This window comes from Zingiber officinale, chromosome 8B, assembly GCF_018446385.1.
Source record: "Zingiber officinale cultivar Zhangliang chromosome 8B, Zo_v1.1, whole genome shotgun sequence".
Classification (NCBI taxonomy): Eukaryota; Viridiplantae; Streptophyta; class Magnoliopsida; order Zingiberales; family Zingiberaceae; genus Zingiber; species Zingiber officinale.
In genome coordinates, this window is record NC_056001.1 from 22009942 (window position 1) to 22152906 (window position 142965).

General features: G+C 42.4%; 10 protein-coding genes across 14 annotated transcripts in view; 3 read left to right on the forward strand and 7 right to left on the reverse strand.

Annotated features, from left to right (window-relative positions):
* The window catches only part of LOC122017689, a 5465-nt gene extending 1841 nt beyond the window's left edge, over positions 1 to 3624 (reverse strand). Inside the window, exons 1-4 of one of the 4 annotated variants that reach the window (XR_006121424.1) lie at positions 3423 to 3624; positions 2750 to 2783; positions 2312 to 2457; positions 2138 to 2219 (exon numbers count right to left, since the gene is read on the reverse strand). Coding sequence is in view for 1 of the 4 variants with exons in the window: in XM_042575361.1 (XP_042431295.1) it covers positions 2138 to 2219; positions 2312 to 2457; positions 3273 to 3287 (243 nt within the window). In the remaining 3 variants the exon portion in view is untranslated. Of the gene's footprint in view, positions 1 to 2137; positions 2220 to 2311; positions 2458 to 2749; positions 2784 to 3272 lie in introns of all 4 variants that reach the window. The other 3 variants (XR_006121423.1, XR_006121422.1, XM_042575361.1) reach the window with 3 other exon arrangements.
* Positions 3625 to 18426: 14802 nt separating this feature from the next.
* On the reverse strand, positions 18427 to 20541 carry LOC122017704 (transcription factor NIGT1-like). Its single transcript, XM_042575376.1, has 5 exons — positions 20289 to 20541; positions 19977 to 20197; positions 19623 to 19911; positions 19461 to 19537; positions 18427 to 18884 (listed from the first exon to the last, which is right to left on the reverse strand). The coding sequence occupies exons 1-5, from the start codon at positions 20410 to 20412 to the stop codon at positions 18540 to 18542; spliced, it is 1056 nt and encodes a 351-aa protein (XP_042431310.1). The 5' UTR covers positions 20413 to 20541; the 3' UTR covers positions 18427 to 18539.
* Positions 20542 to 64762: 44221 nt separating this feature from the next.
* LOC122015830 (peroxidase 5-like) lies at positions 64763 to 66208 on the reverse strand. The gene is made up of 3 exons (XM_042572886.1): positions 65782 to 66208; positions 65508 to 65696; positions 64763 to 65433 (listed from the first exon to the last, which is right to left on the reverse strand). Exons 1-3 carry the CDS (start codon positions 66007 to 66009, stop codon positions 64888 to 64890), a joined length of 963 nt encoding a protein of 320 aa, XP_042428820.1. The 5' UTR covers positions 66010 to 66208; the 3' UTR covers positions 64763 to 64887.
* A 4035-nt stretch (positions 66209 to 70243) lies between these two features.
* LOC122013590 (expansin-A7-like) lies at positions 70244 to 71226 on the reverse strand. The gene is made up of 3 exons (XM_042569847.1): positions 71037 to 71226; positions 70637 to 70952; positions 70244 to 70556 (listed from the first exon to the last, which is right to left on the reverse strand). The coding sequence occupies exons 1-3, from the start codon at positions 71224 to 71226 to the stop codon at positions 70244 to 70246; spliced, it is 819 nt and encodes a 272-aa protein (XP_042425781.1).
* A 569-nt stretch (positions 71227 to 71795) lies between these two features.
* Positions 71796 to 80095, reverse strand: LOC122016177 (deSI-like protein At4g17486). Its single transcript, XM_042573402.1, has 4 exons — positions 79626 to 80095; positions 73656 to 73917; positions 72560 to 72627; positions 71796 to 72265 (listed from the first exon to the last, which is right to left on the reverse strand). The coding sequence occupies exons 1-4, from the start codon at positions 79758 to 79760 to the stop codon at positions 71987 to 71989; spliced, it is 744 nt and encodes a 247-aa protein (XP_042429336.1). The 5' UTR covers positions 79761 to 80095; the 3' UTR covers positions 71796 to 71986.
* Positions 80096 to 86049: 5954 nt separating this feature from the next.
* On the forward strand, positions 86050 to 96388 carry LOC122015436 (mitogen-activated protein kinase homolog MMK2-like). Its single transcript, XM_042572308.1, has 7 exons — positions 86050 to 86444; positions 86914 to 87043; positions 93755 to 93892; positions 94492 to 94824; positions 95598 to 95781; positions 95865 to 96046; positions 96131 to 96388. The coding sequence occupies exons 1-6, from the start codon at positions 86296 to 86298 to the stop codon at positions 96029 to 96031; spliced, it is 1101 nt and encodes a 366-aa protein (XP_042428242.1). The 5' UTR covers positions 86050 to 86295; the 3' UTR covers positions 96032 to 96046; positions 96131 to 96388.
* A 1174-nt stretch (positions 96389 to 97562) lies between these two features.
* Positions 97563 to 99449, forward strand: LOC122016290 (beta-carotene hydroxylase 2, chloroplastic-like). Of its 2 annotated transcripts, XM_042573530.1 has the most exons (6): positions 97573 to 98279; positions 98364 to 98423; positions 98516 to 98722; positions 98834 to 98959; positions 99034 to 99090; positions 99210 to 99449. In XM_042573530.1, exons 1-6 carry the CDS (start codon positions 97869 to 97871, stop codon positions 99288 to 99290), a joined length of 942 nt encoding a protein of 313 aa, XP_042429464.1. In that variant the 5' UTR covers positions 97573 to 97868; the 3' UTR covers positions 99291 to 99449. The 2 variants fall into 2 exon arrangements, with proteins under 2 accessions (XP_042429465.1, XP_042429464.1); XM_042573531.1 differs by lacking the exon at positions 99034 to 99090 and having other exon boundaries at positions 97563 to 98279.
* A 1110-nt stretch (positions 99450 to 100559) lies between these two features.
* Positions 100560 to 101447, reverse strand: LOC122016291 (transcription repressor OFP8-like). Its single transcript, XM_042573532.1, has one exon. It carries the CDS (start codon positions 101321 to 101323, stop codon positions 100703 to 100705), a length of 621 nt encoding a protein of 206 aa, XP_042429466.1. The 5' UTR covers positions 101324 to 101447; the 3' UTR covers positions 100560 to 100702.
* Positions 101448 to 102104: 657 nt separating this feature from the next.
* LOC122017356 (11-beta-hydroxysteroid dehydrogenase B-like) lies at positions 102105 to 103771 on the reverse strand. The gene is made up of 6 exons (XM_042574945.1): positions 103521 to 103771; positions 103221 to 103413; positions 103067 to 103152; positions 102854 to 102985; positions 102601 to 102768; positions 102105 to 102517 (listed from the first exon to the last, which is right to left on the reverse strand). Exons 1-6 carry the CDS (start codon positions 103701 to 103703, stop codon positions 102230 to 102232), a joined length of 1050 nt encoding a protein of 349 aa, XP_042430879.1. The 5' UTR covers positions 103704 to 103771; the 3' UTR covers positions 102105 to 102229.
* Positions 103772 to 128976: 25205 nt separating this feature from the next.
* On the forward strand, positions 128977 to 137628 carry LOC122015308 (BTB/POZ domain-containing protein At2g13690-like). The gene is made up of 2 exons (XM_042572132.1): positions 128977 to 129871; positions 136551 to 137628. Exons 1-2 carry the CDS (start codon positions 129155 to 129157, stop codon positions 137472 to 137474), a joined length of 1641 nt encoding a protein of 546 aa, XP_042428066.1. The 5' UTR covers positions 128977 to 129154; the 3' UTR covers positions 137475 to 137628.
* Positions 137629 to 142965: the final 5337 nt, after the last annotated feature.

Here is a 142965-nt window from a genome sequence, read left to right on the forward strand (position 1 = left end):
TATTGAACATGAAATTCAGCTTTGATATAAAATAAGCACAAAGCATCAAAAGGAGAAATTAGATAGCAAAAGCTTCTGATACCACTTAATGTAGCACTAAAATTGTTATGATACCAAATAGATACAACACAGAACAACTATCTTAAGTAGAAATTAGACTTCTCACACTGAGAAGAAAACTCACAAGAACTCTATTAACATTGAAGAATATCTTGCACTAGAGTTTTTTATAGAATGAAAAGTGGCTTTTCTTAAAAATAGCATATTCCCTATTTACCTAGGGAATTTATATTTTATCAGGATAGGTTATTTTAGGGATTACTCTTCTATTAACAAAGTAATTTGAGAACTTTTCAAGGCTATTTTTCTAAAAGAATAAGTCTTTTTTCGTACTATAAAAGGGCTCTCTCCCAAACAATAACAGATTTTCTTCACTTTTATTTTATCAGAATTCTAATTTATAGTTTTCTCTATCCTGCATCAAAATACACTTGCTTCTCTTCCATCAAGCCAAAATTCCGGCACCGTTTATCCACATTTTCATAAAGACTTCAATTGTATGAAGCTTTGGAACCAAGACCTGTTTTTGATGCTACATGCCATTCAAATGTCATGACTGTTCTTGAACAAGCACATAACTTGTACCATTCCTCTGCTAGGATCTGCATTGCTACGGTGCAGTTAATCCTTGTGTAAGAAGCTATACTGAATTCAGCACCATGCATACTCCAAGCAAGCTTTTGTATTCCCATGGAACTCCAATCATTTGCTATCCTCTTCGTGAAAGGCATTCTTTGGGTTAACTATCTCTATTGTGAGGCCTAAGATAACTTTTGAACCACATTTCCTAATGCCTCAAAACACTTAAATTTGACGCTCCATGTTAGCAACCTTTGCAAAAGCCCTCGACAAAATGGATGCATTTCTGCTTAGGACTTCAATAGAGGTCGAGTGATGGATAACCTTTCACTGTCACCAAATATGGCATTTTGTACTGTGTACCCTTTCAATCAACTAAGCCTTTAACTAATAGAAGTTTTAAGTCACAACTAAGCTTAAATTTTAATCTGATTGCCTCATCCAATATTTTAGCTATTAATATTTATTCTAGTTGGCCACTTTATTTTCCTTAAAGCCAAGAACAAAAATTCATACTCAATAACCTAACATATAACTGTGCCTTTATTGAATTCTTATAATTGTTTCACAAAAATTCAGCCACAATAAGGAGGGGATCTCATAAGCTGCATCTAAATACCCATTCGGCAATCGATACGCCATATTTCAACTTCCAATTCATGAGTTCATTTTCAGAAAGACCAAATTAACAATTTTTATCTCCAAGTTAACAGTTGACCGAAGTTTATAGAAGAATTATTGGAAAAATAATATGGAAAATGTTTCTTCATGTCACTAAATCTAACAATCTGTTTTATTACAACGTTCACAAAATGACTACATATTATGTTCTCAATAACAAAGCTATTTTAAAGCAACCTAATACTCAGCTTATGCTTTTAGTAAGACAACTATTTAACATTATGAACTTTATCAAAGGGTCTTATCTGAAACACAGTCTAATATTATGAACTATCTAATATTCTTATGAACTTTAGTAAGACAACTATCTAAAGGAGGCATTGGATTGTCCCTTAGACTAAATTTATGAATCAATCATGCAGCCTCAAATGACTATCACATTGGTTCCAGTGGATTAACAGAGTTAACTCAACACCTACTGACCTCACATCTAAGATTGTTGTGTTTGCAAACACATACTCATACCAAACTATTGTGGCATCAGGATGCATAATCCAAGAAGGTAAATGAACTGCAGCAGTGACACTGCTCTAAAAGACACCAATTAACGTGCAGAGTTTTAAAAGCATGGCGTGTCACAAGCCAAAAAAAAAAAGGTGGTAAAATCCAGTTTGGTACTTTGGGCCATTTAAAATTTATATCAAATCAACAATGTTTGGTTCGTTATTTCAATGGGATCAGATGTTATCTCATATTGGAATTAAGTAGTGGCAAAAGTAGTAAACCAGGTATAACAATGCCTTGACTGTAAAACCAAAAAAAATAATTTATCTGGCTAAGAATAACTTTGTCTGCTATTACTTTCAGGTATACATACCGTGCTTTGAAATGTTGGCCACTCTATGTACTTTATCTGGCTAGGCTGCTCAGCAAAGAATACTGCTACAGATTTCAAACTCCTATATAAACAAGGAGAGAGGACAATGATTTGGCGAACCTTGTTAACAGGAAGTAGCAACATATGCTAATTTAGGGGGAAAAAACCACTTACCATGCAGTATCCTTCACCACATTTATCCAAAATGGTTCTTTGTCAAAACCATCCCCATAAGATAATCTAGGATGGGCATTACTTCTTAATGATGCACAAATGAGATTAGAACTCGAAAGTGATTTTGTGGCAGCTCGTCCATTATTCTATTAAAATAATAAGTTTAATAAAAAAAATAAAAAAAATAAAAAATGACTCCAACAATCATTCATTTAAACATGTACAAGATAGACTGAACAAGACCTTAACCATGGAAAACTTGGTCTTCCATGGCCAGTGAAAATGTTATTGAGACAGTGAAAGGCTTGAACAAAAATAGACCTAGAAGGAGGAGGAGATGTTACACAAGTAAGATTTCATCAAGATCAAAACAAAGTATTCAATCATGCATCTCATGAATAATATGAATAAAATAGAGTAGGCAGTGCAGACCGAAACCTGAACAAGGTGCCATGCCACAAGCAATTTCCATCTTCCGTTTATGATATTCAAAACAAAACAAAACAAAAAAGGAAAATGAGATATCATACTAGAGTGATGAATGTCAAATATAATTCAAAGATGGTGAATTTGTAACAGTTATTCATTGATGGAAAATGGAACAAAAATCAAAATACCAACAATCCAGCAAAGAACAGAAAGAAAAAAAACAGAGAGGCGAGGCAGTTTGAAAGAATTGAATATGTTTGATGTGATCATGCTTATTTACTGAAGGGATAAAAACAAAAATTTTAAATAAGAAAAGCTTTTCCAAAATCTTTGAGTGTAATAGTGGGATTCTATTGAACTTTGTCATACAGCAGAATGAGAGTTGATGCCGTAAATTAGACAATTTCATAGAAGATAAACATCTTCTATTCAAAACAAGGAAACCATTTCTTTTTCTAAATATCACTGATAAACCCCAAAAGAAGCATACTCAATTTGAAACATTCAGTACGATGCACAGAAAGACACATACATGGAAATGATGCATCTTTCGACAGAAGAAACTTTACAATCTTATTGTTGTAAATGATGCACCATCCTTTATCCATTAAATATCCCCGGCCGATTCTGACCGGATCGGAATGAAAAGTCTGCAGGGATTTTAGGTTAACATCGAGCGTACTTTGAGGGTTCAAGCCTCCAAGATGTCTCCTCGCCTCGCAGAGTCGTCGTACCCAGCAACAGAGATGGATGCTCGCGACGGTGGAAGGGAGAGGAAGACCTGATCTTGGCAGCTTGTGCGACGGGCGAACGAGAGGGGGCGGAGGAGCTCGATCGAAGTGTGTGTGTGGTTACCGCTTATACATCTCTACAATTAATCAACTGACGCTACGGGCAAATTATATTTTCACTTATTAATAGCATAAAAATAATTTTAAAAATTAGGTGTCTGTAAAAAATGATTTTTAAAACTTAAAAAACATTTTTAAAAAAATAGTCTTTGTAAAAACTAATTTTAAAAAACATATTATTCTAAAATATGAAAAATATGACAGAAATACAGGTTTTAAAATCCATATGAAAGAAATAAAGAACGCAAACTCAGACTGATCCTTAACGTTGGCGAGTCCTTCTCATTTCATCCTCTTATTCTAAAATCTTTTGGGGAGAGGTAGCATTCACAGTCGTTTAAATTATGAATATCATCCTTTCTCTCATAATAGGTAACATCTCTCTCTTTGAACATTTTTTTAATCGAGCCCTTGATTATCGTACTCCTAAAGTTTTTGATTGTGCTTACTTTATACTATTACAACCTTATGAGTACACCAACTTAGAATCTCGAATCTGACTATATTATTTCCGAGTATATAGCATTGAACATAAAGGGTATAGATGTTGAGATCCATTATCTCAAATACTTCGTATATTTCATCATGTAATCTTCTGGAACATTATAGATGTTCTCAACTCTCTCTGAATTTCAAGTCCACGAATTCACTTGATAATTCTTGTATGATCCTACTATTTCTTTGTTAGCTAATATCTCTTTTGTAGGATTATCTAATAGTTCATACAGCTTGACCTCATGAGCCTTTTACCTTAGCACCTTCTCCAACTGACACTACAAGATATATCAGAATTAATGATAGAATTAGCGACAACATTTAACTTATGTTGCTAATTAACGACGAAAATATATAATTCGTCTCTAATTAGTAGCGACAATTTATTTTCATCACTAATTAAAGATGGTCATTAAGTTCCATCTCAAACTAAAGATGGATATTAAATTATGTCTCTCATTAGAGACGAATATTGTCGCTAATTAGAGACCATTTATATGTTTCATCGCTAAATTAGAGACTAAATTAATATTATTGTTGTTTATATAGCAACGAAAAATTAATTCTGTCGTTAAGTAGCGATGGAATATCGTCGTAACCTAGCGATGAAAATATTAGTTCCGTCATAATTTTTAGGATAAAAATTAGGGTTGATTCTGCCCAATCAATCAGCTCTTGTGATTCTGGCGTCAACTCTCCTCCATCGTCTCTCCTCTTTGATCTCATGAGGCAACTCATCTTCAATCTCCGACAAACTCCTCTCCGTAGGTATGTTAACTCCTCTCCCCTTCCCTCTCCTCTCGACTGGCCATGAGCTCGCCACAGCGAGCTTGGTCGGCCGCGAGCTCGCAATCGCGAGCTTGGTCTATCTTGAGCTCGCAGCCACGAGCTTGGTCGGCCATGAGCTCGCGGCCGCGAGCTTTCTGGTTGTGAGTAGGGCTATAAATGAATCGAATATTCATAAACAAGCTTGGTGTTCAGCTTGGCAAGAGCTTATTTATATTCGTTCATTACACACAAGATCAATTAAATAAATAAACTTGAAAAGCTCGTTAAACTAAACGAATAAGTTTGAACACATATGTGTTCAGTTCATTAATATTTTTGAATATTAATGTTCGTAAACAATGTTCATGAACAAAAGTTCGTGAACAACGTTCGTAAATAAGAGTACACATATGTTCATGAACAACGTTTATGAATATTAAAGTTCATAAACAATGTTCTTAAACAATGTCCATGAACATATGTGCTTGTTATTATATTAGGATTAAGAGTACACACTTCCATAATAACTAAGGTCTAGTTCTTTTATTAAGTCAGTATAAAAAGAACTTACCTAAAATGGTCATACTCAATACACTTCGAGTGTACTAGTGTAATTTATTAGTCAAGATAAACTAATACCAAATTACACTACGACTATACTAATGGTTTGTTCCTTTCCATCTTAGTCATGAGCAACTGTTTATAATTTATAAAGAGCTGATAACATGATCTTCTGTGTGTGACATCACACACCATGTTATCTACTTTATAAATTAATTGAACAACTATATTTAACAAATAAATATAGACATTTGACCAATGTGATTCTTTTATTTCAAAAATAAATGTTTACAAAAGCTACGCTTTTAGTATACACTCTAACAAAAGGAACAAACCATTGGAATAGTCGTAGTGTAATTAGGTATTAGTTTATCTTGACTAATAAATTACACTAGTACACTCTAAGTGTATTGACCATGACCATTTAAGGTAAGTTCTTTTTATACTGACTTAATAAAAGAACTAGACCTTAGTTATTATGGAAGTGTGTGCTCTTAATCCTAATATAATAACAAGCACATGTATTTAATATTTATTTCTTTGACTTATCAAAGGGTGAGATTTAGCTCGATAAATCAATAGGCCCGATAAGTTAGGAAATGATATTACTTATAGTGTGTGTTGTTGATTATAGAAGGAAACTGTGTCCTAGTAATCTAGGTTGATAATGTCCCCAAGAGGAGCTCATAAGGATTGTCATGTTAAACCCTGCAGGTGGATTTAGTCTGATATGACGATAAGGTTGAGTGGTACTACTCTTGGACTAAGACATTAATTAAAATGAGTTGTCAGTAACTCAATTTAATTAGTGGACATTCGACATCTTAAACACAGAGAGACTAACACACTCATAATAAGAAGGAGCCCAAAATGTAATTTGGGATTGGTGCGGTAGTTCAATAATAATTCTTTAGTGGTATTAATTATTATTGATGAAATTAAGTTGTGTGTTCGGGGCGAACACGGGAAGCTTATTTTCATCGGGAGATCAAAATCAATTCCTCCTCTCTGTCCCTATCGTAGCCTCTTGTATATAGAGATTTATACCCATCGCATACTCACTCCTTACCCAACCCAAGGAGGTCGACCAAGCTAGCTTGGAACCCAAGCTAGGGCCGGCCAAAACCAAGTGGTTGAGCCAAGAAGGTGGCCGACCAATGCTTGGAGAGACCAAGCATGATGTGGCCGGCCACATCACATTAAAAGGATTTTTATTTTAAATTTTTTCTTATGTGGATTCCATGGTTTTAAAAGAGAGTTTAAAATTTAAATCTTTCCTTTTATAGTTTTCTACAAAATATTAAGAAAAGATGTGATATCTTTCCTTATTTGTAGGTTGAAAGAAAAATTTTAATTTTGATAAAACTTTCCTTTTTTTGTAACCATGTTCATGATTTAAAAAAAAAAGAGTTTTAAAATTAAATATTTCCTTTTATAAGTTTCTACAAAGGATTAAGAAAAGATTTGATATCTTTCCTTATTTGTAGATTGAAAGGAGATTTTAATTTTAAAGATAACTTTCCTTTTTGGAAATCATCCACATGTTTAAAAGAAAATTTTTTATTTATAAAATTTCCTTTTATAACCCACCATGAAGGGATAAATTGTTAGAGAAATTTTATTTTAAAATTTCCGGAAACAAATAAGGAAGTTTTAATTTGTGTTTAAAACTTTCCTTCCTTGGAGATTTGGTTGTGGCCAGCTATGTTGTTTAAGAAAAGGGAAATTGATTCAATTAAATTTTCTTTTTCATGGCAAAGAAATTAAGGAAGTTTTTATTTAAATTTACTTATTTACCAAGACCAAGGAATATAAAAGAGGGGGTAGAGGTGCCTTCATGGATGAGAACTCTATTATATTTTTCCTCCCTCTCTTCCTTGGTTGTGGCCGGCCCTAAAGGTTCTCCCTCTCCTCTTCTCTTCTTCTTTAGTGGCCAGTTTCATCCTTCTCTTGGAGCTTTTGATGGTGGCCGGTTCTAGCTAGGAGAAGAAGGAGAGAAAGGAGGCTTTGTTTCTTGCATCCCTTGGAGCTTGGTGGTGGTGGCCGAAATTCTACATCCTTGAAGGATTCTTGGTTTGGCCGAAACTTGCAAGGAGGAAAAAGAAGGCCTTGGGTGGTTCTCATCTCGGTAGATCGTTGCCCACACAATGTCCGGGATAAGAAGAGGAATACGGTAGAAGATCAAAAGGTCGTTGCATACAAAGGAAGGTATAATTAGTAATTATTTTCCGCATCATACTAGTTTTTCTTTTGTATGAATTCCAAACACAAGAGACATTATATTCTAGATTTTCGGATTAGATATTCGAAGTTGTGTTTCTTTTCTTTTATTTTTCGAATTTGTGATTTGATTGTTCTTTTTGGTTAAACCAAGAGTTATAAAAGGAAATTAAATATTAGCTTTCCATAAAAGGCTTTGTCTAGGCGGTGGTGGATGCTCCCATACCACTAATTTCGTCAACTATAACCAAGCTTCCAAGCATTGGTTATATAGGCCACGGGTTGGAAAATCCCGCCTACCAGTCGACTGCTAAAATCATCAGTCGACTGTCCTCTGTGGAAATTCGACCGTCACATCCCAACGGCTCGATACCAGTCAACTGCTAAAACTAGCAGTTGACTGCTCCACACTGGTCGAGCGAACAAAAGCATTCTGTTCGCTCCCAGTCGACTGCTGTTTTCACCAGTCGACTGCTACAGTAATTGCTACAATGCTGATACAGTAACTGCTACAGTAAAACCCTAAACCTAGGATTTTACCCTGAGTACAATCTCTCATGCACTCGTACCCTCACGACTCACTTGACCCTTCATTACAACCTTGACCTTTAGCCTTCAAGCCTACTTCCTTTGGCTCTCGTCCCTCGGATGCATCCAAGCCCGTGGCTCGCCCCCAATGTCATCCTTCGTGTATGTCTCGAAGTCGCTTCCCTCGGCCCTTATCCTTGCTGCCTTATCCACGGTCCCTCGGATGCTCTATCCTTCACCGGACCCGAAGCCATCAAGCTGAGTCATATGTGTATCCTGCAAACCTGCACTCTCACATACACATATCAAAAAATAAGGGTGAACCTAACTTAAACCATTTGCCCAAACACCCAAACACATGTTCGCATGGACCATCGGGATTGCTCCAACAATCTCTCCCTTTTTGATGTTTACCAAAACGTTTAAGTTAGGGAAAACAAATAGCAAATAAACATGCTAAAAATAATGGACTTACGATGTCAGGCTACACACTTGGACTTACACCGCCGAATATACTTACGATGCCAAGGCTATATACTTGGACTTACAACGCCGAATGGACTTACGTTGTCAAGGCTATACACTTAGACTTACACTGCCGAATGGACTTATGTTGTCAATGCTACACACTTGGACTTACACTGCCGAATGGACTTATGTTGCCAAGGCTACACACTTGGACTTACACTGCCGAATGAAAATGCACCATGCATTGGAACCTATCCCAAGGCTCCCCCTATACCTATGCTCCCCATTGAGCTAGGAATTTCCCATAGGACTATTTAAGAACCTATCACAAGGCTCCCCCTACGCAAAGACACTTATGCTCTGTTTACTTCAAGATGTGAATTAAGAAAAGAAAGGAATTTATAGTGGAAAAAATTCTTTAGGGAAAAGGAAAAGAATTCTTTATTTGGTGTGCTTATTTACTACAATCGGGGAAGAAGAATGAGAGAAATTCATTACCACGTTTACTACAATAAAAGAAAGAAAACTAAATAATATGTTACCCAAAATACCCTTTTCTCCATTTTTAGATAAAAATATAAAATTCTTTATTGAACTAAAAAAAATATAAAACGTATTTATAATTATCTTCTCAAAATCCAATGTTTTTATATTAATTTTTAATTTTTTTATATATTATCTTATAATTGTGAATTCAAATAATATATTTTTAACCTGATAAAAAGTTTCTATGAAAGAAATAAAAAAACACTGCATATAAGTAGAATAAAGTGTGAGGAAAATATTACATAGAAGTGGAATAAAATATGATCAAGATAAAATTAGATGTCATAAGAATGCTATCATATATTAAAATAAAAAACTTATACCATTATCATATATTAAAATAAAAAATTATCAACAATAAACATTACCTAGAAATAATCCATAATTATTACAAAATTATTATCAACTAAAAAATTAAATTGACTTTCATATGCTAATAATTACTAATAAACCTATATAATCCTATACTCTCAATACCTATCCAAATCTTGGATTACAATTATTCAAACAACACAATTCAAAATTAGAAAGAAAACATCTTCTTCAGAAGAGCAAGTCTCTTCTCCACTGGACATCCCATAACAAGCATCATCTTCTCCTTATTCTCTCCTAGGAATAGATAAACATCAAGTATATTTTCATCTGGAACACCAACAGAAACTAAATCTTTATAGAGTTTCTCATTTAACTTTTGTTGACGAAATGGCTTATTCTCGATAACTGAACTTGAACAGTCAATTGCAGCAACCACTTCCTTGATACTTAAGTCGAGGGCTGAACTTTTCTTATTACCATAAGCATCAACAGATGTAATTTTTCTCTTCTTTAATCCTTCGACAAATGGTGAACTATCAAGGTCTACTTCAGAACTCACATGTATATCATCTCTTTGTTCTTCCTCTTGAATAATTTCAACATTTCTTTCGGCAGCAGTGGAAGCTCCTTGACCATTCGCTCTGTCATAAGCAAATAACTCAAACAACTTCTCATAATGAGGTGCAGAGGTATATCTCCACTTCTTAATTGATGGATTAGCCTAGATAAAAATAAAATTAATCATAAACATAATGGTTATATAAACTGACAAAATATAAAATGAAATATCTATCATTAATACTTACATCAATAAGTTGCTTCCAAACTTCTTCCTCGGCCTCAAACCTCTTACTCTCAGCATGCCATTGAACTCCACTTGCATTTTTAAACAAATCGTAACATGAATTAAAGTTAGTCTTCAATGTTTTCATTCTATTCTTCAAATGGTCCTTTGTCAATGGAATTTTAGTCTTCTCACGACAAATGACAACCATTTCTTTGTATGCAGTAGACGTGAAAGTGCTACCTACTCGGTTGCCATTAACTTGTTGATCTAACATAACATCTATAAAAATTTTATCCATTTCATCAATCCACTTAATCATATCCTTTTTGACTTGTTCGACCGTAGAACTCATTTCTACTCAATACCTGCATCAAATTCACATGTGACCATGAAAAAAAATTAAATCTTATTCATAGTTATAATCTAGTAACATTCAACTGTATAATATTGGATTAACAAACATAATCAATGCATAAAAATTCATATTCAATAATAGAACATCCAGTATTAAGATTTACCAATAGCATGTTCAAATCATCACATTGTTCAAATTAAGCATTATTAATTAGTATGCTACATCAAACCGCTCTCATAATTTTCTTAATAAAACCAAATAAATCTTCTTTAGTTATTATTATAATCCGACCACATAACATTAGCTATGTTATCCCTGATCATATTCCCTTGACTCCAGTCATCATCTTGTCTCTCATTGCAACTCACTTCATTGTCATAATTTACACTTAATTCATGATCCACTTCACTAATCAACCTCTCATCTGGATCCACACCCATTAAGAAATTATGAAGAATACAACATGCTAAGATAATGTCTGTGCGAATGTTAATTTCATAGTGAGGTTTTGTTCCGCTAGCAATAATGGGAAACCTCTTCTTTAGAACCCCAAAAGCTCTCTTGATTGCATTGCGAAGAGATGCATGCCTAAGATTGAATAACTCTTTTGCAATGAGAGATGCATGTCGAGTATTCCTTTAAGTGATAACGAATTCCTCGATAAGGGGTAATTAAACCCCTCTTCAACATAAATCTAGAGTCAACTAAATAATATTTACCTACAACAAACAAAGGATATAGTTTAATCATATTTACTTCCAAACATTGCCCACCAAGGAACATTAATTGTAAATTAAATACCATGAGGAATTAATAATTTATCACGTCTAGATAGAGCATTTTTGACAATTCGAGAATCAGATGCAGTTCCTTCCCACCCAGATAAAATATATGTGAACTTCAGGTCGAAGGAGCATGCCGCCAACACATTTGTAGTTGGCCAATCCTTTCTTCCTCGATATCTAGGTGCATCTTCATCAGATACCTTAACACGTATATGAGTTCCATCTAATGCACCAACACAATCCTACAATTAGGAGACAATGAGCATATTTAGCTACAAAGTACCTTACAAACCTTCTAAAATTCAAAATGATCAAAATGAGTGTTACCTTGAAGTAAGGGTAGAATCTACTGCTACTCTGTATAAGCGGAGGGATTTCAGAACCATCTGGTTGCTTTATAAATTCAGCATGAAGTCCAATAATAGATTTTAAGACTTCATGAAAATGATTATTAATAGTTCTTGTACTTCGACGAAAAAAAAACTCAACTCTCGATGCTTGACATCATGACCAAGCAAATATAAAAACTTAGCAACCTTCTCTTCAATACTTGAATTCCTATTGGCTTTTACCCTTGTGTTGTGCTTTAATAGTTCACACAAGCGAACAAAGCCATCCACACTTACCTTAAGAATGCTACGACATACCTCATTAGATGTCATAAGGTTGTGCAACAAAATACGTCTTGCATCATCTTTTTGCTCATCATTCTCCATTAGACCTTTATCTACATACTTATTAATATTCTTCAACATCATCGCAAGAATAACTAAACAATTTCTATTTATGAAAACTTCATCATCTGAACTCTCATCTAGAGTATCATTATTCTCCTCATAACAATCATTAACATTCGGATAATCTCCTTCACCATTATCCCACTCCATCTCATCAAATCTATTGAAAGATAAATAATAAAAATAGACTATTATAATAAATTCAACAAGGTTGCTATAAAAAACGTTATATTTCATCTAAACGATAGAAATCAATAAAATAAAAATAAAAATAAAAAACAAAGATAGAAATTAAAATTAAGTAGAAATCAGAGTTTTATTTCATCTAATAAGAGTTATAGAAATTAGGAAAATTATATTTCCTCTAATTAGAGTTTTCTAATTACTGGTAAGATCAAAACGAAGATAGAAATGAGTAACTCAACAAGAAGATAGAGCAAACTTACTGCAATCACAAGAAGGAAAACTCAACACAAAGCAGGAAGATAGAAATGAATAACATCAAACTTACTGCAATCACAAGAAGAAAAACTCAACACAAATCAGTCGCTAAGCAATCATAGAAGAAGAGCACTTACAACAGTTGTGAATCAATCTTAGCAACAATATTGGAGCAACTGTAGCAATCTCAGAAGAGAAAAAGAGGGATCGACAAAGGAGTCGATGGGTGAGGAGGAAGAAGAAGAGTCCGCAGGTGAGAAGGAAGAAGAAATGAGTAAAATCAAACTTACTGCAATCACAAAGAAGGAAAACTCAACACAAAGCATTGGCTAAGCAATCGTAGAAGAAGAGCACTTACAATAATGTCGGAGCAACTACAACAGTCTCGGAAGAGAAAAAGACGGACCGAAGGAGGAGTTGACGGGTGAGGACGAAGAAGAAGAGTCTGCAGGTGAGAAGGAAGAAGAAATAGGCGATTTAGCGGAGGCATCGTTGGGTGTGGAGGCAGAAATCGCCGTTGGGTGTGGAGGCAGAAATCGTCGTTGTGTGGGTAAGGAGCCAGAATCGCAGATTTGGTGGAAGAGAAAAGGAAAGTTAGGGATATTTATGCGATTTCATTTTATTTACTTTTCTTTCCTTTGTCTTTCCGTCCGATTTGGACGGGATAAATTTTCCTCAAAAATATATCCGCCGAAGGAATACAATTCCATCCGCTTTAAAGTTTTAATCAAGTAAATAATAAAAAAATTTCTAGAAGGAAACTTTTCTCTTATTTTAGTTTCCTTACCTCTAAGTAAACAGAGGCTTAAGGTTTTCCCAACTAAACATTACTTCTCCCCCTTTGCCTAATATCAAAAAGCTCCAACAATATCCCAATTGTTGAAAACTTTATCATCAAATTGACCCTAAACTCGTGTATTTATTCCCCATGGATCTCATACACATATACAAGCTGACCTGGTCAAAATCCAATTCTGAAAACAATTTCAGACTGGTATCAGTCGACTGCCAGAAGTATCAGTTGACTACACTTATTGAAATGATCTTAAAGAGATATTTTGTGCTCAAAAACAGTGTTACCAGTCGACTGGTAATTGTACCAATCAACTGGTACGCTATTTCTCAAAAAATCAACCTTTTTAGACCAACCTCAGAAATACACCAGAAATCCCACAGATCTCTAAAAATTCTCAAATTTTATGGAGAGATCTATTATATCAATGTCTACTTGAGAAAAATATATACAAAAATATATTTATCACAAATCCTAAGATTAACACAAAACACAAAACTAGCTAAAAAGTTCAATTGAACCTTGACCTAAAGTCCTAGTTTTGACTTGCTCTTGATGTATTTGCTCATACTAACCCACAATGCATCCATAGCATTGGTTTATATGACATCTATACATCCAAAATCAATTATCATGTAATATGATCCCAATGTCATATTCCTTGCATGAAACATAACCCATGTGTGCCAATTCCCTATGTTTGAGACTCAAGTCCGTCTCTAAACTACTTGGCACATTCCATGACCCAACCTAGAATCCCAAATAGTACCCACTTGAGATACATTTTCCATGAGCCCCAAATTGACTCTTTGAGCTTCCCCTAGAGCTCTTAGCCTTACCACCTCCCTAGGTGACTCATTAACAATTGCTAGACCACATCGGTGCACCTCCGGTGACACTTGGCCTACAAACCTAACATTTGTAACCTTGGACACCTTATCCTTGGTTAATTTAACCTTACCTTTAAATGACTTTCTCTTTCCATTTATTGGCTTCTCCTTGCTATAGTCATATGCAACCTTAGCATAAGACTTTACCTTAGCATTGGAGACATTAGATCGGTATCCCACACCCGATCTATCATTGTTGAGTCTTTGGCTACCCAACACCATACCTAAACCCTTAGATCTAATATTGAATCTTTCTAGGGTTTTCTTGAACTTATCAAGCTTTGCCTTCAAAGTTTGATTTTCATTTTCTAGGTCCCTAACCCTAGAGTTGATATGCCCACCTTGGACATTCCTAGACCTACCCTTCCTAGGCATGTGTCTCCCCTTCTTGGGATTAATGCCTAGGGTCTCCTTAGGTCTACCGTTTCTAGATTTATCATGCATAGATACCTTAGGGTTTTGATCTAAATTAGCCCTACTTCTATCATGATATTTGAAACTAAAATTTTGCATGGGTAAATAATGAAAATTATTCCTAGCATGCACGGGAGTATAAGAATTAAACCTTGAATTGCAATTCAAGTTAGGATATACCTCCCTTACCCTTGAAACTCCCCCTTGACTTGAGTTTTTCTTCTTCTTCTCCCATTTCTTTAGATGCGCAAGCTTCTTGATATCCCTCTTCTTGGGGCATTTTGTGTGGTAGTGTCCCCTCTCCCCACATGTGAAGCATACAATGCGCATTCTCCTTCTTTGAGCTTCTTCATTCCTCCAACCCTTGTTAGTGTTTAAATTAACTTGAATGAGTTTAGAAATTACCTTCTTCTTACCCAATGGACACCTACTCTTGTAGTGCCCCTTCTCATTGCACCCGAAGCAAATGATGTTGTCTTTTGACTTTGCTTCGGTTGAGATGCTCACTAGGTTGACCTCCAAGACCTCTTCTTCATTCGTCTTGGATTCTTCTTCACCCTTTGAGGATGTAGATGATACCTTATCCTTCTTCTCCTCCTCGGATGTTGAGCATGGCTCAACTTCCGGTTGCTCAACCTCCTCTCCATGAGTAATTGAATCCATCTCCTTGGGCTATACCTCTTCATGTGTAGGCAAAAGTTCCTCTCCTAGAACTTTCTTCAACTTACTCCAAAACTCGTGGGTGTTCTTGTATTCACCTATACGACTTATCACGTTAGAGGGCAAAATTTTAATCAACATTGATATTATCTTTGAATTTGCCTTATATCGTGTGGTTTGCTCCTCCGTCCAATGTCGTGGTCGGAGCTTCTTTCCTTTCTTGTCCATCGGGACTTCGAATGGTTCCTCGATGACCATCATCGTGTCCCAATCCATCTCGAAGAAGTTCTTCATTTTCACCAATTAAAACGTGATGCCCCATAAGCTTCTCCTTCGAACTTCGGAGGTTCTATCAGGTCGGTCATCTTCTTGCTTCCTCAACGGTTAGTCCGACGGAGAGCAACCTTGCTCTGATACCACTTGTAGGGGATTAGTAGTCGACTTGAAGGAGGGTTGGATAGACGGCATCCCTAAATACTCACTTCCTACACTTGTTAGTTTACGTAGCGAAAATATAAACTAATATGAATACAAAGAAATCTAAAGACAAGAAAGAAATCAAACCAAGCTACATGATCATTTAACGTGGTTCGGAGATTGCTTACTCCTACTCCACGGCGTGTCCTTGAGGTGGATAATCTCTATCCGTCGGTGGATTAGCCCCCGGCAAACTCCGGCTATCTCAAGTCGCTCCTTGTGGGTGGAGAAACCTAACAACAATACCAACCAAGACTCTTGAGACTAGTAGACTACTAATTATGATTTACCACCACTAATTTCGTCAACTATAACCAAGCTTCCAAGCATTGGTTATATAGGCAACGGGTTGGAAAATCCCGCCTACCAGTCGACTGCTAAAATCATCAGTCGACTGCCCTCTGTGGAAATTCGACCGTTACATCCCAACGACTCGATACCAATCGACTGATAAAACTAGCAGTCGACTGCTCCATACTGGTCGAGCGAACATAAGCATTGGAAATTCGACCGTTACATCCCAACGGCTCGATACCAATCGACTGATAAAACTAGCAGTCGACTGCTCCACACTAGTTGAGCGAACAGAAGCATTATGTTCACTCCCAGTCGACTGTCCAGTCGACTACATCAGTCGACTGTCCAGTCGACTACATCAGTCGACTGCTGTTTTCACCAGCCGACTGCTACAGTAATTGCTACTGTGCTGATATAATAACTGCTACAGTAAAACTCTAACCCTAGGATTTTACCCTGAGTACAATCTCTCATGCACTCGTACCCTCACGACTCACTTGACCCTTCATTGCAGCCTTGACCTTTAGTCTTCAAGCCTACTTCCTTTGGCTCTCGTCCCTCGGATGCATCCAAGCTCGCGGCTCGTCCCTAATGTCATCCTTCGCGTATGCCTCGAAGTCGCTTCCCTCGACCCTTGTCCTTGCTGCCTTGTCCACGGTCCCTCGGATGCTTCATCCTTCACCGGACCCGAAGCCATCAAGCTGAGTCATATGTGTATCCTGCAAACCTGCACACTCACATACACATATCAAATAACAATGGTGAACCTAACTTAAATCCTTTGCCCAAACACCAAAACACATGGTCACACGGACCATCGGGATTGCTCCAACAAACCCTAGTCTTCATCAACGGTCAAACAACGACCTTAAACCCTACTCTTCGCCTAGTCTACATCAACGGTCGAGCATTGACCTTAAACCCTGATTTACATCAGCGGTCGAGCAGCGACCTTAAACCCTGGTCTACATCAGCGGTTGAGCGTCGACCTTAAACCCTAGTCTACATCAACGGTCGAACGACGACCTTAAACCCTGGCCTTCAGCAACAGTCGTGCGGTGACCTTAAACCCTAGTATACGTCAATGGTCGAGCAACGACCTTAAACCCTAGTCTACATGAACGGTCGAACGATGATCTTAAACCCTCGTCTTTCCTAAGGGTCAAACGGTGACCTTAAATCCTTATCTACATCAATGGTCGAGCGACGACCTTAAACTCTGATTGCATCAACGGTTGTTGAAACTTTATCAAAATAAATTTAAATTTATCAAAATTACTTTAAAGTAGTTGTTGAAACTAGGTAGCTATTACATAATTGTAAAAATTAATAACTAACTGTTATCTGGTATATTATTATATCAAAATACTCATTATTAATTTGGTCACAAATTATTAAAATACAATAAAATTATTTTAAATTGGTCAAAAATTATTTAAAATAGTTATACTACTAGATTAATTAGCTGCTATATAGTTATGCTACATAATTATAGAAACTATTAAATAGCCACTAGAATATTACAATAATATTATATTAATGGTTGTACATTGTTTGGTAAAAAAAAAAGTTATTACACATTGGAACATATACTTTGTTATATTATAAATAGTTATAACAGTGCTGAGACTAAAGGGTATTTTCTAAAAGTGGGATGCCCGATTTATTTTTCAAAAAATAGATGTCTTTTTGATAATTTCATAATTTAACATGCCTTTAATTTTTGTTCAATCAATAATGCCATAACAATTGTAAGTTGCCTAGGTGATAATGTTTTTAAATCCTAAACAGAGAAGAGTAGGATATTTAAGTAGCACGTTGGAGATGGATTAGAATTGGATCTACTTTTTTCCTGAGGAGCAATGATTCAAATGAACGAGAAGAACGAAAACTTGACTTCAAATTTAACATTGATATTATAAAGAAAGGATGTAGCTACTCGTTATTATGGCGTTGTGGTACTTCAAAATTTGACACAAGCTAAATTAACTTTTTGTCAGTCTGTTTCTAGTAAGTCGATTCTTATGAATAAATATTTAAGATTTATCCTATTATATACCTAACATTTATATATTTATATTTACATGAAAAAGATTGTTAGTATAACGGATATACCTTTAGAAAAATTCTCATCACAAACACAAGCCGTTGGCATCTCATTATCTGCCATTCACTTGATATGACAGGAAATGAATTCTTTATAAGAACTTTCTCGCTAGATTTTCTACTCGAAGATTATTTTAATTTATATAAACTATTCTGCGAAACAACTGGATTTTGAATGCGTTGGGCCAATGATAGACAACAAAACTTTAGATTTTTACCCACACAGATACAGGAATGGAACTCTGGTCGCAAAACTCACAAACCAACCGAGAGAATTCACAGAAGAAAATGGATTCATTCATGATTCAAAAGGAAGGCGACGCTATCGTCGTTTGGGAAGTTGCAGAGGCAGAAAGGGACGCAGAGTTGGTCACTTCATCGTCGTCATCACTGTCATCATCTCTATCTCCACTGCATGTTCCGGGCAATACTTGTGTCGCTTGCTGCTTCGGAGACCTCGACTCCGATGGGTAGTGTCTTGCCACCGGCGCATAGACTCCGCCGGGAGGAGCACAAGAACCACCCGTAGGCGGCTGCGGCGGCGGGACCAAAATGCCACCGACCAACACAATCTGCGGCGCCGGGGTGCTGCTGGTGCTGCTGGTGCTCTGAGCTGCCATGCCTGATCGTCTATTGTGCAGTCGGTATTTCTGAACAATACGAAGGAACTTATCAATCTCTTGGAAAATTTCACAGTTGTCGGTCTATATAAAAAACTTGGATGCAGAGAATCTCTCTCCATCAAGGACTTGAATGGTTTGTACGATCACTGGGTCCGCCGAGATTATTGCGGTCCACGCATAAACAATATCTGGAATCTATCGATCTGGATGCTAATCCATGAACCTAATACGCCAATTGGGAGCTCTCAGCCTTATCACAGTTGGTCACATTCTAGAGAACTACTACTCTTGGCACTAACCAAGCTATTCGGCCATGAATAAAAGATGGTTTGTGAATGGCGGCAACTAACCTTTTGTGGAAGAATCAAAGTAGAGCACGAAGTATGGTGGAATAAACAAGAAGAATCAGAGCTCCATGAGGAATTCAATTAATTTGTTGGTAACAAGTTATCCTTAATTGGGTAGATAACAGCTAAAGAGATCTTTGTCTTCAAGCAAAAACAAACATCAAGCTTCATGAGGAATCATTCATGGCGAGAATCCGATTCTTTGCTTGCGTGATATGATAAAAAAAAAAGGAAAGAAAAGTGGTGTCCAAATTACCTGCAAATGGCTCTTGACTTCGTCGTTGGTGAGCCCATTCACCTTCATCAGCTCGCGGATCTGCTTCGGGGTTGCAACTGAGATGAATTAATTGAATCCAAAATTTAGAATTTTGTCTTGAAATGAGGCGTGAGGATGAAAGATGTGGATTGTGGGGGTTACCATGGGCACCACCGAGCAGTTGAAGGGCGTCGACGAAGCGGTGGTGGAGCTCCGGCGACCAGCAGCGTCTGGTTTTTCGATTGGTCTGAGATTGCCTTTCCTTCTCCTTGTCTCCTCTGGTGCTACCGTTTTCGCCGCATCCTCGGCTACCACTGGCGCTAGTTGTAGAACTAGCGGCCGCTGCTGTCGACGCCACCGGCGGAGGGGCAGCGTGCTTCTCTCGCTCAAAAGGTTTGAAAGCGCCGCCCATCTTCTTCAGGTTCACAGCTATGGGCTTCACCGGCGGTTCCTGCAATCCAGCAACAAATGAAAACCTACACAAAGAGAGGGGGAAAACTCAATGAATCAGCTCACCACTCTCGGGCCAGTGTCGGCGCACTGATTCCATAGATGGACAGATCTTAGCCAGTCCGGCTTCGCATCAGAGCCGCTGGCCGCCTGCTCACCTCTCTCCACCTCCTCCTCCGCCGTCGACGCTAAGCTCGGTTTCAGAGGGATGAACTCTGCCAATACCGGCTCATTACCGCTCAATAACCTCTCCTCCTCACACATCTGCTCCTCCACGCTCTCGATCGCTGCACCGTCACCGCCATTTCACGAATCGAACACAAGAAATAACCAAAAATCGGACCGGAAGAAGAAGAAGAAGAAGAAGAGGATTCGAACCTTGCGTGACGAGTTGAAGGCAAAGCGGCAGCTCTCTCTGGAAGACCTCGATCTTCTTGCGCTCCTCCTCGAGCGCGCGGATGTAGTCATGGCGGAACCGCTGCCCGCGCTCGACCATCTCCATCTCGATCTGGGCGAATCCTCTCCGGCGATTTGGTCTTCGATGGGTGGCTTGGAATCCAAGAAAGGATCGAAGAAGAGGAGAGAGCAAGTGAGGGATCGGGGGCGGGTCGTCGCGTAGAAATAAAAACCGAATCTTTTCTGATAAAGGATGAGGGATCGGATCGGATTGGTTTGGAAGGTGGGGTTGCGGCGGTGGGTAGACTCGCGAGATGTTGCAAATAAATAAACATTAAATGGGTTAATAGAGAAGGGTGCCAAATGGGTATGCGAGTTGCAGGTCGAAATGCGATTTCGTAGCGTTGTGTGTGTTGGCGCCGGTGCTGACGTTGGTGTGATAAGATCGGAGGCGGACGGTGGGGATCTGGCTGCGAGGTCCATCGTGCAAGCGAGATGTCCACAGGTGGCAACGGAAGGAATAAGGAAGGAATCTACCGCCTCCCAGCCACGTTGGTCAGGTACGGATAAGGTCGGAGGAGATTCTGGAGATTTCTCCGCCCAAATAATATCAATTTATTAAAACGTCTCTCAATAAAAATTAAGGTCCATCTCATTTTAACGCAACAATTCATTTTTTATTCCTCTCTCTTGTTCGATTGTCTATTGTATTTATTGTATTGCACCTTGAAGGCAGTGTCAATATTTTTTTAAAAAAAATAATCAGTTGCCCTATTTTACTATTTTTTAATTATTGTTCAATCGCATATACTTATTACAATTCCTTCCGCCAGTGATGAATTATAAATTTACTCTGTAATTATTTTTTTTAAAATATAATTTAAAGATGAACCATAAGAGAGATATGGTATAAACATAATTATTTTTTATAATAATTATATATATTTATTCATAAAATATTTTATTGAATGTCTAACTTCTTCATATAATGTATCTTATGATTTAGATTATCTATATCTTGCTGTGAAACCGACAATACTGAACCGTTTAGGATAAACGATATCATCTATTATTCTAATAATATATATTTACTTCATATCCTACAATATTATTCTCATTATTATCTTCCGTTTAATTAAATCTTTCGTCTAAATCTAAGCAAACTCGTTGTAATAGTTATGGTTTAGTAGTTACTACACATATTATAATATTTATGGTTTCATAATTACTACACATATTATAGCAGCTACGATTTTATAATTATACAACACATATGATACGATGTATTATGGGTGATCATAAAAGTAATGTGGGGTCAATAGTCAAGGTGATGTGGTAGTCAAGGTCAAGGTGTATGTTTTCGAATAGACCACTTTCAACATAGCTCAATTCCCCACTCCTCATGGACATGACTCCTAACATAAACTCAACCGATCCAAAAACTGGTCAGATTCCTAGGACTCAACTCCCCACTCCTCATGGTCATGGCTCTCAACATAAACCCGGCCGGCCCTAGAGTCGATCAGATCTCCGGAGCTCAAATCTCCACTCCTCATGGGCATAACTCCCAACATAAACTCGGTCAGCCCTAGAGTCGGTCAAATCTCTGGGGCTTAACTCCCTACTCCTCATGGGTATGACTCCCAACATTAGCCCAACCGACTCTAGTGTCGGTCGAACCTCTGGGGCTCAGCTCTCCACTTCTCATGGCATGACTCCCAACATAAGCATGGTCGGTCCTAGAGCCGGTCAAATTCCTGGGGCACAACTCCCCACTTCTCATACGCATGGCTCCTAACATGACATTGATTAGCCCAAGAGCCGATCAGATCTTTGGGGCTTAGCTCCCCACTTCTCATGGGCATGACTCCCAACATAAACTCAGTCGACCCTAAAGTCGTTCGAATCTTCAGAGCTCAGCTCTCCACTTCTCATGGGCATGACTCCCTATTGGATCGTGAGAGGGGGGAGGGGTGAATCATGAGTTTTTCAAAAACAGAGTAACTTTATTTAAAATAAATTTGCAGCGAAAAGATTAAAGAAAATAATATACACGGAAGATTCAGTCGATTTTACTTGATTCGGAGCCTTCAGCGACTCTTACTCTAAGATCCAAATCTCACAGACCTATCAATGGATAATCCATTAAACGCCTCTTCCAGAACCGTCGGAAGAGGTAATCGAATACAAGATAGGGACATTGTAACAACTTACACTTCCCTTTAAAAGCAATAGTATGAAAAGTTTATAACACAATTAAAGTTTCCAATAATTTGAACGCACTCGTGTGTTGCTGTCGGTCTGCCGAAGATGATCAGCTGACTTGGAAGTGCAACTTGGTAGCAGACAGACTTCTTTGAAGCAGCAGGAAGCTGGAGTAGTCGGAAGCCCAATCGAAAGTGCAGAAGCTCGTATGAGTGATGGATATGATGCCTTGGACGAGCACTCCTTGAGCATGAAAGGCACCTTCCAAAGCCTTAAAGGCACCTTCCAAAGTCTTAAAGGTGCCTCGAATGTGGTAAATCTGATCCCAAGTTTCTTGCTCCTTATTATCGACAAGTTCTGATCTTGCGAAAGGCACCTTCCATAGCACCGAAGGCGCCTTCCATGAATAGTACGAAGGCGCCTTCCAATGTTTGAAGGTGCCTTGGGTATTGTTCACCTGAGGGATTTTTTGCTCCATTTGTCCTGCAAGTTAGGTTAGTTGAATACAACAATATCTAACCTGTAAAATAAGATTAGTGCAATCATAACAAGGAGTATTAATTAGGTCCTATCCTTCTAGGATCATGAACTAGTCAAGGTCTCAATTTAGGGATCCAAAATGGACCTAAACTGAACCAACGCCTACTATCCCTCAACCGAGGCACGTCCTCACTGAGTCACTCTCCTCCAGTGACTTACCTTGCTTATCAACTTACAATCTGTCGACTAGTCTCTTGAACCATTAAGTCTTCATGCCAGTTGTCAGGTCCGCAAACCCAACTGAATTTCGGTCGGTTGTCAGGTCCCTCAGACCCAACCAGACTTTCCGTCAGATATCAGGTCGGGCCTTTGACCTATCTGGGTTTCGTACCAGCTATCGGGTCTCACGGACCTAGCTGGATTTCAGCCTGGTGTTTGGTCCTCCAAATCTATCAACTCAACTCTTGCATACTTGGTAAAGTAATTAGATCACAAGAACATTTAGCTTAACTCACTTGTCATTCATCAAAACCTGAGTTAGACCGTTAGTGCAAATTGCACCAACATTCTCAACATAAACTCAATCGACTCTAGATCCAGTAAGATCCCTGAGACTTAGCTCTCCACTTCTCATGAGCATGACTCCCAACATATCTCGAACAGCCCTAGATCCGGTCGGATCTCCGAGGCTCAGTTTCCCATTTCTCATGTGCATGACTTCCAACATAAACCCAACCGGCCTTATAGTCGGTCAGACTCTCTATAGAAGATAGCCTGGGAATCACAACCACCTATCAAAGAATAATAATTACTTGCCAAGGAATATTCCCTTGCTCTAACATATACCTGGAATGGAAACTTTCTCTGCCTAGGAGAAGGCGGTCGCACATCCTCCACTATCCAACATATTCTAACACCTGATATTCTTTGATGCATCATTATTACGGAGGTTATGAGAGACAATATAAAAAATAGGGTCCTTTACGTTGGCCAAGGATGCACACACACACGTGTATCCAGATTACTGTTCTACTATTCATTTTCTTCTCCATTTTGGCTTGGTTGTGGTTCTAACTTGAGTGTCGGAGTGTCTGCGCTAAAGACCCCCTTCCTAGTTCTCGCTCTAACATTTCCGTTGGCCTTATCTGTGGTGTGCGTAGGTGCAAGTATTTCTAAAGGATGAACATAGGAGTAAAATCAACGTTACCATCACACCAGAGGAGTACAAACTATTTCTAAAGGCCAAGGTGCACGTATTGTCCCAAGGGTAGGCAGCGGATTCTCACCCGCATTGAGCACCTATAGCCTTAGTGGAGGAGTTTCCTATGTCTGAGAAAAGATCCAAGCAAAAATAACCGTTTGAGTTCTCCCAAGCATTTTTCTAAATGCCCGCTAGGGGTTGCCCCAAAATCGAGCGGTCACAAACCTCCTCGGTAGATAATTCACCACAGAGGGACCCATGGTAAGGCAAGGCTCCTGTCGTTTGAAAATCACCCGAACAACCCGGTGTACCTTTCTTTCAAGAGATACTAGATGAAAATCTGCTTAAGCATTTCTGACCTTTGTCGATTGGAGAGTACAAAGGCAACACTGATCCTGAAGATCACCTCAGTAGATTCGAGAACATTGCTCTACTGCACCTGTATAGCGACGCCATAAAATGCCGAGTGTTTCTTATCACTCTATCAGGCTTGGCACAAAGATGGTTCGACCGACTATTAGTTGGATCTATTACCTATTTTAACGAATTCATAAAAGCCTTCCTGCACTGCTTTGCCAGTAGCATGAGATATCAAAATGCCAACCTGAGTTTGTTCATGCTCAAACAAGGGACCAAATAGTCCTTGCAAGCATACATCAAGCGATTTAATCAGGTGACACTAGATGTTATGTTCGTCTCTTCTGAAATATTAATAAGTGTCTTCTCTCAAGACCTTTTAAAAGGAGAATTCTTCCAAGCCCTCATTAGAAAGCCCATAAAGGACTTCGATGACCTGCTGGGAAGCTGGTCAAATATATTAATGTAGAGGAACCCCAGGTTGCCCGAAAGAAGGAGGTGACTAGCCCAACTCTGATTGACTAAGTTGATTGGAGACCACCACCACCTCCAGTATGCCCAGAGAGCCTCCACCTAATATTTTGCTAGTCTGAAGCGAGAATGGTATAACACGTTGAGGTCGTTCGGACTTCTTTTAATGAACCTCTCTAGTAGGTATCTCGATATTGCACTTACCATTAGTCTAAGACCCACGACACAAGATACTGATATCAACTCGCTCGTGAAACATGCCCAACGACCATCCCAGACTCTTGTCCTAGTTGCGAGTTATAAGCGTGTATGGTTCACACACCCATCGACCATCCAATTGGCTATCCTAGACTCTCATCGCAACTATAAGTTAAAAGTGTTCATGGCTCACGTGTCTAACCACCATCCGATCGTCTATCCCAGAATCTCACCACACTTGCGAGTTAATTATAAGTGTGCATAGCTCACGCGCCCAATGACTATCCTGTAGGCTGTCCCAGACTTTTACCATAGCTGCAAGTTATAAGTGTGTATGGCTCACACGCCCAATGATCATCCGGTCGGCTGTCCCAAATTCTCGCCCCTGCTGCAAGTTATAAGGATGCATGACTTACTCATCAAACGACCATTCGGTCGACTGTCCCAGACTCTTACTGTTAGGGTTGAAATATGCTAGAGGGGGTGAATAGCTCGTCGTACGCTCATCATCTTGCTTCTTGGTGATGATAAGCAGCGGAAAATACAAGAAACAAAAATACGACGCTAACACGAAGGATTTACTTGGTATCCACCTCAAGAAAAGGTGACTAATACAAGGATCCACACATGACACGCAATCTCCACTATGAAAACACTCCTTTATGGTAACTACCGAAGGAGAAGAAGCCCTACAACACTCTTAGTACAAGAAGAAAGAAAGGGAAGCAAATACAATTGAAATCTTACAAGATTTACACTTGAAACCCTAACCCTAGCTTCTTCTTCTTGTCGTAGATCGCCTCTTGACTTGGACGTGCACAAGCACTTGCCTCCAAGAACCTTCAAGAACTGGCGGTGAGAGTTCGGAGAAGTTGCTATGAAGATCAGAGAAGAATCGCAGCTGTAGCCGTGTAAGCCTTGTGAAGAAGAACACTCGCCAACGGATATAATATGCGCCAACGGTCGGATCTCAATCGATTGGATTACTCCCAATCGATTGGGGAGGCTTTGGATCGATCGGTCGATCGATCCAGAGTGCCTCTATGCTCTCTAGAAATTGCCTGAATCGATCAACCGATCGATTCAAGGCTATCGTGTGATTTCCAGCGCTCCAATCGATCGCCCGATCGATTGGAGGCTCCCAATTGATCGGGTGATCGATTGGGAGGTGTTCTGTGCGATGCCAATTCTTTCCCAATCGATCAACTGATCGATTGGGAGAAGCCTTTGTCGCGGGGCTCGCCCAATCGATCAATCAATCGATTGGGTATGAGTCAATCGATCGGTTGATCGATTGGACTCACTTGTGACTTGCCAAATCATGTCCAAAGTCCCTAAAACCAACATCCGGTCAACCATGACCTGTTGGGACATTATGTCTAGCATCCGGTCACCCTCTACTTGCTAGGACTTCCTCACCAAGTATCCGATCAATCCCTTTGACCCACTTGGACTTTTCTCCTCGTGCCAAGTATCTGAGCAACCCTTTGACCTACTTGGACTTCTCAATACCAGGTGTCCGGTCAACCTTGATCCACCTAGATTTTCACGTACCTGGATTCACTCACCAGGACTTCTCTTCTGCCTAGCTTCACTCACTAGGACTTCCCATCTGCCTGGCTTCATTCACTAGGACTTTCACCTAGCTTCACTCACTAGGATTTTCATATTGCCTAGCTTCACTCACTAGGTTTTTCACCTAGCTTCACTCACCAGGATTTCCCAACTGTCTGGCTTCACTCACCAAGACTTCTCCTCATCCTAGCTTCACTCACTAGGTTTTTCACCTGAGTTCACTCACCAGGATTTTCCAACTGTCTAGCTTCACTCACCAGGACTTCTTCTCTGCCTAGCTTCGCTCACTAGGTCTTTCACCTAGCTTCACTCACCAGGATTTTCCAACTGTCTGGCTTCACTCACCAGGACTTTTCAGTCAAGTATCCAATCAGTCTTGACCTACTTGACTCTTCTTCACATCTTGTTAGCAATTCAAGCCGCAAAAACCGATTTTTGCGTTGCGGAAACCCCGAAGCTAGCCACAGATCCGTGTGAAGATATATTTAAAATTAAATCATGTACATGTTTCTACACTAGATCTACCTTAGATCTACATGAAAAGAGAGTTACCCTTGTAGCGAAGCCCTTCGCTTATCTCGCTCATCCAAGAGTTGCCGGATCTCGTAGGGTGTCAAGTGTACACCCCTCTATATGTATCCACACGGACAAAAGGTGGAGAAAACCACTTAGAGTGTGCTAGCACTCTTGGTGGTCACAGCAATGGAGGATGAGAGGGAGAGTAGAGAAGACGAGGAGGAAGAAGATGACCTCTTGAATGAGTACACAAAATGTAACTCACTTCACTAATGTGGCCGACTACATTTAGAGGCTCTTATACCTCCATGTAATACCAAGAGTCATGACTCTTGGTCTACCTCATGAGGTGGCACTCAATGATGTAGCAATGATGATGTGGAACATCATCATTGGTCGGCCCCCATGACATGTCACAATAAAGTGACATTTGGTCAAGTCAAACTTGACCCTTCATCTTCTCTCTCAAGTCAAGTCAAACTTGACTCATTTATCTCCCATGGTTGATCAAATCTAACCATTGATTCAAGTCAATTTGATTTAATGAATCTCTATTCATTGAATTAAATTGATTCAATAAGTCATAATCTAAATTAGACTCATTCAACACATGAATCAAATTGAGTCCAACTCAATTAGTCTAATTTAGATTACTCTTAATCCAATTTGGTTCATCACATGAACCTAATCCTCTTAGTCCATCATATGAATCTATTCTTCATCTAATTGCCCTTTGTGTGTGGCCCTATAGGTTCTTGTAACGTTGGCAATGCTCCTAAACTCATTTAGAAGCATAAGTAATGAGCGGTATCTAGCAACACATCATTACTACCCAAGTTACAAGAATGTTGAGATCCAACATCACCTTTGTGACTACTAATTGTGACTCTCACAATATGTGACAATGTCCTTCTATCCTTGACATCTAAATTGATCAAATGAGGCATAGACCGTGTCATCCTCTAATCAATTTATATCTTGAACTCCAAGTAGACTCACTCTAATCAAATGAGCTCAATATCTCATATTAACTCATTTGGGCATGACCATGCACTTAGTGGTCTCACTCTATCAAGAATCATGATGTCTCTCCCGTCATATAGGAGGGATAGATCCTATCTACATCACTCATATCCCTCCGCATAATTTGTTACATACCCGGTAATTGCCTTTATAGTCCACCCAATTACGGGTGGCGTTTGACGAAACCAAAGTATGCAACTCCTTATGTAGGGAACCATGGTGACTTCAGGTCCAAGGACTGATAGTCATACTAATAGTCACATGAGAAAGTATATGACACTTATATAACGATCCATGATACTTTCTCATGGCGGGTCATTCAGTATACATTCTCTAATGCATACTCATGTGTCAACTTGATATCTCTATACCCATGACTTGTGAGATCAAGTCATCGAGTTGACCTACATGCTAGTCTCATCGCATTAACATTGTCCCTGAATGTTAATACTTGACTAGGAATGATTAAGAGTAGCGTTCTCTATATCATCTCACTATCAATTCAACCAATCGATTGATATAGATAAGAACCTTCTACTCAAGGACGCTATTATACTTAGTTATTTGGCATCAATACAAGTAAGTATAATAACCATAAAGAAATACCTTTATAAATATATAGGAATATGATACATCGAGTTCATACAACAATCATCATATGATTGGCTCTAGGGCTCTAACTAACACATCTAACTGGCCAACCTTGACCAGAGGAGAATTGTACCAACAATCTCCCCACATAAACGATTGCACCTGCAATCTCCATGTATTATGTCTCCATATATTGCCAAACATCGAAACCCAAATATCAAGACTCAAGCTTGAGCCTTCTCAAGCTTAGTCAATCAGGTCAACCTTGACCTAGGGAATATTGTACCAACAATCTCCCCCTTTTTAATGTTTGACAATACCTTTAAGTTAGGCTAATCCCATAGCCTCAAACTTTGTTTCATGCCAAGGCATGAATGAGGGTTTCCTTCATTCTCCCCCTTTTCTAGAGAGCAAACTCCCTGTTTAGGTAATGAATGTCTAACTTAAACCCTACATTCTCCCCCTATTGGCACACATAAAAAATAACTCTCCCCTTAAAGAGTTACTCACCATTGTTCACAACTTCACTTGTTGGACACAACACTACAATGAAAGTCTCATACCCTTCATCGTATCCAATGCTCACCCTTGAGTATTAATCATTTCAACAATGAAGGTCTCATACCCTTCACTGTATTAAATGCTCACCCTGGAGCATTATTCCACATTATGATGCTCATCCTAGAACATCCATAACCCCCCACAATAATGATATCCACTCTCCATTGTTTTTCAACGCTCAACCTTGAGCATTATTTTTCTAAACAAAGATTTAACCACCTTCAATGGTATCAGAAAATAAATTTTCATGTCCTAAAAGAGTAACTCCCCCTAAAGGCATACACGTAACTTCTATCATTGTACCAAAAATGACTTGGAATCCCTAAATCTTTAGGAAACCCAAATTTAGAAGTTTTGAGATTCAAAAATCCAATAATGAAACTAAACGTCAACCTAAACTTCTACTTAGTCTTCCTTAACCAATTCAATTTTGTTTTCATCATGAAAACTCCTCCTAAATGTAAACAAATGTGTTTTGAGGGGTTACGAATGATTACCTAGACTAAAAATAGTCTAAAATGCTGAAATTAGGATTTTCCAGCTGAAATCAGCACTTTAATCGATTGAAATTGGGGCTTGAATCGATTGAATCTGACCCAATCGATCCACTGATCGATTTAATAGGTGTGGATCGATCGGTGGATCGATCCATTAAGCTTCTGTCTGCGATAAACGCCTTCTCAATCGATCGCCCGATCAATTGAGGCACTTTAATCGATCGGGTGATCGATTGAAGGCCTAAAAAATTGAAATACAATTTCAGTGATATTCAGAAACTCTCAAAAAATTCTATAAAATTCTAAAAATCATGAAAATTGTTGCAGACATTATTTAAGGTATATACTATCAAGGAAAAATAGTTTTCTATAAAAATAAGTCATATTTTCAAAGATTGACACAAACTTGAAAACTTGTAAAAACTTTAGTGTTTTCTTCAAATTTGTGTCTAACTTTTCAATGATGATTACTATCAAAAGATAGTCTTTACCAAGGTTTTCCAATATTTTTCAAAACCAATATCCAACCATATTCTTTGGGCTCAATGCACATGACTTGTACATTAGCTTTCCCTATGATTGGAAAACACATAACTATGTGTTTTGATGAACCTAATGTTGGAACGCCAAGGTTGTTTTGGTGTGATCAACAAGTTAAGGTAGGTCCTGTTTGTTTTAACCTTGTGTCTAAGTGTGCAGGAGCTTAGGAACACAGGTAGTCGAGTGGAAGACGCAACTAGCGAGAAGGACGGCAGTCCGAGGGACGAGGTGCTGCGGAAGAGTACACCGGCGGACGAGAAGGAAGCGTGCGGTGGTTCCGAGGGACGAAAGCTGGAGCGGAAGATTGCTCCGGGAGCAAGAGACGCAGCTAGCGAGAAGGACGGCACGCTGTGCGTCCGAGTGACGAAGACTGCGGATGAGTACGCCGGCGGACGAGAAGGAAACACGCAGCGATTCCGAGGGACTAGAAGCCGGAGGGAAGCTCGCTCGAGAAGACCGGAAGTTGGGTTCGGGTGAGCCCTTTTCCGGATGGCAGAGATCACCCAAGCGAGCGGATCCGGAGGAGAAGAACCGGACCGAGAAGGGACTGAACTAGAGAAGAGGTCCCGGACGAAAAAGTCAACGCTATTGACTTTGGGCTCCGGGGCGCCTGGAACAGTCCGGGGCGCCCGGACCCTGATTTTGACCAGGATCGCGATTTACGCGATCTAAACGTTGGGGATAAAATTTTATCTCCCCAGGACGCCCGGAACCCCTTCCAGGCACCCCGACCAAGGCTATAAATATAGCCTTGGTCCAGAAACTTTTCATTATTTCAGAAATTGTAACAACACTTGTGTGCTTCCATTGCTTTGATTAGCTTCTTTCTTTTTGTGCCAACACTGCTGTAAACGAGGCTTCTCCGCCTGAAGGAGTTCTTAGTGCAACCATCTTCCTTGGATTAACAACCTCCCCGGTTGTAACCAAGTCAAATCCGGTGCCTCGTTTTTATGCCTTATTTTCTGCTTAATCTATTTTTCAAGTGTTAGCTTAATTGTTCGAGAAAGGGTTGTGTTTTATTCAGGGTTATTCAACCCCCCTTCTAGCCGGCCCAACGGTCCTACAAGTGGTATCAGAGCCGAGACGCTTCAGGAGGACTAACCGCCGAACGAAGCAACGCGATGGTCGGACAAAGCATCCACCCACCGAAATATGAAGGGGACTTCGCTACCTGGAAAAAACTGATGCAGGTATTTCTTACAACAGATATTGAATTATTTTTAACAATGAAATTTGGCTTTGAAGCTCCAGAGGACAAGGAAATAGATAAATGGACAAAAGAGGAGCAGGCTGATTTCGTGGTGAACGGCAAAGCAGAGTACCATCTACTAAGCGTTCTTCCACCTCAAGAAGTTAACAGGATCGGTAAATACAACTCCGCAAAGGAACTTTGGGAGAAGTTCCCCGAGCTGCACGAAGGTACGTCTGAAGCCAAACTCGCTAGACGAGATCTGCTTCGCAATCAGCTCACCAGCCTGCGACTTGGGGAAGACGAGACAGTCGCACATCTGCACTCCAGAATAAAAGAAATCATCACCGGACTCACGAATCTCGGAGAAAAGGTAAGTAACCGAGATTCGCTCAGGTACGCGTTAAATTCATTTCCGAGAAATTCAAAATGGGCATCACTAGTAGATGCTTTTTACATTTCTAAGGACTTAGAAAAAATTTCATTAGAAGAATTTTTTTCAACATTTGAAGTCCATGAGTCAAGATGTGCAGGAATGAAGGAGCCCAAGAACAACGTCGCCCTCAAAGCTTCGAGAGACGAACCTGAGTCGGAATCATCTCTCGACGACGAGGAAATGGTAATGATGGTAAGAAGATTCAAGAAACTTTGTAAATCTAGATCTACTAACCATCCGCAGGGGAAGAAGAAAAGGACGATCCGCTGCTACCACTGCGACGAAGAAGGGCACGTCAAGGACAACTGCACCAAGCTGAAGAACAAAGACAAGGAGAAGGGTAAGAAGCCTATCCAGAAAAGAAAGGCCCTGAAGGCGACGTGGGATGATACGTCGTCCGAATCGGAAATCGAAGCATTCTCCGAACTCGCACTGATGGCGAGTCATCAAGACGACGACTACGATTAAAGCTCTTCTGAAATGAGCATCGAGAGCATCGATGAAGGGGGAGACACGTCGGAAGAAAGCAGCAGTTCAGGGGGAGAAACGGACAACGAGATCGAAAAGGTAAGTCAGGTACGATCTCTTCCTCCCGATAAAATGTTTAAGTTTGTTAAACTTTTAACAAAAGACTGCTGCAAATTAGAAAGTGAAAATAAAAATTTAAAAGTAATTCTAGCTAAGTCTTGTCCCTTAGAAGAATTAGATAAATTAAAATGAAAAAATGAAAAATTGGAATTAGAAAATCAAAATTTGAAAATTCAAATAGATCACTTAAAAAATTATGCATGTTCATCTAAAACCAATGTTAGAAGATTTAATAATTTAAATCGGTACTTTAAATATCACCCGGGACAAATTAGGAACATTTCAAAAAAAAATGTCCCCAAAATTTTTTTAGTTAATCTAGTAGGTTGGAACCTATATTGGGTTCCTAAATCATGCTTAAACTAAATTTTAAAATTAAAATTAGCACTTTAAGTGAGAAAATTAAACAAAGAATTTCTTTATGAGGCTTTGTCAAGGAAGTGGTTGTTGCTCCAATAACCAAGAAGGTCTAGTGCCTCGCCACGACCTGGAAGTCAAAATATTGAAATAAATGTTTAATTAACTTACTAATGAAGCATTAATTAGTGCTTTAAAAAGGTTATTCAAAACATTTTATTTCAATTTTGAAATTTACTTACTTAGATTTTTTTTAATTGCCTAAGTCATTTGCTTTAAAAAAACAATGTGCTTAAAAATTCTCAAAATTTAAGTTATAATTTTTTTTTAAATTTTGTTACTTAGGATTTTTTTAGAAAAATTGTCAAATCATTTTCTCCTAAGATTTTTTTCTGAAACTTAGAAATTTTTTCTTAAAAACTTAAAACTTTTCTAGAAATATTTTTTCTAAGTCTTTAACCCTTAGATTATTTTTCTTGGAACCCCATTTTTTTTATGATCAAAGGGGGAGAAGGGAAAGTATAAGTCTAGGGGGAGGTAGATAGATTTAATTTTTTCTATCTTTTTGCACTTAAATTACAAATTAAGTTAATTTACTTAATTCTATTTTATGTCTATTTTAACCCTAGCTTAACTTGGGTTGATCACACCAAAAAGGGGGAGATTGTTGGAACCCCAAGGTTGTTTTGGTGTGATCAACAAGTTAAGGTAGGTCCTGTTTGTTTTAACCTTGTGTCTAAGTGTGCAGGAGCTTAGGAACACAGGTAGTCGAGCGGAAGACGCAGCTAGCGAGAAGGACGGCAGTCCGAGGGACGAGGTGCTGCGGAAGAGTACACCGGCGGATGAGAAGGAAGCGTGCGGTGGTTCCGAGGGACGAAAGCTGGAGCGGAAGATTGCTCCGGGAGCAAGAGACGCAGCTAGCGAGAAGGACGGCACGCGGTGCGTCCGAGGGACGATGACTGCGGATGAGTACACCGGCGGACGAGAAGGAAACACACAGCGATTCCGAGGGACGAGAAGCCGGAGGGAAGCTCGCTCGAGAAGACCGGAAGTTGGGTTCGGGTGAGCCCTTTTCCGGATGGCAGAGATCACCCAAGCGAGCGGATCCGAAGGAGAAGAACCGGACCGAGAAGGGACTGAACTAGAGAAGAGGTCCCGGATGAAAAAGTCAACGCTATTGACTTTAGGCTCCGGGGCGCCCGGAACAGTCCGGGGCGCCCGGAGCCCTCCGGGGCGCCCGTACCCTGATTTTGACCAGGATCGCGATTTACGCGATCTGAACGTTGGGGATAAAGTTTTATCCCCCCAGGGCGCCCGGAACCCCTTCCAGGCGCCCCGACCAAGGCTATAAATATAGCCTTGGTCCAGAAGCTTTTCATTATTTCAGAAATTGTAACAACACTTGTGTGCTTCCATTGCTTTGATTAGCTTCTTTCTTTTTGTGCCAACACTGCTGTAAACGAGGCTTCTCCGCCTGAAGGAGTTCTTAGTGCAACCATCTTCCTTGGATTAACAACCTCCCCGGTTGAAACCAAGTCAAATCCGGTGCCTCGTTTTTATGCCTTATTTTCTGCTTAATCTATTTTTCAAGTGTTAGCTTAATTGTTCGAGAAAGGGTTGTGTTTTATTCAGGGCTATTCAACCCCCCCTTCTAGCCGGCCCAACAGTCCTACACCTAAAACTCAACTAGATGCACTAAATCAACATCTTGAGTTTCGTTTATCGTCCTAACATCTAACTTATATCTAATGTGCAATAAAACACATACAAGTCACCTTATAAGTCTTTATGAGATGTAAAGTTTGGTTTTGCCCTAAACTAGGGATCATGCATTTCTATCTAGGCATTTTAAGAATTTTGAACATCCACCAAGGATGTTACTTGTTAATAAATGTCATTTGTCCTTAATTGCAAGGAATTAAAAATAATGCATGATGATTTATGGCATACATCAAAATAAATAATTTTCAAAAGGAAATTCGCTAGAACTAAATGATGTATGTATGACACGACATGGTATTTTTGTGTTTTTCATAATTGATCCGGCGGTAAGAATGGGGGACCCACTTCCTGAAGGGTCCCAGCCTGAGGACAGATGGAGGGCTGACTAAGCGGGTAATGGCCACGTCGAGCAGTTGAGCAGGTCCGAGCGGAGCCAGAGATAACCCAGCCATGGGCTTGGGTTTCCGACGCCAAGGCGGGAAGACTGAATGGCCGAGCGGGTGTCTGCCCGGCTGGGACCGAAGGGCCGAGCGGGTGGTCCGCTCGGCCAGGATAAGGGCGAGGATACAAAGGTTAGCCGAGCGGCCTATTCGTTCGGCTCGGGATATGGGATGTCAACAAAGGCATGTCTGATGATTATGTCGTACACAAGATTGCACGATGGAGGATCTCGCCGTCACATCATGGAGAGGTTGATACAGTAGCGGTATGGCCTTATGGATGCCCTTCTGACAAACCCATACCTGGGCATGGTCGAAAGCAGGTGATTGCTTTGATTGGCGCGCCCAGGCTCCTTCGAGAGGTCTATATAAGGTCTCCATTTCTTCACCGGAGAGACGCTGGTATGAATCTCTGAAGCCACCTCTTTGTTATTCCTCGCCTGACTTGAGCATCGGAGGGCCGTCGCCGGGACACCCCTCCCGGCTCGGTTTTGTTACAGGTTCGTCGGAGCACTCGAGGATCCAGCAGGGAGCGCCACGTCCCCAGCGTCCTTTGACTTCTGATTCGGACAGGATCAATTTGGCGCCGTCTGTGGGAACGCACCTACATCCGAGCAGAGGCAATGGACGAGGCTGGAAGACTACGTACCGTGGCACTCTCACAAGAAGAGTTTGACGCTATAGTTGAGGCGAGGGCGGCCCAGATAGTGGCGCAGCAAAAGGAGAAAGCACAAGCTGAGCGAGCGCAACAGCAAACAACCTCGGCTTCAGCAGGCCGGGCGGCGCAGGCAGACCGCCCGGAATATGTTTCAACGGGAGGGTTCCCTCGGGCTCTCTTCCGTACTCCCCCAGAAATCGCGCCCGCCCACGGGGAGCAAGGATCTTCATCCGATGAGCCTCCCATTCGGGATCATAGGAAGGGCAAAGCTCCCCGAGCGGACGCACCACCCGAGCAGGTTCACCGACAATTCTTTGAAGTCATACATTGGGATCCGTTACCAAAATACTATACACCACCGCCGATCGGAGCTTACAATGGAACGACCGACCCCGACGATCATTTGGGGAAGTTCGACAGCGTCGCCACCTTGCATCAGTACTCTAATGGCGTAAAGTGCCGGGTATTTCTCACCACTCTATCGGAATCTGCACATAGGTGGTTTCGGAGGCTGCCAGACGGCTCTATCACTAGCTTCCAGGAGTTCCGAACGGCATTCCTTCATCACTTTGCGAGCAGCCGACGTTATCAAAGGACAAGCGTCAGCCTGTTCACCATCAAACAAGAACCAAGAGAATCTCTCCGGGCGTATATACAGCGGTTTAATCAAATAGCGATGGACATCCCCACAGCCACCTCGGAGACGATGGTAAACGCATTCACGCAAGGCCTCGCGGAAGGGGATTTCTTCCGCACGCTCATTCGCAAACCGCCCAGAGACTACGACCACATGCTACACCGGGCGAATGAGTATATAAATGTGGAAGAGGCGGAGGCTGCCCGACGGAAGGGAACTCATGCCGAACGTCCGGCCCAAGCCGAACGAAAGCAGCCCGCTGCCCATCAGCCACCAAGAGGACCAAGAGTTGAGGCATCCCGGGCACATCATGCGAAGTCCCCGGTGGTCCAAGAGGTAGCGGCCGAGCGGCCAAGGATGAAGAAAAAGAGGGTATGGACCCCAATGTTTTGCTCTTTCCATAATACTGACTCCCACAACACCCGCGACTGTCGGGGCTTGCCTTCAATCACCCATCCCGTACGACGGGGTGGCCCTCGTCGATCGCCTTCACCCGACCGCCGGCAGCGGCATCAAGAGTCCGGTCGGCGAACATATAGGAGATCTCCCGAACAGCGTTTCCCTCCAAGGCATGAAGATCGCTCTCGAAGGTCCAATGAGCGACCTAGGCAGTCCGCTCGGGAAGAGGAGAACAGAAACAACACCTCCCGGGGAGAAATCAATATTATTGCGGGTGGGCCGACCGGAGGAGATTCACACAGGGCGAGAAAAGCAAGCGCTCGGCAGCTCAGAATCCATGAGGTGGGTTGCAGCCAAGAAAAGGCGAGCGGACCCGAGATCAGTTTCGGGCCCAAGGATCTTGAGGGAGTTGAGGTGCCGCATGATGATGCCCTTATCATCAAAGCGGTGATAGCCAACTACACCATCCACCGTATCTTCATTGACACTGGCAGCTCGGTCAACATCATCTTCAGAAAGGCCTTTGATCAACTACAAATCGATCAAGCCGAGCTGCTGCCCATGACAACCCCCCTCTACGGGTTTACGGGCAATGAGGTTCTTCCGGTCGGACAAGTAAGACTGGCTATCTCCTTAGGGGAAGAACCGCTCCGGAGAACGAGGACAACAAACTTTGTGGTGGTCGACTCCCTTCATCCTGACCGGCGTTAAGTGAATTTCGAGCTGCTGTGTCAACGTTCTACCAGAAGATCAAATTCCCGGTCGAGGACAAAATCGGTGAAGTACGAGGAGATCAGTTAGCCGCTCGGAAATGCTATGTGGAAATGGTCCGAGCCGAATCCAGCGCCGCGCGAAAGGCTCCGCGGATCGAGGTACACGCCATAACCGAGAAACCTCCTGCTTTAATTTATGATGAAAAGGAGGAGGTTCAGATCCATCCGAGCCGATCGGAGGCTACAACCTTTATTGCCGCCGACCTGGAGGACGAACAGAAAGAAGAAGTGGTCAAATGCCTCCAGATGAATCATGACGTCTTCGCCTGGTCGACGCATGAGCTGCCTGGTGTCTCCCCCAGCATAGCCCAACATAAGCTTCACGTCCGGCCGGACGCTCGGCCAGTAAAACAAAGGAGAAGAGATTTCAGCGCCGAGCAGAATATTATCATTCGAGCGGAAGTAGAAAGGCTCTTAGAGGCCGGCCACATACGGGAGGTTCAATTCCCAAGTTGGTTAGCCAATGTGGTGCTCGTCTCCAAGCCGGGCAACAAATGGAGGGTATGCATCGACTTCAGAGATCTGAACAAAGCCTGCCCGAAGGATTTCTACCCTCTGCCCCGAATCGACCAGCTCGTAGATTCTACAGTCGGATGCGAGCTTATATGTATGCTGGACGCCTACCAAGGCTATCATCAAGTACCGCTCGCCCCGGAAGATCAGGAAAAAGTTAGCTTCGTTACACCGGACGGGACGTATTGCTATACGGTGATGCCGTTCGGACTGAAGAATGCCGGAGCAACATATCAAAGATTGATGAATAGGGTCTTCCGCGAGCAAATCGGACACAACCTGGAGGTCTATGTAGATGACATCCTCATCAAATCCTTCCGAGCGGCCACTTTATGCAAAGATATGGAAGAAACCTTCCATACACTCAGAAAATATGGGGTCAAGCTAAATCCTCATAAGTGTTTGTTCGGCGCCAAAGGAGGACGTTTCTTGGGCTATATTGTGACTGAACGGGGTATTGAAGCTAATCCTAGCAAGGTGAAGGCTCTTCAGGACATGCCACCGCCCAGAAACATGAGGGAAGTACAGAGACTGACCGGTCGAATTACAGCGCTATCACGCTTCATCTCCAGGACTGCCGACCGGAGCCTTCCGTTCTTCAAAATCCTCCGCAAAGCTATAAGGTTCCAATGGAATGAAGACTGCGATCGGGCCTTTGAAGAACTGAAGACGTACTTAAATTCCCTACCTGTGCTAGCCAAGCCAACTGTCGGCGAACCGTTGCACATTTATTTATCCTCAACCGAGCATGCTGTGGGATCGGCGTTAGTCCGGTCGGGAGGTGAGGAGCAACCTGTATATTTCCTTAGTCATATCTTGAAAGATGTTGAAACCCGCTACACCGGACTCGAGAAGTTGGCCTTTGCTTTGATCCTTGCCGCTCGGAGGCTTCGTCCTTATTTCCTGGCGCACACGATTATCGTCAAGACTAATAGCCCGTTGGGACGAGTGCTTTTAAATCCAGAAGCTTCCGGATGGCTCATCAAATGGACAACCGAGCTAAGCGAATTTGATATCCAATATCAACCCTGTTCGGCTATCAAAGCACAAGCCTTAGCCGATTTCGTGACAGAGGTGCATGACCCGGAACCTGAAGCTGTGTGGAAAGTGTTCGTGGATGGATCGTCCACTAGACACGGGAGCGGAATTGGCATAGTTTTGTTGTCCCCACAAGGAGAGCGGATGCAGCTCTCCGTCCGGCTAGATTACCGAGCGACCAACAATGAAGCAGAATATGAAGCCCTTATTGCTGGATTGCAGGCCGCTCGGCACGTTGGAGCCGTCCGGGTCATCCTCTATTCAGATTCCCAGTTGGCTGCTCAGCAAATCTCAGGGATTTTCGAGATAAATAGTACAAGGCTCAAGCTCTACGTGGAGGCTATTGAAAAACTTAAGCTCAACTTTAGGGAGGTGATTATTCAGAAGATCCCCCGGGCGGAGAATCAAGTCGCGGATGAATTGGCCAAGCTGGCAAGCGCGTTATCCCCGGTCGGCTCTCAGAAGCCGATCGAGCAAGTATCTTTAGTAGCACATGTCGATCGGATGGAGGGCATCACATACCCGAGCGACTGGAGGACAACTATTGTGGAGTTTTTGCGCTCGGGAGCTACCCCATCCGACCGGGGAGAAGCTCATTTACTGAAGAGAAGGGCTAGTCGATTCACCCTCGTAGGAGATCAACTCTACAAGAAGGCCTTCTCCCGTCCGCTCCTAAAATGCGTCAGCTGGGAAGATGCCGAGTACATCCTTCGAGAAGTGCACCAAGGTTCATGCGGTGGACATCCAGGCGGACGGTCATTAACCAGGAAGATTTTGCTAGCCGGGTATTTTTGGCCAACACTTCAAAAGGATGCTGCCCGGACCGTGGCAAATTGTCTATCCTTTCAGAAGTATCACAGCATGTCCCACCGACCGGCAGAGGAGATGAAAGCATCAACTGTGGCCTGCCCGTTCGACCAATGGGGGATGGACATCGTGGGACCCTTCCCCATGGCTACCGGGCAGCGGAAGTTCTTATTGGTGGCGGTCGACTACTTCTCAAAATGGGTAGAAGCTGAGCCACTTGCAAAGATATCCGAGCAGATGGTTAAAAAGTTCATATGGCAAAATATCATCTGCCGCTTTGGCATCCCAAGACGACTCGTCTCCGACAACGGACGTCAATTCACGGGGAAGTTGCTCGGGGAGTGGTGCGAAAGTTATGGCATCGAGCAGCACTTCACATCGGTGGCAAACCCCCAGAGTAACGGTCAAGCCGAGGTAACCAACCGAGAGATCCTCAGAATTTTACGGACTCGGCTCGACCATGAAGGAGGCAGCTGGGTAGACGAGCTGCCGGGCGTCCTATGGGCTCTCCGCACGACACCAAAAGAGGGAACGGGCGTCACTCCATTTCACTTGGTATATGGAGGCGAAGCAGTCATCCCGATTAAAGTTGGGGTGGAGTCCGTTCGGGTGCAAAACTATGATGAAGATAACGCCGAACGGAGGAGCATGGAGCTAGACTTGGTCGAAGAGGAAAGAGCTAAAGCGTCCGTACGGCTGATGGCGTACCGGCAACGTATGAAACAGAACTACAACCGGCGCGTGATCCCCAGAGCCTTTCAAGTAGGCGACCTAGTTTGGAAGAAAGTTAAGCCGGTCGGAGAGGTCGGCAAGTTGGAAGCTCCCTGGGCAGGACCCTTTGAAGTGGTCGAGAAGCTCCGTTCGGGCGCTTATTACCTCAAGGATGCGGAAGGTCGGATGCTGGACCGGTCCTGGAGTGCAAATCACCTTCAGCCATATATAGCTAGGTGAGAGGTGCGCTGTTGCTCTATTTTGTGTAAATTCAAAATAGTTGTACTCCTTTTGTCGCAGGAAACAAATTATTCCCAAGGCATTCTGTGTTCATAGCCGAACGGCTGGTTATCCGAAGGTCCCCCGAGCCGCTCGGCCGGGAGGTTTATATATGCAAGCTCAGTTAAAGATCGGGAGACGGTCCGACGTCTATAAACCCTCCGGCCGGGAAACCGGGAGACGGTCCGGCGTCTATAAACCCTCCGGCCGGGAAACCGGGAGACGGTCCGGCGTCTATAAACCCTTCGGCCGGGAAACCGGGAGACGGTCCGGCGTCTATAAACCCTCCGGCTGGGAAACCGGGAGACGGTCCGGCGTCTATAAACCCTTCGGCCGGGAAACCGGAAGACGGTCCGGCCTATAAACCCTCCTACCGAAAGACGGTCCGGCGCTATAAACCCTCCGCCGGAAACTGGAGACGGTCCGGTTTATAAACCTTCCGACGGAAACCGGAGACGGTCCTATAAACCTTCCGCCGAAACCGGAGACGGTCCGGCCTATAAACCCTCCTACGGAAACCGGAGACGGTCCGGCTTTATAAACCCTCCTACGAAACCGGAGACGGTCCGGTCTATAAACCCTCCTACGGAAACGGGAGACGGTCCGTTTATAAACCTTCCACGGAAACGGGAGACGGATCAGGCCTATAAACCCTCCGCCGGAAACCGGAGACGGACCGGCTTATAAACCTCCGCCGGAAATCGAGACGAGCCGGCCTATAAATATCCGAAGGAAGACCGCCGAGCTCCGACGTTAAAGATCGAGAGACGAGCCGGCGTCTATAAACGTCCGAGCGGAAGACCGACGAGCTCCGCGTTAAAATCGAGAGTCGCGCCGACGGCTATAAATATCCGCGCCGACGAGCCCGCTGTAAAGATCGAGAGCCGCTGCCGACCGCTATAAATATCCGCTACCGACGAGCTCCGCAAAGATCGAGTCGCACCGACCGGCTATAAATATCCACGCCGACGAGCCCGTCGTTAAAGATCGAGAGCCGCGACCGCTATAAATATCCGCTACCGACGAGCCCGCCGTTAAAGATCTAGAGCCGCTACCGACCGCTATAAATATCCGCGCCATCGAGCTCAGACGTTAAAGAGAGACGAGCCGACGCCTATAAACGTCGAGCGGAAGACCGACGAGCTCCGCCGTTAAAGATCGAGAGCCGCGGACCGGCTATAAATATCCGCCGACGAGCTCCGTCAAAGATCGAGAGCCGCCCGACCGGCTATAAATATCCGCCGACGAGCTCCGTCGTTATAGAGCCGCACCGCCGGCTATAAATATCCGCGCCGACGAGCTCCGTCGTATAGATCGAGAGCCGCGCCGACCGCTATAAATATCCGCTACCGACGAGCCCGTGCGTTAAGATCGAGAGCCGCTACCGACCGCTATAAATATCCGCCGACGAGCTCCGTCGTTAAGATCTAGAGCCGCGCCGACCGCTATAAATATCCGCGCCGACGAGCTCCGTCGTTAAAGATCTAGAGCCGCCGACCGGCTATAAATATCCGCACCGACGTCCATAAATATCGAGCGGCTACCGACGAGCTCCGTCGTTAAAGATCGAGAGCCACCGGCTATAAATATCCGCGCCGACGAGCTCCGGCAAAGATCGAGAGCCGACCGGCTATAAATATCCGCGCCGACGAGCTCCGCTATTAAACATCGCAGACCGGCTATAAATATCCACGCCGACGAGCTCCGTCGTTAAAGATCTAGAGTCGCACCGATCGGCTATAATATCCGCTACCGACGAGATCCGTTAAAGATCTAGAACCGCACCGACCGCTATAAATATCCGCCCGACGAGCTCCGTTAAAGATCTAGAGCCGCCGACCGCTATAAATATCCGACCGCTATAAATATCCGCCGACGAGCTCCGTCGTTAAAGATCTAGAGCCGCCGACCGGCTATAAATATCCGCTAATACGGCCGACGAGCTCCAGAGCCGCGCCGACCGGCTATAAATATCCGCGCCGACGAGCTCCGACGTTAAAGATCGAGAGACGAGCCGGCGTCTATAAACGTCCGAGCGGAAGACCGACGAGCTCCGTCGTTAAAGATCGAGAGTCGCGCCGACCGGCTATAAATATCCGCGCCGACGAGCTCCGTCGTTAAATATCGAGAGTCGCGCCGACCGGCTATAAATATCCGCGCCGACGAGCTCCGTCGTTAAAGATCGAGAGCCGCGCCGATCGGCTATAAATATCCGAGCGGAAGACCGTCTAGCCCAGGTGTTAAACCGTAGAGACGGGCCGGCGTCTATAAATCCCCGAGTAGAAGACCGACGAGCTCCGTCGTTAAAAATCGAGAGTCGGTCCGGCGACTATAAATACCCCGGGCGGACGAATGAATATCAGAGAATAAGAAACCGCGAAAACCACAAGTATTAAAACATTTAGGCCTGCTCGGGCGTTGGTCCTTCGATACTTGGCGTTTGTTGAGTTCACACTGGCTAGATATGTGTAGAACGAGTAGGCCCTCCTGCTCGGATTTTGTTTAATGGGTTAAGCTGACCGGCCGCGTGACGGAGAACGCTTAAGAGCATGACTAACTCTAAGCATAAACGTTAAACAAACAGAAGAATATTATGGATAGGAAGACACAAGCAAAGACATAATTATATTAAAAGGGAAGCATGCCGAACGGCAAGTGCAAAAAATTGCGCTGGGCTTAGGAAACGTAAAAACAAGGTACAGACAAGGAACACTCCTCACTCAGGGTCTTCGAAGTTGAAGAAGCCGTCTATCATGACCGCCAGGTCGGAGGCGGGAATGTGCATTCCCGCAGGAAGGTGGCCACCCTTCTTCAAGTAGGCCACAGTGACCTTAACGGCCTCGGCAAAGGTCGAAGAGACGCTGCCGCCAAATTTCGTGCCAAACCTCTCCGAGCGGAGGTAATCTTGACGTGCAGCAGCCAGACGACTCGGCTCCCCTTCCTTGTAGTTTCTGAGCGCCGCCCGGGAGGCAATCAGTGAATCGTGGAGGACTTTCTGATCCACCTCCGCTTTCGTGCGTTCAGCTGAGCGCCCATCCCGTTCGGCAGTTAGTTGGGCTTCCAGCTCCTTAGATCGCTGATCTAGGGCTCGGACTTCAACTTTCATTTTGTCCATATCAGCGATCGCCCGCTTCTTCCGGCTACTGGCGCGCTTCATGTCTTCGTCGCGCTTCTTCACCAGGCCTTCAAGTCGAGCCACCTCTGTAGCCAGGTCGGCGGCCTTCTTCTGTTCGGCCTCACGGGCTTGTTTCTCCAGCTCGGCCGATGGACCCCCCGAGACTTGGAGTTTTTCCATGAGGTCCTCCAGCTCGGCCAGCCGATGGCTAGTGGTGATTTGCTCCGCCCAATGCTGTAAGAGAAATAACAAAATCAGGAACTGAACAGTAGCATGGCACAGGAAGAAAAATGAACCTACCTGAGTGGCTTGCTGCATATGATTATCGCCGAGCTGCTTGAGCGTCATGAGGGCCACCCGAATCTGGGCGTCCTCGAAAAGTTTGGCGAGCGGACCCGTCAAGGTTATTTCATGAACGGGGCTCGATGGCCGATCGGCAGACAATAAATATTCCTCCGATGGGAATCGAAGGGTAGTCTTGATGGTCGGATGGCCGGCCGGCGCTGCCCGAGGACTCCCCTATGGTTGAAGTTTCACCCAACCGTCGTGGCGACGACGAGTCCGTGGAGGAGAGCCGAGGGCTGTGGGCAAGGCCACCGGGGTCCCGATCCGCGACGGCGTGCGATCTGAAGCGACCTCGATCGACGCCTGTGGTTCGCCCTCTTGGGTCGGGAAGGTGGAGCCTCTTCGACGCTTCCGCGAACTTCCAGATGGTGAATCCGGCCTGGGGACTCCGGCTCGTGGGCGGAGCAGGAAGTGATCCGCCTCAACCTCCGCTGAAGCGGACGGGCAACCTCTGTTTCAGGGCGGATTGCGCCCCCCCCTGCATCTGCCGGGCGGTTGGGATGAGACCCGCTCGGCGAGTTCTTTTTGGTAGTAGCACCCTCAATTTCCACCCTTCAATTTCGATGATCGGTAGCCTTGAGCGCACATGACTTCACTGCAGGGAAAAATTAAAATCGCTTGGATAAAAAGGCGAAGGGAGTAAAGAGTCCTTACTCATGCGAGGGGAGATTGGCCCGAACGGGAGATAATCCAAAAATGTACAACACCCCCTTGAGAAGCAACTGGTCGATTTTGTACCGCTGACCGGACAACCAGTTTGCCGCATGAAGGTAGGCTGGATTGCTTCTGAATTTGCCGAGCTCCGGCTGGGTCGGCACAGCGGTCTGCCATTTGGTTCTGAATGCTGGCCGCTCGGGAAGTCGTATATAGAAGAAGAACTCCTTCCAGTGCTTGTTGGAGGTCGGCATATTCTCAAAAAATTTGAAGCCTATTCTACTTTGGAAAATAAAAGTACCCAACTCGGATTGTTTGGGGTAGAAGAAGTAGTGGAATATTTGGGGGTCGAGTGGGATATTGTGCAGCCTAAAGAGGACGACCACCCCGCTCAGCAGCCTAAAGGAATTCGGCACAAGTTGGCCGAGCGGGATGCGAAAATAATTACAAACTTCCAAAACAAAAGGATGGGTGGGAAATCTAAGGCCGCCCTGGAATTGGTCCAGAAAAAAACAAATGGTACCGATCGGCGGGTTATGGGGCCGGTCGGTCGGGTCGGCTACAACTATTTCATGGTCGTCCGGGATCCCGTACGTCCGAACAAGACGCCGAGCGCCCTCTTCATCAAACCGACTCTCCATGGTCATATACCAAGGACCATGAACATCAACAGTGGGTACAGAAGTGCTTGCCATGACTAAAGTACCAAGAAAAAGAAAGAAGGAAGCCGAAAGAAACTCGGAAACGGAGGACAGATAAGAGTTCGCAAGCAAGGGAACGAAAGGAGTTCCACGCGAAAGGGAAAGGCCGAACGAAAGGAAGGGAGAAGCTTACGGAGGGAAGATGAACGGAGAGGATCACCGGAAAGCCGAAAACCACCAAGAGGCAAGAACTAGGACAGCCAGAATGATGCAGCCACGGGCACCTTCGACGGAGGACGCGCAATGAAACAGAGAATGCAGCGTAAAGGCGAAGACGAAGGCTTTATCCGAACGAGGCTGGTCAGCCTCGTCCGTCGGATGCAGGTCACGAGAGATGAGGTCATCATCTAACCGTCCATTTCAAAATAATCGGCGTCCCATCGTACGGATCATCACCGCCACGCGAGAAGAGCCACGTGGCGCTCTGGCACCAGGCGCAATTAATGCGCCCATACTGCGCATGCTTCGACTTAATGAAAAGGATTTGCGTGATTTTCGAGAAGATTTAGACAAGCAAACATCCACGTTGAGCGCCAAGACATCCAAAACGAAGAGCTGAGCGGCTGAATTTGGCATAAGGGCCGAACGGCTCAAAGGATATTATAAGCGACGGTAAGGCGACGACCGCCCGCTCGGACACATAGTCTAGTCAGTCGGACTCACTGCCTCCTTCGACTAGACTTGAAGGGAAGGCAAGTGATCCGGCGGTAAGAATGGGGGACCCACTTCCTGAAGGGTCCCAGCCTGAGGACAGATGGAGGGCTGACTAAGCGGGTAATGGCCGCGTCGAGCAGTTGAGCAGGTCCGAGTGGAGCCAGAGATAACCCAGCCATGGGCTTGGGTTTCCGACGCCAAGGCGGGAAGACTGAATGGCCGAGCGGGTGTCTGCCCGGCTGGGACCGAAGGGCCGAGCGGGTGGTCCGCTCGGCCAGGATAAGGGCGAGGATACAAAGGTTAGCCGAGCGGCCTATTCGTTCGGCTCGGGATATGGGATGTCAACAAAGGCATGTCTGATGATTATGCCGTACACAAGATTGCACGATGGAGGATCTCGCCGTCACATCATGGAGAGGTTGATACAGTAGCGGTATGGCCTTATGGATGCCCTTCTGACAAACCCATACCTGGGCATGGTCGAAAGCAGGTGATTGCTTTGATTGGCGCGCCCAGGCTCCTTCGAGAGGTCTATATAAGGTCTCCATTTCTTCACCGGAGAGACGCTGGTATGAATCTCTGAAGCCACCTCTTTGTTATTCCTCGCCTGACTTGAGCGTCGGAGGGCCGTCGCCGGGACACCCCTCCCGGCTCGGTTTTGTTGCAGGTTCGCCGGAGCACTCGAGGATCCAGCAGGGAGCGCCACGTCCCCAGCGTCCTTTGACTTCTGATTCGGACAGGATCAATTTGGCGCCGTCTGTGGGAACGCACCTGCATCCGAGCAGAGGCAATGGACGAGGCTGGAAGACTACGTACCGTGGCACTCTCACAAGAAGAGTTTGACGCTATAGTTGAGGCGAGGGCGGCCCAGATAGTGGCGCAGCAAAAGGAGAAAGCACAAGCTGAGCGAGCGCAACAGCAAACAACCTCGGCTTCAGCAGGCCGGGCGGCGCAGGCAGACCGCCCGGAATATGTTTCAACGGGAGGGTTCCCTCGGGCTCTCTTCCGTACTCCCCCAGAAATCGCGCCCGCCCACGGGGAGCAAGGATCTTCATCCGATGAGCCTCCCATTCGGGATCATAGGAAGGGCAAAGCTCCCCGAGCGGACGCACCACCCGAGCAGGTTCACCGACAATTCTCTGAAGTCATACATTGGGATCCGTTACCAAAATACTATACACCACCGCCGATCGGAGCTTACAATGGAACGACCGACCCCGACGATCATTTGGGGAAGTTCGACAGCGTCGCCACCTTGCATCAATACTCTAATGGCGTAAAGTGCCGGGTATTTCTCACCACTCTATCGGAATCTGCACATAGGTGGTTTCGGAGGCTGCCAGACGGCTCTATCACTTGCTGTGTGTTCTTAGTTTCATTCATGCTTTACTTCATGTTGCTTTTTATTCTAGTGCAATTGTAATTTAGGTTAGATTAGCCTTCCTTTATTTGTATTGTCTTTCATTTACTAGATTAGGTTTCATTTAATATTTTGTTATTTCATTCATTAGTTTAATTCCGTTGATGGTGAAATCGTAGCGTAGAGTGACAATGCATTGGGAGATCACTATTAATGGGTAAACAGGATGTTGTTCATTTCGTTAGGGTAAATTTCATACTTATTTTGTTATCTCATTTTTAGGTTTAGAATCAAAACCTAAAACCCCTATTTCCATATCAAAAATCTAAAAATATAAATAACATATAATCCTATAGTTATCATTCCATCGTTGCATTCGTTGGGAGATGATTCGAGTTGACCTTATGCTATACTAGCGTAGATAGATTCAATACTTAATTCTTTTGATATCGTATCATGGAAAAAATGATCTTATCAATTTCTCATGCGAAGCATGGTTCCCAACACCTATTTACTCGGGCATGTCTCCCACTCGATCAACACTCATCATCAAAGGTCATTCGTTCGTCAATTCCTTACACATCGTCGCTCGCTCGACATTCACATATCGCCACTCGACATTCCTCACAAACCTCCATTTGTTCAGCACGTCGCATGAATCGTCGCTCGACACTCATCCCACATCCCTGATTACTTAAACTCGTCGCTCACTTGACATAAATGTTGGAGCAATCTAGGTGCTCTAGGTTTTGATGTTTAGGCAAAGGTTTAAGTTAGGTTTATTGTTGTATTTGATATGCATTGTGAGTGTGCAGGATAGAGGTACAATAAGAAAAGTCCAAGTGTGATCTTAGCAAAGGAGGAAAGTCCAAGGGTGAGTCTTGGCGGTGTAAGTCCAAGTCTATAGTCTTGGCAACGTAAATCCAAGTGTGACTTGGAAAATGATAAAGTCCCAGAGCGTGACTCTTGGCGGTGAAGATCCAACAATGATGACAAGGCTTATGGAAGCTCCAGAAGGCAAGGCATGAAGGATGGGGAGACATTCGAGAGACGCAAGGCTGATGGAGGAGACTAGAAGGTTAGGTCTAGGTTGTGTGGGCAAGGGCGAGTGCATGAGAGATTGTACTCAAGGTAAAATTCTATATTTTAGGATTTATTGTAGCAATCACTTAGCATTACTGTAGCGACCACTGTGGCAGTACTATAGTAATCATTGTAGCAGTACTGTAGTTATTACTATAGCAGAACTACAGTAGTCGATTGGTATATTGTAGCAATCGACTGGTAGCCGACCGTTGGGTAACGGTCGACTTCACTTAAATGACCAGTCGACTGATGCATGCACCAATCGACTAGTGGCGAGAAAATAGCTTGGTGTTTTCCTCTCGAGATCTATTTAATAATGCTCGGGGTTTTTGGGCATGGTTGAAGAAATAGAGGTGGTTAACCCCTATCAGTAGTCTCCCAAAGCCTTCAAGCTCTTCTTGTAATCTAAGGATATTTAGATCAAGGTTGTGGTGAGGTTTCTCTACCGAGAAGGAGGTTTGAGCTACCCGAAGTTTTTGGGGAATCATCCACTGATGAATCAGGATTGTCCACCTTAAGGGCAGCCATGGAGTAGGAGCTTTATTTTCAAACCACGTTAAATCAACGTACATTGATTTGTTTTCTTGTTTATTGTCTTCTAGAGTTAGATTTCCTTTTGTTTGTTAGTACTTTTATTTCTGCTGCATACAAACCATTGTAGGAAGTGACTATTTAAGTGTCGAGCTATTCACCTCCCCTCTAGCGGGCGTTAAGATCCCAACAATAAAGTCAGTCATGCAACATCCAAAATAACATTAATGTTAACATTGAGTGATAGTTGTTAGAGTCGCTTACCGATCAGATGATTGAGTGATAGAAGGACTTAGGTCTAGTCTATCGATCATAAACCTCCTTTGACCAGACTTGAAGGGAAGCTTGTGATATGGCGTGTTGTGAGTGACCCCAAAGGTAATGTGAGGTCGATAGTTAAGATAATGTGGTAGTCAAGGTCAAGGTGTATATATTCTAACAGACCACTTTCAACGGGGCTCAATTCCCCACTTCTCATAGGCATGACTCTCAACATAAACCCGGTCGAAAATAGAGCTGGTCGGATCTCCGACACTAAGTTTCCCACTCCTCATAAGCATGACTCTCAGCATAAATCTGACCGACCCTAGAGTCGGTCAAATCCTCGGGACTCAGCTCCCCACTCCTCATGGGCATGACTCCCAACATAAACCTGGCTGGCCCTAGAGATGGTTAGATATTCGAGGCTCGACTCCCCACTCCTCATGGGCATGGCTCCCAACATAAATCTGACCAGCTCTAGAGCCGGTTGGATCCCCGGGACTCAGCTCTCCACTCCTCATGGGCATGAGTCCCAACATAAACCCAGTCGGCCCAAGAGTAGGTCAAATCTCTAGGATTCAGCTCCCCACTCCTCATGGCCATGACTCCCAACAAAAACCCGACCGACCGTAAAGCTGATCGGATCTCTAGGGCTCAGCTCCCCACTCTTCATGGGCATGACTTCTAATATAAAACTAGCTGGCCCTAAAGATGATCAGATCTTTGGGGCTTAGCTCCCTGCTCCTCATGGGCACTCCCAGCCAGTGTTTGTAAAATTTCGTATGATTCGAAAGCACAAATCGATCTTGGATTGTGTAGAATCGATTTTTATAGTAGGATTGCAATAGGATCAGTAAGATCAGAACAAGATCGGTAGGATTGTAACAGGATCAAAGTAGAATCAGAGCAAGATCCGTGAAAGCTTTGAGGGGTCATAACTTTTGAATGTGATTGAACCACGTGACCTATAGTATATCAAATTGAAACTCGTTCAAAGATCTATAATTAATTTCAAGGTTTACCTTAACCATCGAGTTTCAAACCCAAAAAACATCATTTAAAGCATTTTCAGAGACTCGAAAGATTTTATCTTCTTTTATTATCTTTTTTTTCATCTTCTGTAGAGTTAGAGTTAGAGTTAGGGTTTTGAGATTATTTAAACATACGTTTAATTATTTTTGAGTTAGTTTTTTATTAGTAATATTCTATCATTTCTTTTCACCAAAATAATAAGTTTTTAGATGTCTATTGTCTAGTATACCACAGAACCAAAAAGTCTTTAGAAGATTATTTCCGATTTTCATATTCGAATCAAAGGATTTAATGGTTTCTACTACGCGTGTTAAGTGTTTTGTTGGCCTTTAAATTGGATTATCTTGTAAACCAAGAGAATATTTTTGAGGTTGAATGTAATTATTATTATTATTATTTTAGTAAAAATTTTATATTATTTCTTTTTATGATATGAAAATATAAATATTATTGAGTGTTATTTTATGAGAATGGTAGTTAAATTACTAGTTAATTTAAATTTATATATGTAGTAATCTAATCAGAGGTGTTGAGTGTAAATAATTGCATATATATGCAAAATTAGTAATCTATTTATATGTAAATAGTTTTTTAGATATTTTTTTTCTAATTATTAATCGTGTATTATAAAATTTTAAGGGTTTTTAGTAAAATCATACGGTTCTACCATTCAAGCCAGACTGATCCAATCTTGACCCTAAATCAATTCTATGTAGGATCACGATTCTACAAACTATGCTCCCAACACAAGCACAGTCGACTCTAAAGCCAAGTCAGATCCCTGGAGCTTAGCTCCCAATCCCTTATAAGCGTAGCTCCCAACAAAAAATTGGTTGGCCCTAGAGCCGTCGAATTTTTGGGGCTCGGCTCCCCACTCCTCATGGGCACGACTCCCAACATAAACCCGATTAGCCCTAGAGTTGTTCAGATCTTTGGGACTCAACTCCCCACTCCTCATGGGCATGACTCCCAATAAAAACCCGACTAGCCCTAGATCCTATCATATCCCTGGGGCTCAACTCCCTACTTCTCATGAGTATGACTCCCAATATATACCTGGTTAGCCCTAGATCCGATCGAATCTCCGAGGCTCAATTCTCCACTCCTCATGGGCATGGGTCCCAATATAAACCCAATTAACCCTATAGACGGCCAAACTCCCTCTAGGAGATAGCCTTATCAGGGAATTACAATCACGTGTCAGAGAATAACAGCACTCGCCAGGGAATATTCCCCTACTATGACATATACACTCAATAGAACCTTCCTCTGCCTAGGAGAAGACGGTCGTACATCCTCAACTACCTGACATATTCTGACACATGATATTCTCTGATGCCTCATTATTGCGAAGGTTATAAGAGACAGTATAAAAACGGAGTCCTCTCTATTGGCCAAGGACGCGTGCACACACTCGCATCCAGATTAATGTTCTACTATTCATTTTCTTCCCCATTTTCGTTCAGCTACTGTTTTATCTTGAGCGTCGGAGTGTCTGCGCAAGGGGCTCCTTCACCCGTTCTCGCTCTAACATTCCCCTTGGCCCTGTATGTGGTGTGCACAGGTCCACGGCTCCCAGCTCCAGGTCCACAGTTCTTAGCTCAAAGTCTTTCCTCCATCAACATTCCTACCACCTCACCGGCCACCCATTTACTCAACTTCCAGATAGAATCAAATTTGGCATCAATTGTGGAAACATTCACCTATTTCAAAACATAAGGATGGACGCAGCTAGTAAAATTAACATTACCATAACACCATAGGAGTACGAGCTATTTCTGAAGGCCAAGGTGCAAGCAATGTCCCAAGAATAGGCCATGGATTCTCACCCGCACGGGGCACCTACAACCTCGCTGGAGGAGTTTCCTGTGTCTGAGAAAAGATCAAAGTAAAAAATAGTCATTTGAGTTTCCTAGAGTGTTTTTCTGAATGTCCACTGAGGGTTGCTCCAAAATTGAGTAGTCACAAGCCTTCTCATTAGAGAATTCACCCTAGAGAGACCCAAGGCGAGGCAAGGTTCCTGTTGCTCAAAAATCACCTAAACAACCCAGTGTACCTTTCTCTCAAGAGGTACTAGATAAAAAGCTACCTAAGCATTTCTGACCTTTGTTGGTTGGAGAGTACGAAGGCAACACCGATCCTGAAGATCACCTTCGAAGATTCGAGAGCGCCCTATATTACATTAGTATAGCAATGTCATAAAATGTCGAGTGTTTTTGACCACTCTATCAGGCTCAGCACAAAGATGGTTTGGCCTATTATTGGTCGGATCTATTACCTATTTTAAGAAATTCAAAAAATCCCTCTTGCACCACTTTACCAGCAGTAGGAGGTATCAAAAGACTAGTCTGAGTCTATTCACACTCAAGCAAAGGACCAAGGAGTCCCTACGAGCATATATCAAGCGATTCAACCAAGCACTAGATGTTCCGTTCGCCACTTCCGAAATATTAATAAGTGTCTTCTCTCAAGGTCTTTTAGAAGGAGAATTCTTTAGAGCCCTCATTAGAAAGCCCGCAAAGGACTTTAATGATCTGTTGAGGAAAACATCCAAATACATTAATGTAAAGGAAGCCAAGACCACTCGGAAGAAGGAGGTGACTGGCCCATCTCCAACCGACCAAGATGACGAAGACCACCACCACCTCCAGTATGCCCTAGAGACCCTCGACCAAATCTTCCGTTGGTTCGGAAAGCTAGAGTGGTACAACACATCGAGGCAGTTTGGACTACTTTTAGTGAACCTCTCCAGTGGGTACCTCGATATTGCACTTACCATTGGTCCAAGACCCATAACATAAGAGACTATCATCAACTTGCTTGTGAAACACGCCCAACGACCATCCCAGACTCTCGCCCCAGTTTAAAGTTATAAGCGTGCATGGCTCACACACCCAACAAGCATCCACTCGGCTATCCCAGACTTTCACCGCAGCTACGAGTTATAAGTACGCATGACTTATGCGCCTAATGACCATCCAATCGGCTGTTCCAAACTCTCACCAAACTTATGAGTTATAAGCATGCATGACTCATGCATTTAACGACCATCAGGTCGGCTATCTTAGACTCTTGCCACAGCCGCGAGTTATAAGTGTGCATGGTTTGCGTGCCCAATAACCATCCGATCATTTGTCCCAAACTCTAGCCACAGCTGCGGGTTATAAGCGTGCTTGGTTCACGTGCCCAACGATCATCCGTTCAACTGTCCCAAACTCTCGCCTTAGCTACGAGTTATAAGTGTGCATGGCTCATGTGCCCAATGACCATCCAATCGGTTGTCCCAAACTCTCGCCCTAGTTTCAAGTTATAAGCGTGCATGATTTACGCGTCGAATGGCCATCTGGTTGGATGTCCCAAGCTTTTGCCCCAACTGCGAGTTATAAGCATACATGACTCACATGCCCAATGATCATCCAGTCGGTTGTCCCAGACTCTAGCCACAATTGTGAGTTATAAGTGGGCATGACTCATGCAAATTATTCACTTGGGCATAACTCCCAGCACCCATTTACTTGGGCATGGATCCCACTAGACCGACACTCATCATCAAAGATTGCTCGCTCGGTATTCCTTATATATCGCTGCTCGATCGATACTCGCATATTGCTGCTCGACATTCCTCACAAATCGCCACTTGCTTTTCACGCCGCATGAATCGCCGCTCAACACTCATCCCATATCCCCGATTACTTGAACTCGCCTCTCACTTGACCAAAAACCAGTCATACGACATCCAAAGATAATGTTAATGTTAATGTTAATATTAAGTGACAGTGGTTAGAGTCGCTAGTTAATCAGATCATTGAATGTCTAAAGGACTTAGGTCTAGTCAGACGATCATGAATCTCCTTCGACTAGACTTGAAGGGAGGTTTGTGATATGACGTGTTATGAGTGGCTCCAAAGATAATATGAGATCGATAGTCAAGATAATGTGACAGTCAAGGTCAAGGTGTATGTATCCGAATAGACCATTTTCAACGGGGCCCAATTCCTTACTCCTCATGGGTATGACTCCCAATATAAACCCAACCGACCTAGCTGGTTGAATTTATGTGGCTCAACTCCCCACTCTTTATGGGCATAGCTCACAACATAAACTCGACCAGCCCTAGAGCCAGTCAAATCCCTAAGACTTAGCTCTCCACTCTTATGGACTCTCAATATAAACCCGGTCGACCCTATAGCTGATCGGATCTCCAGTGCTCAGTTTTCCACTCCTCATGGGCATGGCTCCCAACATAAATCCGCCCAACCCTAGAGCTAGTCGGATCTTCGGGGCTCAGCTCCCCACTCCTCATAGGCATGACTCCCAAAATTAGACCGACCAGCTTTAGTGCTAGTTGAACCTCAAGGTCTTAGCTTCACACTCCTCGTGGGCATGACTCCCAACCTAAAATCGATCAGCCCTAGAGCCAGCCAAATCTTCGGGGCTTAGCTCCCCACTCCTCATGGGTATGACTCCCAATATAAATTCGACCGACCCTATAACCGGTCAAACTCCCTCTAGGAGATAGCCTTGTCATAGAATCAAAATCACCAGTCAGAGAATAATCATTATTCATCAGGGAATATTCTCCTGCTCTAGTATATACATGCAATAAAACCTTCTTCTGCCTAGGAGAAGGCGGTCGTACATCCTCTACTACCCAACATATTCTGATATCTGACATTTTATGATGGCTCAATATTACGGAGATTATGAGAGATAATATAAAAAGAGGTGCTCTCCGTTGGCTAAGGACATGTCACGCACATGCATCCAGATTACTATTCTACTGTTCATTTTCTTTTCTATTTTTGCTCGGTTATCGTTCTAACTTGAGCGTACGAGTGTCTGCGACAAGGACCCCCCCTTGGTTCTAGCTCTAACTTTATTGTTGGCCCTGTTTATAGTGTGCGTAGGTCCGCATCTCTCAACTCCAGGTCCGTAACTCCCAACTCGAAGTCTTTTCTCTGTCAACACTCCTGTCGCCTCAACGACCACCCATCTACTCAATTTACGGAATAGATCAACATACTTAGCATGCTCAAAAATATTCACGTGGTAGCAATTATGATTTTGTAGGTGCTATAACACGGATTCAATCTTGTCCACCTACCATTTATGTTATAGCAGTTACATAGTTGCTATAATGCATATTTGATCTGCTAACATAACATTCATATTATAGCAGTTATAAAATTATAACTACTGCAATACGTCTGACACGTTCAAAATTTAAGATATTTAGACTAAAGATAATAATAAAAAATAATGTTGAAAGTTAAATGTACATAATTAAACAGTGAAAAAGGAGGCTTTTTTTTTATTATAAAGCAAAGTGGTTCATTATTTTGAAAAAAAAAAACCACAATAATCTTTGATCTCAACCTCTAGTGACTCTCATAAACACTTTTGATTTGTTGATCACATATTGTTTGTATCAATTCCTTTGGATGAACAAAAAAAAGAATATTTATCCAAGAAAAGTATTCATACATGATACGGTACATAATGGTAGGGTCCGATAAGGTTAGGCAGTCAGAAGTCAAGGGAACGTGTTAGTCAGAAGTCAATGGGACCTAGCAGCCAGCAATTAGAGAAAGAAAAAGTGGGACCGCCTGACATCATCAACGGTATGATTCTCGGTCGGGCACTTACAGATCAGGATCCCAGATCTGAGACATTGGGTGTGATCGAGGGTAATGCCTGACTTAACCTGACTGGTTAACTCGGGTTACATATCTAGACCTGGTACTCTCGGTAGGCCAACTCCCGGTCGGCTCTTGGGAAATCCAAAAGGGTATATGAGGCTTTCGCCATAGCTCGTCCCTCTCATCAAGACTCAAGCCAGGTGTTATACCTGACAGATCATCTCGAGCTGCCCCTAGTCAAACTCGAGCGAGACAGAAGGCGCTAGATGACAACGAGGTTAGGGAATCGTAACTACCTATTAGAAAATAATTGATGTATGTCAGTGAATAATTTAATGGTCTGCGGTCATCTACGATTGAAACCTTCTTCCGGTCCATGGGAGGGTGCCACGCATCTTCCATCACCCGACTGGTCCTGACACCCGATATTCTCTGACATATGTCAGTCTCCAGAGGTACGCACAGTCTTATAAAAAGGGAGGTCCTCTCCCTTGAGCGGGTACACTCTCTTGCACATTCGTACTTGTCTTCTACAATTCTTTTTCCTTCGTACACTGTTCTTCCGGGGAAAAAGTACCTGACTTGAGCGTCAGAGAACCTGTGCTGGGGACTTTTCCCCAGGTATCTGGTCTCTAACGTTCTGTATGCTTGTCTGAGTGTGCACAGAGCTTAAAGTACCGAAGTACCGTCGGCTCAAAGACCGTCATTCGGCAGTGCCATGTGAGGATTCGTTCTCTTGGACACGTGCAATAAGAGTGTCATAATCGTCTCCCCGTCAACACCAGTAACATCTCATCCGACCTTCGTCTGACTCAGATTCTGGACAAAATCAATTTGGCACCATCTGTGGGAACTTCCTTCACCTGTTTTGGAGCATGAAGATGGAGGAGACCGGAAGAATCAATGTCACTATGACGGCAGGGGAGTACAAACTATTCAAGGAGGCCAAGCCCCGGCTTCCGAAAAGCAAACCACTATTTCACGGCCGTACAAGATGCCTGCGATTTCCAAGGACCTGACTCGCGTCTCGGATAGGGGATCTAAGAGAAAACAGCTTGAGGATTTCCCTCCAGCCTTCTATCGGGAGCTTGGCCTGGACCATTACCATAAGGGCCCAGATCGTTACAATAAGAAAGAGCAACCACAGGCCTCTATCGTGGAGAGCTCCCCGCCTAGAGATTCAAAGAAAGAGAAAGTCATAGTCCTCAGGGAGGAGCCCCGGGGGGAACCTGAGGAGCAAGTGTCCTTCTCTCTAAGGGTACTTGAGGAGAAGGTACCAAAGGGGTACAAGCTCCGAGCTATTGGAGAGTATGACGGTAGCAAGGACTCGGAGGATCATCTTCAAAAGTCTTGGAACGTTGTGTTACTACACCAATACAGCGACGCCATCAAGTGCCGAGTGTTCTTAAACACTTTGTTTGGCTTGACACAAAAATGATTCGATGGGCTGTCGAATGGATCCATCACTTGCTTCCATGACTTTAAGACCATTTTCCTGCGTCATTTCGCTAGTAGCAGGAAATACCAGAAGATAAACCATTGTCTCTTTGCCCTCAAGTAAGGATCTATCGAACCCTTGAGAGGCTGTTTCAAACGCTTCAACCAGGTAGCCTAGAATGTCCCATCTGCCACCTCTGAAATACTGATGAGTGTCTTCTCCCATGGTCTGGTGGAAGAGGAGTTCTTCCGAGCCCTCATCCTAGAGCCTATGAAGAACTTCGATGAGATGTTAGGGAAGGCTGTCAATTATATCAACGTAGAAGAAACCTAGGCGGCTCGACGGAAAGTGGACAAGGAGCCTGCTCCTGCCAACAAATCAGAGAAGAGCCCGCCCCAATCCCCGGCTTAGCCTCTTCCGTGTGCCAGGGATTCCCGACCGAGATTCCTGCCCAGGCAGGATTCTCGAATGGCCCAAAGGGTACAAGCTATCCAAGCCCCAAGACCCCGTCAGTGGAGACCTCGCTATTGTACTTACCACCGATCTCACACCCATGCCACTGGGGATTGCATCCAGTTCGCCCGTGACTCTCAGCGCGCAGCTGAATTGGGCCTGCCTCCACCTAAGATCGCGTCCAAGCTTCAGAGGCTGCTGGCTAGCCATCCTACTATAGCAGGTTAGTCAGGTAAATCCCTGCCAGAAAATACAGGTTAGGGAAGCCAGCAGTAAGGTCGGGGTAAGGAGCCAGGGGAATCCCCGGAGAAGGAGAACAGCGGAAATGCGGTCATCCGAGAGATTGACATAATCTCCGGAGGGCCCATGGACGAAGATTCTGCTAGGGCTCGGAAATCTCATGAACGCCGCCTGGAGATACATGTCATAGGATACAATCGGGAACAAGTTGTCGGGCCCATAATCAGTTTTGGGCCACAAGATCTAGAGGGGTTGGAGCTCCCTCATGATGATGCCCTAATAATCAGAGCCGTTATAGCCAACAGTCACGTGGCCAGGGTTTTCATTGATACCGGAAGCTCTGTCAACGTGCTATTCAAGAATGCATTCAAGGGCATGCAGATCGATGCTAGTGAGCTTCAGCACATGGCCACTTCATTATACGACTTCACCGACAATGAAGTACGACCCATGGGCCAAATTAAGGGTCGATAATCGGGTCTAGTCGCCGCATCTATCTTGCTTCTTTTTTTCATTGCACCTCTGGTCCACAAAAAGTACCACGCCTTGCAAGGATACTATCCGCGACAAAAATAGAATTTTACATATATCGATCCTATACCCCACAAAGAAATGTACACTTAAACTAGATTGAAACAAAAATGTAAAATCCTAAAACTAATACAGCTCATGCTGTATTTAATACATACAATCATGCACACACAAAAATGCCCTTGACATGTCCAAGGGTCCAATCACACACAATATCTATAAGTCATATTAATTGGAGCCTGCAACCACAGAGTTAGCACATCCTACTATTATCCTGCCTAAATTATGTATGACATGTGCATAATTAAACTGAAAACCAAACACACAGAGGCAACCCCTAGCTCTGATACCAATTGTTGGTTGATACTCAGAATATCATACTGGTTCCCCTGTACAAAAATTTTGTACAAGTCCTAAACCATTCCTAACAACTTATTGTGTTCTTTAAAAATTAAATTAGGAATAGCAAGTGGAACTTAACATTATTGATTCCAAATTTAACTTATCCGTTCTTAGAGGTTTAGACTTGGATCGTAAACGATGCTTAACATTATTAATCCAAGTCCTCCCATGTTACAAAGTTGATTAAATATTTATTTCTAAAATTGGCTTCCAGGTTAAACATGGCGAGGCACTAGGTCTTCTTGGTTATGGGATCATCCACCACTTCCTTGACAAAGTCTTTTAAAGAAATTCAATATTCAATCTCCTTATAGTAACCCTAGGTTTAACCAATAAGAACAATTGAATTACAAAATCGAAAAAGAAAAGAAAAGAACACAAACTCGAATCACAAATTCGAAATCTAGAATCATATGCCTCTTGTGTTTGGTATTTCAAAATCTATACAAAGAAAACTAGTATGATGCGGAATAGAATTACTAGTTATACCTTTCTTTGTAAGCAACAACCTCTTGATCTTCTATCATATTCCTCTTCTTATCTCGGACATTGTGTGGGCAACGATCTACCGAGATGAGAACCACCAAGACAACTTCCTTCTTGCAAGATTCGACCACCAACCTTCAAGCTCTAAGGGATGCAAGAGCAAAGCATCCTTTCTCTCCTTCTCCAAGCAAAATCCGACCACCACAAGAACTCCAAGAGATGATATGGTTCGGCCACAAGAAGAAGAGAGGAGAGGATGATTAGGGCTGGCCACACCAAGGAAGAAAAGAGAAAGGAATAATAGATGATATGTTATTAGGTGAGGCACCTGTACCCTCTCTTTTATATTCCTTGGTCTTGACAAATAATGAAAGTTTTAATAAAAACTTCTTTATTCTCTTTGCCAATGAAAGGAAAATTTAATTAAAATTTCCTTTAATCCTTTATCATGGTCGGTCACATCAATTGCTCCAAATAAAGTAAGTTTTAAACACAAAATTAAATTCCCTTATTTGTTTCCGGAAATTTTAAAATAAAAAATTCTCTATTAATTTTCCCTTCATGGTTGGTTATAATAGGAAATTTTATAAATTAAAATCTCTCTTATTAAAACATGTGGATGATTTCCAAAAAGGAAAGTTTTCTTTAAAATTAAAATCTTCCTCTCATTCTACAAATAAGGAAAGATATCAAATCTTTTGCTTAATCTTTTATAGAAACTATAATAGGAAAGATTTAATTTTAAAATTATCTTTTAAATCATGAAGATGGTTACAAAAAAGGAAAGTTTTATCAAAAATTAAAATCTTCCTTTTAACTACAAATAAGGAAAGATATCAAACCTTTCACTTAATCTTTTGTAAAAAGCTATAAAAGGAAAGATTTAAATTTTTAATTCTCTTTTAAAACCATGGTATCTACATAAGAAAATATTTTAAAAATAAAATCCTTTTATTTTATATGGCTGGCCACACCAAGCTTGGGCTCCAAGCTATGGTCGGCCACCCTACTTGGCTCAAGCCTTTTGGCTTGGCCGGCCCAAGCTTGGGTTCCAAGCTTGCTTGGCCGGCCACCTAAGGGTGGGTAGGAAGTGGGTATTTGGTGGATATAATACTTTATAAATAAGAGGCTACGATAGGGACCGAGAGGAGGAATTGGTTTTGGTCTCCCAATAAAATTAAGCTTCCCATGTTTGCCCCGAACACCCAACTTAATTTCATCAATAATAATTCATACCACTAAAGAATTATTATTGAACTACCGCACCAATCCCAAATTACATTTTGGGCTCCTTCTTATCATGAGTGTGTTAGTCTCCCTGTGTTTAAGATACAGAATGTCCACTAATTAAATGAGTTACTGACAACTCACTTAATTAGTATCAAACTCTAAGAGTAGTACCACTCAACCTTATCGTCATGTCGGACTAAGTCCACCTGCAGGGTTTACATGACAATCCTTATGAGCTCCTCTTGGGGACATCATCAACCTAGATTACTAGGACACAGTTTCCTTCTATAATCAACAACACACACTATAAATAATATCATTTCCCAACTTATCGGGCCTATTGATTTATCGAACTAAATCACACCCTGATAAGTCAAAGAAATAAATATTAGATATATGTGCTTGTTATTATATCAGGATTAAGAGCACACACTTCCATAATAACAAAGGTTTTGTTCTTTTATGCAGGCAGTATAAAAAGAACTTACCTTAAATGGTCCTGCTCAATACACTCAGAGTGTACTAGTGTTATTTTATACTTAAGATAAACTAATATCAAATTACACTACGACTATTCCAATGGTTTGTTCATTTCCATCTTAGTCGTGAGCTACTGTTTATAATTTATAAGGAATTGATAACATGATCTTCTGTGTGTGACATCACACACCATGTTATCTACAATATAAATTAATTGAACAACTACACTTAGCATATAAATGTAGACATTTGACCAATGTGATTCTTTATTTCAAAAATAAATATTTACAAAAAGCTAGGCTTTTAGTATACACTCTAACATCTCTCACGACCTACGACCTCCCTGTCGGGATTCCAGACTCTGCCCCAGTGCGAGTTATAAGTGAGCATGCTCTCAGGACCCAACGACCTCTCGGTTGAGATTCTAGACTCTCGCCCAGCGCGAGTTATAAGTGAGCATGCTCTCACGACCAACGACCTTCCGGTCGGGATTCCAGACTCTCACCCTAGTGCGAGTTATAAATGAGTATGCTCTCACGACCCAACGACCTCTCGGTCGAGATTTCACACTCTCGCCCAAGCGCGAGTTATAAGTGAGCATGCTCTCATGACTAACAACCTCCCGGTCGGGATTCCAGACTCTCTCCCCAGTGTGAGTTATAAGTAAGCATGCTCTCACGACCCAATGACCTCCCGATCGGGATTCCAGACTCTCGCTTCAGCGCGAGTTATAAGTGAGCATGCTCTCACGCCTCCAGACTTTCGCCCCAGTGCAAGTTATAAGTGAGCATGCTCTCACGCTTCTAGACTCTCGTCCCAGCGTGAGTTATAAGTGAGCATGCTCTCACGATCCAATAACATCTCGGTCGGGATTCCAGACTCTCACCCCAGCATGAGTTATAAGTGAGCATTCTCTCACGACCAACGACCTCCCGATCAGGATTCTAGACTCTCGCCCCAGCGCGAGTTATAAGTGAGCATACTCTCACGCCTCCAGACTCTTGCCCTAGCATTAGTTATAAAGGAACATGCTCTCACACCTCCAGACTCTCTTCTCAGCACGAGTTATAAGAGAACATGCTCTCACGCCTCCAGACTCGCGCCCCAGTGCGAGTTATAAGCGAGCATACTCTCGCACTTAACAACTCATGGGTCAGCTTTCTACACTCTTGCTCTGAAGTGGGTTATCAGCAAGCAGAGCCTTCACTCATCTGATCCCATTGTTGACAGAGACACTGCGGTTCATTCAACTCGGAATTCAAATCCATGATTATGGGGCGTCAGTAGAAAGAAAGTACGACTCTAGGGATGGTGATCAACCTCCTTTTAAAGAAGAGGGGAAAGAGAAGGCAACTTATGCAGAAGTTAAAGTAACCTTTCCTCATAGATTTATTGAGTAATGATAAAAAAATGAAACCAGGGTTTGCGTCTAGTCGGTTGGACCTTAGCCTCATTCGACTAGACTTGGAGGGGAAGCTTGTGATACGATGCATAATGGTAGGGTCCGATAAGGCCAAGCAGTCAGAAGTCAAGGGGACGTGACAGTCAAAAGTCAAGGCGACATGTCAGTCAAAAGTCAATGGGGAGTGTCAGTCAGAAGTCAAGGGGGCATGACAGTCAACAGTCAGGAAGGCATGACAATCAACAGTTAAAGAAAGAAAAAGTGGGACTGCCTAACGTCATCAACCGCATGATTCCCGGTTGGGTGCTTACAGATCAGGATCCCAGATCTGAGACATAGGGTGTGACTGGGGGTAATGCCTGACCTGACCTGACTGGTCAGGGTTTCTCAGCTCGGGTTACATATCTAGACCTAGTATTCTCGGTAGGTCGACTCCTAGTCGGCTCTTGGGCAATCCAAAAGGGAAGATGAGGCTCTCGCCACAGCTCGTCCCTCTCATCAAAACTCAAACCAGGTGTTATACCTGACAGATCATCCCGAGCTGCCCCTAAACCCGGGCAAGATAGAAGGAGCTAGACGACAACAATGTCAGGGAATCGTAACTGCCTGTCAAAGAATAACTGATGTATGTCAAGGAATATTCTAATGGTCTGCGGTCATCTGCGAATGGAACCTTCTTCCGGTCCATGGGAGGGTGTCACGCGTCCTCCATCACCCGACAGGTCCTGACACCCGGCATTCTCTAACATCGGTCAGTCTTCAGAGGTACGCACGGTCATATAAAAAGGGAGGTCCTCTCCCTTGAGCATGTACGCTCTCTCGCACATTCGTGCTTGTCTTGTATAATTCTTTTTCCTTCGTACACTGCTCTTCCAGGGAAAAAGTACCTGACTTGAGCGTCGAAGGGTCTGCGCAGGGAACTTTTTCTCTGATTTCTGATCTCTAACGTTCCATGTGCTTGTCTGAGTGTGCGCAGAACTTAAAGTACAAAGTACCGCCGGCTCATGGACCGTCGTTCATTAGCACCACATGAGGGTCCATTCTCTTAAGCACATATGATAAGAGTGACATAATCATCTCCCTGTCAATACTAGTAACAACCCATCCAATCTTCGATTGAGTCATTTCCGAATAGGATGAATATAAAAAACGTGCAAGATTGTTGCTGATTTCAGACAATCAAGATTAGATCGCCCACCAACCGCGACTACGACTACCAGCAGCTCTTGCTATTACGATAAGTAAGATCTGACCTTTCAATTCGCAAATCAAATGCTGCAATTGATCGCCCACTTGTTAAATTCGACATGAAATCTTTTTCCCGTGATGAGGCCGAGGGCCGACAGCCTTCGACTTCATTTAATTTATTTACTGCGCGAATGTGTAATGATTCCACCAACTCCGCCGGCGATCGCCTCCCAATCGTTCATAATTCTAAAAAACAAAGGTCACCCGGGCGTCCCACGCTGCTGTAGAAAGCTAAATTAAGAAATTGAGCAGGCTACTGCATTGGAGGAAATTTTTGGTCGGCTTCGTCCGGAATCGATACTGGTCCATTCCTATAAATCTACATGGCTCGGTTATGCCTGGACAGTGGGACTCCATCAATCGTTCACATGGCTCGTGATTCTCCTGCCAAATCGTTGTACTCGTCAACAATATTTTTTTTATAACACAAACATTTGATGTTCTTGAATCACGATATACAACGACACAACAAGATTAAAATTTGATCGAGAACGCAAACAAGGGAAATCACGCGCGTAGATGGCTAATTGCTCAGTTGACGACTCGGCAATTGGTGCGGACCTCGCCGCCGGAGCCGGTGAGTACGCCGATGGCCCCCATCTTGACAATGGCGGCCGCGAACTCCCGCTGGAAACCCTTGAAGTCGCAGGCGAGCCGCTTCACCTGCGCCGCCGTGCTCCACGCGGACAGCAGGGTGTCGTCGGAGGTGAAGAGGCTGCGGCTGTCCAGCACGAGGCGGTAGTAATGGTTGTCGAACTTGTGCGGCGACTGCGGGTCCATCGAGACCGTGTTGTTGCTCGCCGGCGGGCACTCCTTCCTCAGCGCCGCCGCGTACTTCCCGTCCATCCTGGGGTCCGCCGAGTCCAGCCGCTTCGAGAAGGCGTCGCAGTGCGCAATGCCCACCGTGTGAGCTCCGGAGAGGACGATCATCTCGCTCTGGCTCAAGCCCTTGGAGACGAACAAGTCGGTGAGCTTGGCGAGCTTGAAGTCCGGCGAAGGAAGGATGTCGGTGTCGGAGGCAACGGAGATCCTTCCGTCTCTTCTCCCGGACGGCACCTCGTAGTGAATCCCTCCGTACTGTACTGTCCAACCATATCCTACATTCAACTCAATCGGAAAATCAAACAAAAACAGAGCAACCCCAACGTTACATGAACAACGGCGTCCCTGGCAGCGAAGGCAAGGAGGTCGGCGCAGGAGACAACTCCCTTGCAGGCAGCTTCCAGCTTCTCCTTCACATCGTCGATAATGTCGAACCCTTCGAGCGTGAGGTTGATCTGCGCGTCCTTCTCGGCCGTGCTATTGTTGGTGGAGTCTAACAAAATCGAACCATCGCAGCCCTGATCATACAAAACAAGTGCGATCGGATTAATTAATCCTGTTACGATGATAATTACGACAAGTAGTGCGATCAATATTCTGCACCCTGACGAAGCAGTCATGGAAGTGCATCCTGAGGAGGTCAGCGCCGACGCCTTCGTCGTCGGCGAGGGCCTTCTCGATCTCCTCTTTGACGATGGCCTCCGCTCGGGGACAGCTCTGGGAGTAGAAGCCAACCTTGAACTGAGCTTCTGCTCTCATTGCGCCACTAATCCACAGGGCCATGGCCAAGGCCACCACCAACCTGGCTCGTCTTTCTCTTTCCAATGCCATTTCCGATCGATCTCCGCTGCAGAATTATCTCAATATATATATTATTTAGCAGCAGGGCCAGTGTGAGTGATGATCTTGAGGGCGTCCGTGATATCATATATATACACGAAGAATCGAAGACCGGGATAGGAATTAGCAGCCTCCTCCGTGAGTGACTGAGTGCTACATGGCTCCAAACAGTAGAAAAGTAAGAGAATGTATCCTTCGCTGCCTCTCTTCATTCATTTGTAGAGTTCAGTGCTCGATCGAGCGCGCGGAAAATTCTAAAAAGTAATTGAAACGCTTCGTAACGTGATTCGCGTTTCAAATATCCAGCCGCTGTAGATTTGACCTGTGGCGCATACGTGTTGGGACGGAAGCATTTCGTTAAGTTGGTGGCAAACAGCACAGGCGAGATGTTGATTTGTTTGGTGATGAGTGAAGGTCAGTGGGAAAATTACATGTACTCCATCAGATAAATATTATTTTAATAAAATAATAAAAAAAAAAAATTGGATTTAGAATTAAAATTTAGGATGTAATGTTTAACCTGATTTTTTTTTTTAAAAAAAAATACTAGATGTCCTGTCCATATATGGGTGAGCAGTAAACAAATTATATATTTTTTTTTATTTTAAATCTTTAGCGTAAAGTAAAATTAAGAGGATGGAATCTCTTTCATTGGCTAATAAAAAATATGAGACGATTGTTGCGCAGGATCACTAAATTGATTGGTGCTCTGCATGTAGGTTTTTTTTTGTTTGATGTTCTACTGAATCTTCTCGTTTCTAAACTATTTTATCTTTAAAAAATAAATAAATAGGGAAATAATTTTAAAATAATATATCTTGCCAATATAATTTCTAAAATTATATAATATATTTAAACCAAAATTTAATTTAATTAACAGCTATTTTTAAAAAATATATATCTTTTTGTTTTTTGTGATTAACAATTATAATATAATTCTTGACTAGTCAACCTAATGTATCTAGTCGGAATCCACCTACTTATGTTGTATCTAGTCTTACACCCACCTACTTATGTTGTATCTAGTCTTACACCCACCTACTTATATCAATAAACTTGTCGAACTAGCACAAACCAAGTTAGCCCGTATAGTTGGAGTAAAAGGTGATACATTAGCTCATCCCAGACGGTCTAGTATCGTCAGTTCGACTAGATATAGACGGGTAAAAACTTAGCCCTCATAGTTGAAGAACATTAATTTACCTCTATTATAATTCTCAAGTGCATTTTATTTCGTCCTCACGAGGTGTCCAATTGATTAGACGGTGATATATTTATTACAACGGGGTAAGGATCAATTTTCGGCCGACGCACACCCTCGAGGAAAAACTCCTCTCACCCTCTAGTCATTTGCCAGTCAGCTATAAGTTGACTCTATAATTTACTCCCTTCACATAACTTAGGGACAGACTGTGAAAGGTGTCTGAGATGAGTGTAATAACCCTTTTGCTACAAAAGTATATTTTATTTCATCTAAGGCAGTAACAAGTCAAGTCGAATAAAGTTTTATAATATTTGAACTTATTTAATAAGATAATCAAATCAAGTTGAGGCAAATCTAAAATAAATCAAATCATTGAAATGATTGTTCAAACTTAATTTGATTTTTTTATAAGTTTGACTTGAGTTTAGTTTATTTAGATGTTATCGAGCTCTCAATAAAATTTTACGATATTTGAGCTTTGTTAATTGAGACCATAATTGGTGAAACCTATTTCAAGAGTGGTGGCATCTTACTCGAAGGAGGGGATGCGCCTGCCAAGGGAGAAGGGGCTTCCACTAGTAGCGGCAGCAAGAGTGAGTGTTGTTGCAATATTTCTTCTACCGCCTTGGAGACCAGTTGATTGATGTTTTCTTGTGTCATGACCAATATTTCGCCACTACTTCTCTTTCTGATAGAGTTACAGTTGTCAGTAGTTCTTCTAGTATTAATCATCGCAGCGTCTTAGCTAAGAATTCCCACAGACGATGTCAATTTGTTTCTGTCAAATACCGTGGATGGTGAAGCTACCACTCAACGAATGGGTTGACTTGCGTGTCATATGGAGATCGTCGGTGAGGAGGATGGGAGTACTTGAAAAGCACTTCAACAAAGAGTTAGAATGACATCAGAGAGGGATCTTGGCAAACCACTCCAACGCTCAAATTAGGGTTGAGGTATGAAACTAGAGGAGAAAGAAAAAGCAAGAGAGAGCTTGATGGAGCCGAAGAGAGAGTTCCCTTGCATTTACCTTCTCTAGGGTTTAGATAGCTGTCAGAAGAGCATCTCCACATCAAACGTCACATTGATCTCCTTCATCATCCTTGTATGAGACAGTGAAGGGACTAAATCCGATAGTCGTTAGTTGTTTCTCCATTCACCAAACACCACTTGTTTGAAGGAGGACATCTAGAAGACCAGATCTGACAACCACTTGACCACCTCTCCATTCATTTGGTATCACGTATTTTAGAATATTCATAATCGTCTCCGCATCTTTCAAGAATAACAATTTGATTAATGAGGCGGTTACGCTACCTCCTTATCCACGGGCCCGTCATGTGTTTTTAGCAGGCTAGCATAGGGTGTGGGTCTAATCTGAGGATCAGGAAATAAGGTCAATGTTGAGTGGTTTTGATAATAATGGAAGTCGAGGTCTAAGCAGAGAGGATGTCAGGATCTAAAGCTAAGATAGGGAGGATGTTGGCAACTGAGGGCGAGATCGGGATGATGTCGGTGACTAAAGCTAGGCCAAGGGCGATGTCAGCGACTGAGGCCGAGATCAGGATGATATAGGCAACTGAGGCTGAGCCAAAGGCGATGTCGGCAATTGAGACTGAAGTGTGGAGGATGTTGAGATTTGGAGTCGAGCCATGAATGATATCGACGACTAAGGTCGAGTCCTAGATGAAGTCGGTAGACTCGAGTCTTTAGGATGAGTGTGAACGGACTCAATTAGACTCGAGTCTCTTCTAAGCTGAGTTTGACACCCTGTGAGTCACGTCTACCCTATTGATGTATGATGCAAGGAATATTAGGAGTTTCCATGAGTACAAGAAAGTCAATGGTCAACTCCCCCCAATCGATCGTCTCATTCGGTCGAATTGGCACCACCGATCTGCACATCTCGATAGCTCCACTGATCCCCCAATCGGTCATCTTCTTATTCAGTCGGATCAGCTTCACTGATCTGATTGCCTCAGTTCGCCCTCACCAATTGGACTCTCCTTTACGCAATGGGCAAGCCCCTTAGGCCCAATTACTTCTATATCTTATGGGTTGTCTCAACATGTGGTACACCACATGGATTATCAGAGAGCACGTAGAACAACCTATGAACACAGAATGTGGGTCAAAAAGTGGGTGGCATGACTATATGATACAACGATGATACTCTGACATTTTCTTTACCTGAATGTAACATCTAATTAATGAAGATAGGAGTATTATAAAAGGTACACATACACCATCATGATACCTCTATTTTTCATTAATCACCTATAGTTCATCTTCTCCATTCTCTCCTTCGTCGAAGACTAATTTGATGATCGTAGTGATTGAGTCGAGGCGTCCCTAACTTCCATTATAACCCTCTCTTGCTCATTCTCTCTTTCTTTCTAGCTTGAGGAGCCCTCTCGGCGATCTACTCTCCTTGAAGTTCTACGACTTGGTCAATATTAGCGATAACCCACCGATCGATGACTCCATCGATGATCTTAAGCAGGAAAACTGATCTTGACTTTTTTCAAATATGACTTCTGACAATGTGAGATATACGAGGGTTATTCCACCGCATCACGGTGCACAAAGACAAAGTTTCTATCATTATAGGATCTCACCAAAAAAAAAAAAAATCTGATGATATTGAAACTATTGTATACCTTCTGACCCATCGTAAGTATTTATTTCGGCGACCTAAACTTGTGACCACTATCTCACGGCAGTAACTTCAAAAAACAGGATTGAGAGCATGTGAATAAGAGTGCATCACATCAATGAGAAGCAAATACATGAAATAATTAACGCATGCATGGAGAAGTAATTAGTAGTGCATGGAACTAATGGCCGATCGAGAAACTGGAGCCATTTCCCTTTCACAAGAAGGTTACAAAATGGAAGCGTGCAAATAAAAAACACAAATCGATTCAATTACATGGCGAAGTTTGTAGTCGATTCAAAAATATATACGATCGAGCTTATTCCCGGCCCTCCCCCGATCGATCGAGATCCACCGCCGGCTGATGATCACTTGAAGTTGACGCGCGCCTGGTACGTCTTGCCGGTCCACCAGTTGGCCGGAGCGACGTTGTATGCGAAGATTGTCTGCTTGGTGGAGTAGGAGACGACCTTGAAGGAGAGCGACTGGCCGCCGAGCCGGGAAAAGGCCTGGTACGAGGCTCCCCAGTTGTGGCTCATCTTCATCCACCCGGTCTTGCTCCCCTTCACCCAGATACTCCCGACGTCCCCTGCCCCTCCCACGTTCATCACGAACGTCAGCAGCCAGTACCCATTGCCCTGCAACAAGAACCGAATCCCTCCTCTCCTAGGGCACGGCACCCTGCTTACATCCAACAGAGCTTATCTATATATCTATCGGCCAAAAGATTGATTGATATGTATGCTTAATCGCGTACATACCTCCGGTACATGACCGGGACGATGCCGGCGCGCCACTGGGCAATCTTCATGAAGGCCGGCTTGGACATGTCGAAATGGGGCCTGGGAGGGTTGCACCAGCCGCCGTTGTTGGAGGGCAAGGCCCAGTTGGGCGGGCAGAGGTTGGTGGCGGTGATGGTGGCGATCGGAGACCCACGGTAGCAGTACTGCGACTTCGCGCACCGGATCTGGAAGCATTGCCCGCAGGAGAATCCGCCCAGGTACAGCACCGTGCTCAGCGCCGCCGTCGCCGTCCCGTACCCGGTGCTGAACAAGTTCCCGAAGCCGCATGCTCCGCCTGGAATATCAACAGCAGTGAGTTTAACGGCATGCAGAACCATGCGCGAGTTCTGGTGGGAGATATTGCGGCGTACGTACGTACCCATGGTCTCCGACGCCGTCTCGTCGCCGTAGAAGGTGGCGTGGGCGTACCTCCAACGGCCGGGTCGGAAATTGGGAAGTTTAGGTAACTTCGGCAACGTTAAAGCCGACGACGTGGTGGCCGTGCCGAGGAGGAGAACGAGGAAGACTAACGCGAGGCGGCCGTGCTGCCGCAGCAGGGAGGGCGCCATTGCTCCTGCCTGGTCGATCATCTCCGATGCCGGCTCCCCTTGAATTTTGTGGATAAATAGGGCGACTTCCATCAATATTTAATCAATCAATTCCGATAATTTGATCGAGCACAAAGATTTTTAAAAAGAATGGAAAATTTTTCTTTTGAGCTAACATTTGGAACGTGCTTGCAGGTACATCATAATCGTGCAAGAAGCTAAATCGTTACCTGCTTTCTTTATATATAAATGATTAGTTAAATGGCAAAGTTCCTGAAGTCCAATTAAGATTAAAGAAATGTTGTGATTCTGAACACGAATGAGTTGATGGATGCCCACTGATGGCAAAAGGTCACTTTAGTGGCCCATACAAACGGTCCCTCCAGAACCATCCCATATCCTCATCCTCTGAAAGAGGGTAAATCACGAGGACCTTACTGAACAAGGAGCACGAGAAAACGAATTGATGGATGTCCACAATTTAAATCCTCAAGGACGAGCAAGTGGCTTGTCAATGAACACAACTTGCATTTGACATGATGCAGCAATCCTCTTATCAAAAGAAATATATTGCAAAGTAAAATATGTGATTTCCCTGTGAAGACGGCTTGCATAAGATTCAGAACATTTTAGGAATAAACGTTGATAGAACAGATCCAAGGATAGCAGTCGAATACATGATACAGCAATTCTCTTAACAATGATTCTTTGCACTCGGGATCACAGGAATCAGAGATTTACAGTAAAAAACACATCATGTCTAGTTGTACAACATAGATTCCTATTTTGTTTCGAGCCGTGTTGCAGCTTCTGAATGTTGTTGATGGTGGATAGGTACGTCATTAGACTCTTCTGCGAGCTCCGATGTGCTTGTTGATGGTTTGGCGCCAATGGACATCAAGTTTTTAAACCATGCACCTTGAAATCTAGGGCTACCTCTATTAGAATTGCTTGGGGATTCTGGAGTACCCTCCTCTGAATTTGGATTTGAAGCTAAACCAGACATAAATCTGTAAGCCACTTTGCTAGCAGTTACAATTTCTTGTTTTGCTTGACGCAGCTGAAAAAGTGGACATGTTGGAGAACAAAAAAAGCTATAAGGTGAAACTAACTCATCTCGAAATAAAATGAATCATATGCCAGTATATGTATTTCAAAAGCCAAGAACCAAGAATTTCAGTGAGTGATGTATGCTTTTAGCCAATGCCTAGCAGTACTAATAATCCTACATATGAGACAGACTGAGAAACATAGTATGTTCATACGATGGCAAATACCCAAAGCAGGCTATATGGTGAACACATGACTAAAGAACTTGTAGCAATAAATTGATACATAGCAAATGGTCAAGTACCCTGAATGCTGCATTTCCTGCAACGACCACAGCAGTATCACCAGCATTAGCAAAGCGGTTAATCCAGCCTGTAAGTGCACAATCAGGAGAAATGCTTTATAGATAAACTCTGATACCAACAAAAAGAGAATCTATCTGGTAGTATGTATCCAAAATATACAGATAAATTATTCCAATCCATCCCAGCAACAAAAAGAATGATTATGTATCCCAATTCACATGAGAAGGAAACCTAGAAATGTCATTTCCTACTTAGCCTAAAGACAGAAAAGATTTTCTTCTAGATATTTAGACACAGATACTAGAGAATAGATGTTCTCATTCATATGTTTAATTTGGAAATCAAGAATTAAGATCTTACTCGAGTGAGTTCTTCTATCTTTAATGGTCTGGCTTGTTCAAATAGTGAATAGAATGGTTGTAGGTTTTTGCACGAACTGTTGACGATTGGAGCCTAAAAATAGAGGCCCCTTAACATAAATTAAGCACGTAATGTCTTCTATCTTTTAATCTTCACTCTTATATTCCTCTCTCCATGTTTACTTTTCCTACTCTCTTCTGTTCAGTCTTCCCTCCTATCTACCAGTTCTATGTCAACATACATTCTCGTATTCAAAAACTTAATTGGAGCACAAATTCTATTTTTGGCTAAAAACATTTCAAGACAATCTCAAGCTTGATAGTCATGACCTGCTCAAAAAATGAAGAAAACAGATTTCTATGGACTCTTTTACCCTTCAAACACTTTTTCAACATTAATCAATTCCTTTTATAACTATGGAATGCATAACTTTAACTTATTTTCTCTTATAAATTACAGATTCAAGAGATTAAAAATTCTGATTTAAGCATGCTTGCAAGAGTTACCTCTATCAAACTTCATTATTTTTTCAATTTTATTTTCAAATACTGAAATATTTAAACTTGCATTTCATGTATTCAATCATAGTTTTACCAAGCTTAAAAACCTTTGGCTCTGTCACTTGTTTCTACAATTAAAATTCTGAGTCTAGACTTGAATAGCTTTTATAAAAAAAAACTACAAATCCAAAAAAATACTAAATTTGCCATGTCACAAAAGGGGTAATGATATTACCTGGAAGCTTTGGGGCACCTAGCTTTTCACAGAATGTGTCACAGAAATGATTGCAGTTCTTTGATAAAAGATCATATGACTGTCCCGGCCATGTTCGACTAAGCTCTCTCAAAATCTGATTTACTTTGAAAATTGAGCAATCTGTTTCTCCCAGAACAATTCTCTCACGGTAGGTATACATAGGATTTCTACCTGGAGGACAACTGAAAACTCCAGAGCCTTGTTCACAAAATCCAAATGACCATTCCTCATCTCCATAAACCTGTCAGGATAAAAGTAACATGGTAACCAAGCAAGAGAAAATAAACATTGAAATTGCACATACTTTGGCCTAAATAGAGATACAACCATGAGTTGAAGAACAAATAAGGGAAATTTTAAATTATTTCATCATAAAAATTAGAGATAGAGACTTCCATTTCCTGATTAAGCATTCTCCCAACTGTAAAAAAACATAAAATATGGAAGAGTAATATTTCTGAAGTAGACTACATTACTAGATTAGGATCAAATGACAGCAATAACTTATATTCTTGCTTCTTCAAAAAAGAAAAATTTACTCGTAATTTTTTGACCATCCAAAAAATTTGGTATTGGGATGAAATAGGTAAAACAACTAGAGATCAGATGTCTCAGATCAGTAAGACTGGTTAAATCAGAATTGTTGGGGAAAATTAAAAAAAAAAAAGTGAAAAATTATATAATTTGATATACAAAGATAGCAAATGATGTGTCTCACAAAATAGCATAGAAACACAATATAAATAATGAATTGTAGAATAAATGAATTTATTATTTGATTAATAAGATTATTATTACTTAATAAAATATTATCCATAGAAAATATCCAATAATATTATCCTGAATGTATATCATTTAGATTATTGGTAGATAATAAATGATATTTTATTAGTAATAAATAAACAATAAATATTAAATAAAACAAATCCATTTACTAATACAAGAATTATATAATATTAGTATTAATGTACTATTTACTAAAATAGATATTAATTAATATTCAATATTGGTGAGAAGGGCTTTTGAGACAGTATTGACTCAGAGATACAATATATTCTCTCTATCAATAATGCCAACTCTTAATTATCACTGGATGAATAAGACATGGATAAGGTGTTTGTCCTACATAAATGGTATGTTGAAGGTTATTTTGTTGATGTCACAACAAATCTTAGGTGGTAGGCGGTAAGTAATTCAACTTAGAATTCATGAAAGCAACAAGGATTCTATCCCTCTCTCTACTATATGTCTTTGTTAGTATTCAAGCTGTCCCCTCGGGACGGTCGCTAGCACATGAGGTGCTACCAACTTGAGTCTAGGGGTTTAAATCTCGACATAGTCGAAGTAAATGTCTCCCTCATGTGGCAATCACTGTTCCAAGGGTTCGTAGTCACCCGCGATTTACCTCCTCCATATTGGTCGTGGGATACTAGGATGGGTTGGCAGGGATGCTAGGGGCAAGCGCAGTCGTCTTTTGCTAACTTGTTAGTATTCAAGCTATGATCATGATATAGTTAGCTAGATTGATCGAGTTTATCAGAATCAGTTTACTTTGACAAAGCTTCAATCAGCTCCATCTTTTGAACTTTCAATCAATTTAATCTATTACCAAATGCAGTCAACTCATTTCTAACAAGGAGATTTCTTTGAATCTATATCTTCTTTAAACTTATTCATCGATCTACATAAGATGACCAATTTTTCAGAAGGTAAATGCTTGGCCTTTGTCTATATCTTTCCCACTCAAGCGATGATATTGGTACCGGTTGATTTTGACAGCCATGTTGCATAGTATGGTTAAAAAAAATAGTATACATCTCCAGATTTGCAGATCTCCAACTCAATCTCAGCAATCAGTTTGACTGGACAGACAAAAACAACTAGAAGTTGAATAAGGGTATGAGCATACACAAGCAAGCAGCAAATCCATTCATTCTAGTTAACAAATCACTGTCATCCAGTACCTGATGCAATTGATAAATGTGTTCCAGTTGAGAATGGACACAAATGGCGAACAACCTAGTTAAGCACATACAATACAATGGATCCAGTTTTCAGTGATTATGATTACAATAAATGTCTAGTCGCTTTTTCCTAAATATAAGAATGAGTCAGACCCAAAAAATAAATCACAGGACAGAGGCCTTATGGTCTGTCCTGCAAATAAGAATAGGTACTCTTTTTCAGGATTAAAATAAAAAAATAATGTAAACACTCCGAATAAATGGGAAAAGGAATTAAAAAGGCCACAATTTTAAATCAATGATAAAAACAATTAAAAAATGAAGCAACCCACAAGAGTGTGCAATATTATGGAGATATATTTTTTGATATTCGTATATTCTTTATACACTATGTTAGCATTTACCTTTGACTAAATCTATTAATATATTATTTGTGATCCATAATTAGCTCCATAATAATTTTTCTTAGAAGTCTATATGTTTTATTATAACATTTTTTTCATATATATATATTGAAAAAATTCCAAATGTAAGTATATTTCTTAAATTCACTTACACTAACTAGGGTTAGTTAATAAAAATATTATGTATTCTCAAAGTTTTAACAAATGTAATCCATTTTAATGTATCTATCTTGACAAGTTTATCCAAACCTATTCATTTCTTTTTCACACATCTTCAGTTAACTTCTGTACCCATTGGTAATGGATAACATAGTCATCCCAAACACAAATCCATGTCTAGTTCCATGCAAGTAAAGAAGAAGAAAAAAAACAAGAATTTAGGAATTAAGTTTTAGCTGTAAAATTTTTCCAGTTGTGCTAGCATAGCAAAGCAAAGCAAAGCAAATGATTTTTGGTTCAGGCCATCCATTTCCAACCAACTGGATGACATAAAAATGACATACTAAAATCAAATAGGATATGATAGATGACTTGCCTTCATAATGTTAACCTTAAGTAATCATCCTGTAATGTTATATGAAGTTAAATTATTCTAACATATTCCTAGTGAATTTATATTCTAAATCTATTTCTTTATTTTTCTTCTTCTCATTTTTTGATACAAATCGCACTAACTACTGTAATATTTTTTTTAAATAGCAAAATTAACTTAAATTGAACATTCTTACTAAAAAAAGTCTAATTATGTTTTAGTTCCTATAGTAATTAAATTGTTCAATATATTTTCATGAAGTGTCAGATAATCGTGTGCATAAAAAAATCACATAATATGATATATTATTTCATAAATAGATGTATCAATGTACTATATAACAATTATCAATATTTTCTAAGCACTTCAATAATAGCCTTTTGCTATGAACAATTTATCCATATGGGTTTGGATGCTCTTATGTGGATTTGAGACAATGTTTCTTTGGACGACAGGGTTTATGTTCTGTTTTCTTGGCCCATATTGGCATGGGCTCATGCCTTGGCTATTTTGATTCAATGGAGAGACTGGAGAGAAAAGTCAGTGACTCTTTTCATTGTGCAAGCAAGATTGGTTGGATTAGCCCACTTTTCTATAGATTACATATTATGAGGTATCTTACACTTTTAGCAATTATTTGGCTATATCTTACCAATTATCTATTTGGATTACCTATTTAATATTGCTATCCCTTACTTCATGACAACCTGCTATTGTAGGATATCTTGCCGATGTTATGATATGACATTTTACCAATTATATACAAATACGAGCAACATCTGATAATTTAATGCTTCAGAGAGTCTTCTTGCTCGAGCTTGTCAATTTTGTGGCCCAACCTCTTTACCACTTGCAGTGTAGAATGAAGAAGATTGTGGAAGAATTTAACAGCATTAAATAAAGAGACAATGATGACAGTGGGGGACACAGTGTCAAGGCTAGTCATGGATAGTGATCTCAGTACTATACATCTATTCTCCCACTTTTTTTTTCCCACTCTTCGACCTATTTCACCATTCTCCCACTTTTCTTCTTTCCACTCTTCTACCTATCATACTGCTGGCATCTCTGTTTTTTTTTAGTTTGAAATAACAGGCTATAACTCACTAAAAAACGCTTCAGCTGATCAATAATAAGAAAAACAGCAAGTATAGGATAATTCATTGATTCAAACAGATATGTGCTGGTTCTAATCAAGTCAGTCTTGTTCTGTCGAGTCTACTCAAGTTAAGTGAGTTTTTCAAACATTATCATAAGATGTCCAATTTCTTCAACAGAATTAGACAGCAAAAGACATGGTTACCAACCAGTAGACATGAAGTTTATGAGTTAATCAAACCATCACAACCTCGATTGTGATGATAGAGTGAAGTAACAAAAACATAGTAACTCCTTACAGATTTTAAGCAACACTTAATCTCTAAGGCTATATTTGGATCTGAAAAAGTGGAGAGAATGGAAAGAGGAAGTAGCTTAGAGAAAAAAATGGAAGAAAAACAAAGGAAGAGCATAAGGAGTTTTTTCCCCGATTCCCTTGTTTGCATGTATAAGATGAAAAGAAACAATAGTATTTAACTTATTTGGTGATAATAGAAAGAAAGAAAATAGCGTGTTCATTCAATGCCTTAGACTTCCAGGTTTTCTCATTTGAGAATTAATCTTGGTCAAACTAAATATAATTAAGTTGAACAAGATCAATGCAACATAGGACGAATTCAAAATTATCATCCTAACAACTGGAAGTAGGACCATATCGGAACATTAATTTATCACCACTTCTCATCTCTCTTTAGTCTTGTGTCTCCACTTCCATCCAATTTTGAGAAGGAAAACTTCTGCATTTGGAGGCAAGTTAACTATCTTCTCCTCCATTCTTTTTTTCCCATCTTTTTAATCCAACCAAGATAACTTTACAATCCTTTTTCTTGTTTCTGACCAAAACAAAACAAGGAAAGGATTGAATAGGTGTCTGCCTTCTCATTTTTCCTATCCAACCTATGCATAACCTGAAGTTGCATTTTGGGAACTCTAGCAAAAAAAAAAAAAAAACTAGATAAAGAAGTGGATAATTTCTTAAAAATTGATCAGTTAAAAGAACATAGGTGGCCAAAATGAACATTTAGTGAACACTAATAAGAGAGCATTTATTTGCCTAACCAAGAAATAGACTCAATAAAGAATGGTGAGATTCCAAGAATAACTCAGATTTTCAAATAAACTTTCTCATCAATAACAAGGATATTATCACCAAGAGAAATAGTGTCAGTTTATAAGCCAAACATCAGATTGCATTAAGTTGACTCATGAAATAAAGATAATAAATGAAAAAGAGTTCAGAAATTTAAAATACGAAAGGCTTTCAGCAACTGTAGTGAGAAATGAGCATTATTTTCCTTCTCCATATAAAGCTTGGCAAACTAAGTGGTAAGTTCATAGTATAAACGTATATCAAATAGTATTAAAGGAAGAAATTAGATGGCCCAAATAAATGGGAAAGGATTATATGAGCCATCCATAGTAGCACAACTCTTTCTTCACTACCCTATTACAGAATAAGAATCAGTTGGTTGAGAAATCCACTCAGTGTATGTAATTCAGTACATGACAGATCTCTAGCAATTAGGTGTCATTTTTTTTTTTATAATGATACAATAAGTTCCCTTACAAATTCCTGCCTATTGGTGGCGTACATGATATAAATCACTCCAACAAAGACAGATGAACGACACTTAACCTGTCTGCACATTGTCAATTTGTGCTGGAAGTCCTAACTTGAAAAGAATATAAAAGTTGTGCTAAATCACACCCTAAACATCACCAAAACATCGTAGGAATTCTTGCTGGATGAAGCAATCAGTTTCATTCTCGTAATATTTAACTTCAAACACAAGATAGGGGTTGAGTAAAAAAAAAAATAATTGGGAATCGATCATGTAATTCGTTGAAGAACCTAAAAGGCTAAAACCGTTCCAGATCTTGAAAGGGACGACCCCACAAAACACAAAAGGAGAGGAAGAACTACAAAGCAAGGGAAAAAAGAGAAAGAAACCTGAATAGCGCTGTGGAAGATGCCGCCGAGTCCGATACGATCCTTAAAGATACGGTTGATCTGGAGGATGGTGTTGTTCGTCTTCTCCGATCCGCTGTTGGTCACGTCGTATACGTGCAACACTACCTCCGTCATCCTACACAATCCACCCTTTCTTCCCACTTTTTCTTTCCGTTTTCTGCAAACCCCCTTCCTCCCTCCCTCCCTTGCTCGCACCTTTGCACAGTAGTCGATCTTCTCCTTCCCTTCCTACAATCAACAGGAGAAGTAGGAGGAGGAAGAAGAAGAAGAAGAAGAAAGAAGAAGAGAAGTGAGATGGGAGGAGGAAGTATCGCAGCAATCTGAAGCAGCAACGACAACGTTCGTGCGGAAACTATTTCGATTCCTTCCTCCCTGCACGACCCGCCGGCAACCCCTTTCCTTTTATTTTTTAATTATTCAGTAAATAAATGATTCATTCTGCATTTTTGGGAATAACAAATAATACAAAATGAAAGAGAATAAAATAAAACCATTCTTAACTGGCCGATTTGTTAAGTAGCGCCGTTGCTTTGTGGCAACGGGCTGAAACCGCTTGGACGCTGAAAGCCCGCCTCCTTATAACAAATAACACTTATAGGACGTCAATTTTATGACTTCACGTTGTCTGTCCCAATAATTCTATGTCCTAATGTCCTATCGTCGAATTAGATCATATTTTAAACATGCAGTGTATATTTCAAAGATATAAAATATATCACGAGGATATCATATACATGTCGAGGATGTCATGATCAATCGATCAGTGAGGAAATACGAAAACACACGATTATTGGGATAGAAGATTTGAACTCGAATTTTATGAATCTCATAGAGGAGTCTAGATCTCCTAGTCTATAAAAAAAAAAAAAATTAAGAGATGGACTATTTGTAATTATGATTAATTCATAGTCGTGATCCGATCGTAATTTGTTGTAATCCCTTCCTAGATTCATCGTTCTCGGATTATAGTTGGGTGAAGACAGATGGTCGGAGGCCACTCGGAGGCTACCCCCACTCGGCGCTAGGTTGTCTGGCCAGTTGTCCACCGCCGACAATCTCCGGACGACCTTCGACCACTTGCATGTCCCAATCTAAACTATAACATAGGAGACGGTGAATTTAAATAGGGATCATAATTAATTACGATTAAATCACAGTCATAATCCGATCGTAATTGTAAATGGTCTATTTTTGGGTTCAGTTCTTTCAGGGGCGGAGTTAGGATATTGGTTTAGTGTAGGCAATTGTAGCTATCATTGACGGACATGTTGCGGAGGGTGCCTCGTCCAGTTCCGACAGTAGCCCAACCGTAGTGAAGCAACTAAAGCTCTCCGCTTTACAAGTCATGTCGTCATGTATCTTGCTAAATTTTTTTTGCATCATATGCCTATTTTTTTTTTTGCCGTCATCTGCCTAAATTTTTTCTTATACTTGTATGGAAACACAACAAGAAAAGAAGTGTATCAACATCTATCTTGTTTTCAGCATACTGCATATGCTTGTTATGCTGTTTAGTTAGGAAAAAGCAAATACTAGAGGAGAGAATCATAAAATTAAGGGTAGTTTCGGTGCCCAGGTCCAGCAACAACAAAAAATGTAAAAAATTAATATTTTTGTTCAATAATGTATTTGAAGTACAATGAAATTTTATAAAAAATTTAGGATTGCAAAAAAATGTAATTAACATGCATCAAATATTGTTGTAACAAGGCAAAATAAACAAGTGCTTTTTCTTTTTCTTTTTTTTCTCATCATCTATTTTTTTCATAGATTATGTTAATCATATTTTTTAAGTGAGTCCTAGCTCAGTGTGGGTAACTGCCCACACTGGGCCTGTGCTGGCTCCGCCCATGACTTCTTTATGGACTAGAGAATCTATCCTCCCAAAGAGTGACTTAAATAGAGGTGTCAAATAGATTGAACCGCTTGAGACCTTAGCTTAGGGTGTTAAAAATGAATCAATATATGTCTGTCCGATTCTAATTGACACAAAAACTAATGGATTAGAATTGGAAATTTCAGAGGCCGATCGAATTAGACTAGAAATCTGACTTAATTGGAAAAAACAAATGAATCGAGTTCATATTAGCCTATGATTATTTCTACCATCTATCATCAAGATAGAATTTCTAAAATATCATTATTATTATGTATTTTAATTTTTTAATTTAATTATTTTGTTCAAGAATAATATCTTATAGTAAAAAAAAATTAAATTGATCAAATTTTTACACTTAGAACCAAATTTATAATTTTTAGTTTGGCTCATATAGGATCGAAATTTTTTTATAATACTCCTATTTCAATCCGATCCAAATTCATTCAATCTATTCAAATTGACATCCTTAATATAAATATATAACTCAACATAATTTAGATCGGCAACACTACGACAACGCGATTTAAAACTCATAAATAATTTGTCAACTCCCAACATAAGGAGAAACAAATGATTATATTTTTGTTCAATCATAAAGATAAATCTGAAGTTAGTTTGAGAAATTGTCGGTATCTATAGCAAAAACTGCGGCATGGACTACCCACAAATATATAATGTATTGAATGTATTTGTTAACCGCACGATAGTTGTGATGGGTCATCTCTCATTTAATGCATCCGGGATTTTTTGGATCGTAACCCTTGGTCTGCTCCTGGACCAAGGGTTGCTGATAGATGAGATCTTATGGATCCTATCTGTATAACAGATGAGGTTCATGAATTCCCACCTATGAATGAAGTGGTCCATTCTCTGGATCGTATTTTACGGTCCAGAGGATCCGGCCTCCATTTAATGCCAAGAATGATTGGTTTAGAGAGAATTGAATTCAATGTTGTTAGCAACTTATCGAGAAACCATACCTCTAAACCTTTTATAAATTATTTGATAATCATCGGTGTCAAAGGGCAAACCTTTAGAAAAAAAAATCATACAATTTCCCTATGTAAATTGGGCAGGGATCCTCTAGTCTTGAATCTCTGGACTAGTCCTAGTCTCTTACTTATTCATTGGTTCGATGGGCTGGATCCCATCCGTTTAATAGGTGGGATCCAGTCCACCCACCCAATGAATGAATATGATATTTTGATTCAAAAAATTCTGGATCATAAGATCCGGTCTCATGTAAATCGGACGATAATGTGTTCTCAGTGAAACGGATCCTAACATTTATTTTACAGATGAGAAGCCAAATCTAATTTCTTAGTGTATTCTATTAGAAATGTAAATGACAAGAGAGTCATGGTAAGCATAATTTTTCGAATTATACTGAACTAAGATGACCCATAGTATTTGTATGCGTCGAATGTCAATTTAAAACGGCCGACCATTGATGGCCCAACCAGACAAGTATCCTTTATTCAGTCAGAGGTCATAACCATTAGCACTATAGAAGCGAAAGAGCATATGCAACACAAAAAAAAAAGATCCTTCCACTTTTGTCTATCTCATTTTTTTCTTTCTTACTATTCATGATAACGTTCGGATACTCGTTCAGTCCATCTTAATTTATAATTTAAAATATACTTATATCTCGATAGCACTCTCAAATTTCAAAGAAATATTAAGGACTTATGACATTTTCCAAACTTGAATTTTGTTATCTGTTGCAAATCTTGATGGTTTATTCTTTGACTATTTTTCTTAGTAATTTAAATATATTAGAGCAACTTTGTTTAAAATTACCGTAACAGGAGAAAGATATTTTTGAAATATGAAATGTCCTTTTAATATTTTTTTAAATGGCGTATTCTTTGATGAAAATAAAAAAAAAATTATGTCTTTTTTATTTTCATCATTTTATATTTTTATCTACTCATGATATTAATATTATTTTCTAGTGCCATGAGAATTTCTCACTTCGTCGTCACTATTTTTATCAATATTTATCATTCTTGCACAAAGGCAATGGTACAGTTCCGATTTTGATGCAGAACGATTTTTAAAAAATTTAAATATTAGTGTAGTCGATTTTTATGATTCAAAAATCTAAATTTTAAATTCAAGGAGCTAAAATTAAAACCAATATCAATTTAAAAATTTCAACCCTAGTCCTCAATTTTAACTGAAACAACGATTTATCCATCTACAAAGTTTATTTATGGTTTAAAATTGAAAAATCATTTATTATCTCACTTATTTATAATATTTAATTAATTTTTTTACATAGACTTTCATTCCGATATAAATAATCTTCTTCAGTTAACCAACAACTTAATAAAATAAAAATTATATTTTATAATTCGTATTCAGTGAAACATGGGAGAAGAAAAGAACAAGTTACTTTTTTTTTTTTTTGGTAAGGGAAAAAAGAGCTGTTTTATAGAGAGCTGCTGGTTGGAAAAAATAAAGGGAAAATTCTTGTTTTAAGAAAAACAGATAACAGAAATAAAGAAGAAGAAATCAAAAAATAAAAAGGAGAGTTTTACGTTCTTCGTTATTAATCTTAACTAGTTACGATGAGCTCAGCTATAACACAAAGAGGGTAAAACAAGATAAAACATGATTATTTTTATATTACTAACAAAATTTTTAAAAAACATAAGAAGAGGAAAAAGATACGAGGATTGAGGACTGCTCTGGTTGATGAAAAAAGACAGTAGCTGATGTTGCTTTCTTGCTTACGGGAGAAGAAAAAAGAGAAGAAAAAAGAGCTCTTGTGTTTGAGAAGAGGAGAGAATAAAATTATAAATTTATTATTGTTAGAGTAGATAAGAAGAAGAAAGAGGAAATTAGAGCATTCACAATGGAAGCTCTGAAGCTCCAACAATTAGGCTGACCACCACGTGTGTTTTCCGATTTATCCTGGTGGACGGTGAAAAATTTCCGTATGACCGGACTGATCTCCCCAAACTCGACGTTATCCAGCCTAATTAATTATTTTTTTCTTGAAACTCCTAATATGGATGCATCAAAAGAGCGAGCGCTCTCTCTCCTTGATTTTGAGGATTAGGAGTTGTTTCTTCGTTATTCTTTTAATTAAATGTTTTTTATTTTTATTTAAAAAATTAAAAAATTGAGAAATATGAGGAGAGAATATTATAAAAAATTGTGAATTTAAATTTTATAAAAAAATAATTATATATAAGGTAAAATATGAAGGAGAGATGAAAATATATATATATATATATAATGAAAAGGTGGGGAAATGAAAGAGTTGTTGAGAAGTTTTTTTATAATTGAGAGATGTGTGAGGTTCCTATTTTTGACATGGCGCGGATGTAGCAATGAAGGAACTTGTGAAAAGGTTCTACGACTATGAATACCCTAAGGAAGAAGAGGAACGAAAAATAAAATAGAGAGATGGACGAATGCACAGTAGTGGCGTATGACATGGCAGGGGTTGTAACGTGTATTGGGAGAAAAGGAAGAAGGGGGAAAAAATAAAGTGAACATTATCTCAAAAATATTCTAATTCATTTTAAACCCATCAAATTAGTTTAAATTTTAAATTTGGTTTAGCCATAATTTAATTAAATCAATTCTAAATCAATTCCAATATAAATCAACATTATCCTTATCTCCGCATTTATTCGTTGAATTTAATTCCGATTCGATCTAATTTTAATTTAACGCCCTTACTTTATATTATACGATTTAATTCATTCATTTATTATTATATATTTTATTTTTAAAATTTAATATTTAACATTCCAATTCACGATATTTTTTCATAAAAGGGATACCAATTGATAGTTGTGATCAATTTTAATTTTTTTATCAACAAATGGTGATGAATCGACAGGTTAAAGTGACAGTGAGACTTTTCAAATATATAGTCACACCCTTTCATCTCCACATGACTACGCCACTTGCGACAAAATGCATTCACAATTTTTCAAATATTTGAGAATCAAATTCTAAATCTAAAAATATTGGATTAATTGGTTGTTCATTACTAACACTTTTTAATTTATGTTGATGGTTGGATAAAAAAAATGTATAACGTTAAATTGATTATCATTATAATTAATTAGCATAGATTAAATATATAATGTCAACTAAAATAAAAAAACACTATAAATTTTTTAATATTGATCCAGCATAAAGTTTATCATTTTTTTTTAAAAAAAAAGACAATCCTTTCAATGTTAGTGGCCCCCATTCAACCACCATCATCCTCAATCAACCACAACTGGCTACTTCGATAATATTTGTCTTCGCTAAGGACAAAGTAAAATTTTATTTTATTTTTAATAGATTATTTTGCATTAAATTTCAAAGTACGAATAACTCATTGCTATGCAGTCAATTCCAGAGTTGTTTTTCCACAAGAAAAATTAATCAAAATTGGTAAATATTTATGGATTACCATGGGAAAAGAAATCTTTTAAAAAAGTCTACTTCAGTCACATGCGCTATCGTGCGCCGACTCTATCGTCGACCGATGTCGACTGCTGTGGACATAACGAAGAAGATGGAGGTCGCGGACATTAACCGAGCAAAAATTCCATCTTTTCCCATACGGTAGAAAGCCAGCGTTGTCAAAGGGGCAAGCAAAAAGGAGCAAACTGACAGGGATGTGAAGCGGAGGAGGAGGAGAAGACCAAGAAGCCAACTTGATCCGCCACGCGCTCGATTGACCTGTCCCCCAAGTCCAGAGGTCTTTCCTTTTCTCCTCTTCCCTCTTCTTCGCCGCCTTCTGTGCTGAGGATGGAATCTGGGGAGGGGCAGATCAGGGGGATTCCGGTCCATGGAGGTCGCTACGTGCTGTACAACATCTACGGCAACCAGTTTGAGGTCAGCGCCAAGTACGTCCCGCCACTGCGCCCGCTCGGCCGAGGGGCTTACGGCATCGTATGGTGAGAGAATTTTCCCTCATGCCTGTAAAGTTGCAGCCTTTCCTTTTAGATCGGCTTCCTTCCTAGTGAGTTGTCTGTTTGATCTATTTTATAAGGTACAAACTTCTAGATCGCAAAGATTGAGTAATATATTTACTAGATCGACCACTGCACACTTCTTGCGAAGAACAAATCGCCAACATCCTTATCAAGTTTCTTTTATCGCTAAATTTATGTTTTGGATAAGAAATTGAGCGTGATAGATATCTATACTCAAACTCAAGGGGTAATATGCCTAATTTTATTAGAATTAGTCGTGTTTAAGTCTATAAATATTAGATTGTCATTATCCTATTTGATAATTAGTTAGATATCAAGTTTTCAACTATGTTCTTGATAACAATTTTCGTGGCTTATATTTATGATATTAGTTAAATGTGCTAATTCTGCACTGCACAAGGCTGAAATACATGTATATTGTTTGTTGCAGTGCTGCAGTGAACTCACAAACTCGTGAAGAGATAGCTATTAAGAAAATTGGTAATGCATTCGATAATCGTATTGATGCCAAGAGAACTTTGAGGGAAATAAGGCTTCTCCGTCATATGGACCATGAAAATGTGAGACTAAGTTATACCTGTTGATGCTGTTGAAACCTTATGTTAATCAATCATCTGACGTGATTTCAATCTTATGCATTTTGTTAAATCATTCTCTTGGTCAATCAGAACTAATGTACACCTAGGATTGTCACATTGCATTTCCCATATTGATCAATCATTCCTTATCTTGATTTTAAATATTAATGTGGTAAATATCTTGATTACATCTATCTTGTGAATTTGTTATACTTTTGTAGCAAAAATAAATTTGGAGAGCAGCTAGAAGTACACATTAAGTGTACTAAGAATGCAAATATAAGCGCGGGATCTCTTGCACTGCTATGTTTCCATCTGTTTTGAGAAAACTCAATGGTCTCGGAAAATTGCAACAGATGGTTGATTCTTCCATTATAATTCTCAAATTTCCAAGTTTGAAAGACTATATGAAGGTTTCAATATGTGGCTGACACTATATTGCTTTTCATGCTTTGCTTGACAATTCTACCATCCCACTAGAAACGACAATAAAACAATCTGTTGAAATTGGGTTTGAAGCTCTTTATTCCATCCAAAGATTCATCTTCAATGTGTTTGTAAATAAGATCGTTGCCTTACTGTCCGGTGAGATATAATTTTGGTAGATTGATTTTGTCTGATTCACACCTTGTGATTTAATTTAAGTCGTATATTGGTATTAGAATTTGATTGGAACTATAACTTCTTTTTTGATGGTGTCAGATTTAAATTGGCTTGTAAGCTTAGTATAGTTATGATTTACTCTAGATTCCTAATTTCCCCTTATGGCTAGATGGGGATGTCTTGCCATCATAATAAATTTAAAAACTCTTGTTTGAATTTTCTTCTTCATTACTCTCCTTCAAGATATTGACGCTGAGAAGAATATGTATATTATTCTGGGGCATGAAGTTGCAGAGGGATTAACATGAAAATAAGAGAGAAGTAACACACAAAAAAAAGGAATAACATAAATTAGGCTTAAACATATTATGAAATCAAGAGCGCAAAGAAAAAGAGATGTAGCCGTAACGTGGCTTAAATAAAACCAATTGATTCAATATCAAAATAACTTGTCCTAAACATCATTTAAGTATAAGTATAGGTTTATATAGCTCTCAAAACCCTCAAAAAAAAATCTAAACGGAAAAATAATCAACTAGACTTATTCCCTAAGATTTAGGATAAATTAACTAACAAGACAGTTTCCTAAGATTTAGGACAAAAATTAAATATAATTAAGGGAAAAAAACTAAACTTAATTAACGGATAACTAATTAAAAAATATCCCAAAAGATGTAAATTTAAATACTTTGGATCCCCTCCTGTATCAAGTCACCCGAAGTTGAAGAGAACTCATTCTTGAGTTTAGGGCGAATGTATCCGGCTCCACAGCATAATGACTTAGGTGCTTCATGTTAAAAATATCGGGTGTTTTTAAATGACTAAAAAGTCGCAACATGTATGTATTGTTATTAATCTTTTTTAGTATCTCGCAAGGTCCAATCTACCGATCTTTGAGCTTGTTGTATTCATCAACAGGAACAGTCACGAGTTAATACAAACCAAACCATATCACCAATGTCAAAAAGAACCTGACGTTGATGCCGATCTGCCCTGATCTTGTACTAGGTGTTGCTTTCCTAAATAGCTTGCTTAACCTGCTCATGAATGACTCGAAGATGCTCGGTCATCTCCTCAGCCTTGGGGTTGGCTTGTCTTGGATGCGAAATAGGGACTAAATCCAGTACTCGGAATGAGTTTCGTTCATAAACAACTTCGAAAGGACTCAAACCAGTGGTCTTGTTCTTTGATCTGTTGTATGTGAATTTTGCTTGAGATCCCATTGCTTCAGTTTTCCTGTGAGACATCTCAGAAGATTTTCCAAGCTCCGGTTCACTATGTCGGTCTGACCATCTGTCTGAGGGTGATAGGCGCTGCTGAAGTTTAGCTTCGTCCTTAGCTTTCCCCATAAAGTCTTCCACAATCGACTGACAAATTTAGTATTATGATTTGAAGTAATAGATTGAGGAATACCATGTAAACGCACAATCTCCTTGAAGAAGAGGGTGGCAATCCGAACAGGATCCATGGTTTTTCTACACGCCACAAAGTGAGCCATCTTGGAGAATCAGTCCACCACAACTAGAATAGAATCCGCGGTCTGTTGGGTGAGGGAAACCCAATATAAAATCCATGCTAACCTTGCACCACGGAGCTTCGGGAATTGGTAAGGGAGTATGCAAACCAGCATTGGTGAGGGTTTCCTTAAATTGCTGATAGACAATGCAACGGTCCACATGAGCTACGTCACTTGTTAGATTGGGCCAATAGAAGTCGGAAGAGATGAGAACTAATGTCTTATCTCGGTTAAAGTGTCATTCGTTATGAAATTCACTAATAATGTGCTACCTTAAGGAACAGTCCGGAATGCATAATCGTAGTCTATGAAATAAATAACCATCGTACAGAATAAAATCATTGTAAAGACCATTAGTTACCTCCTGAAATATCTTGCCGAAGGAGGGATCAACAACATACATATACGAGAAAGATCCAAAGTCGGCAACGCTAATGCTCATGGTAGTAAGCCGGGAAGAACAACGGCTTAGAGCATTTGAAACACGATTGAGACTCCCGGATTGATGCTTCAACGTGAAGGTGAACTTCTGCAAGTAATTTACCCATTTGGCATGTCGACTACTTAGCTTATGTTGGCCGTTGATGTACTTCAAAGCCTCATAATTAGTTAACAAGATAAATTCCTTTTGCAAGAGATACTAACGTCAATACTTCAAGGATTGCACAATAACGTAGAATTCCAGGTCACAGGTAGAGTAATTTTTCTTGACACCGGATAGTTTCTCGTTAAAGAAGGCAATAGGGCATCCCGATTGACTTAGAACACCACCAATGTCAATGTTAAATGCATCATAGTTTACTTCAAATAGTTGGTCGAATTCTAGAAGTGCTAGAACGGGTGCTTCGGTCATCTTTTGCTTCACCAGTTGAAAACTAGTTATAGTCGTGTCAGTCCACTTGAACTCGCACCCCTTGAGACACTCAGTGATAGGAGCAATCAAGGTGCTGAAATTCCGGATGAATTGGCAGTAGAAAGAGGTCAATCCATGAAAACTTCGAAAGTCGTGAATGGTTTTTGGCTGCGGCTACTTTAAGATTGTGGCTAACTTTAATGGATCTGCACGAACACCATCAGTAGACACTATAAATCCAAGAATCAAAACTGAGGCCGTGAAGAAAGAACACTTTAACGAACAAGTGTTCCACCTTTAGTTTCTTAAAAATAGTTCAGAGGTGATCAAGGTGCAAAGCATGTGTCAGACTATAATTGCGGAGGTTGTCAAAGTATACAACCACGAATCTTCCCATGGAAGGTCGCAAGACTTGATGCATGAATCTCATGCACCTAGCACAGTTCGAAAGGCGTGATCATCCACTCGTACAACTCATGTTGTGTCTTGAAGGTGGTCTTCCATTCATCTCCAGGCTTGATTCGAATCTGTTGATATCCACTCCTAAGATTGATCTTAGAGAAGATCTTAGAACCGGAAAGTTGATCCAACATGTCATCTAAGCGAGGAATCGGAAATCTATACTTACCGTGATTTTGTTTATGACTCTACTGTCAATATACACGCACCACGAACCGTCTTTCTTTGACACAAGTAGGTTAGGGACTGTACAAGGGCTTATACTCTCACGAATATAGTCTCGTCTTAATAGCTCCACAACTTGTCGTTGTAGTTCTTCGGCATCCTTAGGGTTAAGACAGTATGTCAGCCGGTTAGGTAAGCTTGACCACGGAACGAGGTTAATCTGGTGTTGAATGTCTCTTATAGAGGGAAGTCCCAGAAGAAGGTCTTCAGCCATTAAATCAACAAAGTCGGATAGGAGTTGTTGCACCTCGTAGATCCGAGTCTAGGCTTATTACATCGCTTTCATAAGGAAGCAAAGCATAGACATGTGCTTCATCTCGTTCAAAAAGTAGTGTAGAGTTATTGATTACCAAATTTGAAAGGGTTTATTGTCGAGGAGACAATACAATGTTCCTCCCTTCGATGCTGAGGGTGTAGGTGTTCTTCCATCCATCGTGGACGACGCTACTATCATATTACTAAGGTCGTCCCAACAATACATGACATGCGTCCATTGACACAACACCACACCATGTTCGATTGTAATACTTGTTGCTAATAGAAAAAGTTAAAAGGCACTGCCTATCTACGGTTACCTCGCTCTCTTTGCTTAGCCATGACAACTTGTAGGGTTTTCGATGATGATCCGTCTTCAACTGCAGCTTTTGCACAACTTCTTCAAATACAATCTTTTCACAACTTCCACTATCAATAATTATCGTGCAAACTTTCTCGGTAACTGTGCAAGTTGTGTGAAAGATGCTAATTCTTAGCCAATCATCTTCCGATTCTTCCTTGGGGACCAATAGGCTTTTGTGTACGACGAGAGTCTCATAACCATCTCCAAAAAGAATCTCGTCATCGATATCATCGTCGTAAATTGGCTCATTAATTTGTTCGGGTTCATCCTCTATGTCTTCTTCAACCAGCAAAGTTTTTTTTTTTTTTTTTTAATTTAGGGATCTTTTACAATCTAAAGCTTGATGCCCCTGTTCACCACATCGAAAACACTTGATAGAGGTCTTAAGGTTACCTTGTGGTGGCTACCGGGAAGGGCAAGGGCTAACAACTCGATTGTTTTGATCGCTCCTATTTGTTAGTCTTCGGTTTATCTTTTTTCAATAATCAAGGTTCGCTGATAAGCCTCTGAAACAGTCCAGAGTGAGCAGAGGCTCAGAGAATTTTGAAAGGGCTGTTGTAATCCCCTTACATATCGCGCGGTCGTCTGCTCCTCGGTCTCAGATACATCGTTCATAGCAATAAGCAGATAGGATTCCTCCGTATAATCATCGACGGTTCTAGCCCCTTGCCCCAATGTATGGAGTCATTGAAATAACGTTTGCGTGTAGCCAAAGGAAAGAAAGTGGGTTCTCATTAGTTTTTTCAATTTTTCCCAATCAGTGATTTTGGATTTACCTTGTCTCTCACCTGATCGCCAAAGTTGCTCCCACCATGTTGAGGCTCGGCATTTGAACTTGATAACGATTAACTTTACTTTGACATGATTAGGTACTTCCTTGTATTCAAAAATTATCTCTACTTCATTGATCCAATCAATGAAGCCTTCCCACTTGTAATGTGCCAACAAATCAGGAAGATCAACTCGGAAACTAAAGTCCCCATATCGTTTCTCTCGACCACGGTGTTCCCGGTACATAGTAAGATGGTGATATAGATTCTCAAAAGTAGACTCAGAGTTACAATCATAGATCTCAAGATCTTTAAAATCCTATGTTGTCAGACGCTGGTTTAATTCCACAACTTGTTTTTACAAATCCTCAATCATCATTACATCTTGGATATTATGATTACGGTGCTAGGCTTCCTCATTCGGAACTTGCTTGTTGCGACCATGACCACGTTCACGATGACCATCCATTGGATCTTAATGAGCACTAATACCAACTGACGTCGAGCAGAATATGTATATTATTCTAGAGGTGAAGTTGTAGAGGGATTAACAAGAAAACAAGAGAGAAGTAACACAAGAAAAAAAGGAATAGCCTAAATTAGGCTTAAGCCTATTGTGAAATCAAGAGCACAAAGAAAAAGAGATGTAGCCATAACGTGGCTTAAGCGAAATCAATTGATTCAATATCAAAATAACTTGTCTTAAATATCATCTAAGCATAGGTTTATATAGCTCTTAAAAACATCAAACAAATCTAAACGAAAAAAATAACCAACTAGACTTATTCCCAAAGATTTAGGATATATTAACTAACAAGACTTAGTTCCCTAAGATTTAGGATATATTAACTAACAAGACTTAGTTCCCTAAGATTTAGGACAAAAATTAAATATAATTAAGGAAAAAACTAATTAACGGATAACTACAACAACCACAACAACAACCAAGCCTTTTCCCACTAAGTGGGGTTGGCTAATTAACGGATTTTTTTTTTTTTTTTTTTTTTTAATTAACGGATAACTAATTAAAAAAAATCCAAAAGATATAAATCTAAATACTTTAGATCCCCTCCTACATCAGATACTTAGCTAGATACTTCTCCTTGAATGCTTGAGTACCTTGCTACTTCTCTCAGGGGAATTAGCTTTTTTGTTCCCTAGTCCTCTAACCCATGGAGGCTCTCTATTAACCTTATGAAATTACCAGAGAAAGGCTAAGAAAACAAAAAACTACACTAGAAAACACAAAATTCGATAACAAGAGAAGGAGAAGAATTTTGTATTCAATTTGAAGCTCGACTCCTGATGACCTCCTAAAGCACACAAAGAACCCTTGAGATATTTTCTTATTTTGTTTTGGTATTGTTTGCTGTTTTTGTTGTTTCTATTGGTCTTCAGTAATTTTTCATTTGAAATATTTTGAACTCTGTTGCTTAGAATTATAACTTTGTCCATGGCTCATCAAGCCTTTTTTTATTAGAGTCGGCCACTTCTGTCAGTAATGTTTCATTTGACATATTTTTTCCACTTCTGTTGGATTTGCTGAATGAAGTTCCCTTGTATGTTGCTTCCCTTTAGTATTGAGCGGATATCTCACTGCATCTGGTGTTGGCTCCTTAACAAACTCTAATATTCTTCTCCATTACAGGTTATTGGAATAAAGGACATCATACGCCCTCCTGTAAAGGAGAATTTCAAGGATGTGTACATCATTTATGAGTTAATGGATACTGACCTTAATCAGATTATTCGGTCGAATCAGCCACTGGAAGATGATCACTGCCAGGTACGTGGATTGCAGCATGGTTGTAGCACTTCCAAAAAGTGGTTCTGAATTATTGTGTACCACTTGTAGCTAAATATTTCTGTCATGTATTGAGCTAATCGTAGCCGCTCTGAGCATGCTGATTCCTTTTCCTTCCTTTTCTATTGTTTTTGATAGGCATTGTGATATTGGATGATGTGCTTTGATGATTTTGACTCAGCTTTGAGAAAAAATCATCAGAATTTTCTAAAAAAGCTGATTACCTACTTGCATATTTTTAGCATTACTTTGCTAGATACATTGTCTGTTTCGTGCTACCTCTCTAGTTCTTAAACCGAACTTTCTTAATGTTTAAATTCAGTTTGATGGCTCTGGTTCTATTTGCATATTTAGTATGTTTTATATCTACTGATCAAACCCATATGTCTAGAAACATTTTTGCTATAGATTGGTATTTATGTGTATTTTTTTGCATTGTATACCTTTGTTTTGATAATTCTTCTGATTTCACATATTTAAAACTTAAGAAAATGATTACCATCTTTGCTCATTTTAGTTGTTCTCAGTCTACTTTATGATTCCCATCATCCCTTCAAGATTAATGTCATTTTATTCTGCAGTATTTCCTGTATCAAATTCTCCGCGGTCTGAAATATGTGCACTCAGCGAATGTCTTGCATCGTGATCTTAAACCAAGCAATTTATTTGTAAATGCAAATTGTGATCTGAAAATTGGAGATTTTGGACTAGCAAGAATGACTTCTGAAACAGATCTAATGACAGAATATGTTGTCACTCGGTGGTATCGTGCACCTGAGCTGCTACTTAATTGTTCAGAGTATACCGCTGCAATAGACATATGGTCAGTAGGGTGCATACTTGCTGAAATTGTGATGAGGCAACCTTTGTTTCCTGGGAGAGACTATGTCCAACAACTAAGGTTAATCACTGAGGTAAGGCTTCGAAAAATTCCAAGTTCTTTTAGTTTTGGTAATATACATTTTCAAACATGAAATTGTTTCTTATTCTTTGAAGTAATATTTCCTGGTAGCGATGACTTGTAGCAACACCCTGTACCTCTTATATAACAATGTCATTCTATCACCTCCTTTAAAAGACTAAATTTACATCGTCAATTAGTTCAGTAAACAATAGATCTTTGTAGTTTTTATTATTATTATTTTCTACGCTGAGAATGGTTACGGTAGTGGGTGAATCCATGGGATCAATGGTGTGGTTGCTTCAAATGCTATAAGAGGCACGATGGCACGCATTGCACAACCAACACATGATCCATCGCATCATCAAAGTGGTGAAGGGATTGGTGTCCTAGTAGTAGGAGCATGACTGCCAGTAGAGTTGGAGACGCAGCAAGTAGAAAGGGGTTGACTTTGAGTTGGTGGTGAGACTGGAGGAAGATAAAATAGTGGCTAAGCTGAAAGCATACTGCTTTCTGGCATTGGATGATGATGATGAATACAACAATACTACTGGCAACAATCGACTATAGAGAAGATTGGTCATCACTGCTCAAAATGACTTTTTAACACCCCTTTCTTTAGTTCTAACAAACACCCTCTCCTCCATAAGTTCTAACAATCACCCTTTTCTTTTTATTTGACAGCATTTACATTTCTATTATCTGTAGACCTCAATTTCATAGTTTTTTTTTTTGTCACAAGTATCATTGAATTGAAATGTGACATGCTTTCCATGCTTACAAAAGCTGATAGGTTCGCCAGATGAATCAAGCCTTGGGTTTCTACGTAGCGAAAATGCCCGAAGATATGTGAGACAGCTACCAAGGTATCCAAGACAGAATTTTGCACAGAGGTTTCCCATGATGTCTTCTGGTGCTCGTGATTTGTTAGAAAGAATGCTGGTTTTTGATCCAAGCAGGCGAATCACAGGTATATAGGATGATTTTCCATGGTTTATTGGTTAAGGTCCCCCAAGCAAATGCAAATCATGTCCACTGCTTCTTTTGTTGCAGTCGACGAGGCTCTGCATCACCCTTATTTAGCACCCCTTCACGACGTAAATGATGAGCCTGTGTCCGCATCACCCTTCAGTTTCGATTTCGAGCAACCGACGTTCACGGAGGAAAACATCAGAGAGCTCATCTGGCGGGAATCTTTGCTATTCAATCCCGACCAATGACAAGGATATTTACATGTACGTTTTAGTTTACAACATAGATGCTCACTTGGAAAATGACTGATAAATTATATTGGCGATCCCTTGTCATTTGTTCTGCAGATATAGCTCCTGGTGCTGATGAGTGCCTGTTGCATCCTACAACCTAAAGAGTTTGTCAAGTATCTTCCATGATCATTTGGAACGAACGTTCAGTGTTGGATTTAGTTTGTGTGAATCCGATTAGTTTTAGGTGTTTAGCCTGTTGTAGTGGATTTGATCGTTACTGGTAGAATGCATGTGTATTAATAGGCAAAAACACGGGAAGAACGAACTACTTTGTGATTCATATTATGCATGCTTTTCTGTGTCGATTTCTAATTGATAGATATTTTTCATTTTATTGCACTTAAAGTTATGTAATTCTTAAAAAAACGTATCTAACTTTTAGATTTTTCTTAAAAGATATATTTATTTTTTATTTTACTTTTCCGCCCATCATTTCAAAAAAAAAAAAATAACAGTGAAGTTAATTATTAAAACACAAAATGTTGATTTTATTTTTGAAAATCAATATTATTGTTCTTTGAAATTCTATAATTTATTTTTCGTCACTGGGACGTGGTGTGAGACATGAACACAATTATTTTTGCTATAATTTATTTGTCTTATAATTCGGCTAATAATGAGAACAGTTTAACAAAAATATACTAAATAAATTTTAGAAGCACGACAATTTCTAATGTGACACTCATGTCATTAGAAATTTGATCATTACAAAATACAACTCTTGTTATTTGATATCTTACCGCATGTGATGGGAAAAGAAGAAATTGTCACCTTAGCATTTTTATGTTCCTGGTAAGACGGTCTCACATATTATTAAAGAGTATAAATCATAGAGATTTATTTAATTTTCTGAGTAATCTTCTTAAATAGAGACACAAAATAATTTTTAAAAATATTTATATCGATCGGGGATCAAATCAGTCAGATGCTAAACTCTGTCTAAACAGAGAGCATCTTGCCTACACCCGGGTCTACGAAGCTAAGCTTCTCACCACCGCACTATAAGTATAAGTGCGTTGATCAACTACCGCGTTTTATTTGATGTCCACTCGGCATTAAAGGCCACGACAATTATTAAGCTGCCATTATTCGCCTGGGCATTGGCTCGTCCATCCTTTCGGCCGGGCCAGCGCCACTTCCACCTCCGTCAGCCGTGACGCTTGCATCGCTTTTTCCACTCGGAGGTCCTGGCCGAAGTCTTCTACACGTGGCTGCATTTGGGGTGGGGTCGGGGCGGCGTCAATCTCCACCCCGAACATTCATGCACATTCACATCCCCATGCCCTGCAGCGGCAGTGCGAGCTGAGACCGGCAGTGGGGGGGAGGGCTAGGCGTCGACGTGTGGCGTTCCCCCGCCCCCACCGCGTAAAGTGCACTGTTGACGCCAGTTTGAATGGGCGTGGAAAATTAATTAATGCAGCGTAGGGGCACGCGGGCGGCGTACGTGTCCGGCGTTATGTTACCAACCTCCACTGCTGCCACAGCAACGCCACTGGGATTTGGGCAGTGCGACCGACGGTCACTAGCTTGATGGGGAAGAGCAGTGGCATCTTTGTAAATGAAAGGGAATGAGTGTGGCATTTTAGTCACTGGAATCGAGTTAAAACGCTCTGTCCACACACTCGCCCACTCTCTGTTATTGTGAGCAGACGAGCGAAGTCTATCGATCTCACGTCTCTGTACGGTCGCTGGAGAGAGAGAGAGAGAGAGAGAGAAAGAAGGGGACCGACGGAATTACCGGCCGGCATTACTTACCTGTAGTCCAGCACTTCAATTGCTAATTAGGAAACTCATGGCGGTCGCCGCTTCAATCTCCTGCCGATTGCCTCACGGAATCTCCGGCGACGGTTGCCTTCTCGTCTTTCGCCCGCTCCCCGTTCGGATCCCCTGCGGCGCGGCTTCCTCCCGCTGGCCGTTCCGAACGAGATCCACCGCGGTGCGTTTTGTGCTTAAGGAGGTGGATAGGGAGGAGGGGAGTAATGGGGGTGGCTACGTTAAGCTGGGCAAGGCTCTGATTAAGGGGGGCGAGGAGGCGAAAGAAACAGAGGAGCTGCGAATTGCTTCGGACCGTCGGGCGGCGGAGAGAAAGGCGAGGAAAGAGGCGGAACGTCGGACGTACCTGATCGCGGCGGTGATGTCCAGCCTCGGCATCACCTCCATGGCGGTCGCAGCCGTCTACTACCGGTTCACCTGGCAAATGGAGGTGATCGATCTCGATTTCTTTCCATTCAATCCCTAATTTTCCGTTCAATTTAAGTAGTGACCGAGAGATTGATTTGTGTTATAGGGAGGAGAGGTTCCGGCGACGGAGATGTTCGGGACGTTCGCTCTCTCCGTCGGCGCGGCGGTAAGAGGCTGCTGACCTAAATCGTCTTTTTATTTTTTTTTCTTTTCTTTTCTTGGCCGGAGCGACAAGGTAAGAATCGGTTTGGTGTTCAGGTGGGAATGGAGTTCTGGGCGCGTTGGGCGCACCGGGCGTTGTGGCACGCCTCGTTGTGGCACATGCACGAGTCGCACCACCGACCCCGCGACGGCCCCTTCGAGCTCAACGACGTCTTCGCCATCATCAACGCCGTCCCCGCTATCTCCCTGATGGCCTACGGCTTCTTCAACCGCGGGCTCCTTCCCGGCCTGTGCTTTGGCGCTGTAAGCCCAATTAATCACCAAATTACTTTTATTCATTAATTTAATTACTTACTTCATCCTCGGTCCATCCGAATTGCCGCGATACGAATTCGACGTGGCGGAAACTTACAGGGCCTCGGGATTACGCTGTTCGGAATGGCCTACATGTTCGTCCACGACGGGCTGGTCCACCGCCGATTCCCGGTGGGCCCCATCGCCAACGTGCCCTACTTTCGCCGGGTGGCCGCTGCCCACCAGGTACCATGCGCTCTCCACCATCATCGTCTCTGATTAACCAAATGCTTGTGTCTGATTTGTGTGGCTCCTATCAGATCCACCACATGGACAAGTTCGAGGGGGTGCCTTACGGACTGTTCTTGGGCCCCAAGGTGATGCCACGCCTCATTTTCTTGGCTGATCTTGAGACTGCATTGCGCAGGCAGACACAGTGACATGGTAGCGAACAGGACTAGTGATCTAATCTCATCTCCTTGTTTTTTTGCTGCAGGAGCTGGAGGAGGTGGATGGCCTGGAGGAGCTGGAGAAGGAGATAGTCAGGAGAAATAAACTCTACAACAGCTCCAATTAACCTCAGCTGAAGCTTGATTTTCATTTTCCTCGCCTTTTTTGTTTTGTATGTTTCGATCCAGTAGTTTGTCCTCGGATTGCCGTAGTTAAAGAGAAGATAACATACAGTTTGCTGTATAGATTGTACTTGCAGTTTTTTTTTAATGGGCATTCTATCAAACAGACTGCGTGCGTTGAGATTCTGCTAGTTAACTAACTAATGTATAGGAATATATGTAATCTCTGTGCCCGAATTTGTCAGATGATGCATGTGGTGGTTAATTAGAGTCGAGGGAAGCCTGGGTGTTCATGTGATTGAGTATCAGCTTCCGGATTCGGAGGTGTCTATTATTATCTGATTCAAATAAAGAAAAGGTCCTAATCTACTGTGATGGTGGTGGATCAACAGCCACTTATGGTGTCATATCGTTCCTACGCGTATGCCCACAGAGAGGACTCTCCCATGGCAATCTGTATGAAGATGTAGTTTTAATACTTTTAAGGGCAGGTATGAATACTAAAAGGAATTCAGTTCACTACCAGTTAGTCGAGCTTATCATGGCTTGACTTAGTTCGACTCGGGTGGAGCTCAACAACCAACTAATACTTCATCTAAGGCGAGTCACAATCGTGATCTTCGGTTTTGTGTAAATATTTTGTTTAGAATTGGCTCTGTTTTAGTATTGATGCGGCTGACTTCTCCAGTTATCCTGTGTTTGTGCCGTCAGTCAAAGTTAAGGTGAATCAAATATGATCATTCGTTAACTAGTAGTTTGACTATCAATGATATTTGCCTGAAACAGATATCCATGTCCAAATCCATGTTCAAATCTTTGATACATCTTAAAGTGGCTAATGTTAATGTAGAGATCTATAAAGGGAATGAAAGCAAGATGATAAGCTAAAAAAAAACTTGGGCAAACTTTAGGCAACAAAATTTCACCATTTAGGTGCAATTAGATTGATTCAACTTCAATCGTTCAAATTGTATTAAAAGATGATTACGTTCGTGTTCCTCGTAGTTTATTTTAAATTTATGTAGAGAAAAATAAATTATAAAGTAAATTTATAGTTCATCCTATTTTTGTTTGGCTCAGATTTCGAACAAGATTATTCCTCATAGTCCAATTTCGTTTTACAATTTATGTTAAGGAAGATAAATTACAAAGTAAATTTATAGCCGGTCCTAAATCATTAAGAGTAGAAGTTTAACTTCAATCATTCAAAGTAATCATGGGTGAGCGACTGCTGCTCTGTTCTCTAGATCATAAGCCACGTAATTGAGGATCCATGAAAAAGACGAGGATATATAGATATTTGTGAGCTGTAGATGTGTCTCAGATAGTTCAGGGAAATCGAAAATATGTTTGTTTGTTCTCCAAATCTTGTACAATTTATACCCAAGACACCAATTAAGATAGCGAAGCGGCATAATTACTTGTAGGTCGATTGCAACTTGTTAGAGGAGATCCGGCGCAGGAGATCCGGCGTCCGCTCGTACCCTGCGAACACGTCCTCCCATATCTCTGAGAAGGCGCGGAGGATGACGACGTGGTACTGCGGCGAGTTGAGAGCCAGGAAGCGACGGAGTAACTCCCCCAGCTCCGCGCCGCCCACGATTTCCTTCTCCACGATCATGTGCAGCATCGACCTCCGGAACTCGCCCATCGGGTCCGCCGTCTCCTTCACCACCACCTCGCTGTCTTCGACTCCGCGGTTCTCGCTCCTCGAGACGCCCCCGCTCCAGCCCGCGCCGCTCTGCTCCAGCTCGCCTAGCTGGCGGAGTAACTCGGAGACGCTCGCCGGCTTGCTGGCGGACGCAAGCACCTGCCCGGTAGTCTCCTCCTCGTCGCCGTCGGAAGAGGAGGAGGACAATATGGCGGCAGCGACGGTGAGCGTGGTGTCGGCGGAGGATTCCTCGGTGGCACCGGTCCGCGCCTGCGAGGTGAGCTTAGCGACCGACACAGAGACGGACTTGGAGTCGGAGCAGACTCCGCAGCCTAAGCGGAGAGAGAGCAAGCCGCTGCTCCGCCTCCTGAACGAGTTCGTGCCCATCGAGTCCTAAATTGCCTCGCGACGACTTCGCCTCATTTCATGCTCGATCGCTAGTAGAAGGCGAGAGGATCATTGGTCCGTACAAGAGTGGCCGCAGCAGGTGGCAGTTGCTCGCTAAACAATAACTGCCAAAAGAAATAGCAGCCACGTCCGGTGAGAAATTGGCTAATAATCAAATCTATCAAATTAATTAAATTGATTAATTATGAAATTAATAGATTTCTTTAGCAGTCGATTTTTTTTTAAAAAAAATTGTTGAATAATTATTTTAAAAATACAAATAAAATAATTTGATATGTCCCTAAATTTGTATACTCGTTGAAGGTTGGAGATGGATTTTGTTGTGCAAGAGAAGAAAAACGACAACAGATTCCGATTATAAAAGTACGACAGCTAAGGAGTGGTTACCATGATGGATACCGCCCTAACGCACAGGCGCCTTAAGTCTTTCTATATGCAGCAGCTCATCCCGCCGACCTACCGGTGCTGCACGACTAGCAGTATCAATTCCATTACTAACTAAACAAATCACCAAGCAACTCTCTGTTTAATATATGTGGATACTTCTCATTTGTTTTATTTATTTTTAATTCAGATATTCAATTCTCTAGTATAATTCTTTCATCCATGATAAATCCGAAGCACTATCTCCTCTATATTAGCATAGCCGAAGCTAATCTACGTGTGCCAAGCAAATGGATGGGGATTTAGCGTAGGACATTGATCAGCTGTTTCATGTCATAAGGATGATTTAGCCTGCAGTTGAAGGAAATGCCCATGTTTATAGATATTGACCGACACAGAGTTCCGAAGGAAGAAATTAAAGACATGTCCGCTGCGTTATTCGAGACGTTAACTAACCATGCACACAAATGCGTTTATTTTGGTCCGTCTTGATCGAGAAACCTATTTGGCAATCTGCTGTGGCGGCGGCGGTGAAGCAGGGGAGAAGGCGATCGCCCTCCGAGGAGGCGATCCTGCTGCCTCAATCGGCTGCGATCTGGGGGCCGTTGGCTTGGCTCCGTGGTCGGAGAGTAACAACCGGAAGGTCCAATTAAGCACGTCCGGAGCGAAGGCACGGTAGAGTAGGAAGACGTCGTGCCAGCTCGGACGCTTCACGTAGGCATCACCACGGCAAGCCCCGGCCACCATCAACTTCGCCAACTCCTCCACATGCCCTCCGCTCGTAGCCACCTACCTCAAGATCAAAACGAGAAACAATGACCATTTTTTTCTCTCCCAATTAAGGACAGTAGTTACAGGGACGACAGGCTCACCTGATCTCTCTCTTCTTTCCAGTGAATCTCTGTTCCCTCCTCCAGCATGAAGTTTCTCCTGTTGATGTCGTCGCCGACCCATCCATGGGTTGCGATCGTGATGCCCACTTCATCTCTCACCTCCAGCCTTAACGTCTCGTAGAAATTTATCACCGCCGCCTTCGCCGCCTGAAAGACGACCAGTACTGGTCTGATATAACTTCAAATAAACAGAGAACATCAAGCGTCGATAAGGTTCAGTTTCAGTGCTCACTGCAAAGAGGCTCATCTTGGGCATGGGAAGCCAGCTCTCCATGGACGCATTGACGAGGATTCGACCGCGTGTTTGCCTCAAGAACGGCAGTGCAACATACGTCGGATATACATTGCCCCAGAAATTGATATCCTGTCTCACCAGAAAAAAAAAGGAAGATCAAGCATAGTCGCACAAGGTCGAAGTGTTCTGAAAATTGCCAGTGGTTTATACCATCATATGGGGGAAAACCGAAGGGTCAGTGGCCTCCTCGAGGTAGAAATTATGCCCCAAGCTCGCAGTGTTGACAAGGTGATGCACTGCGTGAATATGGAATATTGGAATTAGAAGAACAAGGTGCTTGTGATTTACTAAAAGTAATACTTACAGTGGCCAAAGTAGTTTATAGTATCATAAATGAATCTTCTGCACTCCTCTTCCTTGACAACATCTGCAGCCATGACAAGGACATGCTTGGCACCCAGCAGTCTAGCGTTGTCGCTGATTCCCCAGAGTCGGTGTTCCCTCCTTGCGACCAACACCAGGTTTGCTTTCCTCCTTGCGTACTCGTACGCTAATTGCTGAGCATGTTGTAATTAATCAATTAATAGGGAAATAATATAATCTACTGTTCAAATCAATTGAGGTTTCGCGACGAGTTCAGCTGTGTGTCTATGCGTGTGTGTACCTCTCCTATTGCGGAAGAAGCTCCGGTGATGACAACGACCTTGTTCTCCATGTTGTCCCTGTTCAATGTCTTGAAGAACCACTCGAGGGCGTGGATGAAGGAGAGCGTTGGCCATGCGAAGGCCAGCATCACCATGCTTGCCGGCGGCACCACAAAGTTGAGGATGCTGCCCACAAGATCCATCGATTGATTCTAGCTACAGCTGTTGCTGACACTAGCGGAAGAGATAAGAAGGGAGGACAGAAAGAGAAAGAGATTGAAGCATTGTGAGATATAGAGTTCTGATGACAGAGAGACGTAGGGAGTTGGCGTATGTGAGGCATGCACCAGTGCCGGACCTGTGATTTTGGGGCCTGAGGCGAGCACAAAAAATGATGCCCTCAAAATTTGACATTCATATATTTTTCAATCAATGTAAATATAACAATATTTTTAATTCTAGAAATAGAAGATAAAAAAATATATCATACAAAATAATATGTCACAAGCAAATATTAATAAAATCAAAATGATCAAAACAAAATATAAAATTCATCTTCCAAACCAATGTATGTCACTTGAATATTGCTCGCCTCTTAGTTTTAGAAGCGAAAGTATTGATTAAATGGGGGAAGGGGAGGCCAAGCCGTCAAGGTGAGCGGAAGAAGGTGAATTTGTTGAGTCGTCGATGGGAGCAATAGCAATGACGCAGAGCCGTAGAGGTACAGCTGATGGCGAAATGGCGGAGGCGGCTTGCAGCACTTCTACCGTTGCAGAGGGGGAACATGATGTGGTATACAGAGAGGAGAAGCAAGAGTGTTTAGGGCAAGAAAAAGAATAAATAAATAAATAAATAAAAGTATATATATATATATATATATATATAAAATCTACTGCGCGATGCGCCCAGTTGCGAACTGTGCACGTTGCGCAGTAAATCAAATTTCATTATTTTTTTTTATTTTTTTAAATTTTGAATTAAAAATAATTAAAATATTTTTTTTTAAATTTTATTTGTAGAGTTCAGACTTCCTTATTGGATGATAATTTTTAAATTAATTTTTTTTTTTTAAGATTTTACCTCTAGGTTCAGGTTTTTCAATTAGATTATAGTATTTAGTTAAAAGAAAAATTAAAAATGAAATAAATTTAAGTATTTACGGAGTATTGTAGTATGTTGAGGGGGTATATTAATGTATTAGGGATTTATAAAAGGAAATATTGATTTTTTTTAATCAAAATTTCTTTATTTTTTAAATTTTTTAAATAAATTATTTTTTAAGATTTATTTTCTAGGGTTCAGACTTCTCAATTGGGTTATAATTTTTAAACTAATTTTCTTTTTTAAAATTTTACCTATAGTATTCAACCCTTCCTAATTGGATTATAGTATTTAATTAAAAGGAAAATTAAAAATAAAATAAATTTAAGTATTTACAGAGTATTGTAATGTGTTTAGGGGATATATCTATATATTAAGATTTTATATAAAGAAATCAAAATCTTTAAAATAAAATAATTTAAAAAAAAGAAGAGAAAGTTGATATGTTGCGCGATGCGCACAGTAGTGTCGCGCAACATATCACAACTCTCATATATATATATATATATATATATATATATATATATATATATATATCTATATATATTATTTTTAAAATTTTGGTGCCCCTAAAATTTATGGGCCCGAGGCACTTGCCTCACAATTTACATTAAAGGTCCGGGCCTGGCACACCCACGTTGTGATCGGAGGAGGAGCAGAGTGCGACGAGTGTATTACCATTTTGGCGCCGCTACACTTCTTGTTTCGGAGATGACGATCTTGTCCTCGTGTTCTAATCCAACTATCCAAGCAAGCATTAGTTGAGCGTAGGCATGATACAATTAATTTTATAATTGTAAAATTATGCATGGTATAAAATCAAAAGAGTACTAAACAAAATAAAACAAAATATATATTGAGTGAGCCTCATTGAAAAGACCTAGAGAATAAAATATTTAATCATGTTTTATTATATAATAGAACATAATATATTTTTTTTGGCATAATAATTAAATTACAAATGGTAAAATGAAAACTAACTCGGTGAGCTTATCCAACGGAATTACCCTCCTTAATATAAAAAAAACTATCTATTCCACCATCTTTTTCAAAAAACTTCTTGACAATAAGATGCACTCAAAAGTTCTTCATAATTTTCAAACATCAAGCCACCATCATCCACATTGAAATCTACATAGAAATAATTACAAATGAATCAGACAAATTAGCATTTGCTATCAAAATTCAAAATGAGAACCTAAAACTTATGCTTATGAGTGGTAACGTGGCATATTCAACATTAGTACAACTGTATGATTTTTTAAAAAACAAAATTAATTTCAAAGGAGAGCTGTAAAGACTTTAAGTCAAGAAGCTAATTCTTTTGTTAAGAAAGCATACAATATGAAATCAAACATCATAATATAATTATCTTACAATTGTTCTTTTCAAATCTTCATATTTTGAAAATTTTGTATAATAGCTTCATTATCAACTATTAGAAATATATCTTTCTCTACACAGACAATAAGACTATCATTCATCCGATCATCATTTATTCGATTGCGCAACCTGTCTTTCACAATTCTTATGGCAGAAAACACTATCTCTACAGTCGCAACCAATAAAATTAATGTCAATGTCAAAAGCTTAAAAACCAATGGATACACCATACTTTTTTTGACATAACTAACTTCTCTGAAAGATCACCGAGGTCTTTCAATCCTTGAAATGTTTTGTTATAATGCATATCACATATATAAATTTCAAGTTGATCATCAAGTACAAGAAGATCAAATCTTGAGAAATCTTGTGGATAAAACTCAGCCAGTTGCAACAATTTTTTCTTGTCAAAAGCCAAAAGAGAGTATTGTGGACACAAACAAGCTACACAAAGAAGTAACTCTGTACTTGCCTCTGAGAAACGATCATTTAATTCTTGAAGTTGCATATCAATAACACAATAGAATAAATCAACTCGATAGTGATGTAAATTTCAGTTCTAGTGGATTATAATGGGGCTAACCATGTGGTGCCCAATGTATGAACATATCATCCATTTTGAGACAATCAATGTACTATCGTTGACAAAAATAGTGAACCTTTTATAAAAATGAATCCCAATCATCGCCGTCTCTCATATTTTGAAGTTGGTGTTTGCATACTTGTACCAAATCCATTGCATTTACAATATCTTGATCTTTCTTTTGTAATGCTGCTGACAATTCACTCGAAATACCTAAGACATGTTTCATCAAGTGTAGATTGAATGCAAAATTAAATGAAAGTATTGACTCCAATAAATTAAATACCTCAGTTTTTTTATCAGGAGAACTGGAATCATTTTTTGAAATCATTTCAAGCACATCACTGACAGCAGAGAACATAGAAATCAAACTGATCAAAGAATTGTAATGTGACCCCCAACGTATATCCCTAGCATGTTTAAGGGTAGTGATCCTGTGGTAAGAATCCGAAACCCCATAACGAGGGGTCAACGCCACGGGGAGGTCAAAGGGCCCAGTGGCCCGCCGGAGAAGGACGAGCCGATCGGACTTGGAAGAAAGGGACATCTGGTAGTAAAAGGCACCCTGGTAGGGACTAGGGTTCCGACGCTCAAATGAAACGGTACATAATGGCCGAGCGGAAGGACGTGCCGCCCGGCCGGCGCGGGGAATTAAGGTCGTCTGGACGACGTTCTTCGCCAGACCGGCCGGACGGACGTCCCTGCCGGGCAGTGGGTAAAAGACGGGAACATCTTCTGACAGCCGTTAAGTCGTATGGCTACGCCATACTCCTAATCTGACAACGGGGTGTCCTGTTGTCCCATCGAAGGCATGTTCAGACTGTAGCAGTATGGTGTCAGGTAAGCTCTCTGACAAGTGCATACCAAGGTATGGGTTGCTGACACGTATGCACCTCGGTGGACGTGCATTAGTTCCTTCCTCGCCCTATATAAAGAGCCTCTTACTTCTCAAAAGGTACACATGATACAAGCTTGGCAGCCACTTTTTCCACCACTTACCTGACTTGAGCGTCGGAGGGTCGTCGCCGGGAATCCCTTCCCGGCTCGACTTTTGTGCAGGATCGCCGGAGCTTCGTTCGACCAAGCCGGAGATCCACTCCATCGACTAGGATCGCGCCACGTGCCCAGCGTCCTTTGGTTAGGCGATTCGGACATGATCAATTTGGCGCCGTCTGTGGGAACGCTCCTGCATCCGATCGGAAACAATGGATGAGGCTGGACGACAACACGCGGTGACACTTTCTACTGAGGAACTCGACGCTCTGATCGAGATAAGGGCCGCCAAGCTTGTGGAGCAAAAACAGAAAGTCGCAGCCGAGCGGCCGGAGCAGCAAGCAACCTCAGCATCTGGTGGCCGAGCGGAAGCACCACCTGCCACCGTCGCATTTCATCGGGCTCTGTTCCGCACCCCTGAAGTCGTACCAACTCACAGAGATAGGGGGTCTTATTCGGATGAAATGCCTAGACGAGATGATAGGAAGGGGAAAGCCCCCCGAGCGGAAGCATCGCCCGAGCGGATCAATCGTCAATTTTCAGAGGCTATTTTACGAGACCCTCTGCCCAAGCATTACGTACCTCCGACGATCGGCGAGTATAATGGGACAACCGACCCAGATGATCATCTAGGTAAGTTTGATAACACGGCAACCCTCCATCAATACACAGATGGAGTAAAGTGCCGAGTTTTTCTTACCACTCTCTCGGGATCGGCCCAACGGTGGTTTCGAAGGCTGCCGGACGGATCCATCACCAGCTTCAAGGACTTCCGAACGGCCTTCCTCCACCACTTCGCCAGCAGTAGACGCTACCAGAAAACAAGCGTTAGCCTGTTCGCCATCAAGCAGGAAGCCCGTGAATCGCTCCGAGCTTACATCCAGCGATTCAACCAAGTGGCGATGGACATTCCAACGGCCACCTCGGAAACTATGATGAATGCCTTCACACAAGGCCTAGTGGATGGAGATTTCTTCCGATCGCTCATCCGAAAGCCGCCCCGAGACTATGATCACATGCTACACTGGGCGAATGAATACATCAATGTGGAAGAAGCGCAAGCAGCTCGGAAAAAAGAAACTCCAGCCGAGCGACCTCCTCCGTCCGAGCGGAAACAATCTGCTGCTCATCAGCCGCCTAGAGGACCCAGGGCTGAAGCAATCCGATCCCCCCACGTTAGGTCCCATGTGCAAGAGGTAGCTGCCGCTCGGCCCAAGATAAAGAAGAGATGGACCCCGATGTTCTGCTCCTTCCACCGGACGGATACCCACAACACAAGGGATTGTCGAAGTCTTCCCTTCGTGGCTCATCCTGTGCCTCGGAACGCCGGACGACGGTCTCCCTCAGTCGACAGGCGACAAAGAGCTAATGAAGCCGATCGGACGCAAGCTGATAGATGACAACGACAGACTCCCGATCGGCATCATTCTCCAAGGAAGGAAAATCGCCGAGCGTCCAGAGAACGGTCTCGACCGTCCGCTCGGGAAGAGGAAAATAGAAGCAATACTTCCCGAGGCGAGATCAACGTTATTGCTGGTGGGCCGACCGGAGGAGACTCCAACCGAGCTAGAAAGGCAAGCGCCCGGCAGCTCCAGATTCATGCAGTCGGCTGTAGCCGAGAACGAGCGGAAGGACCCGAAATTAGTTTCGGGCCCGGGGACTTGGAAGGAGTTGAAGTACCCCACGACGATGCTCTACTCATCAAAGCGGTAATAGCCAATTACACTATTCACCACGTATTTGTTGACACAGGGAGCTCAGTCAACATCATATTCAAGAAGGCGTTCGATCAGCTGCAAATTGATCGAGCCGAGCTGCTACCTATGACGACTCCGCTCTACGGGTTCACGGGTAACGAAGTTCAGTTCCGGCTGGCTACCTCACTGGGAGAAGAGCCGCTCAGGAGGACAAGAACAATAAACTTCGTGGTGGTGGACTCTCCCTCGTCCTACAACGTTATTTTGGGACGACCGGCGCTCAGCGAATTCCGGGCGATCGTCTCAACTTTTCATCAGAAGATCAAGTTTCCCGTGGAGGACCAAGTGGGAGAAGTACGAGGACATCAGCTAGCAGCTCGGCGATGTTACATTGAGATGGTCCGAGCAGAAGCCAATTCCGCTCGGAAAACGCCCCGGATTGAGGTAAACGTCATCATCGAAAAGCCACCCACTTTAATTTATGAAGAAAAAGAGGAAGTGCAAATTCACCCCACCCGATCGGAGGCCACAACCTTCATTGCGTCCGATCTGGAGGAGAAGCAGAAAGAGGAGCTGATCCAATGCCTTAGAAGAAATCATGATGTCTTCGTATGGTCGACACATGAGCTGCCCGGAATTTCGCCGAGCATCGCGCAGCACGAGTTACATGTCCGACCGGACGCTCGGTCAGTAAAGAAAAGAAAAAGATATTTCAGCGCCGAGCAGAATGCCATCATCCGGGCGGAGGTGGAAAAGCTTTTGGAAGCCGGTCATATACGCGAGGTGCAGTTCCCGAGCTGGCTGGCAAACGTGGTATTAGTCTCCAAGCCGGGCAACAAATGGAGAGTGTGCATAGATTTTCGGGATCTTAACAAAGCCTGCCCGAAAGATTTTTATCCTCTGCCCCGGATAGATCAGCTGGTGGACTCTACGGCTGGCTGCGAATTAATATGTATGCTCGATGCCTACCAGGGCTATCACCAAGTGCCGCTCGCCCGTGAAGATCAAGAAAAAGTCAGCTTCGTGACGGCCGACGGCACTTATTGCTACAATGTGATGTCGTTCGGATTGAAGAATGCGGGAGCCACATATCAACGCTTGATGAATAAAGTATTCAGAGAGCAGATCGGGCGGAACCTAGAAGTTTATGTGGACGACATTCTCATCAAATCCGTCCGAGCGGCAGATCTCTTCAAAGACATGGAGGAAACCTTCCGAACGCTGCGCAAATATGGAGTCAAGCTAAATCCTCAGAAGTGCCTGTTCGGAGCAAAAGGGGGGCATTTTCTGGGGTACATAGTGACCGAACGGGGAATCGAAGCAAATCCCAGCAAGGTGAAAGCTCTACAAGATATGCCGCCTCCAAGAAATACAAGGGAGGTGCAGCGTTTGACCGGTCGGATAATCGCTCTGTCTAGGTTCATCTCCAAAACCGCCGACCGGAGCCTTCCTTTTTTCAAGATTTTACGCAAAGCTACAAAATTTCACTGGGACGAAGAATGCGACCGGGCGTTCGAAGATTTGAAGGCATACCTGAACTCCCTCCCGGTATTAGCCAAGCCGATTGCGGGTGAGCCACTTCATATGTACTTGTCTTCAACCGAGCATGCAATCGGCTCAGCCTTAGTGAGGTCGAGCGGAGAAGAGCCTGTGTATTTTCTTAGTCACATTTTAAAAGATGCTGAATCTCGCTATACCGGGCTCGAAAAGCTAGCTTTCGCTCTGGTTCTCGCCGCTCGGCGCCTTCGTCCATACTTCCTGGCGCACACAATCGTTGTCAAAACCAATAGCCCGCTCGGACATGTGCTACTAAATCCAAAAGCATCCGGACGGCTCATCAAATGGACGACGGAGTTGAGTGAATTTGACATCCAATACCAGCCCCGCTCGGCGATCAAAGCTCAATCCTTGGCCGATTTTGTGATTGAAGTGCAAAGGCCGGAGCCAGAAGCTATGTGGAGAATATATGCGGATGGGTCGTCCACACAGCTCGGAAGCGGGATTGGGATATTGTTACTCTCCCCTCAAGAAGAGAGGATGCACTTATCCGTCCGGCTGGATTACAAAGCTACCAACAATGAAGCAGAATACGAGACCCTCATAGCTGGCTTGCAGGCAGCACGGCATGTGGGAGCCGGTCGGGTCACTCTTCACTCGGATTCGCAGTTGGCCGCTCAGCAGCTCTCTGGTACCTTCGAAATCAATAGCGCTTGGCTCAAGCTCTACGCTGAAGCCTTCGAGAAGCTCAAGGCTGATTTTGGAGAAGTTATTGTACAGAAGATACTCAGAGCAGAAAATCAAACAGTTGATGAGTTAGCCAAGCTCGCGAGCTCAATAACGCCGGTCGCCATTCAGCAATCAATTGAAAAAGTACTGTTAGTAGCGCACGTCGACCGGATGGAAGGCCTTACATTTCCAAGCGACTGGCGGACACCCATCATAGAGTTCCTCCACTCGGGCGCCACACCATCCAGTGAGTATGAAGCTCGGCTGCTAAGAAGAAGGGTCGGTCGGTTCACACTCATCGGCGATCAGCTTTACAAGAAAGCTTTCTCTCGCCCGTTGCTGAAATGCGTGAGCTCGGAGGACTTGGCCGACATCCTCCAGGAAGTACATCAAGGATCATGCGGGGGGCATCCGGGCGGCCGCTCGTTGACAAAGAAGATCCTCTTGGCCGGGTACTTTTGGCCAACTTTACAAGCAGACGCCGCTCGGACAGTATCTACATGCCTTTCGTGCCAGAAATATCATAACTTCTCCCACCGACCGGCCGAAGAAATGAAGGCATCAACCGTTTCATGCCCGTTCGATCAATGGGGAATGGATATTGTCGGTCCATTTCCGATGGCGACCGGGCAGAGGAAATTTTTACTAGTGGCGGTCGACTATTTTTCCAAGTGGGTGGAGGCCGAGCCGCTGGCAAAGATCACCGAACATATGGTTAAAAAATTCATCTGGCAACACATCATCTGTCGATTCGGCATCCCTCGCCGATTGGTTTCCGACAATGGGGGGCAGTTCACAGGGAAGGTGCTAGAGGATTGGTGTAAAAGCTACGGCATCGAACAACACTTCACGTCCGTGGCCTATCCTCAGACCAACGGTCAAGCCGAAGTGGCCAATCGGGAAATCCTTCGTATTTTGCGTGCTCGGCTCGACCATTTGGGAGGAAGTTGGCCGGATGAAGTGCCGGGCGTCTTGTGGGCCATCCGGACAACGCCAAAGGAAGGGACGGGCGCCACACCATTCCATTTGGTGTATGGTGGCGAGGCAGTCATTCCGGTGGAAGTTGGCGTTGAGTCCGTCCGGATCCAGAGCTATGATGATGGCAACGCCGAACGGAGGGACATGGAGCTGGATTTGGTCGAAGAGGAGCGAGCCAAGGCGTCCGTTCGGCTGATGGCATACCGGCAGCGGATGAAGCAGAACTACAACCGTCGAGTAATCCCCAGATCATTCCAGGTCGGCGATCTCGTCTGGAAGAAAGTCAAGCCGGTCGGCGACGTAGGCAAACTGGAGGCACCGTGGGCAGGCCCCTTTAAAGTTATTGAAAATCTCCACTCGGGAGCCTATTATTTGGAAGATGAAGCCGGGCGGCAGCTGGATCGACCGTGGAGTGCAAATCATCTCCAGCCTTATCGAGCTGGATGAAAGGTGCACGAATGTAATCTATTTTTGTGTATATGCTAGTCGCCTATATACTTGTAATGCAGGAAGCAAAAAGATGAAAACACATTGAGCATCTTCCGCCGAATGGCTTACTACGTGAAGGCCCTGTGCCGTTCGGCCGGAGGTGAATTATCTGAGCCCAGCGCTCTAAATGTGAAGGCCCCCGAGCCGATCGGCCGGTAGGTTTATATGTTTAAAGACTTGTAAGCAAATAACCCGTGCTGTTCGGCGGGGCATAAATATTGTTCAAGTGATACGAAGGCCCAGTCCGTCCGGCATGATAAGGAGTTAGCTTTGAAAGGCCGACGAGCTCCGTCGCTAAAGATCGAGAGCCGCGCCGACCGGCTATAAATATCCGCGCCGTCGAGCTCCGACGTTAAAGATCGAGAGACGAGCCGGCGTCTATAAACGTCCGAGCGGAAGGCCGACGAGCTCCGTCGCTAAAGATCGAGAGTCGCGCCAACCGGCTATAAATATCCGCGCCGTCGAGCTCCGACGTTAAATATCGAGAGACGAGCCAGCGTCTATAAACGTCCGAGCGGAAGACCGACGAGCTCCGTCGCTAAAGATCGAGAGCCGCGCCGACCGGCTATAAATATCCGCGCCGTCGAGCTCCGACGTTAAAGATCGAGAGACGAGCCGGCGTCTATAAATCCCCGAGCAGAAGACCGACGAGCTCCGTCGTTAAAGATCGAGAGCCGCGCCGACCGGCTATAAATATCCGCGCCGACGAGCTCCGTCGTTAAAGATCGAGAGACGAGCCGGCGTCTATAAACGTCCGAGCGGAAGACCGACGAGCTCCGTCGTTAAAGATCGAGAGCCGCGCCGACCGGCTATAAATATCCGCGCCGTCGAGCTCCGACGTTAAAGATCGAGAGACGAGCCGGCGTCTATAAACGTCCGAGCGGAAGGCCGACGAGCTCCGTCGCTAAAGATCGAGAGCCGCGCCGACCGGCTATAAATATCCGCGCCGTCGAGCTCCGACGTTAAAGATCGAGAGACGAGCCGGCGTCTATAAACGTCCGAGCGGAAGGCCGACGAGCCCCGTCGTTAAAGATCGAGAGCCGCGCCGACCGGCTATAAATATCCGCGCCGTCGAGCTCCGACGTTAAAGATCGAGAGACGAGCCGGCGTCTATAAACGTCCGAGCGGAAGGTCGACGAGCTCCATCGCTAAAGATCGAGAGCCGCGCCGACCGGCTATAAATATCCGCGCCGTCGAGCTCCGACGTTAAAGATCGAGAGACGAGCCGGCGTCTATAACCGTCCGAGCGGAAGAGTTTTAAAGAACACTTAGATGTGACGAAGGAAAAATTTCTTGCCAAAATAAAAAGCGAAAGGAACAGAAGATTATCTATTATGCAAGCCAAGAAAGTCATTACAGAGATAAGCAGGGACGAACGGCGGGAATTCAAAAAAAAAAAAAGGGGAGTTTACAAAAACGCTCCTCACACATCAAAATCAAAAAGAGCGTCGGGGATGGTGTCCATCACGCTCGCTAGATCCTCGGGGGGGATGGTCAGCTCGGCAGGCTGGTGACCCACCGCCGCCTTGATCGCCTCCTCGAAAGTGAGGGATATCTTGTCGGTAAACTTCTCTCCAAAGTCTTCCGAGCGGAGGAGCGCTTTCCTCACTTCATCCGAGCGGGCCGACTCCCCCTCTTGGTATTCCTTGAGCGCAGCGTGGGCGGCATCACTGGCAGCTTGAAGCTCCTTCAAGTCCCCATCAAATCTCTGGAGATCAGCCGAGCGACTCTCCTTCTCGGTGGTCAGCAGGGCGTCCAAATCTTTGATGCGTTGCTCCAGCCCCCTGATCTCCACCTTCATGCGATCCATATCATTAATGGCTTGTTGCTTCCGAGAGGTCGCCGTTTTGATCTCCTTATCCCGTTGTTTGAGCATCGCCTCAAGCCGAACGACCTTGCTCGCCAAATCGGACGCCCTTTTCCGCTCGGCATCCAGCAGTTTTTGGGACTTCTCCAGAGCGACCGTCGACTGCCCATTATCCCCCGCAGCTTTTTGTTTTTTCAACTCGTCTTCCAGTTCGGCCAATCGATCGCTAATAGCGATCTGCTCCACCCAGTTCTGCAAGCAAATGTGTGCAGGTTAAAGAACTTAATTCGAATATGCAAACAAAGAAAAGGAGAACATACCCCGGTGGCCTGTTGGAGGTTGCTGTCACCGAGCTGCCCGGGAGTCATCTTGGCTATTCGACGCCGAGCATCTATCCAAGCTTGTGCGAGAGGGCCCGTCAGGGTAATCTGCTGCTCGGAGACCACTGGCCGATCAGCAGCAGCCATGTACGCCTCTGAGGGGAGGCGCAGAATGGTCTTTATTAAGTTCGAGCCGCTCGGCTCGCTCTGAGAGGTACCGGCCTTACCGGTGGATGAGGAAGGAAGCTCGCCCAAACGCCTGATACGGCGCAAAGTTCTTGAAGGGCTGGAGGATGGCACCTCAGAGCTGGCCCTCGGAGAACCCTGAGGGGTCGGGGTACTCTCGAGGGAAACCGTCCCGGACAGCACCGGTGCACCCGTGCCCCGCTCGGGTTGGGGCTCATCAGGTGTAGAGGTAGGGGCGGACCCTGATCGTCGGCGTTTCCGAGTGCGCAGCGGCACATCATCGGCCGAACGGCCCTCCACCTCAGCTTCAGTGGGAGGTTCTATGTCGCCGGCGGCCTCATCATGAGGGGCGGGGGCGTCTGAGGCTTCGGGGACAGTTGGTGCCCCCTCACCTTCTTCGCCGACCGGATCAGCCGGAGCAAGGCCCCGTTCGGCGGCCTCCTTGTTCGTCACCGCCTCAATCTGAGCGGCCTTCAGTTTGAGCTTCTCGGTAGCTTTGGCGCGCCACATGACTTCAGCTGCAGGAGCAAAAAATAAATCAGTTAGAACAAAACAAATGGGAAGATAAGGAAACTTACTCATGCTGCAAGGCATATCGCCTGTGGTAGAGGACAAGCCGAATATGTGCATTACTCCCGGGAGGAGTAGCTTGTCAATATGATAGCGCTGGCCGACTAGCCGGTCGGCTGCATGAAGGTAGGCCGTGTCACCTCTAAATTTGCCGAGCTCCGGTTGCAATGGCATCGCCGTCTGCCACTTGGTGCGAAAAGTTGGCCGTTCGGGAAAACGTATATAGAAAAAATGCTCCTTCCAATGTTTGTTGGAGCTCGGCATATTATCAAAAAGGACGAAGCCTATCCTAGACTGGAAAACAAAGGTGCTCCACTCGGCTTGCTTGGGATAAAAAAAGTAGTGGAAAGTTTTTGGTTCTAAGGGGATGCCGTTCAGTTTGAATAAAATTATCACTCCGCTCAACAACCTAATAGAGTTGGGAACTACCTGGCCGAGCGGAATGCGGAAATAATTGCAAACTTCTAAGAAAAACTTGTGGGGTGGAAAACGCAGTCCGGCCAGAAATTGGTCTCCGAAGAAAACAACAGTGCCGGGCGGCGGATCGTGAGGCCGATCGGCTGGTGTGGCTAACACTATTTGGTAGTCGATCGGCAGGTCATAGGCTCGAGTGAGGCGCAAGGCGTCCTCCTCGTCGAACCGGCTTTCCATGTTCGAGTACCAAAGACCCGGAGCACCGCCGGTCGGCTGTGAGGTGCTAGTCATGGTCGACAAATAAAGATACGTGACCGAAAGGGAAAGTTCAAGCAAGGAATGGAGGGAAATCGACTGAAGGAGACGATTAGCAGAAAGAAGAAAGCGCCAGGAGCGAGAAAAAGGGTCTTACAAGTGAGGGAGATGGTCGGAAGAAGCCGTATGGTCGCCGGAAAGCCTGAGCACAAGGTCGTCGGCGAAAGGAGGAGCAACAGGTGTCTGGAAACGAGGAGGACGAAATGCGGCGGAAACAGAGTCGAGGGCTTTATATCGCCGCCCGGGAGCAATCTCCACCGTCCGATCCAGGTCATTGATATCGAGGTTGTCATCTAGCCGTCCATTTCAAACGACGGCTGTCCCATCGGAAGTGACGCAACCGCCATACGCTGACAAACGCACGATCGCAACGTGTCAGCCGGTTACTAGCCGCATTTAATGAGCTCCCCTTACCGTGCGCAGAGCACGTGATGGGCAGTATGGGAGAACAGCGGACGTGGATTCCAAGAAAACACAAGGCACAAACAAGATATCGCCGGACGGATAGATACTGCCGAACGGATAAGCATCCTTATGCCTAGCCGAGCGGCCTAATGCAAGGAGCATTGCTCAGTCAGATTGGCAGTCCAGTCAGTCGGACTTCGCCTCCTTCGACTAGACTCGAGGGGAAGGCAAGTGATCCGGTGGTAAGAATCCGAAACCCCATAACGAGGGGTCAACGCCACGGGGAGGTCAAAGGGCCCAGTGGCCCGCCGGAGAAGGACGAGCCGATCGGACTTGGAAGAAAGGGGCATCTGGTAGTAAAAGGCACCCTGGTAGGGACTAGGGTTCCGACGCTCAAATGAAACGGTACATAATGGCCGAGCGGAAGGACGTGCCGCCCGGCCGGCGCGGGGAATTAAGGCCGTCCAGACGACGTTCTTCGCCAGATCGGCCGGACGGACGTCCCGGCCGAGCGGTGGGTAAAAGACGGGAACATCTTCTGACAGCCGTCAAGTCATATGGCTACGCCATACTCCTAATCTGACAACGGGGTGTCCTGTTGTCCCATCGAAGGCATGTTCGGACTGTAGCAGTATAGTGTCAGGTAAGTTCTCTGACAAGTGCATACCAAGGTATGGGTTGCTGACACGTATGCACCTCGGTGGACGTGCATTAGTTCCTTCCTCGCCCTATATAAAGAGCCTCTTACTTCTCAAAAGGTACACATGATACAAGCTTGGCAGCCACTTTTTCCATCACTTACCTGACTTGAGCGTCGGAGGGTCGCCGCCGGGAATCCCTTCCCGGCTCGACTTTTGTGCAGGATCACCGGAGCTTCGTTCGACCAAGCCGGAGATCCACTCCATCGACTAGGATCGCGCCACATGCCCAGCGTCCTTTGGTTAGGCGATTCGGACAGGATCAGGTAGTTTCTTGATTAAGTCCTCGACCACTTGAAATTTCACCCTTCTCTAATACCTCAACAATAAAATCTGAATGTTTCTCCTTAAGAAGATCAGAACATTTGTAGGATGATCCAACAACATTTATCACATCACCAACAATACAAAAGAAATTAGAAATCAGAAGATTTTTCTTGGCCATAACTATAAGAGCTAGTTGAAGCTGATGGGTAAAACAATGTATGTAAAATGCGCATGGGTTCTCCTTTAAAATGAGTGCTTTTAGACCATTAAATTTACCTTACATATTACTTGCTCCATCAAAACCTTGTCCTCTCACATTAGATATGCCCAAATTATATTTTGAGAATATCTTATCAATAGCAGCTTTAAGTGAGAGTGTTGTAGTACTAGTAACATGTTAAATTCCAATAAAACGCTCATTTATATGCCACTACTATCCACATAGTGCAAAACAACTAACATTTGCTCTTTCATTGACACGTTACTGTTGGTGCAGTTAACACTAACGGTTAAACTCAGATTTTGATGAATGATAAAGTAGGTTAAGTTAATTTCATTGTGATCTAATGCTTTGACCAAGTGTGCTGGAGAAGCCCAGCTAGGTCGATGGGCTGACTGAATAGCTGACACGAAGTCCAGACAGGTCGACGGGGTGATCGAATGTCTGGAACGAAACCCAACTAGGTCGACGGGCTGACCGGATAGCTGGCACGAAGTCCAGATGGGTCAAAGGGCTGACCGAACATCTGGCACGAAGTCCAGACGGGTCAAAGGGCTGACCGGACGTCTGGCAGGTAAGTTAAGGTAAGTCATTGGAGGGGAGTGACTGTGAGGACGCGTTCCTAGGAAGGGAACTTAGGCGCCGATCCAACTTAGAACCATTTCGGAACTCTAAGTTGAGATCTTGATTAGATTCGGGTCACAGTGAGACGGAATCTAATTACTACTCGTTCCTTATATAACTGTACCAACAATTTATTTTGCAGGGTAGTATAATTTACATTTTACCTCGGACTAATGTTTTCTTGCAGGTAACTGGAAAATAGAGGTTCGGGCGCCCTGAAGGGATCTGGGCACCCTGAAGGGATCCGGGCACCCAGAATGCAAAATCTATCCCGAAACGGCGTCGTACCGTGGAGCGCTCTGGTTGGTCGGGCTGCGTCACAGTCCAGGCGCTCGGAGCTTCCTATATAAGGAGGCCTTCTCCAGAGCTTCCAACAACCACTACAATGCCATCCAACATTTTCTTTGTCGTGTTGTGCTCCTGTGACGCTGCAAAGCTTCTCTGACAACGTACTGCTAAGAGTTATTTTTCTTTTATTCTGTTGTCAGTATTCATTTTAAAAGTTCCTGTACTTACACTTATAATATTTTTACGAACTGCTAGTGATTTCCCAACGAAAGAACTTGACGAGTACGGACCTTGGAGTAGGAGTCGACAAAGGCTCCGAACCAAGTAAATCGGATTATGTTAGCGTTGTTCTTTTTTCTCTTCCGCTGCTTACTCTCAATACGATATTTTTGTAATCGCTATTCACCCCCCCCCCCCTTCTAGTGAATTTCTCGAACCAACAGTTACGAGATTCATAAACTAAAATAGAGAATGATGAATTACAAATATCTTTGACAATAACATTAATTGTTTCAGTTGCACAAGACCTTACTATATCCTTCTGAATATCCGGTGATATTAACTTATAATTTTTAGGAGTATTTTTCAATATCACATCATTAATCTCTTTATTATGAGCACCTAAAAACTCTAGTTGAATAAGAAAGTTACCCGGATCAAGAGAACCTTCAGTCTTATCATGACCCTGAAATGAATTCCCTTGTCGCAACAAAACTCTGATACAATCAATCGAAGCATTAAGACGGATACGATAATCATTTCGCATTTGCTTTGACTGCTTGTGCAAAATTGATTGAATGTGCTCATCTTGATTCATTAAAGCTTCACAATTCATTCGAGCTTTATGATGTTCACTATCATGTTGGCCAACATGAATATTTAATTTATCTTTACCCTTCCAATTTGTGAATCCTTCGATATCCCCTGGGCCAGGTTGACTAAGCTTGAGTTGGCTCAAGCTTAAGTCTTAATGTTTAGATTTCGATGTTTGACAATATGTTGGGATTGCAGGTGCAATCATCTGATTGGGGAGATCGTTGGTGCAATTCCCCTCTGGTCAAGGTTTGACCAGTTTGATGTGAAGAAAAGTCAAGTAGGTCAAAGTTGATCAAATACTTGACTAGGAAAGTCCTAATTGAAGGTTAGGCAAAGATAAGTCCTGGTGAGTGAAGCCAAACAGTTGGAAAGTCCTGATGAGTAAAGCCGAGCTGTGGGAAAATTATGGTGAGTGAAGCCAGGTGAAAATCCTAGTGAGTGAAGCTAGGTGAAAATCCTGGTAAGTGAAACTAAGCAGTTGGAAAGTCCTAGTGAGTGAAGCTAGGCAGATGGAAAGTCCCGGTGAGTGAAGCCAGGTAGTGAGAAAATCCTGGTGAGTGAAGCCAGGTGAAAATCCTAGTGAGTGAAGCTAGGTGAAGTCCTGGTGAGTGAAGCCGGACAGTTGAAAGTCCTAGTGAGTGAAGCTAGGTAAAAGGAAAGTCATGGTGAGTGAAGTCAAACACGTGGAAATTCAGGTGGGTCAAAGTTGACCGGATACCTGGTGTTAGAAAAGTCCAAGTAGGTCAAAGGAGTGACCGAATACTTAGCACAAGGATATCCAGATGAGTCAAGGGTGACTGGACATCTGGTGGAAGGAAGTCCAATACGTCATAGAGGACCAGACTCTTGGCACGAGACGGTAAGTCCAAGTGGGTCAAGGTTGACCAGACATTTGGCACGAGGAGAAAAGTCTAAGTGGGTCAAAGGATTAACCGGACACTTGGCACGAGACAATAAGTCCAAGTGGGTCAAGGTTGACCGGACACTTGGCACGAGGAGAAAAGTCCAAGTGGGTCAAAGGATTAACCGGACACTTGTTGAAGAAGTCCCAGTAGGTCAAGATTGCCCAGATGCTAGGCACGAGGAGTCTCAACAGGTCATGGTTGACTGAATGTTAGGTTTGGGAGCCCTAAACTTGACTCGGGCAAGCTAGGGTTAGTCAATTTGATCAAGTGATCAAATTGGACCAAGTCAAATAGATCAGCTGATCGATTGGGCACAATGCTACCATAAATAGCAGCCCAATCGATCAGCTAATCGATTGGGAGCCTAAATTACGAGCACAAAATGCAGCCCAATCGATTGGTCGATCGATTGGGCACCGCCAATCGATCTGTCAATTGATTGGAGGCTGATTTTCTCACGCGATCACGAGGAAGCTTGAATCGATCAGTCGATCGATTCAGACAGTTTCCAGCAGAGCATAGAGGCACTCTGAATCGATCAGCCGATCGATTCAAGCCTCCCCAATCGATTGGTCAATCGATTGGGATATGACCATTGCAAAGGAAAGCACACAAAAGCCTTCTTCCTCGCAGCGATTCGAGAGCTCTTGTCTCTCCACTCCTTGTGATCATTTCTCACAGGTTATGCCAGTTCTTGAAGCTTCTTGGAGCAAAGTTTTACTGCACTTCCAAGGTCAAGAGGTGTTTTACACAAGAAGAAGAAGCTAGCTAGAGTTTCATTTATGTAAAATATTGTAAGATTTTCTTTATATTTGCTTCTTCTTTTCTTTTTATTGTATTGAGAGATTGTACAAGGTTTCTCCGCCTTCGGTAGTTACCGAGAAGGAGTGTTTTTTTTATAATGGAGAATGCGTCGTGTGTGGATCCTTGGATTAACCATATCTTCTTGAGGTGGATACCAAGTAAATCTACGTGTTAGCATTGTGAGGCTTGTTTTGAATTCTTTCCGCTGCATATCATCATCACGAAGCAAGCAAATGAAGCGCGACAAGCTATTCACCCCCCCCCCCCCCTCTAGCTACAAATTGAACCTAATAAGTGGTATCATAGTGAGGTTGCTCTTCATCGAAATCATCGCCGGAAAGGGCAACAAGCTAGAGGGAGAAGAAGTTGAAGCAAATTTTAACAAGTCAAAGACTTCATCAAAGGCTCAACTTCAAGATGGAATTCCGAGATTGACTCGGATTCGACACAAGAGTGCCTCCACCATTTACATCAAGAGCTTCGATTCTTGGAAATCAAGGATCGAAAGTTTTCTTATGATGAACATAGAGTAATGATTTGCTCTAATGAAAGGTCTCCAAGCTCCAACTAATAGCAAAGACAAAATTCTCAAGAAGAGCAAGTGGAATTAAGAGCAAATTCGAAGATGTGAGGCCAATGATAAAGTGACCAAACTATTGGTCAATCTATTGCCTAGCAACATTTTGAAATAAGTGGGAGAATTTGAAGGAGCTATAGAGCAAATTGGCTAAACTCCATGTGATCCCCTCCACTGCACCAAACCAAGAAGAATCCAAAGAGGGTGACTCATTGGATCAAGATCAAGAGGAAGAGGACTTCGAAGTTAAGAGATACTAAACTTATGAAAAAGAAGTCCAAGAAGCTTCATCCTTAAAAGAGTGCAACTAAAAGAACAAAGAGGGAGCATACTTTTTGTTTCATGTGCAAGAGGATGAAGATGAAGAGGCCTCCACCTCTAGAATTGAGGGGGAGCGTTATTCATTAACATCGGAGGAAGAGACTTCTACTTCCGGGTCAAATGGAGAAGAAGATGGTGCCACATCCACAAGTCAAGAAAAATCAAGTGGAGGATCTTGTGCCAACCCTACAAGCAAAAGTATACAAATTTCAATTGTTAATAATATGTTGGTGTGAGAAGCATCCGACGATCGAACCTGAGTTTTGATTATGTCAAAGGGTCCAAAGTTAAGTTGTCTTGTGATTTGACAAGTTTGAATGAGATTGCAGGAAAGTCCTAAGTGTTCTTAGGCAAAAGTCCTAGTGGATTCTGTTGGAACCCCAAGGTGTTTTGATGTGATCAAATAAGCTAAGTTAGGTCCTGCGTTTGTTTAACCCTTGTGTCTAAGTGTGCAGGAGCTTAGGAACACAGGAAGTCGAGCGGAAGACGCGGCTAGCGAGAAGGACGACACGGGAGAGAGCCGACGGGCTCGGTGCGTCCGAGGGACGAGGTGTCTGCGGAAGAGTACACCGGTGGACGAGAAGAGCGTGTGCGGCTCTCGAGGGACGAGAAACCGGGAAGGAAGGCTGCTCGAGGAGAAGGCTGGAACATGGGTTCGGGTGAGCCCTATTCTGGAAGGCCGAGATCACCCAAACTAGCGGAGCCGGAGTGAATAGACCCGGACCAAGACGAGTCGAACTGAGACGAGCTGAACCGGAGCAGAGAGCCTGGACCAGAGTCAACTTTGTTGACTTGACAGGTCCGGGCGCCCGGAACCATTTCGGGCGCCCGGGGGTTCATATTTGACCAGATCGAAGCTGATCGCGAACTGACCATTGGGGGATAAAATTTATCCCCCCGGGGGCGCCCGGAACCCCTTCCAGGCGCCCGGACCAGTACTATAAATAAAGTACTGATCCGTACATTCAAAATAACTCACTTGTAATCAATTCTTTCTGTGCTTTCAGTTGTATTCTTTTCATTTGTGCTGTCAACGTTGTAAAGAGGCTTCTCCGCCCAGAGGAGATCATAGTGTGCTTACTTTCTTTGGATTAGTAATCCTCTGATTGCAAACCAAGTAAATCTCTGGTGTATGATTTCTTTACTTAGTCTCTACTTCTTATTACAAGTGTTTATGATATAGTTGAAATCCGAGAAAGGTTCGAGTTTTATTTTGTAGGGCAATTCACCCCTCCCCTCTTGCCGGCCTCCAAAGGGACCAACAAGTGGTATCAGAGCCAGGCGCTTCAGGAGGACTAACCGCCGATCGAAGCAACAAAGATGGCCGGACCAAGCATTGTTCCACCAAAATTCGAGGGGAACTTCACAGACTGGAAGCGTCGTATGGAGGTATTCCTAAAAACATATTTTGAAATTCGATTTATTATGAAATATGGTTTTGTAGCTCCAATAGATAAAGATGGAAAAGAAAAAGAAGAGAGCGATTGGACAAAGAAGGAGCAGAATGAGTCAGTAGCAAACAGCCGTGCGGAACATCACCTGCTGAGCGTGTTACCGCCTCAAGAGGTCAACCGCATCGGAAACTATTTATCTGCTAAAGAACTTTGGGAGAAGTTCTTGGAACTCCACGAAGGTACGCCCGAAGCGAAGCTCGCTAGAATGGACATCCTCCGCAACAAACTGATGAACATCCTTCTGGAGAAAGGTGAGAAAGTAGCCGGTCTACATGCAAAGGTAAAAGAACTAGTTACTGGTCTCGAAAACCTTGGTGAAACGGTAACAAGCCGGGACACTATACGCTACGCGCTCAACACGTTTCCAAGAACTCCGGAGTGGACATCAATCGTCAATGCTTACTACATCTCAAAAGACTTGGAGGTAAGTACTTTAGAAGAGTTGTTTTCTACCCTTGAATTACACGAAACTAGATATGCAGAGATATCAAAGGACACAACCCAGACTATGGCGCTGAACGCAACCAACAAGGATGAACCCGAGTCAGACTCCAAAGACGATCAAGAAGCGTACATGGTAAGAAACTTTAAAAAGTTTTTTAGATCTAATAAATTTAAAATGCAGAATAAAAAGAATCAAAAAGGTAGAAGAAAGGTACGGTGCTACCAGTGTCAGAAGGAGGGACACCTAAGGGAAGATTGCCCAGAACTCAAGAAGGTCAAAATGAAGACACCCAAGAAACACAACCTAAAAGCAACTTGGGACGACACTTCTTCATCCGAATCAGAAGCTCAAGAATATGCCGGGATAGCACTGATGGCAAGCTACAAAGGACAAAGTACATCAGAACCCAGCATCGATGAAGGGGGAGCGACCTCAGATGGAAGTAGCGAAGCAGGGGGAGATTCAGGTTGATATGGCAAGTGAGGTATGCCTCTTACCCCCTGATGAACTTTACTTTGGTATCAAAGCTATGACTAAATCCATGTATAAATTAGAAAATAAAAATGCCAAATTAGAAAATGAAATTTTAGAAACAAAGAGAATTTTGGCAAAATCATGTCTTATAGAGGATTTTGAAAAATTGAAAATTGAAAATGAAAAACTAAAAGAAGAAATAGAAAGATTAAAAAAATCTAATGATTCAAATATTTCTACCTTTAGAAATTATAGAGGTTTAAATTGGTATTATAGATTTCATCAAAGTCAAATTAGAAATATATCAAAAATCTATATACCTAGGAAATACTTAGTTAATCATGTAGGTATGAACCTCTACTGGGTTCCAAAAACCTGTTTAATTTAAAATTAAAGTCAGACTTAGCATTTTCAGCAAGGAAATTAAACAACTAATTTCTTTATGAGGCTTTGTCTAAGGAAGTGGTTGTTGCTCCAATAACCAAGAAGGCCTAATGCCTCGCCACGACCTGGAAGCCAAGTATTGAAATGAAAAGTTTAATTGACTAACTGAAAAAGCATTAATTTAAATTACTTAATGCTTTAAAAGAGTTATTCAATTTGTGTTAGAAAATATTAAAATTTTTTATCTTAGAAATTTTTATAAAACTTGACTTAGAAATTCTTTATTATCTTAGAAATTTTTATGAAAATTGACGTAGAATTTTTTTTTTCTTAGAATTTTTTATGACAATATTGCCTTATAATTTTTCTTAAAATTGACTTAGAATTATTTCTTATGAATATTAACTTAGGATTGATTTTATTAGAAAATTTTTTTGGGACTGTTGAAATAAATTTCAAACGTAATTTTTTTTTTTAAAAAAAAACACTCATGACTATTTTTTTTTAAAATATCTTACACTCAAAGTTTTGTTTGAAATTTACCTTAGACTTGTTTATAACCCCAATTTTTATGTGATCAAAGGGGGAGAAGTATGTTAAGTCTAGGGGGAGGTAATATAATTTTTCAATTGAAAAATATTTGGACTTACTTGAATATAAATTATTTTTATTGCATATGTTTACCCTAACTTAACTTGGGTTGCTCACATCAAAAAGGGGGAGATTGTTGGAACCCCAAGGTGTTTTGATGTGATCAAACAAGCTAAGTTAGGTCCTGCGTTTGTTTAACCCTTGTGTCTAAGTGTGCAGGAGCTTAGGAACACAGGAAGTCGAGCGGAAGACGCGGCTAGCGAGAAGGACGACACGGGAGAGAGCCGACGGGCTCGGTGTGTCCGAGGGACGAGGTGTCCGCGGAAGAGTACACCGGTGGATGAGAAGAGCGTGTGCGGCGCTCGAGGGACGAGAAACCGGGAAGGAAGGCTGCTCGAGGAGAAGGCCGGAACATGGGTTCGGGTGAGCCCTATTCTGGAAGGCCGAGATCACCCAAACTAGCGGAGCCGGAGCGAACAGACCCGGACCAAGATGAGCCGAACTGAGACGAGCTGAACCGGAGCAGAGAAAGGTACGAGGCATTCCCATTAATCCCTTCTCATCTTATGTGGCGATTGATGATTAGGTAAGCAAGTGATGGATGTCTGAGACGGTTCCCTTGGTTCCTTCTTCATAATACATAGTGATTAGTCAATCATGGATGAATAGTAGTTATCAGAGGCGGCCTCCTTAGAACCCTCATCACTCTACGTGGCGGTCAGGGATTAGGAGCACAATAATGAACCATCAGAAGCTGCGTTCTCGTTGACCTAGGCGGGAAGAAGTGGAGAGGCGCCAAGATGGGTGACGTGGAAATTCTTTTCTAACAACTATATAAGCATCTTAGACAGTAACTTCAAGGTACAATAGTCTTCTTCTTCTAACTAGTGGAGGCAGCTCTTTCTTCTTCAAAATTTTCTTATTCTTCCTGACTACCCTTCTTTCCAGGGGCGGATCTGGAAGGGGGCGACCTTTGCCGGTAATGGAACTCCTAGCTGTATGGGGTTCCACCGGTGGAGATAGAAGATACCACCCTTTGTTCCACATAAAAATCGTCCCTCCATGTTTGAATTCCTAGATCCGCCACTGCTTCTTTCTCGATGAATTACTAACTTAAGCGTCAGAGGGGTCACACTGGAGAAGTCGACCCGACTCTAATCTATGTTACTGTCTCAGAGCCATGAAGTACTATGAGAAAGTAGGATTTGTTGAGGAGTCCAAGCGAGTAGAAAAAGAAGTCATCAATAATCTTGAATAGATAATCAATGTTATCAATAATAACCTTGAATCAAACACACCCTCAAGGTTTTTTATACTCCTTATAGATGTCATAGTCTTAATTTAACTTTATGTGATATGAAAAATTTTTGTCCAAGGCTATGTCAATTTTTAGAGTGATACGATAGATTTATATATTGTTCTTTTCCTCTTCTACCCAGCGATGGAAGACTTTTAAAGATCACGTGACGAGTTTGATAATTAAGTCATCACAAATATGTTGGGAAAGTCATGTTGAGAGTGTTAAACTTATAAAGGAGCAAATTGCACAAATAAAAAATGCTTTGTTTAATTTGACAAATGATAGCGAAGATCTCAAAACGAAGAGTAAAATTGAGTCCTTAGTGTTATATAAACTTGAGAATTTTAAATTCTTACTTGATATGGTAATTTTATACAAGTTATTATATGTTATCAATACTATAAAGTAAATTTCTTCAATACGAAGATATGTATATTAATATTGCTATTAGACTTTTATAAGGATTTATTTTATTTCTAGAAAATTCAGAGAAGAGGGTTATGATAAGATAAGGCCATGGTTGAAGCTAAATACATAATATGTGAGATGAGCATTCAAGCTGTTAGTAAAAGAAAGAAATAATTTGGTAAAAGTAAAGTGAAGGAATAACATAGTCAACTACAGAATATTTTCAAATTAAATACTTTTTATTTATAATCGATGAAGCTCTTTATTATATAAAAATTTGATTTGAACCGTTTCAAAAATATGATGAAATATTTCTTGTTAAATTTAAGATGTTCCAACATGCAGATGAAAAAGTTTTATTGAGGTTTTGAAAGAATCCATAAGATTGTTCTGATATTAATAGGGATGCTCTTTTTATCCAGTTGATATTCTTGAAGTGTTCATTATCGAGAGAAGCAAAATTAATAATTGATATAGTAAATTACTTAAAAAAAAAATGGATGAATCTTTCTCAAATGCCTATATTATTCATAAAATTTTATTGACTATCCCAGTTATAGTTCATCAAAATATTTCTTTGATCAAACATGTAAAAAAAAAAAAATGAAAATGAATAAATTTATGATATTATCAATTGAGAAAGAAATTATTTAACAACTTTATTATATAAAACTTGATTAGTTTTTTAAACTTAAAACGGTAAGAGGATGTTTATCTTATTATTTAATTATATAAAATAATAATAAAAAAATATTATCTAGTGGGTGGACTCACTTTATTATTTGATTATAATAGAAAGTATTTTGATTATTACAATTGTTTAGTTTTTTTTATTGTCTATTGATTTAATTTGAAAAATTATGGAACTAAAGGAGTATATATACATAGTATTATTTAGAGACTTTTTTAAATTTAGACTTTTGCTGAAAAATGGTTAGGATCCGCCTCAAACTAACTATTATTTATTTATTTATTATAAGTCCAAGGTCATTAAATAATTCCTGTATAACAGCTGATAATAGAAATGAAAATATAGGACTGAAAGATATCTAAGCTATTAAAAATAATAATAATAAATAAATCCATTATATATATATAATATTATTTATAATATTTTGAAATAAAAATAATAATTTTATTAATTAAATTATTTTAACCTAAAATTTAAATACAATAATGTCTCCGGTCCGGTCCGATGATACAGAAAGACAGAGCCGGATAAATGTGAGATGACATGCAATCTCAGTTTCCGATCCGGTCCGTTCATTCGAACGTCATCAGATGATTGCTCTGCTGTCCTGTCCATGCACGTGTTAAGGCTGTCGCCTTCTGCACTAGCCGCAACTTTTCTTCACGTGTCCGGAAACTAAGTCTCTTTCAACCTAACAATTTACAATTTACTTTGTACTCGATCATTTACAATGTACCTTGGACCCGATCGGTTCTCCTCCTCTTTTTCAACGTCTTTCTTCTCCGCCCAGCGTGGAAAGCGAAAGGTAAAGGTTGGCTTGCAAAGCTGCCGAAGCGGCCTCTCCGAATCCATGGCTCGCCAGAAGAAACCCTAACCCAGCACTGCTCTTTCTTTCACTGTCTCTTTCGTCATTTGCAACAATGGCGGATCGCGGAGTGCAGGGATCAGTCTCCGCCGGACGCCGTGGCCCCATCCTCCGCCGGACATGGTGCTGCTCTTTCTCTTCCTCGCCCCGCAGTCCCGAACACCTCCGGCGGTCCCGATCCTCCCCCAGTGGCGACCTGCGCCCCTCCTTGAAGCCCCGACACAAACCTCGCAACGCGGGTTCCTTCCACAGCTCCCCTTCCCCCAGCAGCAAGCTCGGACTCGGCATCATTGACCCTCGCCGCATCCTCTCGCCGGGCAGGGTCTCTCCCATTGACTCTGAAGCCCCCCTTGGCCCCCTTCCGGTGATTGCGGACTCCACATCTTTCTCCACGGTGGCCGCTGAGTCGGAGCCTGAATCTCCAGATCCGCCGCCAAAGGAGCGGCCTTTGGTTCCAGATACGATGGATACACACCCTCGGAGTTGGGTAAGACAGAAATCTTCGGACATGAGGCTTTACTTGAAAGGCAAAGATGAAAAATGCTTTCTTCTGGAGCTGGATTCGAGGGTTCTGTGCGAAAGCAGCCCTTTTTTTGCAGCTATGATCGTGGGCTCTAGTCTGGAAGTCTCGGATACTCAGTCTACGAAGATTGAGGTTACTGGTATAGAGGATGTGGATGCATTTAAGGAGACAATTGAGCTGATGTATGCCAAGGATGCTACAAGTTGGCTCGTGAAGGCAGGGGTCTCCCGAGCAATTGATATTTTAGAGGTCAGAATGCTGGAGTTTTCATATTAGATCAAGATTTATATGGGGATTTGATAGTTGCCTTATCTCCTAATATGTTTCCTAATGTTGTCGTTGTTAAACACTATTTATAATAGATGATCCTGTCCGGAAACTGAGTCAGACGGACCGCCGACTAAGGTGGATGGAATATTGACCGAATTTTGATGTCTCGAAGGGGGGGGGGTATGCTGAGATGACTTCTATGTTGACTAAGTCATCAGAAGTTCTCTGATCAACGCTACCTGCAGCGCGCGACCGGGTCGCCCCGGTCTTTAGTATCCTGATGCTCGAGGCAGATCTAACGAATATATAAGAAACATAGTAATAGTAAACTGATGAAATGAATGTAGAGTGGGTACGGTAACGCACCCTAGCCCAGGGGGAGCCTTCTGGTGGATCGGTGAGCTGGTCGGGATACTGCTCGAGTTGTCGTAACCCGGAAGAGTAGATGACTCTGAGCAGGATGAAGAGCTTGATTTGACAACACCTAGTTGATCGCAACTTGGATCCAGAAGACGACATGCAGGCCGGGACCTAACAGCAACACGTAGATCGAGATATGACATCGACACGCAAGCTGGGATATAACATTGGCATGCAAGCCGGGATATGACATTGGCATGTAGGCCGGTATACGATAGCGGCACGCAGGCTGGGCTGTGACAATGGCTCGATGGCCGAAACATAATAGCGACTAAGACTCCGAGAGACAAGAATGCCGAGTGGTCATATCTGATAGTGGGGGTGCATGCACGGGCTGCCAATGTGCCAAGAGAAGAGAGGTGATGTGTGGACTGCCGGCGTGCTCGTGAGGAGACGACAACAGTGCCTGACATGGAAGTTGCGGCGTTGTGCGGCGAGAGGTGGCTATGACACTGCGGGTTGTCGACGACATGGGGGTCTGCCGAGGGTAACGCATGGGCTGCTGGACGCATGATAGGGGGCTGCGCTTGAACGTTGAAGGGGAGGCGACCGACGTGGGAGGCGGCTAGCGTTAGAGATCGGCGAGAGGGGACACGGTTGCGTGATGAAGGCTGTGTCAAGTCCGTCCGATGGCAGCGACAGTGTGAGGAGGAGAAGGGGAGTGGCGGCTGGCAACGAGAGGTTTGGTCCGGTGGTGGCGGCTGCGCGAAGAGGAGGAGAAGAAGAAAAGGAGACGACCGACGACCGAGGCAGTTGGGCGAGCGACGAGGAGGGAAGTGGGCTGTCGGCATGCTGGCGAGCTCAGACGATGTCGGTGTGCTAGCGAGCTCAGGCGATGTCGACGTGGAGGAAGAAAGCGGCTCCAGACGTCGAGATATATAAAGAGAGAAGAGAAAAAGGGAGGTCCGATGGCGCAAGGCGACCCTCGAGGGGTGACGGTCCGGTGAGGGACGAAGGCGACGTTCCCCTGCGCCTTCATTGTGGCGGCAGGGAAAAAACCCGAAGTAGGCAGCCCTCCTTACAACAGCGCCTTCCCCCATCCTTAACACCCTAAACAATGAAAAGACAAAATTACCCCTCCTCCCCCTCCTAATTCCTCCTTTGCCCTTAAGACATATCCACATCACAAGCATCCCCTTCAAGTCTAGTCGAAGGAGGCGCAAGTCCGACTGACTACACCAAGCCTAACGTAAAGTGAAATTGCTCTTGACGAGAGTCAGATTGTTGGGTCTGTCGTATAACGTCGAACGAGTAGTTGTGGCAATAATGACTGAAACAATACCGAGTGAGTGACAAAAAATATTGCTGAGCAGGCGATCGATTGAATAAAGGCGTGCCAAGCTGAGCGACGTAAGAGATACTGCCGAGTGTACGCCAAGTAAGCGATCGGTCAAATGCCGAGGGAGACCGAGTGATATCGAGTTGACAATCGGGTGATGCTGAGCAAAGCGATCAAGCAATTCTACTAATGCCAAGCAAGAAGTAAAAACAGGTGCCGACCGAGCGACAAGTGAGACGCAAGCGACGAGTGTCGGACAAAGCGACGAGTAAGAAACGAACGATGAGTGCCGGGGAGAGCGGCGAGTGAGGCGCGAGCGATGAATAAGAGGAATGTCGACCAGGCGACGAGTGTCGAATAGAGCGGCAAGTGAGACCAACACTAGATCAGGGAGAAAACCCAATCGACTAGTCGTTGTGCTCGACCGAGAGGTCGTTGACCACAAAAGCCCTGCTCGTTTATAACTCGCTCTCGGACGAGAGTCTGGAAAGCTGACCGAGAGAGTTTGATTAAACGACCGAATGGTACCCAACGGATGCTAAGTGAACGAAAGAATGTCAAGCGTGCATATAAACGGGACAAAGTAAAAGACCGAGTAGCGCCAAGCGGGAGATCGAAGACATATCTACCGAGCACTTGGGAGAACGCAGAGCGGGTGGAAAGACAATGGGCAAGCGATATCGGGCACGCGATCGAGAAAATGTCGACCGAGCGACAGTAAACCTCGACCGGGCAACCGAAAAATGTCAACTGGGCAATCGGGAGAACGGTAAGCGGGTGGAAAGACAACAAGCAAGCGATGCCGAGCGCGTGACCGAGAAAATGTCGATCGAGCGACAGTAGACCACGATCGATCGACCGCGAGAATGTCGAGCAATACAAGCGAGTGGCCGAGCGGACGACCGGACGATATTGATCGGGTAACTTTGAAGATGCCGACCGAGTGATCGAAAGAATGTCGAGCGAGCGACTAAGATAATGCCAAGTGGGTGAAAAGAGGACGGGCGAGCAAATGTCGATCGGGCAACAGGGAGAATGCCGAGCGGGTCGAAAGATAATAGGTGAGCGGTGTCGAGCTCGCGATCGAGAAAGTGCCGACTGGGCAATCGGGAGAATGCCGAGCGAGTGGACGTAAGAATGTCAAGCGATACAAGCGAGTAGCTGAACGGATGACCGAGCGATACTGATCGATCGACTAAGAGAATGCCGATTGGGCGCCCGAAAGAATGCCGACCGTGCATTTGAGAGAATGTCGATTAAGCATCCGAGAGAATGCTGGACGAGCGACTGAGTGGCACTAGTGAGCGGCCGAGCGAATGGCCAGACGATACTAATCGAGCGGCTACAAAGATACCGACCGAGTGACCAAAATAATGCCGAACGGGTGACCGAGATAATGCCGAGTGTCTGGAAAGCCGATCGAGAGGTCATTGGTCACGATAGCATGCTCGCTTATAACTTGCACTAGAGCGAGAGTCTGGAACGCCTACCGGGAGGTCGTTGGTCGAGAGAGCAGGCTCGCTTATAACTCGCGCTGGGGCGAGAGTCTGAAAAGATGACTAGGAGGTTGTTGATCGTGAGAGCATGCTCTCTTATAACTCGCACTGGGACACTGGGACGAGAGTCAGGAACCTGACCGAGAGGTCGTTGGTCGCGAGAGCATATTCACTTATAACTCGCACTGGGGCGAGAGTTTGGAAAATCGACCGGGAGGTAGTTGGTCGCAAAAACATGCTCGCTTATAACTCGCGCTGGGACGAGAGTCTGGAAAGCCGACTGAGAGATCGTTGGTCGCGAGAGCAGGCTTGCTTGTAACTTACACTGCGGCGAGAGTCTGGAATGCCGACCGAAAGGTCATTGGCGATACTCTGGTTTGAGATCGGTGGCGATACTCTGGTCTGAGACCAGTGGCGATAGCTCGACTTTGAACGGGGAGATTGAGCCCTGAAGTCTGTAGAAGCGATGCTCGTAGCAATATGAGGGAGCAATGTCTTTATCATACCTGATTGTGGAGTGGTGTCAACCGGCTTAGAATCTGACTTGATCCCTCAACTCCCAAATGCCCGTGAAGTCGGGGAGAGAAATAGTGTCGATCCCTTGACTTCCAAACGCTTGCAGAGTCAGGGAGAGAATAATTTGAGCCCTGACCATCAAAAGGAGTGAAGCGCATAGCAATATGAGGGAGCAGAGCCCGTAGCAATAGGAGGAAGCAGAGCGTCGTGGGTAGAGGGTGCAAAGCCCGTAAACGTAAGAGGATGCAGAGCGTCATGAGCGGAGGGTGCAGAGCCTGTAGCACACCTAATCGGGAAGCTGAGCCCCTAGTCCCTGATCGGAGAGTAAGCTCCCTAGCCTGTAATCAAAGAGTGAGGCCTCTAGATCCTGATCGGGAAGCTGTACCGCGAGTCTCTAATTAGGGAGCTATGCCCGTAGTATCTGATTGGGGAGTTATGCCCCTAGTGTTTGATCGGGAAGATGTCCCTAGTGTCTGATCAAGGATCTAGGGCTCTAATCCTTGATGAAGGAACTAGGCTCTTACTTTCTTATCAGGCAGCTGTAGCAAATCCTGTAACTGTAAAAACGGAGCAGAGCCTGTAGCGTACCTGATCAAGGAGCCGTGCCAACCGGCTGAAGATTTGTCTCGGTCCCTCGACTCTCGAATACCCGTGGAGTCTGGAAAAAAATATAATTGAAAAACTAACTTGCCAGCCACTTGAAGCTCCAAGTCAATTTCTTCACTCCCGAATACCCGTGGAGCGAGGGGAGAAGATAATATGTTCGTTAGGATCCTCTGGAACTATGATAATGGCAGAGAACCTTCCGACGTCGTCCATCTTCACGTTCCAGAATAGGTGAAGAAGATTCCCACAGACGATATCAAATTTGATCATGTTCGGAAACTGAGTCAAACAGACCACCGGGTGAGGTGGATGGAATGTTGACCGAATCACGATGTCCCGAAGGGGGTATGCTAGATGACTTCTATATTGACCAAGTCGTCAGAAGTCTTCTAGCCGACGCTACTTGCAGCGAGTGACCGGGTCGCCCCGGTCTCAGATACCCCGATGCTCGAGGCAGATCCAACGAATATATAATGAACAGACTAATAGTAAAATAATGAAATGAATGTAGAGTGGGTACGGTAATGTACCTTGGCCTAGGGAGCACCCTCTGGTGGATCGGTGAGCTGGTCGGGATGCTACTTAAGTTGTCGTGGCCCAGAAGAGTAGATAACTTTGAGCAGGATGAAGAGTTGGATCTAACAGCACCTAGTCGAGCGCGACTTAGATCCAGAAGACGACATGCAGGCCAGGACCTAGCAGCAACACGTACATCAGGATATGACATCGGCACGTAGACCGGGAGATGACATCGGCATGTAGGCAAGGAGATGACATCGGCACGCAGATCGAGCTGTGACAATGGCTCGATGGCCGAAATAGAATAGCAACTAAGACTTCGCGAGACGAGAGTGTCGAGTGGTCGGATCTGACGGTGGGGGTGCATGCACAGGCTGCCAGCGTGCCAAGAGAAGAGAGGTGATGCGTGGACTGCTGGTGTGCCCGTGAGGAGACGACAACAGTGCCCGAGGCCACATGGAAGCTGCGGCGTTGTGCGGCGAGAGGTGGTTGCGGCACTGCGGGTTGTCGACGACGTGGGGGTCTGTCGGACGCATGACCAGGGGGTGGCGCTGCGCTTGACCGTTAAAGGAGAGGCGACCGGTGTGGGAAGCAGCTGGCGTTAGAGATCGGTGAGAGGGGAGGCGGCTGCGTGATGAAGGCTGTGTTCCGTCTGATGGCAACGGCGGTGTGAGGAGGAGAAGGGGAGTGACGGTTGGTGACGAGAGGCATGGTCCGGTGGTGGCGACTGCGCGAAGAGGATGAGAAGAAGAAAAGGAGAGGGCCGACGGCAAAGACAGTTGGGTGAGCGGCGAGGAGGCAGTGGGCTGTCAGCGTGCTGGCGAGCTCAGGCGATGTCGATGTGGAGGAGGAAGAAAGCGGCTCCAGGCATCGAGATAGATAAAGAGAGATGAGAAAAAGGGAGGCCCGATGGCGCAAGGCGACCCTCGAGGGGCGACGGTCTAGTGAGCGGCGGAGGCGGCGTTCCCCTGATCCTTCATCCTGGCGACGGGGAAAAGACCGGAAGCAGGCAGCCCCCTTTGCAACAGTGCCTTCCCCCATCCTTAAAGCCTTAAACAGTGAAAAGATAAAATTACCCCTCCTCCCTCTCCTAATTTCTCCTCTACCCTTAAGACATATCCACATCATAAGACATTGTTAATCATGGGTGAAGTGAACTTATGTTTTACATCATATTTGAAGATTGTGGGACTTAAGTAGAGTTATGTTTATTCACCCATTACATTAATGGATTTGGACTTTTCTTTTGGTTCTTGAATTGTTCAAGAATTATCGATTCTAAAGTTTTTGTATTGATCAAAGTTATTGAAAAAAGTAGTGTGAGTTTTGGGGTCTTTCTCATGGTGGTGCATATTCTATTGTCATTTATTTCGGTTAGTTAATAGTGGAAGCATTGTATCAATCCTTCCCAGATTTTACATAATGGTGATAAATGTCTGAAATTTTTCATGAGTTCAGTGGCACATAAACTAGGGTTTTGCAACCAAGTATGATGAGACATCTATGGAATGATTCTTAAAGGACCGTAAAATGTAAATTGGCATTTCAATTTATGATGATGCATAAGACTTTCCAACTTTTGTCAGCATTTAATTGTTTGACAAGTAGCTCACAATTTGATACTAGTATACTAGATACTATTTGGTAATCTGTGCCAAGAATACATTAGTATTTCAAATTGAGAAGTAGGGTAATGTCGAAATGTGATTATAATTTAGTATTTTTTTCATATTAAATATTCAACAACACACTTTTGGTTGATAGTTTTATATTTTTGTCTTGTGTTTTTTTGGCTTGGAACTAATTGTTTCTCATTCTTTAGGTATGCACAACAATTATGTTTGACAGAGGTATCAGGTTCTGTCTCAGTTATATTGAGGCTGTTCCATGGACTGAAGCTGAGGAAGAGAAGTTGAAGAGGTTGTTCACAAGGTGTAAATTTGATGAGGCAGTGCGCCGAGAAGTATTATCCCGATTGGATCCACAAGATTGCAACTACTCAGGTGATCTTGCACTACGGCTGATTCAATCCGTCACAAATGCAACAAACAGTAGTGCAAGAAAGGAGATGACGTCTTTAGTGAATAGCATTCTGTCAAAGAGCTCAATTTACCAAAAGGACTCTGTGGGGCTTAACAAGGACAACCTATCTGATATTTGCCTTTCCTGTTTAGATTCCTTGGTGAATCTCTTTGAAGATGCCTTAAACTCAATTCCTATCGAGCAAACTATAACCAGGAAAGAAACCAAGCCTCTGATCGAAAGGGTCTCTAGGCAAGTTGAAAATCTTAATTGGCTGCTAGAAATTCTGATAGACAAGGAGATGGCAGAAGAGTTTGTGAGTTTATGGGCCAACCAAGAGAAACTAGTCAGTTTACATGAGCGAGCTTCACCCATGGTGAGATACGAACTCAGTCGGATATCAGCAAGTGTGTTCATTGCACTCGGCAGGAGGAGGTTGCAATGTCCAGCTGGGATCAGATTCAGCATTCTCCGATCATGGTTTAAACCTATGCTACTTGATTTCGGCTGGCTACAACGTTGCTCGAAAGGGCTGGATATGAGGATGCTGGAGGAAAGCCTAGGCCAAGTTATTCTTACACTGACGCTGAAGCAACAGCAGGTTTTATTTGAGGAATGGTTCCGCTGCTTTGCCAGGCATGGCAATGAATGTCCAGATTTGAGCAAGGCTTTTCAGGTATGGTGGCGAAGATCATTTGTAAGAACCTCAGAAGCGACGAGATGATTTCTTCTTATTAACGACTTCACGAGTGTTTGTGTGGTGTAAGTATATCGTAGACAAACTTGTGGTAGAATTGTATAATGTATTGTTTGAGGTAGTAAGATAGAATTGTAGACAAACTTATATATATAATCTTATTTTTGTTGCTTTGGTTTGATCTTCTGGGCAATAAAAAGTTGTTTCAGTATCCTCAACATCGCCACTAGACCAGGCTTCTTCCGCCGCCGTAGCGATGATCTGTTGCTCGGCTCCTCCATTGTCGCCGGCACCAGCAGCAGGCGGTGCGCCTTCTTGCTTATCGGATCGCCTCCCTCGGCAGGCAAACGGAACGCCTCCATCCCCACCGACCTTCTCCTCCTCCTCCTCGATCCCGTCTCCTCCACGCCGTCGTCGATCTGAAAGAGCTCCTCGTTCAAGTCCTCCCACAGCATGTCCATCCTCTCCTCGCACTCCAGCACACTCTCATCGTCGTCGTCGCCTCCGCAGTCGCTGAGCACAGGGGATCTCGGCGTTCGCTTCCATGCGGTGGCGGCGTCGTTGGCGCCGCCTTCGGAGAAGCTTCGCAGGAGGTACCCGGGGTCCGCCTCCGGGGAGTGGAACCAAGCGGAGGCGGGGAAGGAGCGGAACAACGGCGGGCGGGAGCCTTCGTGGGGCCACTGGTCTGTCACAATGATCGGGAAGCTGAACTCTTCCATCTCGATCTCCCTCTCAATTTCTCGCCTCTTTCTCTACTGCAAATTATATATTGATTAAGGCTAACGAAGGAAGCGACCGGGTTGACTAAATGGAAGGCAAAGTTGGTGTAGTTAGGCCTACTGCCTAATGATTACATAATCTTGCATCATGATTATTCTCATATCAGTCGCCGAAATGAGCGGGGACGATGGGTCGCATAGTTGACTGGATGGAAGGGGAAGTTAGAATAGTTAGGCCCTGTTACCTACGATCATGTATCATTACCGTATAATAATTCTCAAATCTGCGCCTAATACTTAGGCCAACAACAAAGAGATCAATATATTAATATTAATACTATTGGTCAAAAATCAAAATATTTTATCTCGAAAATATTTCTTATTCCAGTTAAACTAACTATTTGGTAACTTTGTAGGTAAATGAGATAGAGAAGTTTATAACAAGCTCGTTATTCAGGAGATGAGCAATTTATCTTACCAACCAACATGAATGCTAAGGATCACTCGTCGGTTATATACACCGTTCCACATTAATTTGAATAACCCTCACCACTAAGAGTGAAAAATATCATATCTAAATATACTGAATTATACTAATTTAAAATGAATTCTGGAAGTAGGCCTTGCAATCTTATATTTTTGGGTAGTTGTAAGTACAAGAACCAGTTATTTGTGATTTTAATTTTCAATGGCTGTAGTTTGATGGATATATATATGAGTCTTGGCAAAAAAATGTACGGAAATTACTCCCGAATCTATGATTTTGCAATACTTAGCTTCGCAACATAAGATGTATCTATGACTTTGAACGATGATGGTGATGTGCTCAATATGATACATTTTCATATGTGTATGAAGCTGAGCATGATCAATTTGAGGGTAGAGACCAGAAACGAACATGTCGACGATAGCCTAAATTTAGGGAGGTAGCATATATTATATCCCTCTTCATATTATGGTTTTGATAATATTATATGTTACATCTAGCACAAGTGCATATGATATAGTTAAGTTGACACTATTAATCGTATCAAACTGGTAAGGGTTGAGGAGGAACAGACACAATCAAAAAGTGATGAGGAGATCTCGAACAAGCCCCATTGCTGAATACTATAGATGCTTGGATTAACTATATCCAAGGCGAAGGGCAAAATTTCAAGGATGCTGCTGGTTTTAGAAGATGTGTTAAAAACTATGTTGTTGCTACAAGACATTCATTTTTGTATAGAAAAAATGGTTGTGAGAAGGTAATTGCTATTTGTAGTGAAATAAGTTGTGGATGGAGAATTTATGCTTCAAAATATAAAACAGATAGTGTTGGATCGAAAAGAACGCTAGAGGAAGAGGGGGGGGGAGGAGGGAGGGTGAATAGTGATTGTTGAAAAATCATTATCGAGTCAAAGTATGCAGCGGAAAATAATAACGAAAACAATGCTAATACACCAAATTTTACTTGGTTTAGAGTTTTCATCGACTCCTACTCCAAGACCTGCACGTGAGAGTGCTTTCATTGGGTAATCCACTAATAGTTCACAAAAGAGTTACATAATAAGTACAAGAACTATAAAATAAAGTTATCGACAATAAGGAAAATAAAAACTGAGTCGCGGGTTGTCGAAGAAGCTTCACAGCATTGCAGAAGCATCTTTGGAGCAGCGCGCAAGAAAGCAGTTGCAGAGAGAAGTTGTGTTTTGTGCTCCTGGTGGAAGGCTGCTTATATAGGCAGTTTCGGGCGCCTGGATCCCTTCAAGGTGCCTGGACTGTGACGTCAACCATCCAATCAACGTGCTCCAAGCTGGCAACAAGATTGATTTTGGGAGAGGGTGAATAGTGATTGTTGAAAAATCATTATCGAGTCAAAGTATGCAGCGGAAATTAATAACGAAAATAACGCTAACACACCAAATTTTACTTGGTTTAGGGCTTTTATCGACTCCGACTCCAAGACCTGCATGTGAGAGTGCTTTCGTTGGGCAATCCACTAATAGTTCACAAAAGAGTTACACAATAAGTACAAGAACTATAAAATAAAGTTATCGACAACAAGGAAAATAAAAACTGAGTCATAGGTTGTCGGAGAAGCTTCACAGCGTTGCAGGAGCATCTTTGGAGCAGCGCGCAAGAAAGAAGTTGCACAGAGAAGTTGTGTTTTGTGCTCCTGGTGGAAGGCTGCTTATATAGGCAGTTTCGGGCACCTGGATCCCTTCTGGGCGCCTAGACTGTGACATCAACAATCCAATCAACGTGCTCCAAGCTAGCAACAAGATTAATTTTGGGTATTCCGGGCGCCCGAATCACTTCCGGGCGCCCAGACCAACATTTCCAACAACTTTTATTTCCTGCAAAATGAAGTTAGTCCGAGACAATAAAACTTATATTACCCTGCAAAACAAGTGTTAGCACAATTGTAGTCAAGAGTAGTAATTAGATTCTATCTCCTCGATACTAGAATCTAGTCAAGATCTCAACTTAGATTTTTATGTTAGTCTTGTTTTGATGTTATGTTTGGTATTTTGCTAACTTAATCCACCAAACCCTCCCCTTTTGACATTCATCAAAAAATAGGAATAGACAATACATGGAAAAAATTTGCTAAGTAACCAAAAAAAACTTTGACAATAGAAAATTTTCAGGATTACTTGGGAGAGTTAAAAACAACTTAGAAAATAAGTTAATTAATTTGAAGAGAATCTTTAAAGACATCTTGTAAAGTGATTTTTAAAAGTAAAAATTTTATGTCAAGGTTTTCAAAAATAAGGTGATTTTGAAATTATTTTCCAAATCTACACAGTTTTCAAAATATAAGATTTCCAAAAGATACAAAAATTTGATAATTCTAAGTTTTTGTAAAAAACTTAGAAAATTTAAAATTATTTTTAAAATCTACTAATTTTTCATAAGGTTTTCAAAAGAATTTTTTTTGCAAAAATAACTTTAAGGTTAGAAAATTTAAAATTATTTTTCAAAATAAAAACAAGAAATATTTTGAAAATAGCTTGGGTTTTTAAGATAACTTTTGAAAACATTTGATTTTTTTTTTCCAAAAATGTCTTTTAAAATAATATTTTAAAAATTTAAGGGTGATAAAGCTATCATTTAAAAACACTAAGGGTGATAAAGTTGAAGTGTTTACAAATTTTACGATTTTGAAAATGCTAGTAGTAAAAAAATGAAGCAATTTTCAAAATAATTTTTAAGTTATTAATCATCCCCCTGAACATGACATTATTTCAAAATAGATAACTAAAAAAATGTCCATAACTATCTAACCATTAGTTACTTACTAACTATCAGAAGATAACAGTTTTCACTTGGTTAGTCAGGTTAAGTTAATTTATCTGGTTAGTATTTAACTAAGTTGAAAAACTTAACCTGATTACTATTAGTTTGATATTTAATGCCTAGACTTGTATTGATGCACTGATATAAGCATCTTAAGTCCAAGCAATCTACCTGTGTATCTCATCCCTTTCTAAGTTTATCAATACACAAACAAGGTAGTCCCAGTGTGTTGGTGAGATGCTCAGGTCCTAGATTTATAGGAGCATGTTTTCTAAGGGTTTGATCTAGACTCAGGCTAAAAATAATTTTGAAAATTCTAAAAATAAGGAATGTTTTGAGAAAAATAAATAAAGAAGTTTACCCTAGAATTTTAAAGAATAATTTTTTACATAAATTTTGAAATTAAGAGTCCTAGTCTATTAAGCACATTCCTAATTATCGACGCAAGTTACTAAATTCACTTTCAGGGAGAAGTTTAGTGAATATGTCAGCTATGTTTGACTTGGATTCAATGTATTTGAGTTCAATGCCACCATTAGTGACATAATCCCTGATAAAGTGATGTCTAATTTTGATATGTTTAGTTCTTAAATGATGCACAAGATTTTTGGTTAAATTAATTGAACTGACATTATCAATTAGTATTTTTATATTTGTAAAGTTTAAATTGAAGTCTTTTAAAGTGTGCATCATCCATAATAATTGGGCAACACATTCTCCTATAGCTATATATTTTACCTCAATAGTAGATAAGGCAACACAGTGTTGCTTCCTACTAAACCAGATGATAAGTGATGGGCTAAGTAGCTGACACCCACCACTTATACTTTTACAGTCTGATTTACAACCAGTATAGTTTGAGTCAGAGTAGCCTATGAGTTCAAAATTGGGTGTTCTAGGATACTAGATTCATACATTTGATGTTCCTTTGAAATATCTAAAAATTCTTTTGACGTTAGTCAAATGTGATTCTTTAGCACAAGTTTGGTATCTAACACGCATACTAACTGCAAATAAAATATCATGTCAACTTACAGTTAAGTATAGAAGGCTACCTATGACACTCCTATAGTATTTTAGTCAAATGGTTTTCTATTTGGGTCATAATCTAAGATTGTGTTAGTTGTCATAAGTGTCTTTATTTTTTTAGTATTTTCCATTCCAAATTTTTTAAGTAATTCCTTAATATATTTTTGTTGATAAATGTAATTACCTTCATTTTTTTGTTTAATTTGTAATTCTAAAAAGTAAGTTAGTTTACCTACTAATCTCATTTCAAATTCTTACTCCATTAGGGTTATAAATTCTTAGAAAAATTATGAATTGGTTGACCTAAAGATTATATCATCTACATATACTTGAGCTATAAAAATATCTTGGTTGATTGATTTGACAAATAGAGTTGGGTCAATTTATCCTTGGTTGAACCCTTTGGAAATTAGGTAAGAGGTTAACCTTTTATACCATATCGTAGGTGCTTGTTTAAGGTCATATAAGGCTTTCTTAAGTTTAAATAC

What these genes read in the sequence shown, in the direction of transcription:
- LOC122017704 (XM_042575376.1), bottom strand. Translation starts at nt 20,412, where the DNA reads ATGGAGATGGTCGAGCGCGGGCAGCGGTTCCGCCATGACTACATCCGC. An exon ending in CCTTCAACTCGTCACGCAAG is followed by an intron (nt 20,198 to 20,288) that starts GTTCGAATCCTC and finishes GTGACGGTGCAG; the next exon opens with CGATCGAGAGCGTGGAGGAG. An exon ending in CCGACACTGGCCCGAGAGTG is followed by an intron (nt 19,912 to 19,976) that starts GTGAGCTGATTC and finishes GCTGGATTGCAG; the next exon opens with GAACCGCCGGTGAAGCCCAT.
- LOC122015830 (XM_042572886.1), bottom strand. Translation starts at nt 66,009, where the DNA reads ATGGCATTGGAAAGAGAAAGACGAGCCAGGTTGGTGGTGGCCTTGGCC. An exon ending in TCCATGACTGCTTCGTCAGG is followed by an intron (nt 65,697 to 65,781) that starts GTGCAGAATATT and finishes TTGTATGATCAG; the next exon opens with GGCTGCGATGGTTCGATTTT. An exon ending in CCAGGGACGCCGTTGTTCAT is followed by an intron (nt 65,434 to 65,507) that starts GTAACGTTGGGG and finishes TGGACAGTACAG; the next exon opens with TACGGAGGGATTCACTACGA.
- LOC122013590 (XM_042569847.1), bottom strand. Translation starts at nt 71,226, where the DNA reads ATGGCGCCCTCCCTGCTGCGGCAGCACGGCCGCCTCGCGTTAGTCTTC. An exon ending in GACGGCGTCGGAGACCATGG is followed by an intron (nt 70,953 to 71,036) that starts GTACGTACGTAC and finishes TTGATATTCCAG; the next exon opens with GCGGAGCATGCGGCTTCGGG. An exon ending in GTCCCGGTCATGTACCGGAG is followed by an intron (nt 70,557 to 70,636) that starts GTATGTACGCGA and finishes GGATGTAAGCAG; the next exon opens with GGTGCCGTGCCCTAGGAGAG.
- LOC122016177 (XM_042573402.1), bottom strand. Translation starts at nt 79,760, where the DNA reads ATGACGGAGGTAGTGTTGCACGTATACGACGTGACCAACAGCGGATCG. An exon ending in AGGTGCCCCAAAGCTTCCAG is followed by an intron (nt 72,628 to 73,655) that starts GTAATATCATTA and finishes GTGCACTTACAG; the next exon opens with GCTGGATTAACCGCTTTGCT. An exon ending in CAGGAAATGCAGCATTCAGG is followed by an intron (nt 72,266 to 72,559) that starts GTACTTGACCAT and finishes CCACTTTTTCAG; the next exon opens with CTGCGTCAAGCAAAACAAGA.
- LOC122015436 (XM_042572308.1), top strand. Translation starts at nt 86,296, where the DNA reads ATGGAATCTGGGGAGGGGCAGATCAGGGGGATTCCGGTCCATGGAGGT. An exon ending in GTCATATGGACCATGAAAAT is followed by an intron (nt 87,044 to 93,754) that starts GTGAGACTAAGT and finishes TCTCCATTACAG; the next exon opens with GTTATTGGAATAAAGGACAT. An exon ending in TCCAAGCAGGCGAATCACAG is followed by an intron (nt 95,782 to 95,864) that starts GTATATAGGATG and finishes CTTTTGTTGCAG; the next exon opens with TCGACGAGGCTCTGCATCAC.
- LOC122016290 (XM_042573530.1), top strand. Translation starts at nt 97,869, where the DNA reads ATGGCGGTCGCCGCTTCAATCTCCTGCCGATTGCCTCACGGAATCTCC. An exon ending in GGTTCACCTGGCAAATGGAG is followed by an intron (nt 98,280 to 98,363) that starts GTGATCGATCTC and finishes TTTGTGTTATAG; the next exon opens with GGAGGAGAGGTTCCGGCGAC. An exon ending in GGGTGGCCGCTGCCCACCAG is followed by an intron (nt 98,960 to 99,033) that starts GTACCATGCGCT and finishes GGCTCCTATCAG; the next exon opens with ATCCACCACATGGACAAGTT.
- LOC122016291 (XM_042573532.1), bottom strand. Translation starts at nt 101,323, where the DNA reads ATGGGCACGAACTCGTTCAGGAGGCGGAGCAGCGGCTTGCTCTCTCTC.
- LOC122017356 (XM_042574945.1), bottom strand. Translation starts at nt 103,703, where the DNA reads ATGGATCTTGTGGGCAGCATCCTCAACTTTGTGGTGCCGCCGGCAAGC. An exon ending in CTTCTTCCGCAATAGGAGAG is followed by an intron (nt 103,414 to 103,520) that starts GTACACACACGC and finishes CAACATGCTCAG; the next exon opens with CAATTAGCGTACGAGTACGC. An exon ending in GGAAAGAAGAGAGAGATCAG is followed by an intron (nt 102,518 to 102,600) that starts GTGAGCCTGTCG and finishes ATCTTGAGGTAG; the next exon opens with GTGGCTACGAGCGGAGGGCA.
- LOC122015308 (XM_042572132.1), top strand. Translation starts at nt 129,155, where the DNA reads ATGGCGGATCGCGGAGTGCAGGGATCAGTCTCCGCCGGACGCCGTGGC. An exon ending in GAGCAATTGATATTTTAGAG is followed by an intron (nt 129,872 to 136,550) that starts GTCAGAATGCTG and finishes CTCATTCTTTAG; the next exon opens with GTATGCACAACAATTATGTT.